Genomic DNA, 140,340 nt, shown 5'->3' with positions numbered 1-140,340 from the left:
AACTAGTTCGCAGTGCAAATCAAAAGCTGCGTATTCGAATTTCATTTCCCTTCCAGAACATATTACTGTTAGGTGGGTCGCATGGTGGTCCCGTAAAAGAAAGAAAAAAAAATAAATGGCCACACTTCATGAAAAAGTAGGCGTCATATGTGTGAGATTGACACTTTTATGCATTTCACTCATTAAACGAAGAGATTAGCAGCAGGCTAACGCATGAACGTAATTACCAACGCGGAAAACACTACGCGCTTTTTGTACGTTACCAAAAGTCGGAAAGAAGGTATTCAACAAGAGGGGCACATGCAACAGCTGAAAGTCTTATTTTTCTCTCCTTCAGCTTAACTTGCCGTCACAGCAAATCCGATAGTGATCATAACAGACGACTAGGAACCGCAGGAAAAGCGCATCGAGTTTTAGAAATCAATTTCTCTCCATACTTTCCGGACAATCGAAAATAGTAGAAAAGTATGTATTTGTCCATTCGTTGCACCTACAGAAGCACTGTACCGATATAAAACGCGAAGGCATTCTAACGAACACCGCAGCTTCACAGCGCCAGACAAAAAGGAGCATTGTGCGAGTGATGCTGTGCTGAGCGCCCTTCTTCACTAGCGTAGCGTTCTGAAGGAGCCAAATCAGGTACCGCACATGATACTCGCTTGCTTTTTATCATCCCAATAAGGCGAGCGAGGAAGACTGCTTACGTCGGTCACTTTACACTCGCCGAAGGAGAGCAGCGGCTAGCGACGGCGACGGTAGTGCCGCATCTCGACCCCGTGCCTGCTCCGCCGGCCGGCTGGGCTGCTCGGTTACTTTTGGCAAAGACGGTACGTGCACACTGGCCGTCTTCATGCCCGAACCGTCGACAGGTTCCGCAGCGAGGAACCCGGCAATCTTTGCTGATGTGACCCGTACTCAGAAAGCGTAGGCACAACGGAGGTCTGCTGGCACAATAACGAGCGCCAGCTCACCGCTAACGTTCGACTGATGCGGCAGGTTGTCGAGCTTCATGCCAGATTTCAGCTTCAGCGTGGAGCCTTTTTCTAACAGACCTTTTGGTTACATCCTGTTCTTGAATTCCTAGAAGAATGCTGTCTTCAGTTTCAGCTCTATCTGAGCAGTCGGGCTCGCTGTTATTTGACAGCTCCTCCTCTAGGTCACTCAGGCACTCAGGCATGGTGCAATCTGACGTGGAGCTAGAATGATGACCTTCCTCTTGAGGCGAAGAGCAAATGCATGAGCCTTCTGGCTCGACGACTGCCTTTTCCGCTTCTGTGCAACCTGTCGTCTCGGAGGGCACAATCTCATTTTCCTGAGAAATTTTAGCTCCAGTAAAGTCTTCTTCTGAAGTGTCTGTTGCAGGAACACGCTGTTCTACAACCTCATTCTGGCTGCTGGAGCTAGTGCTTACAGCACCGGTGGCTGTCAACGAACCACACGTTTCACTGTACCTCCTAATATAAGGAAAGGTAACCTCCGGAGGCTCGGTGATACCTTTCAAACGCCGAACTTCAACCAGCTTCTTCAGAAGAATATCTCTCTCTTTTAAAAATTCTTTTTCTTTTTCTGCCTGCTTCCTGAGCCATTCTTTCTCTCTTTCTTCTTCGTGCCTCTTTGCCTGTGCTTGCTTTCGTAGCCATTCTCTCTCTCTTTCGGCTCGCTTCCTGAGCCATTCTTTCTCTCGTTCTTCTCTTTGCCTCTTTCTTTCTTTCTCAGCCTTCTCAGCCTCTTCCCTTTCCTTCTTAGCCTGTTCTAGAAACTCCTTTTTTTTTCGGGCCACCCATTCTCGAAGCTCAGCTCCTTTAAGACCCTTCTCTAGGCCGCTCAAGGCAATAATCTCCTTTACATTCATCTTCAACCTGAACTGCCTACTGCTATCACATAGCACTCTTAATGGACCTTACATAGCCGATTCAGCGCGATACCTCTCGCTATCGCTCTGCTGTTACACTGTTTACGACCTCTTCGTAAACTCTTCAAACTCGTTCTCCGTCCTCTGTGCTTGATTGCACCAAACGTCCTGTCGCGGACGCCAGAATAATTGTCACCCGTTAATAATTAGGGGGTATTATTTACGATGCGCCCTTAACGGTGCGCACACTCCCAGACACCCTTAGAGTGAGTGGGGGTAGTTGCTCCGGTCGCAAAGGGGATGCCCTCGACCTGCGTGGCAAGCTCAGCCTGAATTCGACTACCTTGTAGTGACAGAAGGGGGTGGCCGTTTGGTGCCCAGCTGTCGCCGGTTCAAACCAGAGTAAGGATCTGAGTCAGAAGTAACAAATAAAACACAATTTATGCACAGTAAGAGACGATACAAAGGAATACACAAGATCCCTTGAAATGCACAGACGAGAGGTTCACAGAATACAAACGCTAAGCATGCAACTACAGAATGATTCAATAACACACAGGCTTTAAATCAAACACGAGAGAGATACATAAACAAAAACCAAATTGTTCACCGGGCACTGTTGCAGTCCGACGCCTCAAGAGTCACGATGTGGCCGCCATACAAGACGAGCGCCGCTCCCTTGCAGGTCGGTGGGCTTGCAGCAGCGGGTGAACCCCAGGAGTCCAGCCGAAGCACTGGCGAACACGCCGCAACCTCTAACTGACTGACTGGCTGACTACACAAGCGGCGCAGTCTCCTTAAATAGGGCGCGCCGCGTCTGTCTGTTAGCACGCGCCAAAGCTAGCGCGCACACACACTTAGCTTCGCTGGTTAGAGCGCTCTCTCTTCCTCCCGTCGAGCCGCGCGTAGTCATTGGCCACGACCCGTAGAACATTCTGGAACTTTCTGGCGTATTCCAGACTGATGAGTCCGCGTCATCGCCGGGTGATGAAAACGAAGGCGACGGCGACGCGTAAAAAGCTACGCGCTCTCTCGCGCGGGGAAGGAGGTTTTTCTCGAGCTTTCCATGCGACGCCGTGCGGGCCTCGCGCCGTGCCGGCTTGATGAAAATGTGCGCCGATTTCGTGACACCCGCATAGCAAGCGATGTACTAAACCTTGCTAAGAGTTTGTTGTAGTATGTCCCAAAAGGACATATCTCGACACAGAATAAAGCAACGATTAATTGTTTAAGGCACGTTACACTGACGGAAATTTACCGTTTAGGGCCCAAACAGATTATCTTGAAGAAATGTCTCGACAGGCAGCGTCCCTGTGTGTAGTTTAAAAAAGAATGTTTTTGCGGCTGCCTGAATTTACGTTCGCCTAGCATGCTCTAAAGCACTGCTGTCCTGAAACAACAGATAAGGCTGTCGATACAATGGTGAATGGTGTAGGGAACAAAGACTCATAGACAAACTGGGTCATCTGTTTTTCCTGGAGAGCTTATACAGGTAATCTAATGAGAAGCGCACAGTGAGGAAATTGAAAGTGTCAGCAATCTCCTTTTGTAATTTCCATAAAGGCTTCTCACGGGCCTGCCCAGTCGTTGCGAATGCGTAAGGCAAATGAGGACTGAGACGCGTAATGAGCACAACTACAAAAAACAGGTGGTTTGCCGATTTGAAAAAGAAAAAAAAAAGGGAAACAAGTTGATGCACGAACAGGTGAACAAGGCCCACTCCATCAAACTCTAGGGGAAGGAACAAGTTGCCACGCCGCATTAGCTCCCAATGAGAGCGCCACACGAATGTTGCAAATATTCTGTGTATTACTTTTATATTCCTCCTCGCACAATACAGGAATTCCTTCGCAAGCTTTGCTAAAAAAAAATATGTTACTGACCGGTGCCCTAGCAAATACTGAGAGTTCCCTACCCATCCGAGCCTGTATTTGTCGCCGCATAGGTATGATTTGTGAATGCCAATAGACTTCACTGTTGCGAACTTGGTGCAGCGGAACCCCTAGGTATTGGAGAGGGTTACAGTCCCAGCATATGCCACCAAACTAGCTTGGCCTAGTGCCCCGATGACCCAATTAAAAGCCCTTAGATTTATCTAAGTTAAGAGCCACGCCTGATACAGGCAGAGCTGTTTAGTCAAATGTAAAGCCTTAAGTACAGTCATTACGAAAGAAGGCGATATCATCAGCATAGGCTAAAATCTTTACTTGACATTGAGGCAGAGAGAAGCCACGAAGAGCTGCGCTGTTAATTATGTTGAGACAGAGGGGTTCGAGATATAGGGCAAACAACAGTGGAGACAGTGGACATCCTTGACGAACAGGTGATTGTGCTGGTATTGGTTTCGTTAGCAATAGATTAACAATTAGACTCGTTAAGAGTTCTTATAGCACTGCCTTATGCCTTGGAGCAAAACGTCAGTATTGTTTGCATACTCCAAACCGCGAACAAAAAATCATTTCGAACTTTATCGAACGCCTTCGCCAGGCCAATTTGAATAAGAGGTATTTGGCCTGTCTCATCTGATACTGTCTCCAATACTGAACGTGCAACATGCATGTGTTTGAATACTGTGGCCTCTGATCCCATATACCTGATGCGAACCTATCAAGTTCATAATGACTATCTGCAGAAGACAACAAAGACCCTTGGCAAAAAATGTCTAATCAACATTACAAAGGGAAATTGGACTATATCCTTTAAGCGTTTTCAACCGATTAGTACTTTTGGTTTTCGGAATTAATATTGTTGTGCCCGGAATAGAAAGTGGGAGGCAGGAAACACACATCATAAGGTGCTTGAAAAACGTCCAATAAAACAGACGCTAGGCAAGGCGAAACTTTTTAAAGAATTCGCTAGTACCATATGAGCCAGGAGATTTGTGGCTCTGAAAGCCAGAAATGACTGTTTTAAAATCGGTCAAAGTGATGCGTCCACTTTGAACGCACACTTCTCATCGTCTAGTTGAGAAAAGCTTTCGAGTAAGGGATTGCAATCGGAACCCTGATTTGGATCTTCACAGCTGCCAAGGAGCTTCCGATAATAGCAAAAAAAATAAAAAGCAGCAAGAATACCAGGAGCATTGTTGTAGGTGCTGAATTTCCAAATTTCCTTCGCAAGAGCATTCTCTCTTTCATCACTGAGGGCCCGACGAGAAGGTTTCTTGACCCTAGATCTTATCAAAGCCCCCTTGTTTCTTTCCGTCACATATTGTTGAAGCTCTGCTTTTAGCTTATTAATTTCTTCGACATAGGCACCCGGGCTAACCCTCTCAAGCTTATGTAGCCCAGTTAGAGTGCGCTCACACTCACGAATATAGTGCTTCTTCAAGAACGCGATTTCTGCTGAGGCTTCAATTGCCAAGTGTTTGGTCTCCAGTTTAAACAAGTCCTACTTTGGAACTGACAGATCATGACGTGACCATATGTGTTTCAAACAAGTAATTGTAGAACGCTGAAAGATTTCATCTGAGAGCAGACAGTTATTCATCTTCCACAGATCCCATCGAGGGTGAAGTATATGCCGACTGTACCTCCCTATTTGAAGAGACACCATGCAGTTGACGCTGAAGATGGGCTGCCCACAGTAACTAAACACACTCGATAACGTATCTACAGAAGCGTAAATCCTGTCAGCGTGCAATAAAGGAAAACTGAAAATGAGTGAAATGAATCATCATTATCACCCTAACTATACCCACTGCAGGGCGAAGGTCTCTCCAATATTTCTCTAATTAACACGGTTCTGTGCTAATTGAATCCACTTGACCCCTGCGAACGTCTTAACCTCGCTAGTCCACCTAACTTTCTGCCGCCCCCTGCTACGCTTTCCTTCCCTTGGAATCAAGTGAAATGAATGCTGTCGCCTTTTTCCTGTCCCACATCCACAAGAGTATATTCACAAGCGATATCAGTAAGTAATGCAGCCCTACACTCATATCTTTTACATGACACTGATTGGTCCGCACCCCTACAAACCCAATTAAGACCTCTCAACACTATAAATTGTCAACTAATGGCAAAAAGCAAAGTCTTCTTTCTCGCTGTTCTGCAAGGGCGTAAACACAAATAATTCGCCACTGCACACCTGAAATTGTGAGGTGGCAGCATAAAGTCGCCCCTCGTCATTTATGCAAAAAGACATGGTGTCTTTTCTAGCGTACTGCCAGGAATAGCACACACCCTCCAGATAAGCCTCTAGCGTGGCTAACAATAATGTGATACTCCGGCAAAAACGGCTAGAGAGTAGCTTCTGTCTATTCATCAGAGGACAACTTTGTTTCCTGAATGGCTGCTACAGACAAGCTCCATTTCTTTAAAAGATGCCCTAACTGCTGTTGCCTCTGACGATTACGCATACCCCTAGCGTTAAGGGTAGCGACATGATATGCTGCAATGCTCGCCATCTTTGGTGCCAATCTTGCCCACGAACCCGAGTGGAGCACATCACTCGCAGCCACACTGACAGCCGACAGAGAACCGGACACGCCAGAGATCGACGCCAGACACGGCTTTCTGTTACCCTCCAACGACGAAGGAAAATCAGCGATGAAGGAGCATTGGCGACCATCCGCTGGCTGTATCGTCACCACTGACTTCACAGGAGGTTTATCCAACAGCTGTCCTTTGGTGACAGGCCTTTCCTGTGCAGCAAGCATGTTCACGACTTAGCTAACCGATCACATCGACAGCCTCTGACATATCCGTGTTGTGTTCTGATGCCACGTCTTCATCTCGTGACCACTAGCCTTAACGCAGCCTGTCAGCATAACTCAAGACATAGTTCTCCACAGCATGTCCGAAGTGCAGGCACTGGGTAGGGCATCGACGCGTGCAGCACTGGCGCCGTACATATTCAACTCGAATACATTGGAGACACAGTGGAGATCTTGGAATAAAAACTAATGCCTGCCCCCATAAACATTAGGAGTGTGAGGAATTGTGCTTGTTGACACTTGGTACTTGAGCGTGACGGAGATTTCACGGTTCTCCATCCCTGGGCACCGCCACTTTTCATGCTGCACAGATTGAATCGTTCCATAAGGCTCTAAAGCTTCCACAATCCTCCGGTGCTCCATATAGCGGGGAAGCTAAAGGAGCGTAACCCTGACGTTCTTTGTATTCGAGTCAAACACCATACACCTGAGTCCTTTGACAGGAATCTCTGCTTTGTTAACAAGCTTCTGCTTGTTACTCTCGCAGGTAACCATCCACACGTGGCTCGTGTGGTATTGAGGACTACACAAAATTTCCCAGAGGTCACACTTTTGTGCGAGGGCCTCTCCGAAGTATGAAGTTTCTTACGGGCGACCCATAAGGTCAGCATGCAGGAAGACAACATTAAGGACAACATTACCAGCAGGCAGTCGAGGAAGGACAACGTTGCACGGGTATGTAGTATCTTCAGAAGTCAGAAGACCTCGGCCAACGGCTGATGCGCTGTTTCAAGCAAAGTGCATTTTTAGACAGCCACACAGAACAGCTTCTTCTTGTTCGTCCCACTCGGACATCCTGACCAATGCTACCAGCGTAACTTTACTTGCAGCACTACACAGCGTTCTCGAAGTATGACAGAAAAGAAATGCGGTAGAATTGCAATTCGAAACCACGCCTACATCTGTGACCAGAAACCTCGGTTACCTGACTTAGCAGGCGTGCAGTTTGTTTAATCCTCAGAATACAAAGTGCAATACAGAGAGAAGGGTAATTCATAATAAAAAGAACTTCCAGCGCTATTAAAACAAGATTGCATTGTATTCAGTTTTATGACGCCAAAGCGACTATAGTTATAATGCGTCAAACCCAAAGTTATAATTAAAACAAGACGACGAACACTAAACGTAGAAATGTTCTGGTTGATAACTTTCTTACAACAAAAAACATAAAAGAATTGATGACAGTAATATCAAGCGGGGCACAAAAACAGCATAGTAATTCAGTTAATGAATGTAAGTACAATACGTATTTAGTTTCCGCTGTAAAGACAGTTTTAAACTCATTGGGACCATTGATGACGGTTAATGACGCGGATACAGAATTCCAATCTTAACAGGTAGTTGGAAAATAGTTATGCACATGTAGTTTGCAGCTGTGTCTAAACTGACGCAGGGAAAATAAGGGGTAGTAGATACAGAGCGCCAAATGAACAGGACGAACAAAGAATTTGCACAGGCAAGGCATCAAGTGTTTACTGGTTATGCAGCAACTAGCCTAATTGTCGATTTTTAAAATGATGGGCTTATTTATTACATGATTAACAAAGGGGAGGATTGGACGAAAAATTAGGTTGGCTTCACATTAACCTTCCAAATTTACCAGATAGGTTTGCTTTTAAGCTGCCTTCTTTTAAATGTGGCACTCACCAAGTAGTGGTCACTGTACCGAATTGGTTTTACTTCATGGGCCTTTCATAGATGAGCGATTCAGCATTAATGTTTAGCCATGGGCAAGAGTCTGCTGGATGCGAGTGCGCGAAATAAAACCCTGTTCGGGTATTCAGGGTAGTTCCTATTTGATATCGCAGAAAAACTGCTCAGAAAAATCACAGTTGTTGAAAGGCAAAGAAAAACGACACATGCAGGCTTAAGGAGATTACAACTAAATGTGACATTCAGGTTATGTTGTTCGTTGCAGTAAACAGGTTGAGATGTGCAGGAAAAAATAAAACTGGATTCATTACCTCAAATAGGTATTGTCATGGAAATTTCATCTAAACGAATTGCGCGGAAGTGTGAATGTGCCTACGCAAAACGCGCTGCGGTGCCTAAACAAGAGACTAAGAGAGTACAAGCACATGCGAAGAAACATGCTGTAAGTATATTTGGTTTGCGCTAATTGGTTCCACATCTGTGAAACAGAAAAACGGCGCGAATGAAACAAGGACAAGAAGCAATTTAAACTAACAGGACTGGCACCAACTATCTCAGTGGATAGTTGGTGCCAGTCCCGTAACGTTACGTCGCTTTTTGTCCTTGTTTCAGTCCCACCGTTGTTCTGTTTCAAACAGGTGAATAATCGAACCTGTAGGGGCCCTCTACTCACAATGTAACTGAGCAGCAAAACCGGGAAATTCGATGTGATACGAAAATAAAAGGACAGAAGAGGAAGGACAGTACAACTTTATTGTGGAAATGAAAGGTGGGGGCAGGGAATGTTAAATCATTGTGGCGTTTCCAACGAAGATAGTCCTTAAAGGGCCACTATCCAGGTAAGGACCTTTTAGGCGAAGGAGCTAAGTGTTTCGATCAGGTACCGGAGATAGTCTGTGAAAAATGATACAGTGACAGGCTCGCCGCAAAGCAACGAAAATACAAATCAAAGCTCTCTCATGCTCTCCTTCGGGAAGCCAGCTTCCCCGTTTCCTGCGCCGGCCCGTCGAGCCACAGTAATGACGTAGTTCCCGCGAACGGCGTCCATTGGACCGTCTCGCTGTCTGAGGTTGAAGGATGAGTGTCTACCGCTCGCTGCGCGCTTTTCCCACGCCACAGCCCAACTGAATCCAGAGGCGCGCGCTCCCTCGCCCGTTTTCTTTTTTTTTTTCGCGCAGGTGGAGCGCCACGCCCCACCTCCCGCCAAACGCGAAGGAGGAAGGGGAATTTGTCTAGGCTAGACAACCGGGTAGGAGAGTGGAAAACCTTTGCTAGGGAACGGAAGGAGAGAAACACGACAGAATCGGGTGATTGGGGTGGCTGTAACTGCGTTATTAGCTACTCTTTTCAAAAACATTTGCGGCCTTGCGTTCTGGGGGCGAAGTCTCACAGCCACCGGGGATGAAAATACGTTCGACCGGAGGGTGGACAGTGGGCCTTTAAGGACTGCTGCGTTAGTAAGCGCTCAGTTACTCTGTAGGGAAGATTGATTTTTTTAGGCGAAAGCCTTTATTGCCTCATCGTTGTCGACAGCAAAAGTGTCACGCTTTTGTGGCGGCTCTAATTAGTCGAGACGGGATGACGTCATGGATTTCTGGACCAATCACAAAGCACGACCACAGTATGCGTGAATGCGTGCCTTATTTCCATATGCCAATAAATGATCAATTACTAAATAATGACCTAATAAATAATTGCTATCGGCAATTTACTACGTGTTCCTAATTACCATTTATTACTTATTAGTTATATAATAACTAAATAGTGACTTTTGCGTAAATAATGATTAATTATTGCCGCGCACCCGGTAACATCAACCAGCCTACAGTAAATGTAGAACAACTGCGAAGATACAAGGAGGGCGATTCCGTCGCTGCCAAGCAGAATTCATTTAATAAATGCGCTCGCAGAATGTGAAAGAGTAGTCGCTCGCTTTACTTGTACCAGCATTCATCGCTATATGCGCAACAGTCGCGTAGTAGAATGCAGCACTCAAGATTTCGCCTTTCATCACTTTAGTCACCAAAGTGTTTTCGAATTTTGTTCAGGAGTTTGAATCTGCAACAGAGCATAGTCTTACCATTGCTGTGGCGGGCATGCTTTGCATAGCATCGTGTATATATACAATCTTTGACAAAAATAAATAGTTGCAAGTAGCGATTTGTTTCGTGATTGGCCACCTTCTACTCGTGCTGTTACCTGTATCCAAGTAACCGTTTCAAAATTACGGTTACATATGCACTGTTCTTTATTCTTGTACTTTCACACCCCTGAATGAAATTCTTATATTTTCGTTTTACGTTTATGACCAGAACTACACTTTTCCCAGTCGACGTAACAATGACAATCTTGTCGTAGTAGGAAAGTGCCCCCCCCCCCACTTCGTAAAAATTTAATTGACAAATCTGACTGGCGCGATCAGTCAAGTTGATGCAGCGAAGCTGCGGCAGCAGTGAAGAGGCCTGCGGCTTTAATTAATTTGGATTTTGGGGCTACGATTTGAATTCTGGTCGGCGAAATGTGTTTGCGACTGAGAGCTCCGCAGCTGCGCGGATGTACTTGGGGTCAACGCTTTTCACTTATGTAGCGGTGTGGCAGGCGCTTTGTGTTTCCGACAGGGATATGTGCGACGCTTTTATTGGATTTACTTTAAATATTGTTCTTTGTAATAACGTACTTACGTGGTTTTTTTTTTTTGGTTAAGTTGATTTAGAATAATTTTATTGGCCAGTTGCCTCTATTTTTCGATTGTCACGCTCTTCGGGCTTCATTAACGCGTATCGAATGAGAGGCTTGTTCTTTGTGGTTTCGTGCTCCGATTTCGTATGCACTTGCTTGCATTTTGTCTCTACCAGAATATTTTTTTTATGGCAGCTGTTGTCGTAGCCTCAGTTCCCATTATTCAGAGCCAAGTGCCACTGTGGATTAGAGGAGGCTTGACAGAGACAGCGTGATCTAGAGGATACAAAGAGAAACATAGACGAGTGCTGTCTGATTTTTGACGTTCGTTGTTTACACCACCGTGCCTCACTGTGTTCATACCCATCCTGCGCTGCGCCTCTTCGCTTGTTCAACTCGTATTGCGGGCCGAGCAGGGAGAGCGGTAGGGAGAGGGGATAGCGTCCATGTCTGCTTGGAGCATGTGCTTGAGGATGGTGAATAGATCAAAAAACGTTATTCTGATTACGTGGTAAATAGACATCAATCCATGGCTGACGGCGGCTTGGGTGGTCCACTCGACGATCCTAATAAAGAGGCCGTGTCTGAGCTGGCCAACAAGGCCTCTCACTGCTCGAGGCAAAGATAAGCTTGTGGTGGTGCTGCACTTAAGTTTTATAAGATATATACATAGGTTGCCAGATCTTGGCACCATCTCCCTGCACTTGATCTCTCACGGAGCTTAAACAACTGTTGAGTTTCCCACTTCCTCCTCAGGAAAATATGAGCTGTAATAAAACAGAAATCTTTTTATCGTTAGGGGATCACAGGGGCGCAGCTAAGACAAAGTCATCGATTATCGTAAGTTGAATCAGGTAACGAAACGGGCGTATACCTGCTCCCACGTATCGACGACGCATTGGACCGGTTACGTAATGCCAAATATTTCTTGTCGCTTGACTTCAAGAATGGCTACTGGCAGATAGAAGTGGACGACAGGGACAGAGAGAAAACAGCGTTCGTCACCCCCGACGGCCTCTATGAATTTTAAGTGCTTCCTTTCGGTCTCTGTTCTGCGCCAGCAACCTTCAACGAATGATGGACACCGTTCTCTCTGGACAGAAGTGGTAAGCGTACCTAGTGTATCTAATCGTTGTGGGCATTTTTGCGTCTAGTTTCGATGAGCACTTCGATCGGCTGCGAATGGTACTACAGGCGCTGCGTTCAGCCCAACTCACGATAAAACCGCAGAGATGCCATTTCGGATTGTAGGAGCTCCCCTTTCTTGTCCATGTTATTAGTGCTGAGGACATGAAACCAGATCCCGACAAGACTGCTGCTGTGGAAAACTTCCCAAGCCCAACCGAGAAAAAGTAAGTTAGAAGATCTTTGGGACTTTGTGCCTATTACAGGCGTTTTGTCGAAAATATTTCAGCGATTGCCAAGCCTCTTACGCTTCTTCCCCGAGAGAATGTTCCTTTTGCGTGGCAAGAAGATCAAGAGAATACCTTCAACGAGTTACGCCGGCGACAGGAGGCCACCCCGATACTTGCCCATTTTGATGCAAACGCTGCTACGAATATTCATACCAGTGCCAGTAATTTTGGACTCGGTGCCGTTCTGATTCCGTGGCGAAATAGCACTAAGAAAGGTATCGCTTGCGCGAGTCGCTCTGTTTCAAAAGCAGAGGCAAACTACTCAACCTCGGAAAAGGAATGTCTTGCGGTAGTTTTGGCAATAACTAAGTTCCGACCCTATCTTTATGGACGCCCTTTTAGGGCTGTGAGCGACCACCATTCGTTATGTTGGCCAGCCAACCTCAAAGACCCCTCTGGACGGCTTGCAAGGTGGAGCCTCCGTTTTGAAGAGTACAACATTATGATTGTATACAAGTGCGGCCGTAAGCACAACGACGCCGATTGTTTGCCGCATGCACCAGTTGATGCGGCCCCTCCAGACAGCGAAGACGACTACTTCACGTTTCTTGGTGTAGTCACGACAACCTACATGGCCCAGCGTCAACGGACTGACCCCTCTTTACGCCTGCTTATTGAGCATCTCGAAGGCCTTGATGTAGCTTTCCCACGTGCTTTCGCATGGGGTTTATCCTCCGACAGCATTCGCAATTGCATCCTATATAAGAGAAACTTTCAGCACAACAAGGAAACCTTCTCGTTGTGCCGTCCGACCTCCGGCCAGAAATCTTGCACGCATGCCACAATGAGCCTTCGGCTGGTCATTTAGGAGTCACTCGAACATTAGCACGCATTCGGTAAAAGTGCTGTTGGCCTAAGTTGTTGCCTTCAGTCCAGCACTACGTGAGAACATGCCGAGATTGCTAGTGGTGAAAGACACCTCCGCTGAAGCCTGCAGGCATCTTTAGCCGATACCTCCGCCAACAGCCCCTTTCCAGCAAGTGGCCATGGATCTTCTGGGCCCTTCCCAACGTCCGCATCAGGGAACAGGTGGATAGTAGTGGCAACAGACTACTTAACGCGATATGCTGAGACACAGTCACTTTCTCATGCAACTGCTGCTGAAGTAGCCCAGTTTTTTCTCAAGACCATCGTACTGCGCCACGGTGCCTCATCGGTTATTATTACTGACCACGGTACAGCCTTTACGGCCGAACTGATGTAGGCTCTCTTCAGTCTTACCCGCACAAGTCACCGTAGGCCCCCTGCTTACCATTCGCAAACAAACGGACTGTCTGAACGCCTCAATAGAACGCTTGCAGACATGATTTCCATGTACGTCGACGTTAAGCATCGCACGTGGGATGAAGTCCTTCCGTATGCAACTTTCGCATACAATACGGCTGAACAGGAGATGACGCGTCTTGCGCCATTCCAGCTAGTCTACTATCGTCCCGTCACCACAATGTTGGACGCTATGCTACCCATAAGTCACGACGACGATGTCACCAATGCCTATGCGGACGGCGACATATTTCTGCAGCGGGCCGAAGAAGCGCGCCAGCTCGCACGGTGCCGTATTCAACATCACCGTGATGCCAATCGGTACAACCTTCAACGCCGAGACGTTCACTACCAACCTGGCGACTTTGTATGGGTGCGGACACCAGTGCGCCTACGAGGCCTCTCCGAGAAGCTACTTAGCCGTTACTTTGGGCCATACAGGGTCATTCGGCGTCTTAGTAACGTGACATACGAAGTTGTCCCTGGGGGTCAACGACCCTCAATACGGCGGCACTCAAGTGCTAAAACTGTTCACGTTGTGCGAATGAAAGCGTATTATGAGAGGGAGTGATCTTTTTGCGTGTGCAGCTTTGTGTTCTCTGCTTCTCCTGTGTGCATGTAGTTTGAGGACACACACCCAGCGTCGAGTCGCCGCTTTCGAAGAGGGGGGTAATGCCGCGTGCCTCTCGGAATCGAGAAAAATAGAGGAAAAAGCTGAGTGTGTGAGACTGATCCGTTCAGGGGACTGATTCGTTGCCGCCTTCTACTCGTTACATTTTCTGGAGGAGCAGCCGGGTACGATTCCCCTTTTGCTGAGTTCTACCCCTCAAGGGCAACGGAGCAGTCCCCTGTAGGAATCAGTCTCACACACTCAGGTTTGTCCTGTTTTTCCTCGGTTCAAAGAGGCACGCGGCAGTATGCAAGGAAATCATTTCACTTTTTTTCATCTTACTCGCCGCTTCTCAAATCTGGTACTTTTATAGTTCTGAAGCAAAATCGTACATAAAATGCATCCGCTAGTGATGACCCCGCAGTGAAGTAGATGACAAGTCAGCTTGCAGAAACCTTGACTAGTGAATTACCTATTTTTCTGTATGCTATGACTTCGTGCCCCCTATTTTACACCTTGATCTATTTTCGCTAAGAAATGGTAGATTTACATAGTTTGCTATTGTCATAAGCTAGCTTCTGCACTACACAGTGCAACCACATATTTGCTTTCTTCTAATTGGAAATTTTATTTGAAGGCTTGTCGAAGTTCTGCTTTTCCGTAAATTTCTTGTCTTGCCTGTATATATTACTATGCTGTCAGTGGGAGAAACAGCGAGACTGACGTCTTTTATAAAGACTAAAATATTGAAGCTTCCTTGTTCTCGCCAGGACGTGCGGTCAGCGTTATCATCGAAAAGCAATCTTGGTCGAAGAAACAGCAGAACACTTTCTGTTTTCACAACAGACTTTTTGTGCTATTATTTACATAGAACCTGTTACGAAGAACCCAATATGTTGGTGCAGTGGTTTCGGCCGTCGACTACCGTGCCCAAGAATGCAGTATCGAATCCTTGTCGCGGCGACCGCTTTTTTTATGCTGGAGCATGTGTTCTGTGCTTTTTGCACGTTAAACAACCACAGGAGGTCGAAATTGTTGATGCAGTTCACTACGGCGTCTCTCATAGCATGAATTACTTTGGGATGTTAGATCCCACAAGCAAAACCTGCTGCAACAAGGAAAATTTCTGCAGTGACATTAGACTTTTGTGTAGTCACAAACGAAAACCTCCACTTAACTCTAGAAGAGTACTATAGATATAGCAAAATAAGAATACGAGCATAATACGTAAGGGAAAACCGTAGCACAAAATGAAAAAGCCTCTTTCTTTGAGACGTCGCTCTTTGTGACACGGAATTAATCTACAGCCGACAGATCGAATGCTTTCTTTTCTTTGAATAAGTCTATTATTTTCACATGCTTGCACAAAATTTTCCCTCAGCTATAGTGAAGCTTACATGTAGGGACAGAAAGAAAACTCTTTCTTTCATGTGAGCACAAATTATATACATTAAATGCAAATTATATGCATGTGAATTAATACAATATAATGTGCGCTCTATGTAACGATGACTACGCATGAACATATATACGCAAGTATAAAGCAGCAATGGGCGACACTTTCTCTCAGATATGAAAAGAGCAACATGTTTACTCCAATGAACTCGTAATCTCACCGACCTTCCTAGGATTAATTTATATTCGAAGACATTCACAACCCTGCATAACCGCTAATTGCTTTACAAATCAAATTAAAAACCGTATAAGCAGTTGTAGGGGCGGCAACAAATACGGTGCACTCATAAGGTAGGTTAGGCGAAAGGTCCGCCAGAAAGTCATGGGGATATGTATGCAGTGCCTTACAGAAATCAGCTCACTCTGTTCACCAAGTTGCTTTCGCCGTATCTTGTCTGGTTGGCTTCGCCTACTAAAACCGGGATAATCTCTGAGGCTGGTGACTGTTTATTTCTGCCCTCTTGTTGTCCGTCGCTATGCCTGCTTATTGTCCTCGGCAGCTAGGACTGTAAAGGCCATGCGTCCGTGGTATGCGCCGTTGGTGTTGGTTGCATCAATGCTTGACGTCACAGCAAAGCTGGGGTCCCAACGCAGTGACGCCCCGAATGACATCATAACATCAGAAACACCATTAGATGAACTAAACCAAGTAATCATGAATAAACAGTGCATTATTCCCTAAGGTAAAGCGCTGCTCAGTGAAAAGGCGGGAAAAAGTTCAGAAACGGTACGACTTTGCGTAAAAAGTTATTGTGGCGTAGATGAGCACCTTGCCGTGTACTTGCCTCTTCCTTCCTTTCGTGGATCTCTCAGTAGTAGGATATGGTATTTGATTTGACTTGATTTTTTAATTTTTATTCATGTGGTACACGGGGAACACCCCAATAAAACTGTACAGAAGGAGGTCCGAAGATAATAAGCGTAAGGGGAACCTCCTGTTATTTAATGTATCAGTTAAACTTCAAAGGTAAGGCCGCAAAACAATAGAGGCGCAAGGAGAGCACAAAAAAACTTAATCGTATAAAATAAAATTAGCACTAAAATGTATTAACAAAATTTGTTGTCACCGCGTACATAGAAAAGTATACAAAAGAAATATAAACAATAATAGCAGTCATCAAAACTATTAAAGAAATAACAAAAGACGAAAGGGATGTTATTAATGGGATAGGACAAAGTACAAAGTAAAAGCAACATGAAGCGAAATTCATCTCAAAAGGACATAATATATCAGGGCTAGCATCAGGTAGGACAAGAATAACTATGATAACGTAGGTAGTAGCTCTTCAAGGACTGATGAAATGAGCATCAGGTGTGTAGTAACTTCAAGTGAGTGGGTGAAGATTTCCCGACGAATATTGCTAAAAAGAACAATGTTTGCTTACCATATACCTATAGTGCGGATGTTTGGAAGAAGTGGTTATTTTCTGCTGAATATCTTCTTATCATAGCGTTTGACAGTAAACGGAGGTCAAACAATTAATTAGTTTAATTTCAGTATTACTAGCACGCAGATAAGTAGCGTTAAATTAAGGTTAATTTGAAGGTCAACAGGAAAAATGTTTAGGTTACAGTACCTATTTAAGGTAGCCTATCTTCGTGGGGCCAAAGTGATTGATCAGGTCGCTTGATTTTGCAAATGACGGAGGAACGTAAGGTGCATGCTAGGCATTTCACCACAATGACAACCAATAAATGAGATGACTATGTATGAAATAATAATAAAGAGAGAGAAGAATATGCAGTGAAAAATAATGCCGTGTTCTAGTTGTTACGCGAATTGCAAATACCATTTCAGATGTTACAGGTCGAATATGGGCGGCGAAATAGAGTCAAGGACAATCCCCAGAAAAATGGTGGGGTCTGATGCTTTAATAACGTGTGTAACAAAAATGAATCTGTGGGGTAATTATTATTTTTTGCTGCTATAATGAAACACCGTGAATTTAGTTTTTGTCAGGATTAATCTGAAGTAAATTTATTTCACACGACAATCAAATTTGATGAAGATCTTCACCTATTATTGTGCAAGGTTACAAATATCGATATCACTGCGAAATTAGTCGTATCTTAAGCATAGAGCATACAAATTAAGGTATGGAGACCGTTTGGGAGGTCATTAATATTACAAGGAAAAGGATTGGCCCTAAAATAAAGTCCTTGTGAATATCACATTTAATAACGGCTGGATTAGAAATGACCTTAGAAAAACTGCACAACTTGAAATCTGTCCATAAGGTAGCTGCGTATTAAATGTAATTATTATTTAAATATTGCGTGACCAAGTTGTTAGGCTGAGACTGCATGAGAAGAAAGATGCAGCAGAGAAAGTAAGTAGGTGCAAGGTCGACTGATTTGTCAGTTGGTAAAGGAGGATGCTATCTTACTGCGGGAAAATTAATTGCGGCTTAGCTCTGGTTAACCCTAGTTGAATTGCGAAAGCAACGGCGGAAGCTTCGTTTTCCTGATACATTATTCACCTACGTGCCTGCGTGTCGCTGGGCAAATGAGACTGCAAATGGTTCTGACAAGCGTATTGCCATTCCCCGAAAACTGCAGCAACGGAAGTGCCGGGTGGAGTCACTAAAAAATAAAACACAACAATAAGGAAGTCAGTAAAGCCATACGTTTTTTTTAGTATACATTGCAGTGCATAAACTAAAATGCATACGCAATTAAATATTTTGATCGATTAAAATTGCTTGCAGTAATCATGTGATCATGATCCAGCTGTCGAGGGATGTTGTGGATCGCAGGTACTGTCATGGAACGAGGGCAATACTTGGCCTTGATCTCTGTAAAGCCTTCGATAACGTCTCGCACGAGGCGATATTAGAAAACCTCTCGCTTTTGAATCCTGGAGAGAGAGTCTTCGGGTACGTCCGGTCCTTCCTTACGAACAGGACGGCCGAGCTCACTCTCGGCGCAATAAAATCAGACCCCATATCTCTGGGCGGAAAGGGAACACAACAAGGCTCTGTGATGTCGCCGTTCCTCTTCAACATTGCACTGATAACACTGCCCCCCAGACTCGCCGCCATCGAGGGGCTACTGCATACGTTTTACGCGGACGACATTACCCTGTGGGTGAACAGGGGAAGTGATGCCCAAATTAGAAAGTGTGCTTCAGGAAGCAGTCGACACCATTGAGACTTACGCTCTAAGGGCGGGTCTTGAATGCTCACACTCTAAGTCCGAACTCCTTGTAGTTCGAGAAGGCCCCAATCGAAAGAACAGACCTCCGCCTCCTGCAATCAGGGTAGAGCTCAAAGGACTGCCAATCAAACAAGTAGACACCATCGGAATCCTAGGCATGTTCATTCAGAGTAACCACAGTAATTTAGGAACATTAGATAAACTGACCACAACAGTCACCCAAACAGCAAGACTAATCAAGCGAATAGCCAACAAGAGGAGGGGCATGAAAGAACGCGACACCTGTCTACTCATTCAGGCTTTCGTCATCACCAGGCTAGTCTACACCCTGCCCTATCTGCACCTTTACCAAGACGAAAAGCAAAAGGTTGAATGTCTTATCCGGCAAGCTTACAAGGCAGCACTAGGGCTATCGAGAAACACCTCAACCGATAGGGTCTTAGCTCTTGAAATGCACAATACACTTGATGAACTCAAGGAAGCGCATTTAATAGCGCAGTACTCCAGACTGGCGCGCACCAAAGCCGGGATGCTTGTCTTGCTGAGGCTAGGCATCAATGCCGAACCCATGGCGGACGATCCCAGGCAAATACCCACAGCAATGAGGAAGGAGCTTGTTATCAAACCCCTTCCTAAGAATATGCACCCCATTCACCACGAAGGCAGGCGACTAGCACGCGCACGTGCATTACACACCAAATACAAAGGGAACCATTTCGGTTGCTTACGTAGATGCGGCCGAATATGAAGAGATGGACCGCGGTTTCGCGATTTGTGCGGTGACGGGGGCCCGTGAGTCCACGCCTACCAAAATCTTAGCTTCAGCTACTGTACGCACCAGAACCTCCGGGGCTGCAGAGGAAGCAGCCATCGCGCTGGCTATCGCTTCTACCGAAGCAGATGTTATAGTCAGTGATTCCAAAACAGCCGTACGGAATTTCGGGAGGGGCCGTCTGTCGGCTGCCGCCAGGAATATCCTTAAAAGCTACCGTCCAATCCCTGGTAGGACGATAGAACTGGTATGGGTTCCGGCTCACTCGGGCAATCCCGGGAACGAGAAGGCTCACGAATATGCCCGAGGTTTCGTCGGCCGGGCGGTGAGCACCTCGTTTCCCGCGGGCGCGAGGGAGGGCTTGCTCTCGTTCCATGATATAACTCGCCATTTTAGCCTGGGAAGGCGCATCTTCCCTCCACCGCACAATTCATTAAGCAAGGCCCAGGAGATACTCTGGCGCCAGCTACAAACCCGCTCCTTCCCCAGCCCCAAAGTTTATTCAAAGAGCAAGTTGACCCTGAATGCAAAGAGTGTGGCGTCGACGCTACTTTAGACCACATTACATGGGGGTGCGCGGCCTATCCGCCACCCGCCGATTTGCTGCCAACTCCATCTCTGGAAGAGTGAGAGGCCGTGCTGCGCTGCTCGGACCCGGCCATTCAGGCTCGGGTCACTGAGTGGGCCGAAGAGATCGCGCACAGGACGCAACTAGCGGCCATCTGGTGCGGCCAGTAATCAAACCAAACTGAACCACTTAAAGCCGATGAAATAAATGTTTTCCCATCCATCCATCTGATCATGCCAGTTGCATCTGTCGTGCCATCTTTAGTACGTTGAATAAAAAAGAAAAACAGCACATTTAAAGGTGCGCACTACCCATCGCTTCTGTGGCGCAATGGATAAACAGGTATGTTCCCCGTTAGGTAGCCCAATACGATGTTTTTTTGCTTTTAATACGAGCAAAAGCCACCGCGAACGCAGCCAGCATGTGGCAGTATGACAACGGTTGTACTATACAAATACTTTCATCAATACTTTCATCGTAAGGAATTCCTGCCTTCAGTGAGTGTCTGTTACCCTTAGGTGGCGTTCAGCGACAACCCTCGGCAACAACCGCCCTGTAACATGCTTCAACTTTTTTTTTTGTTTACGGATTGATGCCGCGGCCTAAATCCGCGTGACGTGGCGGTGGCGTGGCGGTAGAACATCCGCCTCGCATACAAGAGAACCGAGGATCAAATCCCGGTGCCATGCAAGTTTCCACCGGATAAAAAAAAGAAAAAAAAAACATCCGCGTGTCGATGGAATTGCATAAACAGGTTTGGGGTGCGACCTGATGCCGGTCAACACCTCCGGCAACGCACTCCTTCACCAGAATAGCAGTTGGCCACCCTGGTGCAGTAACCAGCCGCAACCTCTCATGATAAGCTCCATAAAACTTCGGCCCTCAGTCACCATGCGGCTGCGGAACAAATGACCACGGCGGCGGTCAGCCCTGTGACGCAGGGTGCTAATATTTCCAGGCTCCGCTGGACAGGCCGCCATTGGAAACTGACATTGGCAATGTTTAACGCTAGAACCCCAGCTAGTGAAGCTAGTTTAGCAGTGTTATTGGAGGAACTAGAGGGTATGAAATGGGATGTTATAGGGTTTAGTGGGGTTAGGAGGCAAATGAGGCGTATACTGGACTGAAGGACGAGCATGTACCATGTTATCGAGGTTTACCAGAGAGGCGACAACTAGGAGTAGGTTTCCTTGTCAACAAGTATATAGCGGGTAATGTAGATGAATTCTATAGCATTAATAAGAGGGTGGCAGGCATGTAATTAGGCTTAATAAGCGGTGTAAACTGAAGGTTGTACAGGCCTATGCACCTACATGAAGTTATGTTGACCAGGCAGTTGAAAGCTTCTACGAAGATGTAGAATCGGCAATGCTAAAAGTGTAGACGCAGTATACTCTACTAATGGGCGACTTCAGTGCCAAGGTAGGGGAAAAGCAGGCAAGAGACCAGGCAGTAAGTGACGAAAAAGCAGGCAGGAGACCAGGCAGTAGGTGACTATGGCATTGGTTCTAGGAGTAGCAGGGGGGAGTTACAAGAGCTTGCAGAGCGCAATAACCTAGGAATCATCAATAATTTCTTCAGCAAACGGAAGAACCGGAAATGGAAATTGAAAAGTCCTCACGGGCAAACTAAAAATGAAATTGATTTCATAGTGTTTTCAATCCCCGCCATTATGCAAGATGTAGAGGTAATAGGGAAAGTGCGATGCAATGACCACAGGATGGTGAGGTCCCGAATTGGCCTAAATTTGATGAAGGAACACAACAGATTACTAAGAAAGAAACCCATCAACGAATTAGCGGTGAGAGGGAGGGCATTACCCTAGAAGCAATGACCAATAATTTCAAAGATATCGTTACTGAGTGGGTGGTAGAAGTAGGCGGTAGGATAGTTAGAGAGGATACCGGTAAGCTGTCGAAGGAGACGAAAGATTTGATTAAGAAACGGCAGAGTATGAAAGCTTCCAATCCAACAGACCAGATCGAATTGGCTGAGATATCAAAGCTATCAATAAGCACAAGGTGGCCGATATAAGGAAGTATAACATAGAGAAAATTGAGCATGCTGTAAAGAACAGGGGAAGACTTAAGGCGGCGAAGAAGAAATTGGGCATAGGCAAAAACCAGATGTATGCGATAAGGGACAAGGCGTGGAACGTCATCACGAATATGGACAAGATAGTCAAATATCCGAGGAGTTCTATAAAGATCTCTACAGTAGTCAAAGTAGTCAGGACCGTAGTGAGATTGGCGGTAGGGAAAAACAGTCAAACGTTACGCCAGTGACGAAGGACGAGGTCAAGAAAGCATTACAAACTAAGAAAAGGGGGAAATTAGCTGGAGAGGATAAGATAACTACAGATGTGCTGAAGGATGGGGAGATATCGTGCTAGAAAAACTGGCCACCGTGTATACGCAGTGCCTGGTGTCATTGACGGTACCGGAACCATGGAAGAATGCAAACGTTATCCTCATTCACAAGAAAGGGGACTTTAAGGACCTTAAAAATTACAGACCAATCAGCTTACTGTCTGTTACGTATAAGGTATTTACTAAGGTAATCGCTAATAGAAGGAGGACAACCTTAGACAGCAATCGTGCAATGTATCAAGCAAGTTTTCATAAACGGTACTCTACTATCGTTCATATCCATGCCTTCAATCAAGTGATAGAAAAATGCTCGGAATATAAGCAGCCCTTATACATAGCATTCATTGATTACGAAAAAGCATTTGACTTAGTCTAAAGCTCGGCGGTGATGCAGGCATTGCGAAATCAGGGGGCAGACGAGCCGTACTTGAAAGTGCTGGAAGATATATATCGTGGCTGCACAGCAACCATAGTTCTACATAAAGAAAGTAACAAAATTTCCATAAAGAAAGGTGTTAGTCAAGGAGACACAATCTCCCCAGTACTATTCACTGCTTGCTTAGAGGAAGTATTCAGAGACTTGGAATGGGAGCAGTTAGGGATAAGGGTAGATGGAGAATACCTCAGTAATCTGCAATTTGCTGATGACATTGCCTGGCTAAGCAACTCGGGATTGATGACCTAGACAGGAAAAGCAGAAAGGTAGGCTTGAAAATATGCAGACGACTAAGGTAATGTTCAACAGCCTCGGGAAGGAACAGCAGTTTACATTAGGTAGCGAAGTACTGGAAGTAGTAGGCGAATATGTCTACTTAGGACAGGTAGTAACCACAGATCCGGACCACGAAAAGGAAATAACAAGAAGAATAAGATTGGGATGAAGCGCAGTTGGCAAGTGCTCGTAGATTATGACTAGCAGCTTACCTGTATCGCTCAAGAGGAAAGTATACAACAGTTGCATCTTACCTGTGCTCACCTATGGGGATAAAACGTGGAGGCTAACCAAGAGAGTTCTACTGAAGTTGAGGACAACCCAGAGGGCTATAGAACGAAAAATGGTAGGGGTAACATTAAGAGAAAGGAAGCGTGCAGAGTGGTTCAGACAAATAACTCAAGTTAAAGGAATTATAGTGGAAATTAAGGAAAGAAACGGACATGACCAGAACATGTAGGGCGAAGAGAGGATAACCGATGGTCGCTTAGGGTAACAAACTGGATTCCAAGGGAAGGAAAGCGTAGCAGGGGGCGGCAGAAAGTTAGAAGGGCGGAGGAGGTTAAAGAAGTTCGCAGGGGCAAGTGGATGTAGCTAGCACAGGGAGAAATATGGGAGAGGCCTTCGCCCTGCAGTGGGTATAGTCAGGCAGATGATGATGATGATTTTTCAAATTAACTTATTCAACGTAGCAACGATGGAGCGACGGACGCCACCGATGTATTACGCTCTTTACAGTAAGTAATTTCAATCCATAAATCTATCATAATAATATGGCATTTGAATTTCCGCACCGCGCTTCATGCTTGAAAACAAGCGTAAGGTTGCGTTTTATTTTTGAGTGACGCACCCGGCACTTCCGTTGCTGCAGTTTTCGGGGAACCGCAATACGCTTCTGGTAGGCTGATTCTGATATCACCCTCCCGTACAAAAGCAGCGAGCCGAGTAGGCAGCTCCTGCCCGTGGCATAGGGGTAACGTGATTTCAGACGTCAGTGCAGGCTGATTTTTTTATGAAGGCTACCACGGACACGGACACGGACCCGGAAATCGCATACAGCGACATGCGGTTAGATCTGACGTAGTATTACCTTCGCAATAAAAAGCGACAGCAGCGTCCTGAAATCCCCCTGAAGCAGCCAGGTAGACTACGTGTAGAGAGAGGGACGACGAACAGAACTGAGAAAAAGCGGCCGCAAGACATGTAGCACAAATCCTGGCAGATACGCACTGAACGAGTACATACGACTGGAACCCCGAGTAAGCCAGCAGCCAGGAAGGCCTTGTGCCAGCCCTGGAAAAGGTTTCACGCTGACGAAAAACTTCGATAGTGAATAAAATATTTTTGTCATAGCCCATTTCATACTACACTGTCCGAAATGTTTATCCGTAGCAGCGCGGAGTGAAGTGTATTAGGCTGTCTTTTTCAAACTGGGGAATGCCATATTCGCTAACGTATCACACTCTTTTGCCTTAAAAGAAGTTTGCACATAAAATTATTCAAAGGTTCGGCCGAAACAAAACCATTTGTCTCAATGACATACTGACAATGTTTATGAATTCAACGCACTTCAGTTCAGCGCCTGTGAAGTGGCGCGTCCCCTCAACGCTTCTTCTTTTCGCAGATAATCCTTAAGGGGTCCCAGCACAGCCTTTTGATGATGCGGCGTTGTTTTTGTCTGCTGTCCAGGCCCGTCTGCGAGTTTTGTCCCGACAGGCGAGGAAGGACAAAAGCACAGCCACGGTGCAGTTGGCCGCTCCGAAGACACGGTAGAAGTTGTCGTACGAGCCAAGCGTGTCCTTGAAGAACGCTGAGGTTTTGAGATGAAATGGTAGTGGGGCGGAGGATAAAAAAAAAGGAAAACACAATTCTTAGGGGATAGAAAATTCACGTTGACCATCTTGTGTACTCTTTCGCTCCTTTTTTTTTGTCGGTCACTATATGCACCAAACCACAAAGCAAGATGTACTCATTCCACAATGAGAGCTCTATACTGAGAAATGTGTCGTCTCGTTTGAAAAGGGTGTGAACAATGCTCTAAAAAGGGATACAATATGTATTATAGCCTTGTCGCTGTGTCTCCGTGGTTTTAAAACTAGACTGCTGGTTGAAAGGATGCTAGCCTCAGCGGCTTCTTTTCGTCTTAGGCGAAAAGCAACCCGCTCATGTATTACGCGATGTCACTACATGTTGAGGAGCCTCCGTTAGTCGAAATTTCGGCGGCCTTGCACGTGATATACGTCGTATTCTAAATCGCTTGCCAACATTAAACCCAATAAACGAAACGAAATATGTATCCAGTGCACTACGTAGAAACATAGGCAGACCGTGGCTTTGAAAACAACAGCGGAGGCCTTGACACGGTTGCACCAGATGTATGACAGCCAACCCAGTGCATGCCTTTCTAACATATTTTGCTGCATTGCATATGGCAGCTGGGCTAGGCGTGTTTGCCAGTCGAGAATTAGCCTATGTAGCCGGCTCTAGGTCCAAGGAGGGACAACTATGGTGGCTTCTCATAAAAAAATTTCACTGTATGCTTGTAAAAATGCTGCAACATTACGGTGACGCCTCATCAACAAAAAAACTTTCGGGGGACGATCAAGCACATTTAAAACCGCCTTCTCCATTCGCGAAAGCGTTTATATTAATGGTTTAAATTGCAGGATCTGTTTCAATTTTGTGGGTGGGCGGAAATCTAAACTTATCAGAGGCAGTGCATATGTCGCCAGTTCGCATCTCTATCGAGAACTAGCGTCCAACGTGGTTAGGAGATAAACTCTAAATGAGGAGTGACGCAGTATGATCCTAGCCGTAATGCTACAAAAAGTATTATTCCCTCACAAGTTTGGTCGAAGTGACGTGCATATTTTCTGCGGCACCATTTTTCTTAATTTGGGGTGCGGCTCACTGAAATGGCGATGGCGTTTTGTGGCCGGACAGATTGTACACATTTCGCATAAAACAGCATCAGCAACGAAGGAAAATGAGAGTATTGCCAAGTCATAACGAACAACAGGATATCACAAAATGTAATGAAAACTGCTATAATTAGTATTTTCACAAGAAAAGTACATTTTGCACATTTTATTTTGCTTCTCTGTCTGTAGGTAACGTGAAAACGTTATGGGCATAGCAGAAAGTACCTATTTCCCTGACGGCTAGGAACTTCGGACTACGAATAATTGCATTGGTAGGAATATTTCACCTTGCTTCTAGGGGTTTGTGTTAATGCTACAAAAAACACTCCTTTCCTGAGCACACACTACTGACTGCAGCTACCTCAGGACGTCGTCGGCTTCATCTTGGTTATCTTAGCACACAGCGGCGATTGTCCGCTCCTTTGTTACAGCGCTCAAATATACAATATTTGCGCAAGAACCTTAGCCGCATTTGATTGAAGTAGCATGACTAATACTCTTCCAATCTCTTTAATCTCTCCATCTCTGAGCCTCAGTCAGTAGCTGGATCCACAATTCTGATAACGTCACAAAACCCTGCAAGCGTCTCCTACCACCGGTTCTAGGGAGGGTTGCAGCATTGCTTCCAACGTATAATTTGATATTGTGCAGATCTTGTGACAGCCATCTATCCTGGACCGATCGGTATCTCTGCTGAGAATATCGGCGCTCTATTGCTGTGGTGGCAAATGTAGTTTCCTCGCAATTGAATGACGTGATATAAATACGATATTAGAGATAATGCTAGTCACAATGTTTTCCAGAAAGTGCAAGGACACTTGCAAGCAGCACTTGTGTTAGAAGGTACGTCGCCGTACTTGTTGTGTGTTCATATTTGGTGGTGTGTTTTCGTAGGAGTGAAAAAAGCAAGCGCAGACATTAAAATGCCCTTGACTAGATTATTAGTCTAGGCATTTTCCCTTCGTATCACTGCCGTTGCGTGTATTCCGAGCAGTCATCATACAACAAGATCTTTGCCTCAATATGTACGCAGAGGACTAAATGTCATACACTGCAGTTCCGGAGGTATATTTGCAGCGCTAGAGAAGACAAGTGAACGCATTGCCAAGATGAATGCAGCAAGATTAGTGAAAATTCCATGCTTCTTGAAGCGAAACGCATCCTGCTGCCTCCAAGCGGCATCAACTCGATGATAATGATGATTGATGCAAAAAGACACCTGCAAACTATGTTATCAAATATTAAAGTCTAAAAAGTGCGATTACTCCAAAAATTAGAAAATAACTATATTAGTCACGCGCACAAATAAAGGCAGTTTACGTTTTCTACCTAAAGAAGTGTCATATTTGTAATGATGATGATGGATTTTATTGGCGCAAGGGCGACTCAGGCCAAAGAGCGCCAAACTCAAGGTTAGCGGTGTACTCACGTTTATGTAATGAGATAGCTGTGATGTTTCCTGAAGGGATAAGAAACAGTGGTGTATAGGGCCTAAAATGTATTTGCTCTGTAATATCGCTAAAACAATGGTGTATAGGGCCTAAAATTCATTTGCGATATATAATAGATGTGCGACGTATATGTAGATGTTTTAAAAGATCTCACCCGTCCTCTCAAGGAGGAGCGGGCTGAGACCCACGTCGATAAGAAATTTCATGTAAAAAGCCTACTTGTGATAAAAATTTAAGCACCTGTTTTAAAGGATTTTAAAGGATGTCTTTTATTGTGGGCACGAATCCAAGAGAAGGAAGGGGGTCGCTCTCATAGTAAACAGAAGAATGGGCAAAGCAGTGCTAGGGTACAACCCCAAAAACGACCGAATGATGTCACTTCGGATCCAAGGTCACCCTTTGAACATAACAGTTATCCAAGTCTATGCACCGACCAGTACTGCTGAAGAAGCTGACGTTGAGAGATTTTATGCGGACCTACAATGCCTTTTAGACCGCACCCCATCATCAGACGTCGTTTTTCTCACAGGAGACTGGAATGGTAAGGTAGGGAGTGAAGAAATATCCGGAATTACAGGCCAGTTCGGTCTTGGTGAGCCAAATGAAGCTGGGCAGAGGCTAGTAGAGTTTTGTCAAGAAAACAACCTGACCATAGCGAATACTCATTTTCAACAGCACTAGAGGCGCCTGTACACATGGACTTCACCGGACGGACTGTACAGGAATCAGATCGATTATATTCTTTGCCGGCAGAGATGGAGAAGCGCTATACAAGCAGTAAAAACAAGGCCTGGGGCCGATTGTGGCACCGATCATCAGCTTCTTGTTGCCAAAATTAAGCTTCGATTGAGCAAACCCAGAAAACTAGAAGGCCTTTCAGGTATGATCTGGATCGAATTCCATTAGAATATGCTGTGGAAGTGAGGAATCGATTTCAAGAATTAGATCTAGAAGACAAAGAGCCCGAAGAGATGTGGACTGATGTTCGTGATATAATACAAGAAGTTGCTACTAAGGTAGTTCCAAAGCAAAAGAAATGCAATAAAGCAAACTGGTTATCTGAAGAGGCTTTGCAAATAGCCGAGGAGAGAAGGATGGCAAAAGTTATGGGGGAAAGAGAAAGATACAAGGTTCTGAATGCGGATTTTCAGAAAATAGCAAGGAGAGATAAGAATGCCTTCCTGAACATACAGTGCCAAGCAGTTGAGGACAACAGCCAATTAAGGAACACAAGAGCTCTGTATAAGACAATCAAAGATATCAAAGGAAGCTTCTGTGCTAAACGTGGCGTAATAAAGGACAAACGAGGCAAGGACCTCACTGAAGCCTCAGAGATAAAGAAGAGGTGGCAGAAACACACAGAAGAACTGTACAACAAGGACCCGGATGTGCAAACCCAACATAAGACGGTTGTGATTACTGATCTCGAGCCGGGCATCCTGAAGAGTGAAGTTGAATGGGCCTTAGCCAGCCTTGCTAAGAACAAAGCCAGCGGAATTGATGGTATTCCAGCTGAGTTGCTTCAAAACCTCAACCACGACGCTGTTAACACTCTGCATACATTATGTCAGAAGATTTGGACAACCCTGCAGTGGCCACAGGATCGAGGGAGGTCAGTTTACATCCCATTCCAAAGAAAGGCAGTACCAAAGATTGTTCCAACTACCGCACGATCGCGCTTATTTCGCATACTAGTAAGGTGATGTTGAAAATCCTCCAAGGTAGGCTGCAGCAGTATGTGGATCGGGAGCTTCCGGACGTGCAAGCTGGGTTTCGCAAGGGCAGAGGAACTAGAGACCAAATTGCCAACCGCCGCTGGATCATGGAAAAAGCAAGAGAGTTCCAGAAACCCATCTACTTCTGTTTTATTGATTATGCGAAGGCGTTTGACTGCGTAGATCACAGCAGATTGTGGCAAGCTCTCCAAGAGATGGGAGTTCCAATTCACCTCATCTGTCTCCTCAGGAACCTGTATGAAGGGCAAGAGGCCACAGTCAGAACGGGGCATGGTCTTACTGATTGGTTTCCGATTGAGAAAGGAGTGAGGCAAGGCTGCATACTGTCACCCTGCCTATTTAACCTATATGCAGAGTGCATCATGAGGAAGGCCGGTCTGGACGAGTCTTCAGCTGGAGTGAAGATTGCTGGAAAACGTATCAACAACCTTAGACATGCGGATGATACCACTTTAATGGCAGAAAGTGAAGTGGAACTCAAGAGACTTCTGATGCGCGTACAAGAAGAAAGTGAGAAGTTTGGGCTTAAACTTAACATTAAAAAGACAAAGATCATGGCGTATTGCCCTATCAAGTCCTGGAGCATCAAGGGACAAGAAGTGGAAGCTGTGACAGATTTTCTCTTCTTGGGCTCGAAGATTACTTCGGAAGGAGACTGCAGCCATGAAATTAGGAGACGCCTGCTTCTGGGAAAGAGATCAATGGTTAGCCTTGACCGCCTATTAAAGAGCAGAGACATTAGCCTGCCAACCAAGATCCGTATAACTCGTGCTATGGTCTTTCCTGTTGTGATGTATGGATGCGAGGGTTGGACTGTAAAAAAGGCTGACCGCCGAATAATTGACGCGTTTGAATTGTGGTGCTGGCGAAGACTCTTGAGAGTTCCTTGGACTGCCAGAAGATCAAATCAGTCGATATTGTCGACCATAAACCCTGACTGAAAGTTAAAGCTCAGATACTTTGGTCATCTGATGAGAAGACAGGAGTCGCTGGAGAAAGATTTGATGTTGGGAAAGGTTGAGGGTCGCCGGAGACGGGGTAGGCAGCGAACGCGATGTTTAGATGGCATCCTCGAGGCACTGCAGATGAAGTTATTTGACGTTAGGAAGATAGTGAATGACCTAAAAGCGTGGCGTGACATGGTCCATAGGGTCACGAAGAGTCGGACACGACTGAACGCCTGAACTGAACTGACTTTAAAGGATTGTCGCCTGTAAAAATGGATGGGTGTGCAGGTATTCGATGATTTGATGTGCAGGCATTTTGGGATTCAAGATGCAATCAGCACACGTGAAAATGCTAGCATACGCTGATGACATAGCAGTGTTTTGTGCAACTAGAAAGAGCATCTGTGAAGCCACGGGTGTCGTCCAAACATTTTGTGATCAAACCGGATGTAAGATCAATTGGCAGAAAAGCTCTGGGTTTTGGCACGGCGATTGGGACGTGACACCTGATTTCTTCTGTAAGCTGCGATGGTCTGCCCTCCCAACACGATATCTAGGCGTGCCTTTAGAATGTTATCAAGATCCCAACGTGCACTGGATGGAAGAAACATCCAGAGCGAAAGAAAAAGCGGATGCCTGGCAAGGAAGGCAACTCTCAATGTTTTCGCGCGCTTCTATTTGCAATGTTTTTCTTATTTCGAGGCTGGGGTACCTCATGAATGTGTTATGTGTCTCACGAACCTCAATTAAGAAAATGCACCGCGTTTTTGCTGTTTTTATTTGGGCATCAACATGGGAAAAAACCACCCGGACGAATTTGTTTATTTCTGTTAAAAGGGGCGGGCTTGGCCTTGCACATCTGTTCTTGCGTCAGGTGGTTTCGCGATTTATATTCCTCCATGATCAAAAAGATACCTTTCTAAGAACTGTGATGCAAGTGCGATTACAGAGGCTGCTCCCTGAATGGATTGTGTCATGTGAAAACATGCCTGGCACTGGGACTGGCTACCTGCGGAGGTTGTTTTTTCGAGCAAGTTGCTTGAAGTGCGGTTTTATTTTGGTTACCTTTACAAAGTTCCTAGAAGAAATCTGTATAAAGATCTCATTGACGTGATGCTGCCGGTGCCTTTTTACCGGGCATTACACTGTGGAGGCCCAGGGCAGGACGTTTTGAAAAGAGTCAAGAAGATGCCCGTGAGGCCATCTGCTAAAACGTTCCTTTTCAAACTTCACTCTAATACGCTCCCTGTTAAAACCTGGCTGAATGAAAAAGGTATCTTCGTCCCATGGACAACAAATTGCCTGTAGTGCAAAAAACCGGAAACAATTGAACACGTTTTCTTACAGTGTTGGGATGCTGTCTTTCTAAGGGACGTCCTCCAAAGGAAAATTAAAAACAGCTTCCATTAACTCCTTACGGTATAAGATTCCTACCAGTGCAGAACGATGATGCACCTTTTGATTTAATTATGCTTCTTGGCCTCCATAGTTTGTGGAAAACACGAATGCAGGTGCGTCATGCAGATATAGATGCACGATCTGCGCGTGAAAACTTTATTGAAAGTGCTGTTTATATACGTGAAACTTTCAGGAGGCAGCAGGATCCGCCACAATGGCATTGTCTCTTTGATAAGTTAGTGCACTTGAAAAGATTTTAGCCACCTACGCGTTAGCTCAAGTGTAGTTGACGTTTTTTTCTCATGTGTATTTTTGTTTTGTGTTTCACGGCAATAAAGAAAAAAAAATGTCAGGATGACCGAGTGGTCTAAGGCGGCAGACTTAAGGTTTAGTACCTTACTCGCTATGCGAACTAACCGAGGCTTCTGGTCCACGGATAAGGGTGTGGGTTCGAATCCCACTTCTGACACGTTTATTTTTGCCGTACTTCGAGAACGCAGTGTAGTGCAGCAACTAAAATCTGGCTAAAGCAATGTCAGGGTGGCCGAGTGGTCTAAGGCGGCAGACTTAAGGTTTAGAAGCTTACTCGCTATGCGAACTAACCGAGGCTTCTGGTCAACGGATGTGGGCGTGGGTTCGAATCCCACTTCTGACACGTTTATTTTTGCCTTACTTCGAGAACGCAGTGTAGTACAGCAACTAAAATCTGGCTAAAACAATGTCAGGAGGCCGAGTGGTCTAAGGCGGCAGACTTAAGGTTTAGTACCTTACTCGCTATGCGAACTAACCGAGGCTTCTGGTGCACGGATGTGGGCGTGGGTTCGAATCCCACTTGTGACACGTTTATTTTTGCCGCACTTCGAGAAAGCAGTGTAGTGCAGCAACTAAAATCCGGCTAGAACAATGTCAGGATGGCCGAGTGGTCATTCTACGTCCGGCTACCGTTTGGTGCGGACGCAGGATCATGGGCTCCACCGGAGCGGCGATAGCGGCTCAGGCTGGCCGCGGAAACAGGTCCGACGCAAGTACTGATAGCGAGTATCAGATCGTTTTGCCTCAGCTGCCTACAGGACGTGTTGCGTTAAACACGCTTTTTTTACACGGAGATGTTAAAGCTAGACCCTTCCGAGTCGAGGATTTCCGCGATGCGCTCGCCGAGACGGACGCGCTCCCCGAGGTTGTCGCCTTGGGGGTGTATGAGGTAAATCACGTATGGGCTGTCACTTTCAAGACCGCTGAAGCCACAAAGCGCATCTGTGCTTTGAAAGAGCTCAACGTTAAGGGGCGACGATGCATTATTTTCGACCCTCAAGACCAGCAAGTCCGCCTCCGACTTCACTGGTTGCTCCGCGGTGTCGCTGACGAAGATATTCGGACGGCTTTCGCCCCCATTCGGCAACGTAACCGAAGTCACCCGTGAACGGTGGCGCGTCTCGGGTGTAAGCGAAAAAGGCTCCACAACACGGTCCGTACTCCTGAAGTTGAAGACACGGATGACACTGGATGACTTTCCCCATCAACTGAGGGTAGCAGGCGAGTTGGCCCTCGTCATAGTGCCCGGAAGGCCTATGCAATGTCTACGTTGCCACGGCTCCGGACACGTGCGACGCGAGTGTAAAGTGCCGGGTTGCTCTCGATGCCGGCGCTTCGGACACGCGGAAGTGGAGTGTGTGCGCGCGTATGCGGCGGCAACGGTACCAGCTATGCGAGAGGAGACGCCCGAGGACATGATGGACGTTGCCGAGGCTGAAGAAGCAGCGAAGGGAACCCAAGACAACACGGGAGGTTCCGCAGTGCCAGATAATGGGGCGACATCGCATGGCACGGATAAAGAGGTGTGCGTGGACACCAGCACTCAAGAGCCAGCGTCGGCTGTATCGGAGTTGTGCTTGAAAGAGGACGTGTTCAGTCAAGGCGACCACAACAGGGACCAGCAATGAGTGTGAGTGCTACCACGGAAGTCCGAGCTCGGCCAACGGGCACCGCTTGTGCGCCAAAGCGTCCGCATGCCGAGGCCGGCAACCGTGCTGACAAAGGGAACCCGAGCAACAACGAGGAGCCACCAGCGAAAGCGACACAGAGCCGACGACCACCGTTCAGGCCCAAACCTAATACCTCGGCAGACAGGAAAACCGCTGAAAAGCCTTCCCCGCAGCAAGTCGGGCCCACCACAAGTGAAGGCGGTGGGACCTCAGGAACTGTCTAGCGGCACGCTAGACGTGAAAGGTAAGCGCCTTGCTCCCGGTGTCCTCCTTATGCATGAAAATGGCGATGAAACAGGCCCTGAGCGTAGCAACACTTAACGTCCGTGGGTTGGCAGGGAGACGAAAACAAATCCAAGTACAGCGCCTTTTGACAGAGCTAGACATAGACGTGCTAGCGGTTCAAGAAACTAAGGTGGAAGGGGAGGAGGCGACTGGGAGCATGGTGCAGCGTTTCACGTCAAGGTATGATATGGCTGTTAGTCACGCGGTGGGTTCATCGGCTGGGTGCCTTCTGCTTGTTAGGCGGTTGCCAGGGCTGACAGTGCAAGCCGTGACCTCATCCGCATGCGGAAGGCTCATTGTCTGCGACGTCGTTTTTCACAATAGCGAATGGCGCGTTCTGTGTGTGTATGCACCCAATACTGTTGAAGAAAGGTTCAACTTCTTCACAAGCATGCAACGATATTTAAGTTCAGAGAGGAAACTCGTGGTGATGGGGGATTTTAACTGCGTGTTAAGCGCTAGAGATAAGACCTCGAACCGTGCCTAGAAAGACGCAAGCACTGGCCGTTTGTCCCAGATGATTGGTGAATTTTCACTGGAAGATGTTGCGGAGTGTTTGGATGGTGCGCGCAGTGTGCTTTACACTCATTTCCAGGGATCCAGTCATGCGCGACTCGATCGGATTTATGTACCGTTGGATGCGATACCAAACTTATGCCGTTATCGCGATTTCGTTTTCCGGTCACTGTCTTGTGAAGTGCAGTATTGGACCTAGAAATCAAAGCAAACATTTTCTCTGGGAACTCTGGAAGTTAAATTCTAAACTCTTAGATGACCAGATTAAACGTGATACTATATTAGAGATGATAAAAGAAATAGAGAAGCGAACTAACAGTAACATTGGGGAGCAGTGGGAGCTATTTAAACAAGAAATAAAGATGAAAGCCATAGAAAGAGGTAGTTGCATTCGTCATAATGAAAAGCGAGAAGAGGCAGGACTAAGGTCAACACTAAACATGTTAGTTGCTCAGGAAAGCAAACAGCCGGGGGTGTGTAAAGATGACATCAAAAATATTAAAAAGAAAATAGAGTTAATGGATGAGGAACGATATTCTGGAGCGATCGTTCGTGCAAGGTTTTAAAGATTGACAGCTGGCGAGGCCCCCACTAAGCGGGCCCTCAGTCTCGAAAAAGCACACGCTCGTCGAAACGACATACTAGAAATAGAATGCAACGGCAGCCGTATGACGGATAAGGATGACATAGCACGTGCGTTCTATGATTACTATCAGCAGCTATTCGCAATAAGGGACATTGAGTTGGAGAAGTTTAAGGGGGTGTTTGTTTCTTCATTACCCCGACTGGACAACTGCACAAAAGAAAGACTAGAACAGGTATTTTCCGAGCAAGAAGTAGCACGAGCAATAGAAAACCTAAACCCGGGGAAGTCGCCTGGGCCTGACGGTTTGAGCGCAGCTTTCTACAAAGCATTTAAGGAAGAGCTATCCCCGCTGTTGGCAGAAGTTTTTAACGAAGGTTTCCACCTTAAAGTGTTGCCGCCTTCGTTTGCCACGTCACACACTGTGTTAATACCTAAAACTAATGAAACGGAGAAATTAAGATTTGTGACATCATACAGGCCTATATCACTAACAAATGTCGATTACAAAATTCTAATGAAAGTTCTTGCGGCCAGGCTGCAGACAGTAATTCAAGAGATAGTCGGCACCCATCAGACTTGTGGCATCAAAGGACGGTCCATAACTACTAATATACATAAGGCGAGGTGCGTGCTGGAGTGCTGCGACGCTGTTTGCGCTAGGGTCGCGGTTCTCCAGCTCGACTTGGAAAAGGCTTTTGATTGTGTTTCTCATGATACTTTGTTTTCTATTTTGGACTATATCAACGTGGGTTCTGTTATCAGAGTGGGCGTGGCCCTGGCGTACCGAAACTGCACCACGAGATTGATTGTCAACAAGGAACTGGGCGATCCAATAAATGTGCAACGCTCGGTGCGCCAGGGCTGCCCCCTCAGCCCTCTTCTGTTCTGTATTTATATAGAAACTTTGCGCTTGTCTACTATACGAAGCAAATTTGTCCAGGGCTTCCAACTGCATATGTGCGAGGTGAAAGTCTTGGCGTACACAGATGACGTAGCAGTTTTCTGCTTGGACAAAGAAAGTGTACTCAAGGCTGTTGAGATAGTGAATGAATTCAGTGCGATCTCAGGAAGCCCAGTAAACTGGGGAAAGTGCTTAGGGTTCTGGCATGGGGAGTGTTCATCGACACCCAATGTTTTTGCCAACGTAACCTGGATCACAACACCGGTGAAGTATTTGGGCCTACCTTTGGAGTGCTATGAAGACAGTGATTCATTCTGGCGTGCCCAGGCTCAAGAGATAGGCGAGAAGGTCGACAAGTGGAAAGGGGCGCCGCTATCTATCTTCGCACGAACCACTGTGTGCAATCTGTTTTTTGTGGCAAAGTTGTGGTATGTCATGCAGGTGCTTCATTGTTCCAGGTTGAATGTGCAAAAGCTTCATCGATGTTTTTCAGTTTTTTTTGGGCATCCAAATGGGAAAGGTGTAGCCGAGATAACTTGTTTCGCCGGGTTCGAGAAGGTGGACTTGGGCTTGCTCATCTATTTGTACGCCAACTGGTTAATCGTTTTATTTTCCTCCGTGACATCTCAGACTCTATCTTACGTACTGCGTGCCAAGTAAGGCTCGTGCGGGCAGTGCCCAATTTTGTTGTCTTTACGAGAAGTATTCCAGGGCGAATTTCCAAGTTTTTTCAAGAAATAGTTAGCAGTGTCCGAATTTTAACTGCTCGTTTTTCGGTAGAATACTTGAGTACAGTCAAAAAGAAGAAACTGTACAATGATAGTTGTGACAACCTTTTTCCTCTTCCTATGTACAGAGCCTTGTACAGCGAGAATCTAGGTCAAGGCGTATTAAAACGCTTGAAAAGAATGCCAGTTTCTCCGGGGGTAAAGACGTTTTTCTTTAAGCTACATATAGGTACATTATCGGTGAAAACATTTTTCGAAGACAAGGGTTTTTATCTGCCTTGGGGTTCACAATGCCTAATATGTGAACAACCTGATAAAATAGACCATGTTTTTCTGCACTGCTGGGAAGGGGTTTATTTTTGGGACGTATTACAAAGAACACTTAAAAAAGAATTACCTTTAGATCCACACGGAATCAGGTTCCTGCCGACAGATAATGAAGATGATGTACCCCTAGACACCGTAATGTTGCTAGGATTACACAGTCTCTGGCGGTCCCGAATGGCTGGCTTCTACGTTGACCCTGAAGCTCGCCCTGCAAGGCTCTACTTTCGCGAGTGTATGTACACCTTTGTTGAAATGCACAAAGTGATGAGTGCAGTCCCAGCATGGGTGGTGAAAGTTGAACCATTGGTAGAGTTGAAAGAATTTTAACTCGACAACGTCAACCCCAATAGGGTCAACGGCTTTTTTACCTGTGTCATATTTATGTGAACATCACGAGCTGGAGTGTTCAGTCCAATTTGTGTGTCAACCTTGGTTATGTGTATGACAGCCGGCAATAAAAAAAGAAGGATGGCCGAGTGGTCTAAGGCGGCAGACTTACTGTTTAGTACCTTACTCGCTACGCGAACTAACCTTGGCTTCTGGTCCACGGATTTGGGCGTGGGTTCGAATCCCACTTCTGACACGTTTATTTTTGCCATACTTCGAGAAAGTAGTGTAGTGCAGGAACTAAAATCTGGCTAAAACAATGTCAGGATGGCCGAGTGGTCTAAGGCGGCAGACTGAAGGTTTAGTACCTTACTCGCTATGCGAACTAACCGAGGCTTCTGGTCCACGGATGTGGGCGTGGGTTCAAATCCCACTTCTGACACGTTTATTTTTGCCGTACTTCGAGAACGCAGTGTAGTGCAGCAACTAAAATCTGGCTAAAACAATGTCAGGATGGCCGAGTGATTCTGCTTCCGGCCACGCCAGGGAAGGGACGCAGGATGCAGGGCTCCCCAGGAGCGGCTTCAGCGGCCATGTCAAGCCGCGGTAAAAGGACTGCTGAACAGGATAGTACTTATCAAGTTGTTTTGCCTGCACTCCCAACAGGTCGGTTTGTTTTGAATACGGTTTTTTGCATGCCGATATCAGGGCCCGCCCGTACCGGGTGGAAGATTTCCGCGGCGCTTTGGCACAGCATTCGCTGATCCCCGATGTTGTTGCGATGGGGGCGTATCGGATGAGCCACGTCTGGGCTGTCACTCTCAAGGATTCTGAAGCGGTGACCAAGCTTGTTAGTGTAGGCGAGTTGTGTGTGAAAAACGGTCGCTTCTTGGTAATTGACCCGGCGAACCAGGATGTGCGGCTGAAACTTCACTGGCTGCTACACAAGGTGCCAGACGAGGATGTTCGTGCTGCCTTTGCGCCGTACGGAAAGGTATCCGACGTTAAACGGGAGCGCTGGCGAGTTAAAGGTATGTTAGAAAAGGGCTCAACTACTAGACTCGTCACTCTGAAGCTGAAAGCTGGCATGAAGCTCGACGACCTGCCGCATCAGCTGAATGTTAGCGGTGAGCTGGCGCTCGTTATTGTGCCAGGCAGACCCCCCTCTGTACCTACGCTGCCGGAGTACTGGTCACATCCGCAAAGAATGCCGGGTTCCTCGCTGCGGAACCTGTCGACGGTTCGGGCATGAAGACAGCCAGTGTGCTCGTACCTACACTAGCATTGCCGGACCTGGGACCAGCGAAGACTCGTCGGAGATAATAATGGACGAGGTGGATGCGGAGGAGGCTGCCGACATTAGAGGTCAGTCAACAAAACGGGACGCGCCTTCCATGACTGTTATAACAAAGCATAAGGTGGCGGTGCCCAGTCAAGAGAGTGAAACTCGGCGAGCCTGCAGGATCCGTCAGAGGACCATGAAGGCGCGTCAAAGGAAGCATCAGAAGATGTAATCAATTTTTCTGACGCTGAGGAGCATCTCAGCACTGAGCCTTCCTGTACTGATGCCATGGAGGTTGGGCCGGAGACAGCAGCCTTTATTGAAGCGAAACTGCCAGGCGGTGTTTGTGGTGAGCCGCCGCCGAAAACTTCGGGCATCCGAAGAGCAACGTTAAGACCGAAGCCGAACTTCTCGGCCGACACGCGGCAGGCGGGGAAACCGCCTCCGTAGGTTTTGTGGTGTCCTGAACGATTTGTGGGTCGGCTGCCTACCGACCAGCGTGAGGAACATTCTGCAACCAAGCGGGGCGTGTGTGAGCAAAAATGACAGACGGTGCTTGGACTTCGTTTGTATGCAGCCCGACGTTCTGCTGGGAGGACAATACATGCACACATATGCCACTGTTCTTCAGAAGCGGAGGCCACGCAATCATGAAGGTGGGCACCATGCGGGTACGGACGTCTCTCGCTAATACATGACTCTCAAGGTTAATTCGCCGTTACACGTAGCTACTTTGAATTGCAAAGGGCTGGGAGCGAGAAGGCGACAATGCCAGCTCAGTCGCCTCCTTTTAGATAATGATATAGATGTAGCAGCTGTGCAAGAGTCAAAGATTGAGAGCCAAGAAAGCACTGACCGTATGGTGGCTTCTTTCCAAACAAACGTTTATGTGTGTGTATGCCATTCTGTTGGTGTATCGGGTGGATGCCTTTTATTTATACATAACACGCTGGGAGTAAGTGTAGAGTTCGTTTTTGCCTGTCCAAGTGGTCGGCTTTTGGTTACTGATTTTACCTACTGTAATTTATGCTGGTGTGTGTTGTGTTTGTATCCTCCCAATTCAGAACGCGAACGTGAGTTGTTTTTTGAGTCTATTGAATCGTGGTTGAAGGTCGACAAAATCTTGCTTTTACTTGGTGACTGCAACTGTGTGTGCGCAGCTGTGGACCGAGCGGCGAAGTGTAAACCTTGAAGAGAGAGAAGCTCCGAGCAGTTGAATGCACTTTTGCATGAATACGGCCTTGAGGATGTTGGTAGTGTGTTCTCCACTGGAAACCAACCAGAGTTCACGCACTTTCAGTGAGATAGCCATGCTCGATTGGACAGGGTGTATGCCTCGGTTTATCTTGTTTCCCTATGTACTGCATATGAGGTCAAACCTGTGTCTTTCAGCGATCATTGTCTCGTGAGTGCAGTGTTCGAAAGGGCAGGAAAGAAATCGCGCTTTAACTGGTACCTATGGAAACTGAATGCCAAACTTCTCGCCGATGAAGAGTTCGAAGTTAAGACCGAGTTTGAAAGTCGTCTGGCTATGCGACCAGTCAGTTTTGCAGCGGAATGGGACAGCTTCAAAGAGTGGGTCAAATTGAAATCCATAGAAAAGAGCAGTAAGGTGCGGCATAAAGAGAAAGAAAAAGAAAAAGAACTGAATGAACAACTTCAGGTTTTTTTTAGCATGGAAAGTACGGTGCCGGGGCATTTCGCCAGTGAAATACGAGAGATTAAAATTGAGCTGGAAACAATCGACAGCGAAAGGTACACAGCGGCTGTCATACGTGCAAGGGCGGAAAAACTTTGGGCAGGAGAAGTGCCGACAAAACGAACGCTAGCAGACGAAAAAAGATACGCCTGCCAGAAAGATATAAGGAGTATAAGGTATGCCGGCCATATCACTGAAGATGCGAAAGATATTCAGCGTGCGGTAACAGAGCACTTCGAAAAACTGCTTAGCGCTAAGCTTGACACTGTAGGCGCCTTTCAAACAGATTTTCTAAGACTGATGCCTGCACTGGATGACGAAAGTAAAGCGCGCCTAGAAACACCGATAACGTTGCAGGAGATAGAATCTGCAGTAGATGACCTGACACCTGGGAAAGCCCCTGGGCCGGATGGTCTAAGCGCTGCCTTCTTTAAACCTTTTCATCATATGCGGCTCAGTTTATGCTCGATGTAATCACTGAAGCTTATGAACGTAATACTGTTCCATTGTCTTTCTCTACATCGCACATTGTGCTAATTACCCAAGACAGATGATCCGGAGAAACGACAGTTGGTGGGGTCATATCGACCGATTAGCCTCACCAATGTTGGCTACAAGGTGTACATGAAGGTTTTGGCAAAAAGACTGCAAACCATAATAAAAAAACTGGTTTGGTCTCATCAAACATGCGGCATCAAGGGTCGATCCATTGCCACGAATATACATGTCGCAAGAACCGTACTAGAATGTGTTGATGCACTCGGTGGTCAGATAGCCATGATGCAGTTACACTTGGCGAAAGCCTTTGACCGTGTTTCTCACGAAATTCTTTTTTCCATTTTGGAGCATTCTAACCTTGGTGAAGTCATAGTGGAGGGTGTTAAAATGGCTTACGCGAACTGCACGACCCGTATTATAGTGAATGGTGAACTGACTGACAGCATCGCAGTACGTTCATCGGTAAGGCAGGGCTGCCCGCTCTCACCCTTGCTTTTTGCACTGTATTTAGAGCCACTTTGCTTGGCTATCGTTGATAGCGATCGCATTTTAGGGTTCAAGCTGCAATCAGCACACGTAAAAATGCTAGCATATGCTGATGACATAGCAGTGTTTTGTGCAACTAGAAAGAGCATCTGTGAAGTCACGGCTGTCGTCCAGACATTTTGTGATCAAACCGGATGTAAGATCAATTGGGAGAAAAGCTCTGGGTTTTGGCACGGTGATTGGGACGTGGCACCTGACTTCTTTTGTAAGCTGCGATGGCCTGCTCTCCCAACGCGATATCTGGGCGTGCCTTTAGATTGTTATCGAGATCCCAACGTGCACTGGATGGAAGAAACATCCAGAGCGAAAGAAAAAGCGGATGCCTGGCAAGGAAGGCAACTCTCAATGTTTTCGCGCGCTTCTATTTACAATGTTTTTCTTATTTCGAGGCTGTGGTACCTCATCAATGTGTTGCGTGTCTCCCGAACCTCAATTGAGAAAAAGCAGCGCGTTTTTGCTGTTTTTATTTGGGCATCCACATGGGAAAAAACCACCCGGACGGATTTGTTTATTTCTGTTAAAAGGGGCGGGCTTGGCCTTGCCCATTTGTTCTTGCGTCAAGTGGTTTCGCGATTTATATTCCTGCGTGATCAAAAAGATACCTTTCTAAGAACTGTGATGAAAGTGCGATTGCAGAGGCTGCTCCCTGAATGGATTGTGTCATGTGATAACATGCCTGGTACTGTGACTGGCTACCTGCGCGAGGTTGTTTTTTCGTGCAAGTTGCTGGAAGTGCGGTTTTCTTTTGATTACCTTTACAATGTTCCCAGAAAAAAATCTGTATAAAGATCTCATTGACGTGATGCTGCCGGTGCCTTTTTACCGGGCATTACACTGTGGAGGCCCAGGGCAGGACGTTTTGAAAAGAGTCAAGAAGATGCCCGTGAGGCCATCTGCTAAAACGTTCCTTTTCAAACTTCACTCTAATACGCTCCCTGTTAAAACCTGGCTGAATGAAAAAGGTATCTTCGTCCCATGGACAACAAATTGCCTGTTGTGCAGAAAACCGGAAACAATTGAACACGTTTTCTTAGTGTTGGGATGCTGTCTTTCTATGGGACGTCCTCGAAAGGACAATTAAAAAGGAACTTCCCCTAACTCCGTACGGTATCAGAATCCTACCAATGCAGAACGATGATGCCCCTTATGATTTAATTATGCTTCTTGGCCTCCATAGTTTGTGAAAAACACGAATGCAGGTGGGACATGCAGTTATAGGGACACGATCTGCGCGTGAAAACTTTATTGAAAGTGCGGTGCATATACGCGAAACTTTCAGGATGCAGCAGGATCCACCACAATGGCAATGTCCATTTGATGAGTTGGTGCACCTGAAAAGATTTTAGCCGCGTACCCGTTAGCTCAAGTGTAGTTGACGAGTTTTATCATGTGTATTTTGTTTTTGTTTCACGGCAATAAAGAAAAAAAAAAGTCAGGATGGCCGAGTGGTCTAAGGCGGCAGACTTAAGGTTTAGTACCTTACTCGCTATGCGAACTAAACGAGGCTTCTGGTCCACGGATGAGGGCGTGGGTTCGAATTCCACTTCTGACACGTTTATTTTTGCCGTACTTCGAGAACGCAGTGTAGTGCAGCAACTAAAATCTGGCTAGAACAATGTCAGGATGGCCAAGTTTCCACTTCCGGCCACCGAGTGTGACGGACGTGATTATCATGGGCTCCCAAGGAGCGGATTCAGTGGCCCAGCTGGGCCGTGGTATCAGGAGCACGGAGATGCCTACCAAGGATTATGAACTGGTTCTACCGCATCTGCCTACAGGTTCGAGTGTTTTGCACACTGTTTTTTTGCATGGCGACATAAAAGCAAGGCCGTACCGGGTGGAGCACTTTCGAGACTCCCTCGCTCGTCTTCCACTGCTGCCGGAAGTGGTTGCCCTCGGGGCATATCAAATGAATCACGTGTGGGCGGTAAGTTTTAAGGATGAAGAGGCGAAAGCGAAGATTTTACAAGCCCAAGCTATTGAAGTGAAGGAACACCGCTGCGTGGTCATTGACCCCAGTATCCAAGGCATCAGGTTGAAGCTTTTCTGGCTGCTTCACGGCGTGCAAGACGATGATGTGCGAGCAGCGTTGGCGGCTTTTGGAAAAGTGACTGAAATTTCAAGAGACAAGTGGAAAGTGCAAGGGTGTGTCGACAAGGCTTCAATGACACGAACGGTCACGCTGAAGCTAAAAGTGGGCGTGACCATTGAGGACCTGCTGCATCAGCTTCGGGTCGCCGAGGACGTCGCACTCGCCCACGTCCAAGGCAGAGCCCCGCTTTGCCTCCGGTGCCGCGGGAAAGGTCATACACGGCGTGATTGTCGTGTGCCACGCTGCTGGCTGTGTCGTCGCTTCGGCCATGACGAGTCACAATGTGTGCGCACGTATGCCAACGTTGCAGGCCCCGTGCCGAGTGAAGTGGCAGGCGAGCACTTGATGGACGCAGCGGACGCCGAGGAAGCGAGCAGTGGAATCACTGAGGAGGCCGAACAGAAGGAGCAATCCTCTGAGAAGACCCCTGACCTCAAAGAACACTGTGAGTCAGTTTTGATTGCTCCGTTGTCGAATGTTGCTGGGACAGAGACACCCTCGAAAGAAAACGGCAATGCCAGTGCCGCAAGCCTAGCTTCGGCTACGCAACACAATGAAGAACAGGGAGACACTGAAGCTGAGATGCCAGCTGCTTCTACCTTGCCTGTGAAGTGTGTGCACGAAGAGAGTGTCAACGAGGGATCAACCCAAGGAGGAGCGGAAAACGGACAGCCTCCACTGAAGGCGGCCCCCCTTCTCCGGTCGTCCTTCAAGCCAAGGCCAAACGTGCCCCCAGACCGGAGAACTGTGTCACCTGTGCCTCCGCCATAGCGGGGGTGCCCTTTTCGGTTGACACATCACAAGCCCGGTCCATGATCGGGAGCAGCGCTTGGAACGACGGACAGACTCGCCAAAAAGGAAGGTCATCCCATGCAACAGTTAAACTGCAATGCTGTCTTTCTGCAGAAGAGATGTGAGTGAAATGTTTCGCGATTTATAATTTGTTGAGATGGCGACCTATTTATCCACTAGCTTGCGCGTAGCCACGCTAAATGTGAGGGGGCTGTCAACGCGTCGGAGACAACAGCAATTGAACCGCCTTCTGCTGGAAAAAGAAATTGATGTGCTAGCAGTTCAAGAGAGCAAAATAGAAAGCGAACAACAAACAGATAAAATGGCTGAATTATATCGTTCTAGATATAGTGTTTGCGTTTGTCATGCTGTTGGAAGATCGGGGGGGTGTGTCATTTTCATCCGAAATTGCATAGAGTGTGTACAGTGTGTTCTCGTGTGAAGTGGACGCGGTTATTGATATGTGGTTTCGGTTTTTCTGGATTGGACTGGAGAGCGATCTGTGTTTATGCGCCGACTAGAACGTTTGAGCGCGAAGGATTTTTTCACTATATGAAATCCTTCCTAATGCATGAGAGGCGTGTTCTCCTGCTTGGAGACTTCAACTGTGTCTGTAGACCGGAAGATAGAACAACAGACCGTGTCCTTCGTGACAAGAGTGCAGAGTTACTTATTGACATTGTTAATGAGGCAGAGCTTGAAGATGCTGGCTGTATACTGACGCATGAAGGCCAAGCAATGTTCACGCACTTTGAAGGTAGCTGTCATGCAAGGTTGGACCGAATATATGTTCCTATTGATTGTGTGCCCTTGTGCTCGGAATATCAAACACTTCCCATGAGCTTTAGTGACCACTCCTTCGTAAAGATTACTCTAGGTATGAAAAGTAACGCAACAAAGTTCAATTGGGAGCTATGGAAATTTAATGAAAATCTGCGGCTCGATGAAGAGTTTACCACTAATGTGAAAGAATATATTACGCATATGTTACAAAATGACTCTAATTTTATACAAGCATGGGAGCAGTTTAAGTGCGATATAAAGATAGCTGCTATTGACCGAGCATGCACTCTCCGACGTAAAGAAAGAGAACAATTAAAAGAACTTCGAAGCACACTTGAACACATGCTTAGCATGGAGAGCGTTAAGCCTGGCTTGTTCGCCAAAGATATTAAAAAAATAAAAACCAAACTTTAGGTTATAGACGAAGCGTAGTATCGCGGTGCGGTGATAAGGGTACGCAGCGAAAAATTGTGGCTCGGAGAGACGCCCACGAAAAGGTCACTTAGTGACGAAAAAAGGTACGCAGTGTCAAAAGAGATAAAAGAAATCTGCTATCAGAACGTAGTTACATCGAAAAAAAAAACGATTGAACGGGCGTTTGTAGAATTTTACAGGGAATTGTTTAGCCTGAGAACACCGGACATTGAACGCTTCAGAAAAGACTTTCTGTCGCTGATGCCAAGAGTAGAAGACGAAGTGGCGCAGACACTTGAAGAATAGATTACTTCCGAGGAAATTGAGGCCGTTATCGGGGAATTAAATTCCAATAAGTCCCCCGGACCAGATGGTCTTGGTGCTGCCATATACAAGGCCTTTCCAACTGAAATGGCTGCTTTACTGGAAAGAGTTATTAGTGGATGCTACGAAAAGAACGTACCTCCTTCGTCTTTTCGAATGTCACATGTTGTACTAATCCCGAAAACAGATGATCCAGCTAAGTTTCAGTCTGTAGCGTCTTAGCGTCCTATAAGTCTAACGAATGTGACTCTAAAATTTACATAAAATTATTAGGGCGACGACTCCAACGTGTAATTACTTCTCTTGTAGGCCCACATCAGACATGCGGTATAAAAGGAAGGACCATTTTTACTAACATACACGCAGCAAGGAGTGTACTCGAATGTTGTGACGCGATGCATGACCACGTAGCCATGATGCAATTAGACCTCCACAAAGCATTTGATAAAGTGGTGCATGAAATTTTGTTCTCTGTTTTAGAGCATGTCAATGCTGGTTCCGTGATTACAAAGGGCGTGAAAATGGTTTACGAGCGCTGTTCAGCGAGACTGGTTGTGAATAAGCATTTAACCGATCGTATACCTGTTCAGTCGTCAGTGAGGCGGGGCTGTCCTCTGTCTCCCCTTTTGTTTGCGCTTTATCTGGAGCCTTTCTGTTTAAGATTGCTAACAAGGCCAAACATACGCGGTTATAGATTTTTTCAAAGTGAATTTCGGGTTTTGGCATACGCGGACGATATTGCGGTTTTTTGTACTGACCATGAGAGCGTGCAAGAAGTTGTAAAAGAAGCCACTGCTTTTTGCACTGCATGTGGAAGTGAAATTAGTTGGGCAAAGTGTTTAGGATTTTGGCACGGAAACTGGCAATACGCGCGTGAACTGTTCTCCAGTATGCAATGGACAATAACGTCAGGCAATTACCTTGGTGTGCCTCTAAAGCATTACCGCGAAAGCAAGGAATGTTGGGCCGGTGAAGTTAAGCAAGTGAAAACCCAAACAAACAAATGGGCAGGACATAACTTCTCTAAGTTCACAAGAGCTACCGTTTGCAATATGTTCCTAGTTGCAAAAATTTTTTACATGCTGCAAGTGTTATCCATCTCAAGAATCTCTGTTCAAAAACTGCACAGGGTATTTGCCACGTTTGTGTGGGCTTCAGCATGGGAGCGTACCAGTCGATGCAATCTGTTTTATGCGGTGCATAATGGTGGACTGGGATTGTCGCATTTATACTTAAAGCAGATTGTAACCAGGTTCTTTTTTTTCCGCGAACAAAGCGATGTTTTTCTTAGAACGGTAATCCAAGTGCGATTGCGTGATTCACTGCCGGAATATGTAGTTTCGACTATGTCTACAGGGACAATGGCTGTAAGTGCTTTTCTTCGCGAAGTTGTCGCGTCCTTCCAAATAGTGAAGTCGAGATTTTCAAATGAGTATATGTGTACTGTTACGCGAAAACGGCTGTACAAAGATTTATTGGAAACCTTTTTCCCTGTGCCTCTTTATCGCGCTGTATATGCTTTGGGTCCGGAGCGGGACGTGTTGAAAAGAGTGAAAAGAATGCCCATCAGATCGTCCGCTAAATCTTTCTTTTTTCAATTGCATACCGTCATCTTCCGGTGAAGCCATGGCTGGAAAGCAAAGGCCTTTTCGTGCCTTGGTCTGCTGACTGTTTAATTTGCAAAAAGCTGGAATCCATAGAGCATATTTTCCTTGATTGTCACGATGCGGTTTTTTTGTGGGACGTGCTAGAGCGTACTATTAAAAAGGACTTACCAATAACGCCGTTTGGCATACGCTACCTTCAATGCGCCAAGCCATGAGAAGTGCCCAGTGATTTATTAATGGTCTTGTGTATGCACAGCATATGGAAAACACGGATGGATGTTTGCCATGAGCATGTTGTCGTACACCCAGCCCATCAGTACTTTGTTGAAAGTGTAATGTACACGCGTGATGTTTTCGGAGGGCAATCTGAACCCCCGTAATGGCCGACAGTCTTGGACAAGCTAATGTCACTTAATCCATTCTATCACAAGAAACCTGTAAGAAAGTGACTTGTGTTTTTAATTCCATGCGACTTTTTATCGTTATTTGTAGTTGCCAAGTGGGTAATAAAGAAAAAAGGTTCCGTGGCCGAGCGGTCTAAAAAAAGAAAAATAAAGGATGGCCGAGTGCTCTAAGGCGCCAGACTCAAGATTTAGTACCTTACTCGCTATGCGAACTAACCGAGGCTTCTGGTTCACGAATGTGGGCGTGGGTTCGAATCCCACCTCTGACACGTTTATTTTTGCCGTACTTCGAGAACTCAGTGTAGTGCAGCAACTAAAATCTGGCTGGAACAATGTCAGGATGGCCGAGTGGTCTGAGGCGCCAGACTCAAGGTTTATTACCTTGCTCGCTATGCGAACTAACCGAGGCTTCTGGTCCACGAATGTGGGCGTGGGTTTGTTTGCCATATACATAGAGACACTATGTGTGAATATTATCCAAAACGAGGCAGTTAAAGGTTTTAAGTTGCAGGCCGCTGAAGTCAAGTTGCTCGCATACGCGGATGACCTAGCGGTCTGTGCTGTGGATCAGCATAGTAGACGCGAGGCAGTGCAGTGTGTAGACAGTTTCAGGAAGGCAACCGGAAGCAAAGTGAACTGGTCAAAGTGTCAGGGATTTTGGCATGGCAATTGGCCATCGACCCCAGAGTTTTTTGGAAATTTGCCCTGGGTAACAACCCCCACAAAATACTTAGGAGTTCCATTAAACAGCTACAGGGATAGCGATGCATACTGGAAAGGAGAACTGAACGAAATACAGGAAAAAGCAGATAGATGGAAGGGGGCATATTTATCAATTTTTGCAAGAGCGATGGTGTGGAATGTGTTCTTTTTAAGCAGACTCTGGTATGTCATGCAAGTGTTGCACTGTTCCCGGGTAAATGTACAGAAGATACATCGTATTCTAGCTGTGTTTCTTTGGTCATCGAGCTGGGAACCGTGCAAGCGGACGAACTTGTTTCGAAGTGAGAAAGACGGTGGTCTCGGGCTGGGACATCTATTTCTCCGCCAGCTTGTCAACAGGTTTTTCTTCTTCCGAGATGTTAGTGACCCTTTCTTAAGAATTGTGTGCCAACTAAGATTGAACCGTGTTTTGCCTGATTTTGTTGTGGGTACCAAGAGTTTACCAGGGAGAATCTTCGGTTATTTTAGAGAAGTGGCTGACAGCGTGAAATTTCTTACAGCGCGTTTTTCGACAGAATTCTTAAGTGAAGTGAAGCGGAAAAAGCTATACGTAGATCTGTGTGATGTTTTTCCAGTGCCAGTGTACAGAGCCATGTACAATGGAGGCAACGGTGGGGACGTTTTGAAAAGAGTTAAAAGAATGCAAGTGCAGCCAGGAATAAAAACTTACTTCTTCAAATTACATACAGAAACACTACCAGTTAAAAAGTTCTTAGAGGGGAAAGGTTTATTTTTACCATGGGGTACGCACTGTCTAATATGCAAAGTGCCCGAAACAATTGATCATGTATTTCTTCACTGTTGGGAGGGGGTGTATCTTTGGGATGTTTTACAAAGAACCATTAAAAAAGAGTTTCCGCTTCATCCGTACGGCATCAGATTTTTGGCCATTCAAAATGAGGATGGTTTTCCGTTGGACCAAGTAATGCTCTGGGGCCTCCATAGTATATGGCGCTCCAGGATGGCGGGTTATTACTGCGACCCAGACGCGCGACCGGCCCGCATGTACTTAAAGGAGAATGTGCACAGATTCGTGCAAGTGGTGAGATCACAATCCTGTAACCCCGATTGGCTACCCAGGATGGAAAATTTGAGCCTGCTCAAAGAATATTAAACAAGACAAGGCCTGTCAAGCAGCTCTGGCAGGTTGCTGGTGTCAAGATTGAATGAAGTTTTTTTGTGTGTGTGCAGTGTTTGTCAAAGTAGGGCAATAAAGAAAAAAAAACAGGATGACCGAGTGGTCTAAGGCGCCAGACTCAAGGTTTAGTACCTTACTCGCTATGCGAACTAACCGAGGCTTCTGGTCCACGGATGTAGGCGTGGGTTCGAATCCCGATTCTGAGACGTTTATTTTTGCCATATTTCGAGAACGCAGTGTAGTGCAGCAACTAAAATCTGGTTAAAACAATGTCAGGATGGCCGAGTGGTGGCGATTCCACTTCCGGACGCGCTAGCGAACGGACGTGTTCAGCATGAGCTCCGTAGGAGCGGCTTCAGCGGCCCACCAGGGCCGCGGTAACAGGATTTTTGACTCTGATGAATCGGAATACCAAGTGCTCCTGCCTCAGCTACCAACAGGGCGAGTTGTTTTGAATACCATTTTTTTGCATGCCGATGTACGGGCAAGGCCATACCGAGTTGAAAACTTCCGTGATGCATTGGCGAGCCTGGGCTTGCTGTCTGAAGTTATCGCCCCGGGGCGTACCAGATGAGTCATGTATGGGCAGTGACCTTCAGAAATGAAGACGGTGTGAAAAGGCTCTTGTCTAGGAAGGAGGTGACGGTGAAAGAACGCCGCTGCCTTGTGGTAGATTCTGCCAATCAAGCACTGCACATAAAATTACATTGGATGCTTCACAACGTGCCGGACGATGACATACGAGCGGCGTTTTTGCCCTATGGCAAAGTGACGGAAGTGACCCGGGAACGGTGGCGTGTTCAAGGCGTGCACGACAAAGCATCCTCGACGCGCCTGGTGACTATTATTTTGAAGACAGGTGTGACGGAGGACGACCTACCACATCAGCTCCGTATTGCAGGTGAACTTGCTCTGGTTGTGGTGCCGGGCAGGGCCCCGTTATGCCTGCGCTGTCGCAATACGGGCCACATCCGACGCGAGTGTCGTGTTCCGCGCTGCGCTCTTTGTCATCGTTATGGACACGAAGAGGAACAGTGCGTGAAGACGTACAGGTGCCCCAAAAGTAATACGGAGCACGCGAGCTGCGGCCGAACTGGAAAAAAACTGCATGCCAGCGCACTCTATCAGCAGATGCGCGGCAAAGAGCAAGGGGGACGTCAGTACATCCGGCTGACCCATCTCAATAAATTGATTCTCGCGTTATCGCCTCAACGAGCGAAGCTGCGCTGCTACCATCCCTGCCCGCCAGGGGCGCTTTCAATACCTCATGGTTTGTTGTTCATCTGGGCCGTGCAGAAATGTTTGCTATCGGCACCATGCATCTTATCATCCTTCGTTGGGAACCGCATTATCTTTGTTTACAGCCGAAGTTTGCGCTCCACTTTGCGGCGAATTTCTACACTGACGAGTATAAACGCTCCTGAAACGCTTGAAAAACAAAACACAATAGCATGCATGGGTTGTCTTTGATAAAAATAGGTGCCGAACGGCATAGCAAGTGGGCTAATAATTCGAGACCAATTTCTTCAACAAAAATTCACTTTCTTACACTGTAGAACAAAATGGTAAACATAAAAGGTAGAGATGGGCAGCTTAAAGGAAAAAACTAAGAAAATAACCTCGGAAGGTGCCATTTTATGCAAACTTGAGTTTCATAACCTGCAAAGCCCCCACGCAGGTTTACGACATAAGCGCCGAAAAAGAGATTCGTGCAAGGAGAAGACGTCGCTTTCGGATGTTTTCCCACATCTTCTTGACAGCCTCCCACCCAAAGACCATCTGGACTCGTTCTGCGGCTGAAATGAGGTAGATTGCTTTCCAATGTTCACGAAACGACCTCACTTATGTTCATATCGGCATCCTTTGGCGTCAACTTCAACAGCAGCACAGCCTGTTCTTCCAGCAAGACTTTTTTGACTCACGCAATGTGGCCGGGACTACAGTGTTACTGCTTGAAAAATACATCATCGTTAAAAGAATCCTACAAGTCATATGGGATGATTTAGTGGTCGAGCACGTCACAGCAGCTTGCTTTGTTCATGCTATCACCTTGATAATCCATGAGAAGACGGCAGGACGCCTTTTGCAAGGCACGCCCACACGCACGTATATATATCAACGAAAGCTGTGGAAATTCCCATTAGACGAAAAATGCCACCCCGAGTTCCACTGGATGTTAGACGCGAAATTGTTCTCCTGTGGGCGCAAGGTGTGCCGCAACGAGAAATATGCCGCAGGACTGGAAGGTCGATGGCAGCTGTGAATCGTATTATACAAGCTTACAGGGATGAAGGCGGCCGCCTTGGCGATGCTCCACGTCCAGGTCGCGAGCGGTGCACTTCGGCTGAGGCTGACCAACTGATCGTCGCTGCCGCCGTTGCGGATCCTTTTCAGAGTGCAAAAGAAATTCGAGATGCCCTTGGTCTAGACATCAGTCTGAGCACGATTCGGAACCGACTCCAGGAGGCCGGATTAAGTGGATGTGTGGCGGCCCAGAAGCCGTATTTAACGGCAAGACAGAAGGCACAGCGCCTAGCATTTGCTCGCGCCCACGAGTAGTGGACTGTGGAGGACTGGCGACAAGTTATCTTTACAGATGAGTAAACTTTCTCTTCAAGATGGGACCAGCAGCGGCGTGTTTGGCGTCCATACAACTGCATACAACGTCCGAATAAAATTGATTTGTGTGAAGTAAAGAACACACCGTTCTAAAGCACGGTGAGTCATGGACAAGTAAATGCAGAGTAATGAAACTGTTTTTCTTCGCTAGTCCTCTTGCAGCAGTTACTTGGGTTCAGTAAGCCGAAATATGGTTTTCTCTTTCTCTGTGGCCTGACAATCATGGTTTTCAGCTAAATGCGTTTTTTAATCATGCATTACGCAGTAGCTGATCAACGCATGTTTCTTACGCACACAGGTACCTGCCCGACTTCATGACGCAAGTGATCGGCAGTGGTCATTGTGCCGTGAACGTCTGGGGAGCTGTCAGTGCAGAAGGCCTCGGCCCTCTTATAAGACTGCCAACAAAGTTTAACGCAGCCAGCTACTGCAACGTCCTCGACCACTATCTCATCCCGTACGCACTGGACGGGCCATTTAATGATGGAGTGTTCTTCTTGCAACAAGACTATAGCCCCGTCCACACTGCGCGAGTTGTGAAAGCCTTGCTTGAAGAGCGGGCTGTGCAGCTATTGGGGTGGACTCCAAAAGGCGCCGATATGAACATCATTGAGAACGTTTGGGGAACTTTGAAAAGTAATATGTCTCGCATCAATCGCAGCACGGGTCCAGATGAACTCTGGCAGGCTGTCAAGGCAAAGTGGGACAAGCTTCGAGAGCAACCCGGATACGTCAACTCTTTATATGAGTCCCTTCCTCTGCGTATGACCGATGTCATTAGCGTGAACGGGAGCTTCACCCGTTATTAAACTTTGAAATTGCATAAAAGTGCCTTTGGAAGATTTTTTTTAGTCATCTCCACCCTGTTCTCCTTTCCTCTTTGCACGTTTGAAAAATATAGCCGATTGCAGGAGAATAAATGGGAGACAACCTCGTTTTCTGTTCGTCGTTTTTGCCTCCAATGTAAGAAAACAACTTTGTGCCGAGGGAAGCTCGCTTTCTACACTGTTGAACCCCTATCTTTATAATGAAGACAACGAAGGCAACACATGCGCGCTATTCTTTTTCCTTCGCTTCCTTGAGCCAAGAAAACGTTGACCACACATTTTCATTGTCACAAACTCGCCGCGAAGCGAATAGCGAACGAAGGTGGTCACGCAGGCTGAAAATGGTGGCATTCCTGATAAAGCAAAAAGCGCAAGTTGTCGAACGCCAACTTTCTACACGGCGCGGACAAACACCCTTGCATGATGTATTAAAGCACCCCTGGCGAGCAGTGATGGTAAGAGTGCAGCTTCGCTCGTGGCGGCGATAACGCGAGCATCAAGTTATCGAGATGGGTGAGCCGGATGTGCCGGCGTAGCCTCGGTCTTTGTCGCGCATCAATAGATAGAGCGCGCTGGCATGCAGTTTTTTCCAGTTCGGCCGCAGCTCGCGTGCTCCGTATTACTTTTGGGGCACCTGTACGCTTCTGTAACACATAAAGTGGCAAAGGATGATTTCACCGACCTGCTCATGGACGAAGCAGACGTCGAGGAAACCTCTAAAGGAGCAGGACCGAATGATGAAGATGCAAAGCCTCAAGAGCAAAAATCTGGAGTACGGCACGAAGCTAAGCCCAGTAATTCTCCAGCTGCCCCGACTTCTAAACTGGAGCCGCCTTCAACACACTGTGAGAGCGATGAAGGATCTTCAGCTTCAAAAGGCAATGATATGGAGGCAAGCGATGATGGCGCAATGGATTCAAACGAGCAGGAACAACTGGTACTGTCACGAAAAGGACGCATGAAGAGGCGGATATCCAGGATGGACAGCAAGGCCAACCGGCTGATGATGAACCCCCGGCAAAAACAACGGGGGGACGTCGGGCGACATTACGCCCAAAACCGAACATCCCGCTTGACCGAAGACCGGCGGCGACGCCCATTTAGTGTACAGAATCGGTGCCGTCGAAGGCGCCTAACCGCTCCTGAGTCAAAATGGAAGGATTCAAGGGAACTTCGAGAGGCACCTTCAAGGTACAGTTGAGGACTTTGCCTGATGTTCTTTGTTCGTACCATTTCGTGAGTTTTTACTACACGCACGATGTGGTTGTGGCAGTCATGTGTGTAATGACATCACACGATTCTATAAGCATGCTTTAAAATGGCGAACAACTGCAATCACTCGATAATTGTAGCGACAATTAATGTCAGGGGCTTGTCAACGAGGCGAAGGCAATATCAGCTTAGCCGCCTATGCATGGAAAAAGAGCTTGACTTAATGCGGTACAAGAGACAAAGGTGGAAAAGCAAGAGCAGACCGATAGTATGGTGTCGCCTTTTAAAACCAATTACAACATCTGTGTATGTCATGCCGTCGGAAAATCTGCTGGCTGTGTTGTGTTGATACGTAAAAGTGTTGGAATTATAGAGGAAATGATTACTGTGTCTGAAACGGGACGCCTTATCGTCTTGGATTTTTCGCTAGCTGAAAAAGGGGTGGCGCTTGATTTGTGTCTATGCTCCCAACAGTGTATGTGAGCGATGTCATTTTTTTGAAGACCTTAAGCAATATATGCAATGTGACAGGTACGTTATTTTGCTTGGACATTTTAACTGTGTTTGTTGTGCCGAAGATCGGTCTAAACTGGTATATACAAGTGACCGAAGCGCTGACTTGCTTCTATCCTTAGTGGCTGACTATAACATGGAAGATCTAGGTCGCACGATAACGATCGGTGGGCGGCCACAATTCACGCACACCCAGCGAAATAGTCAAGCAAGGCTTGACACAGTTTACGTATCGCTTCCGTTGGTGCCACACTGCAATAGTTATACGGTTATACGTTTCATTCTCCGATCATTGCCTTGTGAGTTTCACCATTGGCAATAAGCCAAAGCAGCAGCGATTAAACTGGAACCTCTGGAAGTTCAACGCTAAACTACTCGATGATGAAGCTTTTGTTAACGGAGCCAAGGAAAAACTGGGGTGGCTAATGAATAATGAGCCGGAAAATTACGGATTTGCATGGGAAGAATTTAAAACTGAACTCAAAATGGCTGCGATTGAAAGAGGGAGCATCAAGCGTCGAAATGAAATGAAGAAAAAAAAAGAACTTGAATGCCAGCTGGAATTTTTGGTAAACACAGTGAGTTCCGAACCGGAAAAAGTGGCAGCCGAAATAAGAAGGACCAAAAGTGAACTGGAGGTTATAGACAACGAAAAATACAGGGCAGCTCTAATTCGAGCGCGGAGCGAACGCTTATGGCTTGTGGAAGCACCAAATAAACGATCTCTAAGCGACGAGAAAAGGCATGCATCAAAAAATGAAATTAGACAGATTCGCTATCAAAACGAGGTGACGGGTGAACAAAAATTGACAGAGCAAGCTTTCGTGGAATACTATAGCGAGTTATTTAGCAACGTTACCCGAGTCAGTGACGATTTCATGACGGAGTTTATATCCGATATGCGAAAGATAGAAGATGACGACAAAGAACGCCTGGAGGAAGCGATAAGCGTGCGCGAAATTGAGACTGCTATCGAGGAAACGCCTGCAGGCAAGTCACCGGGACCAGTCGGACTTGGAGCCGCATTTTACAAGGCTTTCGCCAATGAGCTGGCATATATACTGCACCGCGTGTTCAATGAGGCCTATAATAAAAGTCAGGTGCCACCGTCCTTTAGAGCAGCCCATATCGTTCTGATCCCCAAAACGAATGACCGTGACAAGCTACTGTCAGTAACATCGTACAGGCCTATCAGCCTTACAAATACTGATTACAAAGTATTCTGAAGGTAATGGCGAAGAGGGTGCAAAGCGTGATTAAACAGCTTGTCGGGCCGCATCAGACGTGCGGTATCAAAGGGCGAACAATCCTTACCAATACGCACATTGCCAGAAATGTGTTAGAGTGCTGCGATGACATGGATGGTCAAGTTGCTATGCTGCAATTCGACCTGGCGAAAGCATTTGATAGGGTTTCACATGAGATTCTGTTCAGCATATTAAGGCAGGTGAATGTTGGCAGCACCATTTTAGATGACGTAATGATGGCCTACAAAGATTGTGCAGCACAGCTTATAATAAATAAATCTCTTACAGAGAGAGTGCCTATACGATCTTCTGTAAGACAAGGATGCCCACTGTCACCCCTATTGCTTGCTATTTATGTTGAACCTTTTTGTTTAGCAGTGATTCGTCAAACAGCCATAATAGGTTTTAAGATACACTCTACAGAGGTAAAATTACTGGCGTACGCTGACGACATAGCCGTATTCTGTCAAGATCGCCAGAGTGTGTTAGGGGCCGTCAATCTTGCTAAGAAGTTCTGTAAGCTCACTGGTTCAGAGTTAAACTGGGAAAAAAGTGTTGGCATATGGCATGGCAACTGGGACATTAAGCTAGATTAGTTTGCATGTATGAATTGGATAACCATACCAACGACGTATCTTGGTGTACCACTCGAGCACTATCAGAATCCCGCAGAGTACTGGAGTGAGGCAACGGATAGAATGAGGGAGAAGATAGGAAATTGGCAGGGTCGTGGCCTTTCAATGTTTGCGCGTGCTACTGTGTGCAATTTGTTTTTGATAGCTAAAGTATGGTACGTGCTGCAGGTGCTGTGTATGAGCCGTGCCAATGTACAGAAAATGCACCGAGTTTTTGCTGTATTTATATGGGGCTCAACTTGGGAGAGAGTCAGCCGCACTAATCTTTTACGCTCAGTCCGCGATGGAGGCCTGGGCCTATCTCATTTGTTTATTAGGCAGATTGTGTCACGTTTCTTTTTCTACGGGATCAAAGGGAAAGTTTTTTGCACACAGTTATGCAAGTTAGACTAGCGAGAGCGCTTCTGAATTCATTGTTACAACCAGTGATATAAGGGGCCGTCGCGTGACTGGCTACTTTCATGAAGTTGTGGTTTCTTTCCGTATGCTGCATGCTCGGTTCTCATTGAATTACCTGTGTTCTGTTACAAAAAAGAAATTGTATGCTGACTTGCTGGAAAACCTACTACCAGCTCCATTGTACAGAGTAATTTACTGTGAAGGCCCAGGAAGGGATGTGTTGAAGAGGGTCAAAAGAATGCCACTTAGACCTCACATTAAATCCTTCTTTTTTAAGTTACACACGAACACCCTCCCCGTAAAAGCATGGCTACACCAGAAGGGCATATTCGTTCCGTGGACAATTATTTGTCTATTGTGCAAAAAAGAGGAAACAATTGAACACGTTTTCATCGAGTCCTGGGACCCTAACTTCCATTGGGACATATTGCAACGAACTCTAAAGAAACAGCTGCCCTTTACACCCTACGGCACCCGGTTTCTCACAGTGAAAAGTGATGAAATTCCCTATGACATGCTTATGCTTCTAGGCCTTCACAGTCTGTGGCAAAAAAGAATGGCAGTGCATCACGCAGATCTAAATGTCTCTGTACGCGAAAATTTCATTCAGAGTATGGTATACATGAGAGAAGCGTATCAGGCATTACCCGAACCTCCTGAGTGGATCGATTTATTTGATGAGTTAGTGTGCCTGAAGAAATTTTAATTTGTCTCGCCAGCTGAAGACAGGTTGGCGTGTTTTATCTCTTGTAAACTGTGCATTGTTCGGCAATAAAGAAAAAAAAAAGGATGGCCGAGTGGTCTAAGGCGCCAGACTCAAGGTTTAGTACTTTGCTCGCTATGCGAACGAACCGAGGCTTCTTGTCCACGGATGTGAGCGTGGGTTCGAATCCCACTTCTGACACATTCAGTTTTGCCATACTTCGAGAATGCAGTGTAGTGCAGCAAATAAAATCAGGCTAGAACAGTGTCAGGATGGCCGAGTGGTCTAAGGCGCCAGACTCAAGGTTTAGTACTTTGCTCGCTATGCGATCGAACCGAGCCTTCTGGTCCACGGATGTGGGCGTGGGTTCGGATCCCACTTCTGGCACATTTATTTTTTGCCATACTTCGAGAATGCAGTGTAGTGCAGCAACTAAAATCAGGCTAGAACAGTGTCAGGATGGCCGAGTGGTCTAAGGCGCCAGACTCTAGGTTTAGTACTTTGCTCGCTATGCGATCGAACCTTCTGGACCACTGATGTGGGCGTGGGTTCGAATCCCACTTCTGACACATTTATTTTTTGCCATACTTCGAGAATGCAGTGTAGTGCAGCAACTAAAATCAGGCTAGAACAGTGTCAGGATGGCCGGGATTCTGCATCCGGCCACGCCAGTGAACGGACGCAGGATGCAGGGCTCCTCAGGAGCGGCTTCAGCGGCCATGTCAGGCCGCGGTAACAGGACTGCTGAACAGGAAACCAATTACCAGGTCGTTTTGCCTGCACTGCCAACAGGTCGGTTTGTTTTGAATACTGTTTTTTTGCACGCCGATATCAGGGCCCGCCCGTACCGGGTGGAAGATTTCCGCGACGCGTTGGCACAGCATTCGCTGATCCCCGATGTTGTTGCGATGGGGGCGTATCGGATGAGCCCCGTCTGGGCTGTCACTCTCAAGGATCCTGAAGCGGTGACCAAGCTTGTTAGTGTCGGTGTGTTGTGTGTGAAAAACGGTCTCTGCTTGATAATTGACCCGGCCAACCAGGACGTGCGACTGAAACTTCACTGGCATTTACACAACGTGCCAGACGAGGATGTGCGTGCTGCGTTTACGCCATATGGAAAGGTGTTGGAAGATACAAGGGAGCGCTGGCGTGTGAAAGGTATGGTAGAAAAAAGCTCGACTACTAGACTTGTCACGCTTAAGTTGAAAGCTGGCGTGAAGCTGGATGACCTGCCACATCAGTTGAACGTTAGCGGTGAGCTGGCGCTCGTTGTTGTGCCAGGCACACCTCCCTTGTGCCACGCTGTCGGAACACGGGTCACATACGCAAGGAGTGCCGGGTTCCTCGCTGCGGAACCTGTCGAGATTTCGGTCATGAAGACAGCCAGTGTGCACGTACCTACGCAAGCATTGCCGGACCTGGGACCAGCGAGGACACGTCCGAGTTGATAATGGATGAGGTGGATGCGGAGGAGGCGGCCGACATTAGAGGACAGTCAACGAAACAGGACGCGCCTTCCATGACGGTTTTAACTAAGCAAAAGGTGACGGTCTCAAGTGAAAAGAATGAAACTCGGCACATCTCGCACGTTCCATCGCAGGACCAACAGGACCACGAAAGCGCTTCAAAGGAAGCGTCAGAAGACGTAATCAAGTTTTCTGACGCTGAGGAGCATCTGAGTACTGATCCTCCTTGCACTGATGCCATGGAAGTTGGGCCGGAGACAGCGGCCTTAATTGCCTCAAAACGTCCACACGAGGAAACCTTCGAGGAGACTCAGCTGCCAGGCGGCGTGTGTGGTGAGCCGCCGCCGAAAACTGCGGGCATCCGAAGATCGACTTTGAGACCGAAGCCGAACTTCTCTGCCGACACGCAGCAGGCGGGGAAACCGCCTCCGTAGGTTTTGTGGTGTCCTGAACGATTTGTGGGTCGGCTGCCTACCGACCAGCGTCTGGAACATTCTGCAACCAAGCGGGGCGTGTGTGAAAAAAAAATGAAAAACGGTGCTTGGACTTCGTTTGGATGCAGCCCGAGGTTCTGCTGGGAGGACAATACGTGCACACATATGCCGCTCTTCTTCAGAAGCGGAGGCCACGCAACCATGAAGGTAGGCACCATGCGGGTACGAGCGGCCCTTTATAACACATGACTCTCAAGCTTAATTCGGCGTTACACGTAGCTATTTTGAATGTCAGAGGGCTGGGAGCGAGAAGGCGACAATGCCAGCTCAGTCGCCTCCTTGTGGATAATGATGTAGAAATAGCTGCTGTGCAAGAGTCAAAGATTGAGAGCAAGAAAGCACTGACCGTATGGTGGCTTCTTTTCAGACAAACTTTTATGTGTGTGTATGCCATCGTGTTGGTGTAACGGGTGGATGCCTTTTATTTATACGTAACACGCTGGGAGTAAGCGTAGAGTTCGTTTTTGCCTGTCCAAGTGGTCAGCTTTTGGTTACTGATTTTACCTACTGTAATTTATGCTGGAGTGCTGTGTGTGTGTATGCTCCCAATTCAGAATGCGAACGTGAATTGTTTTTTGAGTCTATTGAATTGTGGTTGAAGGTCGACAAAATCTTGCTTGTACTTGGCGATTACAACTGTGTGTGCGCTGCTGTGGACTGAGCGGCGAAGTGTAAACCTCGAAGAGACAGAAGCTCCGAGCTGTTGAATGCACTTGTGCATGAATACGGCCTTGAGGATGTTGGTAGTGTGTTCTCCACAGGAAACCAACCAGAGTTCACGCACTTTCAGCGAGATAGCCATGCTAGATTGGACAGGGTGTATGCCTCGGTTGATCTTGTTTCCCTATGTACTGCATATGAGATCAAACCTGTGTCTTTCAGCGATCACTGTCTCGTGAGTGCAGTGTTCGGTAGGGCAGGAAAGAAATCGCGCTTTAACTGGCACCCATGGAAACTGAATGCCAAACTTCTCGCCGATGGAGAGTTCCTTATGGAAGTTAAGACCGAGTTTGAAGATCGTCTGGCTATGCGACCAGTAAGTTTTGCAGCGGAATGGGACAGCTTTAAAGAGTGGGTCAAATTAAAATCCATAGAAAAGAGCAGTAAGGTGCGGCATAAAGAGAAAGAAAAAGAAAAAGAACTGAATGAACAACTCGAGTTTCTTTTGAGCATGGAAAGTTCAGTGCCAGGGCATTTCGCCAGTAAAATACGAGAGATTAAAAGGGAGCTGGAAACAATCGACAGCGAAAGATACAGAGCGGCTGTTATACGTTCAAGGGCTGAACAACTTTGGGCTGGAGAAGTGCCGACAAAACGAGCCCTAGCAGACGAAAAAAGATACGCCTGCCAGAAAGAAATAAGGAGTATAAGGTATGCCGGCCATATCACTGAAGATGCTAAAGATATTCAGCGTGCGGTAGCAGAGCACTTCGAAGAACTGCTTAGCGCTAAGCTTGAGACTGTAGGCGGCTTTCAAACAGATTTTCTATGACTGATGCCTGCACTGGATGACGAAAGTAAAGCGCGCCTAGAAACACCGATAACGTTGCAGGAGATAGAATCTGGAATAGATAACCTGACACCTGGAAAGCACCTGGGCCGGATGGTCTAAGCGCTGCCTTCTTTAAAACTTTTCAGCAGTATGCGGCTCAGTTTATGCTCGATGTAATCACTGAAGCTTATGAACGTAATACTGTTCCATTGTCTTTCGCTACATCGCACATTGTGCTAATACCCAAGACAGATGATCCGGAGAAACGACTGTTGGTGGGGTCATATCGACCGATTAGCCTCACCAATGTTGACTACAAGGTGTATATGAAGGTTTTAGCAAAAAGACTGCAAAGCGTAATAAAAAAACTGGTTGGATCTCTTCAAACGTGCGGCATCAAGGGTCGATCCATTGCCACGAATATACATGTCGCAAGAACCGTACTAGAATGTGTTGATGCACTCGGTGGTCAGATAGCCATGATGCAGTTAGATTTGGCGAAAGCCTTTGACCGTGTTTCCCACGAAATTCTTTTTTCCATTTTGGAGCATTCTAACCTTGGAAAAGTCATAGTGGAGGGTGTTAAAATGGCTTACGCGAACTGCACGACCCGTATTATAGTGAATGGTGAATTGACTGACAGCATCGCAGTACGTTCATCGGTAAGGCAGGGCTGCCCGTTCTCACCCCTGCTTTTTGCACTGTATTTAGAGCCACTTTGCTTGGCTATCATTGATAGCGATCGCATTTTAGGGTTCAAGCTGCAATCAGCACACGTGAAAATGCTAGCATATGCTGATGACATAGCAGTGTTTTGTGCAACTAGAAAGAGCATCTGTGAAGTTACGGGTGTCGTCCAAACATTTTGTGATCAAACCGGATGTATGATCAATTGGGAGAAAAGCTCTGGGTTTTGGCACGGTGATTGGGACGTGACACCTGATTTCTTCTGTAAGCTGCGATGGTCTGCTCTCCCAACGCGATATCTAGGCGTGCCTATAGATTGTTATCGAGATCCCAACGTGCACTGGATGGAAGAAACATCCAGAGCGAAAGAAAAAGCGGATGCGTGGCAAGGAAGGCAACTCTCAATGTTTTCGCGCGCTTCTATTTGCAATGTTTTTCTTATTTCGAGGCTGTGGTACCTCATGAATGTGTTGTGTGTCTCACGAACCTCAATTCAGAAAATGCACCGCGTTTTTGCTGTTTTTATTTGGGCATCCACATGGGAAAAAACCGCACGGACGAATTTGTTTATTTCTGTTAAAAGGGGCGGGCTTGGCCTTGCACATCTGTTCTTGCGTCAGGTGGTCTCGCGATTTATATTCCTGCGTGATCAAAAAGATACCTTTCTAAGAACTGTGATGCAAGTGCGATTGCAGAGGCTGCTCCCTGAATGGATTGTGTCATGTGATAACATGCCTGGTACTGTGACTGCCTACGTGCGCGAGGTTGTTTTTTCGTGCAAGTTGCTGGAAGTGCGGTTTTCTTTTGATTACCTTTTCAATGTTCCCAGAAAAAAACTGTATAAAGACCTCATTGACGTGATGCTGCCGGTGCCTTTTTACCGGGCATTACACTGTGGAGGCCCAGGGCAGGACGTTTTGAAAAGAGTCAAGAAGATGCCCGTGAGGCCATCTGCTAAAACGTTCCTTTTCAAACTTCACTCTAATACGCTCCCTGTTAAAACCTGGCTGAATGAAAAAGGTATCTTCGTCCCATGGACAACAAATTGCGTGTTGTGCAAAAAACCGGAGACAATTGAACACGTCTTCTTACAGTGTTGGGATGCTGTCTTTCTATGGGACGTCCTCCAAAGGACAATTAAAAAGAAACTTCCCCTAACTCCGTACGGTATCAGATTCCTACCAGCGCAGAACGATGATGCACCTTATGATTTAATTATGCTTCTTGGCCTCCATAGTTTGTGGAAAACACGAATGCAGGTGCGTCACGCAGATATAAATACACGATCTGCGCGTGAAAACTTCATTGAAAGTGCGGTGTATATACGCGAATTTTTCAGGATGCAGCAGGATCCACCACAATGGCAATGTCTATTTGATGAGTTGGTGAACCTGAAAATATTTTAGCCGCGTACGCGTTAGCTCAAGTGTAGTTGACGTGTTTTATTATGTGTACTTTTGTTTTGTGTTTCACGGCAATAAAGAAAAAAAAAGTGTCCGGATGGCCGAGTGGTCTAAGGCGCCAGACTCAAGGTTTAGTACTTTGCTCGCTATGCGATCGTACCGAGCCTTCTGGTGCACGGATGTGGGCGTGGGTTCGAATCCCACTTCTGACACATTTATTTTTTGCCATACTTCGAGAATGCAGTGTAGTGCAGCAACTAAAATCAGGCTAGAACAGTGTCAGGATGGCCGAGTCATTCTACTTCCGGCCACCGTAGTGAACGGTCGCAGAATCATGTGCTCCAGCGGAGCGGCGATAGCGGCCCTTTCCAGCCGCGGAAACAGGATCGACGACATGGAAGATAGCGAGTATCAGATTATTCTGCCAACTTTGCCTACCAGACGCGTTGTTTTTAACACGCTTTTTTTGCACGGTGATGTGCGAGTTAGGCCATACAGGGTCGAGGATTTCCGCGACGCCCTGGTCAAGGCTGGTGCGCTCCCCGACGTTGTGGCGTTGGGGGCGTATCAGATCAACCATGTTTGGGCGGTCACGTTTAGCAGCACAGAAGCAACGAAGAAAATGGCGGCTTTCAAGGAACTCGATGTTAAGGGACGCCGTGGCCTTATTATCGATCCCGAAGACCAACAGGTGAAGCTGCGACTTCACCGGATGTTGCATGGTGTGGCAGACGACGACATCCGGACGGCTTTTGCTGCTTTTGCGAATGTGACCGAGGTGACCCGGGAGAGAAGGAGAGTTCAAGGCGTCAAGGAGAAGGGGTCCACCACGAGAACTGTGCTCCTGAAATTGAAACCCGGCATTAAGGTCGACGACTTACCTCACCAGCTGCGAGTAGCCGGAGAGCTAGCCCTTGTCGTGGTGCCTGGGTGAGCGATGCAGTGCCTGCGCTGCCGCGGTACCGGTCATGTTCGACGAGAATGTAAGGTACCGCGTTGTCCAAAGTGTAGACGCTACGGACATGACGAGGCTCCCTGTGTGCTTTCGTACGCTTCGGCCGCGGGACATGGAACTACGGAACGGTCGGCGGAGCTCACCATGGACGTAGTCGAGGCGGAGGAGGCGGCGAAAGGTGCCGGAGAAGCGAGAACGCAGACACGGGAGACAGATTCGTCGGTGGACTCGGCAGAAAACAGCAATGCTGCGAGAGAGGTGGGGAGAGCAGACTCGAAACCTGAGCTCCCTAGCAATGAGGGAGGCACGTCACTGGAGCCGGCGAACGGTATGGAACAGGATAATGCGGAGGAGCACTCGGACACCAGCGGTGTTCGTAAGCCAGGCGTCCCAGCCCCAGCCAAGCGATCCCACACGCAGTCCGAACCGAAGGTAACCAGGCGTCAGCCCCCAGCGTCGACGAGCCACCAGCAAAAACGGGGCAATCCCGGCGGTAAACGCTACGTCCGAGGCCAAACATTTCATCAGAGAGACGGGCAGCGGATAAAGTGCCCCCGCTGCCGGGTCAGCCACTCGCACCGGACGGGGATGGATCCAATGACGGCGTCTAGCAACACGCTAGACGGGAAAGGTAAGCACCATGCTTTCGGTCTCTTCACCCTTGATGAAAATGGCGCCTGAAACCACCTTAAGAGTAGCCACGTTAAATGTCAGAGGATTGGCAGGCAAAAAGAAGCAGAGCCAGGTGCACCGGCTCTTAACTGACCACGATATTGACGTGCTTGCCGTGCAAGAAACTAAGGTTGCTGGGGATGAAGAGACCGGGGGCATGGTGCGACGTTTCACGGCTAGATTTTACGCCATTGTTAGCCACGCAGTTGGGACATCGGCCGGGTGTGTATTGTTTGTCAAAAAGCTGCCTGGTCTGGTTGTAAAGGACTACTCATCATGCTCTTCTGGGCGGTGGGTTGTGGCTGATTGTGGATACAGCGGTATTGAGTGGCGCATTATTTGTGTGTACGCTCCTAAGTGTGTGGAGGAAAGAACAGTGTTTTCGAGAATCTTATGCAGCAGTTAAGTACGGAAAGGCAGGTAGTATTGCTGGGCGATTTTAACTGTGTGCTGAATGCTCGAGACAAAACCAGCACACGCGGATTCAGAGACAAGAGCACGGAAATGTTTTGCCAGTTAACAAGCGAATGGAATATGGAGGATGTGGCTGATTGCTTGGAATGGCCGCGTGCCGTTCAGTACACGCACTTCCAAGGTTCTAGCCACGCGCGTCTGTACAGAATTTACGCGGCGCTGGATTTGATTCATTCATGCAATGAATACCGAGTTGTGCCTATGACATTCACGGATCACTGCTTGGTGCAATGCTTATTCGGCACCAAAAAACGAAGCAATGCATTTAGCTGGGAGTTATGGAAATTGAACAATAAATTGCTTAATGATGATGCCTTTAGACGCGTGGTATTGAATGAATTGATTAAAGTGAGGCCAGGGACTTTGCTCGAAATCTGCAAACAGTGGGAGTTGTGCAAGGAACAGATTAAAATTAAAGCCATTGACAGATCAAGTTGCCTGGTGTACGACAAGAAAATTACAGAAACCCAGCTTAAGGCTTTGCTTGCAAAACTACACGAACAGGAATGTAAGGCACCCGGCAGATGGATAGAGGATATTCGAAAAATAAAAGAACAGATTAACTTGATAGAAGAAGACAGATACCAAGGAGCGTTAGTGCGTGTAAGAGCGGAAAAATTGGCCATGGATGAGACGCCGACAAAAAGATCGTTGGGAATAGAAAAAGCAAATGCAAGGCGAAATCACAGTGGCAGAGGTTGATTGGGCAGGACGCACAGAAACCGATAACGAAGGAATCGCGAAAGCTTTCCGGGAGTATTATGAAGATCTATTTTCGTCCCGAGAGGTTTATTTGGACCGTTTTAAAGAATCCTTTCTTGACGTGATGCCAAAAATTGACGAGGAACAAAAAGAAAGACTGGAGCGGCCAATAAGCGAAAAAGAAGTGCAGCAGGCAACAGAAAATTTAAACCCAGGGAAATCACCCGGGCCTGATGGCCTGAGTGCGGCTTTTTATAAAGCGTTCAAGGAACAGCTATGTCCTTTGTTGTGTGCCTTATTTAATGAAGCGTATGAACTGAAGGCACTGCCTGCGTCTTTCGGATCGTCGCACACAGTACTTATTCCGAAAACTGACCAACCAGATAAGCTTAGGCAGTTGTCGTCTTACAGGCCCATTGCTCTGACAAACGTTGATTACAAGATTTATATGAAGGTGCTTGCTGGCAGACTACAAACGGTTATATTGGAACTAGTGGGCCCTCACCAAACGTGCGGTATGAAAGGGCGGCCTATCTTTCAGAACATTCACAAAGCGCGGAGTGTGCTCGAATGCTGCGATGCAACTCATGCATGTGTTGCGTTACTGCAGTTGGACTTGGCGAAAGCTTTTGATTGTGTGGCACATACTATTCTGTTCAGTATATTAGACTATGTTAATGTCGGCTCTGTTATTCGAGAGGGAGTTGCCTTGGCGTACCGTAACTGCACTACGAGATTAATTGTCAATAAGTCACTGGGGGCCCCCATCAACGTACGACGTTCGGTGCGCCAAGGTTGCCCCCTCAGCCCTCTTTTGTTCGGCATTTATATTGAAACATGATGATGATGATTTGGTTTTTTTTTGGCGCAAGGGCATCTTAGGCCAAAGAGCGCCAAACACATGGTGAAGTATCAACTGAAGTTAATAAAATGTCCGAAGTGTGGTGTTTATGATGAACTTAAAAACGGTGGTGTATAGGGCCTAAAAGTTATTTCGGAGTGTATAGTCTAAAAACAGTGGTGTATAGGGCCTAAAACACTGAATTTCGATGTATAGTGGTCCGAGTAAAAGGAAAAAGAAAGCTATCTAAGTAAAAGAAACGGGCTTACGCCCACGTTGATGAATAATTCCATATAAAAAGCCTACGTTAAATAAATATTTAAAAACTCTATCTAAAGAAAACATTGGATCATCACCAAGAAAGATGGACGGATGTGTGGGTATATATTGCTTTTGTAATTCGGGAAAATGTTGTCTCCTTTGCTGTTGAAGTCTCCGACATTCAATTAAAACTGGATCACTGTTTGTCGGTCTCCGCATCTCGGGCAATGTGGTGCAGGAGAGTTTGTTAAAAGGTATGAATCTGTTGTATATGTGTGACCTATCCTCAGTCTGCACAGAGCTATTTCTTTGAATCTGTTTCGTTTTTCTGTAGTGTACCTGCCTATTGTTGGTTTTATTGTGTGTAGTTTATTCTCAGTTGCTGTGTCCCATTCCTCTTGCCATTGTTGTTGAATCATGTTTTTGATGTGTGACTTGAGGTCCTGATATGATATGTTGTCAATGTCTGTAGTGTTTCGAAGGGCAGCTGATGCAGCAAGCCTATCAGCTGCCTCGTTACCTGGAATACAGCGGTGGCCTGGCACCCAACACAGTGTAATTTTGAGTTCTAGTTTGTTGGCAGAGATAAGAGTGTTATAGAGAGAATTCAGGACTGGGTTCTTATTATGCCACTTCCAAAAGGATAGGGACGTTAAAACACTGAGGGAGTCTGTATAGATGATCGATGTCTGTATTTTATTTTCTATAATGTGTCTCACAGCTAGCAGGATTCCATGGCATTCAGCGGTAAATATACTTGTATGGCTGTTCAGTGTTTTTGAAAGTGAAAATTGTGGTCCATGTGCTGCACAGGACACTTGAGCAGACTTTGAAGCATCAGTGTAATATTCATCACAAGTGTACTTCGCCTGAAGTGATATGAAGTGCTGCTGTATGGCAATAGGGGATGCGTGCTTCCCCATATATTGAAACATTGTGTTTAAGCATCCTACAAAACAATGACATTGATGGCTTTCGACTGCAGGAGTCAGAAGTCAAATTGCTGGCTTACGCAGATGACGTTGCGGTTTTTTGTGTGAATAAAGAGAGTATAAAGAGGACAGTAGATGTGGTAAAACATTTTAGCAAAGTCACAGGGAGTAAAGTTAACTGGGGTAAGTGCTTGGGAATGGCAGCTGACCCCCGACACTTTCGCTAATGTGTCGTGGGTTACAACGCCTGCAAACTACTTGGGTGTGCCCTTGAAATTTTACAAGGAAAGTGAGCCATACTGGCTAGAGAAGGTCAAAGAAACCCGTGAAAAAGCGGAGAAATGGAAAAGCGCTCAATTATCAATATTTGCAAGAGCCGCAGTTTGCAACCTGTTTTTAATTAGTAAGCTATGGTATGTAATGCAAGTGTTGCATTGCTCCCGTGTAAATGTGCAAAAATTGCATCGAGTTTTTGCGGTGTTTGTTTGGGCCTCGAGTTGGGAGAGGTGCAGTCGGACAAACTTGTTCCGGCAGGTGAAGCATGGGGGGCTTGGTCTGGGGCATTTGTTTGTGCGACAGATTGTCAACCGGTTTATGTTTTTTAGGGATGCCAGCGATCCATTCCTGCGCACAGTGTGTCAACAAAGACTTGGTCGCGCGTTGCCTGATTTCGTAGTTTATACTCAATGTATGCCTGGTTCTCTGTTTGGATTCTTTAGGGAAATTGTTTTGAGCGTGAAATTCTTAAGTGCACGTTTTTCGAAAGAGTATTTAAGTAATGTTAACACGAGCACATTATACAAGGATGTTTGTGAAGTGGTGTTCCCGGTGCCCTTGTACCGAGCTTTATACTATGCAGGCACAGGAAGTAATGTATTAAAACGCGTAAAGAAAATGCAAGTTGCTCCGGGAGCTAAAACGTTTTTCTTTATGCTACATACCGGTACTTTGAGTGTAAAATCATTTATGGAGGAGAAGGGTATGTTCCTACCGTGGGGGGCCCAATGTCTCATCTGCAAACAGCCAGAGACAATAGATCACGTGTTTTTGCATTGCTGGGAGGCGGTATATTTGTGGGATGTTCTGCAAAGGACAATAAAAAACAGTTGCCACTTGATTCCCATGGCATTAGGTATTTGCCATTGGATAACCACGATTATATGCCGTTAGACCAGGTTATGTTAATGTGCCTCCACAGTATATGGCGCGCACGAATGGCTGGTTATCACTGCGATCCAGATGCACGGCCAGCCCGCATGTATTTCCGTGAAAGTGTGCAGCGATGGCTCGACGTGCTGAAATTGCAACCATGTGCTCCCGAGTGGCTGTCAAAGCTGGAACCTTTGACGGTGCTCAAGGAATTTTAACATGACAATGCCTGCCCCTCAGTGGGTGTTAGGCAACGCTAGCTACCTTTGTGTGCATATATTATTCCTTTTTTCCTGTTGTTTTGAGTTCCAGTGCGGTGTATTTGTGTCAAAGCCAGGCAATAAAAAAAAAAAAAGTCAGGATGGCCGAGTGGTCTAAGGCGCCAGACTCAAGGTTTAGTACTTCGTTCGCTATGCGATCTAACCGAGGCTTCTGGTCCACGGATGTGGGCGTGGGTTCGAATCCCACTTCAGACACATTTATTTTTGCCATACTTCGAGAATGCAGTGTAGTGCAGCAACTAAAATCAGGCTAGAACAGTGTCAGGATGGCCGAGTGGTCTAAGGCGCCAGACTCAAGGTTTAGTACTTTGCTCGCTATGCGAACGAACCGAGGCTTCTGGTCCACGGATGTGGGCGTGGGTTCGAATCCCACTTCTGACACATTTATTTTTTGCCATACTTCGAGAATGCAGTGTAGTGCAGCAACTAAAATCAGGCTAGAACAGTGTCAGGATGGCCAAGTGAATTCTACTTCCGGCCACCGAGCGTGACGGTCGCGGAATTATGAGCTCCAGCGGAGCGGCGACAGCGGCCCTTGCCGGCCGCGGAAACAGGAATCTTAATACGGATGATAAAGACTATGAGTTGATTTTGCCGACGCTGCCTACAGGACGTGTTGTTTTAAACACCGTGTTTTTGCACGGCGACGTGCGCAATAGGCCGTACAAATTGGAAGATTTTCGCGATGCCCTCACCAACGTTGGTGCGCTCCCCGATGTTGTGGCGTTGGGGGCGTACCAGATTAACCACGTTTGGGCTGTCACGCTCAGCAGCGCTGAAGCAACGAAGAAGCTGGCTGCGTTGAAACAAGTAGAAGTAAAGGGACGTCGCTGCATCATCATCGACCCAGAGGACCAACAGGTGAAGCTGCGGCTGCACTGGATGTTGCACGGTGTGGCCGACGACGACATCCGGACGGCCTTTGCTGCTTTCGGTAACGTAACCGAGGTGACCCGGGAGCGGTGGCGCGTCCAAGGCGTCAAAGAGAAGGGGTCAAAAACGAGAACAGTTCTCCTGAAACTGAAACCCGGTATTAAGACCGATGACCTACCTCACCAGCTGCGAGTCGCCGGTGAGTTGGCCCTTGTTGTGGTACCTGGGCGGCCTATGCAGTGCCTGCGCTGCCGTGGTAGCGGTCACGTTAGACGTGATGCAAGGCGCCCCGGCGTTCGAAATGCAGGCGTTACGGCCACGTCGACAGTGAATGTGTCCGTACATATGCGGTGGCCACGGGGCTCGCATCGAGGGAGGAGATAGCTGAACACCAGATGGACGTATCAGAGGCGGAGGAAGCGGCGAAAAAAGTCGAGAAAGTAGGCAAGCCGGAAGCGGCGACTGTCTCTTCTGGGACTTCTAGCAGAAACACAAACGTGTCAAGTGAGGCAGAGAGGTAACCTGAAGAAAAAGACTCGGCAGCGGCCTAGGCTTATACTGAGGAGAAGGAAGATAGCTTTTTGGCAGCTACGGAACCCGCGATGATGGCCTCGACGAGCAGTGAGGAGCAACAGCAACAGTGCAATGCTCGTGCGGGCAATGTCTCGGCCAAACGGCCTCACGCCCAGACTGGTGATCGAGAGGACAAAACAGCGTCAAGCGTTGAGGAGCCGCCTACGAAAACGGTTCAGTCCCGGCGGTCCTCTCTCAGACCGAAGCCGAACTTTCTGGGGGACAAGCGGGCCAGCGATAAGCCACCGCCGCTGCAAGACCATGCAGCCGCACCGGAGGGCTGCGGCGGAAACAAAGGCGTCTAGCCGGGTGCTAGACGCGAAAGGTGAGCGCAAATGCTCTCGGTCTCTTCACTCTATATTAAAATGGATCCAACCCCTGCTCTGACATTCGGGACGCTTAATGTTAGAGGGTTAGCAACGAAGAAAAAGCAGAGCCAGGTGTTGCGCCTTACAACGGACAGAGACATCGATGTGCTAGCCGTTCAAGAGACCAAAGTCGAGGGAGAGGAAGAGACCGGGAGCATGGTGCAGCGCTTCACGTCGAAGTATTATGCCGTTGTGAGCCATGCAGTCGGAACTTCTGCGTCCTTCTTGTAAAAAAGTCGCCTGGACTTAACGTGCAGACTTATGCTTCCGGAGAGACAGGGCGATACATGATTTGTGATTTCGGTTTTGAGAATATAGAATGGCGGGTTATCTGTGTTTATGCACCTAATGAATTGGAGGATAGGTGTTCCTTTTTTGAGAGCCTGAAATATTACTGCACTAGTGAGAAACAGATAGTGCTCATGGGCGATTTCAATTGTGTTCTGGCGGCTCGCGATAAAAGCAGCACCCGAGGTTTCAGGGACAGAAGTACAGACTTATTGTCACGACTGATAGATGAATATGCATTAGATGATGTGGCGGAGTGTTTAGACGGTGAAACGTAGTGTGCAATACACCCACTTTCAAGGTATTAGTCATGCTCGCCTCGACAGGATTTACATGTCACTGGACTTAATACCAAAGTGTCAAAAATACCGAGTTTTACCAGTGGCCTTTCCAATCACTGTGCAGTGATATGCACTCTAGGCAAAAGGAAGCGAGCCAGTGGATTTTCATGGGAGCTGTGGAAATTAAATTGTAAACTGCTAAAAGACCAAATTTTCACTGAGTATGTGACGGAAAAAATTACCAAAATAGTAAATGAGTATCAAAACGAAATCGGGCTCCAGTGGGTACTAGCCAAAGAAGAATTTAAGATGAATGCCATTGAGCGGTCTACTTTGCTAAAGCACCAGGAAAGATTACAGGAAAAACAGCTGAGAGATATACTTGAAAAATTGTTGGCGCAAGAATGTAAAACGCCCGGCATAGGTAAGGAAGATATTAAGAAAACAAAGCAAAAGCTTGAACTTATCGAGGAAGACCGATATCGAGGGGGGATAGTGAGGGCGAGAGCGGAAGAATTGGTTGCAGGGGAGACGCCCACTAAGCGGGCTTTAGGGATGGAAAAAGCGCACGCTCGACGCAACGAAATTCAGGAGATCGATGGAGCGGGTGGGGTAGTGACCAATAGCGATCGCATCCATCATGCTTTCTTTGATTACTATCAGGCGTTGTTCGCACAACATGAAGTTGACATGCACAGATTTAAAGGCGAGTTTCTCGGCGCTATGCCTAGGCTCGATGAATCCCGAAAGGAAAGCTTGGAGAGGCGAATTAGTGAAAAAGAAGTTGAACGAGCAATAGAGAACTTGAACTCGGGAAAGTCTTCTGGCCCAGATGGGTTAAGTGCAGCTTTTTACAAAGCGTTTAAAACGGAATTAACCCCACTTTTGACTTTGCTGTTTAATGATGCCTATGATCGTAAGGAGTTGCCCCCGTCTTACGGTGCGGCCCATACCGTCATCATCCCTAAAACAGATGATCCTATAAAACTCAGACAGGTTACTGCATATAGGCCGATCTCACTAACGAACGTCGATTATAAAATATTCATGAAAGTGTTGGCAGCGAGGCTTCAGAGCGTTATTAAAGAAATTGTTGGCCCTCATCAAACATGTTGCATAAAGAACAGGACTATTGCTTACAATATTCATAAGGCAAGGTGTGTGCTGGAGTGTAGCGACGTCACTGGGGTACCTGTGGCAATTCTCCAGCTAGGTCTTGAAAAAGCGTTTGACTGTGTTGCTCATGAGATTTTGTTTTCTATCTTAGATCATATCAATGTAGGTTCTATTATCACTGAGGGTGTGGCCATGGCGTACCGACGCGGCACTACAAAGTTAATTGTTAATAAATCGTTGGGGGCCCCCATTAACGTGGAACGTTCGGTGCGTCTGGGTTGCCCCCTCAGTCCACTCTTGTTTTGTATGTATGTTGAAACTTTGTGCTTGCACATAATACAGAATAATGCTGTTCATGGTTTTCGGCTGCATGAAGCGGAAGTGAAAGTCCTGGCATATGCAGATGATGTAGCAATTTTCTGTGTCACAAAGGATAGCATTAGCAGTGCGGTAGAAGGTGTTAAAAGATTTAGTTTGGTCACGGGAAGCAAGGTGAACTGGGGAAAGTGCGTGGGGTTCTGGCACGGAGAATGGCCGGATACTCCTCACACTTTCGCTAATGTGACCGGGTGTACGACCCCTGTAAAGTACCTTGGAGTCCCGTTGGAATTTTACAGAGATACTGAACAGTATTGCAAGGGGCAGGCACAAGAGACACAAGAAAAATCAGAAAAGTGGAAATGTACTCATTTATCCGTGTTTGCAAGAGCCACTGTGTGTAACCTGTTTTTTATTAGTAAACTGTGGTATGTGATGCAAGTGCTCCACTGCTCGCGAATTAACATACAAAAGGTACACCGAATTTTTGCGGTTTTTGTATGGGCCTCTAGCTGGGAAAGGTGCATGCGGACAAACTTGTTCAGACGGGTCAAAGACGGAGGCCTAGGCACTTATTTGTGAGGCAACTGGAAAACAGATTTTTGTTTTTCCGTGATGTTGAAGATCCTTTCCTGCGCACAGTGTGCCAAGTAAGGCTAGGGCGAGCCTTGCCAGAGTATGTAGTTGCAACAAAATGCATGACAGAAGGCATTTTTGGTTATTTCCGAGAGATAGTAACCAGCGTCAGATTCTTAACTACTCGGTTTTCAAAGGAATATTTGAGCAGCGTAACAAGGAAAACGTTGTACAGAGATGTGTGCGATGTTATCTTTCCAGTGCCGTTGTACAGGGCCTTGTACTGTGGAGGCCTCGGCGGTAATGTGTTGCAAAGGGTTAAAAAAATGAATGTATCGCCGGAAGTCAAGAGTTTTTTCTTTAAAGTGCACACTGGAACTTTACCCGTCAAATCTTTTTTGGAGGAAAAAGAGATGTTTTTACTGTGGGGACCAAACTGCTTAATCTGCAAGCAACCGGAGACCATAGACCATGTTTTTTTGCACTGTTGGGAAGGGGTTTATTTTTGGGACGTGCTACAGAGGACCATGAAGAAACAGCTCCCGTTGCATTCACACGGATTTAGGTACTTGCCAACAAAAAATGAGGGTGGGATCCCGTTCGATTTAGTCATGCTGGTGGGCCTCCACAGTATATGGCGCTCTCGTATGGCCGGGTACTACTGTGACTCCGAAGCGCGTCCAGCGCGTATATATTTTCGAGAGAGCATCTGCAAGTTTGTACAAATACAGAAGATACGGAATCCTGTCCCTGAGTGGCTCTCAAGGCTAGAGCCTTTGACAACTCTCAGAGAATTTTAATGTGACAAAGCCTGGTCCTCTCTTGGGGATTTCGCTTCTTGTATAACTGTGTGCATATTTTTTTTGTCTTTGTTTTGTGAAAGCCGAGGACCGGCAATAAAGAAAAAAAAAGTCAGGATGGCCAAGTGGTCTAAGGCGCCAGACTCAAGGTTTAGTACTTTGCTCGCTATGCGAACGAACCGAGGCTTCTGTTCCACGGATGTGGGCGTGGGTTCGAATCCCACTTCTGACACATTTATTTTTACCATACTACGAGAATGCAGTGTAGCGCAGCAACTAAGATCAGGCTAGAACAGTGTCAGGATGGCCGAGTGGTCTAAGGCGCAAGACTCAAGGTTTAGTACTTTGCTCGCTATGCGATCGAACCGAGCCTTCTGGTCCACGGATGTGGGCGTGGGTTCGAATCCCACTTCAGACACATTTATTTTTTGCCATACTTCGAGAATGCAGTGTAGTGCAGCAACTAAAATCAGGCTAGAACAGTGTCAGGATGGCCGAACATTCTACTTCCGGACACCGTAGTGAACGGTCGCAGGATCATGTGCTCCAGCGGAGCGGCGATAGCGGCCCTTTCCAGCCGCGGAAACAGGCTCGACGACATGGACGATACCGAGTATCAGATTATTCTGCCAACTTTGCCCACCGGACGCGTTGTTTTTAACACGCTTTTTTTGCACGGCGATGTGCGAGTCAGGCCATACAGGGTCGAGGATTTCCGCGACGCCCTGGTCAAGGCTGGTGCGCTCCCCGACGTTGTGGCGTTGGGGGCGTATCAGATCAACCATGTTTGGGCGGTCACGTTAAGCAGCACCGAAGCAACGAAGAAATTGGCGGCTTTCAAGGAAATCGAAGTTAAGGGACGCCGTTGCCTCATTATTGATCCCGAAGACCAACAGGTGAAGCTGCGACTTCACTGGATGTTGCACGGTGTGGCAGACGACGACATCCGGACGGCTTTTGCTGCGTTCGGGAATGTGACCGAGGTGACCCGGGAAAGGTGGAGAGTTCAAGGCGTCAAGGAGAAGGGGTCCACCACGAGGACTGTGCTCCTCAAATTGAAACCCGGCATTAAGGTCGACGACTTGCCTCACCAGCTGCGAGTTGCCGGAGAGCTAGCCCTTGTCGTGGTGCCTGGGCGAGCGATGCAGTGCCTGCGCTGCCGCGGTACCGGTCACGTTCGACGTGAATGTAAGGTACCGCGTTGTCCAAAGTGTAGACGCTACGGACATGACGAGGCTGCCTGTGTGCTTTCGTACGCTTCGGCCGCGGGACATGGAACTGCGGAACGGTCGGCGGAGCTCACAATGGACGTGGTCGAGGCGGAGGAGGCGGCGAAGGGTGCCGGAGAGGTGCGAACGAAGACACGGGAGACGGATTCATCGGTGGACTCGGCAGAAAGCGGCAATGCTGCGAGGGATGTGGGGAGAGCGGACTCTGCACCTGAGCTCACTATCAATGAGGAAGGCACGGCACTTGAGCCGGCAAATGGTATGGAACAGGATAATGGGGGGGACCACTCGGACACCAGTGCTGTTCGTAAGCCAAGCGTCCCAGCCCCAGCCAAGCGATCCCACACACAGTCCGAACCTGAAGGTAACCAGGTGTCAGCCCCCAGCGTCGACGAGCCACCAGCAAAAACGGGGCAATCCCGGCGGTCCACGCTACGTCCGCGGCCAAACATATCATCAGAGAGACGGGCAGCGGATAAAGTGCCCCCGCTGCCGGGTCAGCCGCTCGCACCGGACGGGGATGGATCCAACGACGGCGTCTAGCAACGCGCTAGACGGGAAAGGTAAGCACCATGCTTTCGGTCTCTTCACCCTTGATGAAAATGGCGCCCGAAACCACCTTAAGAGTAGCCACGTTAAACGTCAGGGGATTGGCAGGCAAAAAGAAGCAGAGCCAGGTGCACCGGCTCTTAACTGACCACGATATTGACGTGCTTGCCGTGCAAGAAACTAAAGTTGATGGGGAGGAAGAGACCGGGAGCATGGTGCGACGTTTCACGGCTAGATTTTACGCCATTGTTAGCCACGCAGTTGGGACATCGGCCGGGTGTGTATTGTTCGTCAAAAAGCTGCCTGGTCTGGTTGTAAAGGGCTACTCCTCATGCTCTTCTGGACGGTGTGTAGTGGCTGATTGTGTATACAGCGGTGTTGAGTGGCGCATTATTTGTGTGTACGCTCCTAACTGTGTGGAGGAAAGAACAGTGTTTTTCGAGAATGTTATGCAGCAGTTAAGTACGGAAAGGCAGGTAGTATTGCTGGGCGATTTTAACTGTGTACTGAATGCTCGAGACAAAACCAGCACACGCGGATTCAGAGACAAGAGCACTAAAATGTTATGCCAGGTAATAAGCGAATGGAATATGGAGGATGTGGCTGATTGCTTGGAAGGACCGCGTGCCGTTCAGTACACGCACTTCCAAGGTTCTAGCCACGCGCGTCTGGACAGAATTTACGCGTCGCTGGATTTGATTCATTCATGCAATGAATACCGAGTGGTGCCTATGACATTCACGGATCACTGTTTGGTGCAATGCTTATTCGGCACCAAAAAACGAAGCAATGCATTTAGCTGGGAGTTATGGAAATTCAACAACAAATTGCTTAAGGATGATGCCTTTAGACGCGTGGTATTGAATGAATTGATTAAAGTGAGGCCAGGGACTTGGCTCGAAATCTGGAAACAGTGGGAGTTGTGCAAGGAACAGATTAAAATTAAAGCCATTGACAGATCCAGTTGCCTGGTGTACGAGAAGAAAATTACAGAAACCCAGCTTAAGGCTTTGCTCGCAAAACTACACGAACAGGAATGTAAGGCACCCGGCAGATGGATAGAGGATATTCGAAAAATAAAAGAACAGATTAACTTGATAGAAGAAGACAGATACCAAGGAGCGTTAGTGCGTGCAAGAGCGGAAAAATTGGCCATGGATGAGACGCCGACAAAAAGATCGTTGGGAATAGAAAAAGCAAATGCAAGGCGAAATCACGTGGCAGAGGTAGATTGGGCAGGACGCACTGAAACTGATAACGAAGGAATCGCGAAAGCTTTCCGGGAGTATTATGAAGATCTATTTTCGTCCCGAGAGGTTTATTTGGACCATTTTAAAGAATCCTTTCTTGACGCGATGCCAAAAATTGATGACGAACAAAAAGAAAGACTGGAGCGGCCAATAAGCGAAAAAGAAGTGCAGCAGGCAATAGAAAATTTAAACCCAGGGAAATCACCCGGGCCTGATGGCCTGAGTGCGGCTTTTTATAAAGCGTTCAAGGAACAGCTATCACCTTTGTTGTGTGCCTTATTTAATGAAGCGTATGAACTGAAGGCACTGCCTGCGTCTTTCGGATCGTCGCACACAGTACTTATTCCGAAAACTGACCAACCAGATAAGCTTAGGCAGTTGTCGTCTTACAGGCCCATTGCTCTGACAAACGTTGATTACAAGATTTATATGAAGGTGCTTGCTGGCAGACTACAAACGGTTATATGCGAACTAGTGGGCCCTCACCAAACGTGCGGTATCAAAGGGCGATCTATCTTTCAGAACATTCACAAAGCGCGAAGTGTGCTCGAATGCTGCGATGCAACTCATGCATGTGTTGCGTTACTGCAGTTGGACTTGGAGAAAGCTTTTGATTGTGTGGCACATACTATTCTGTTAAGTATATTAGACTATGTTAATGTCGGCTCTGTTATTCGAGAGGGAGTGGCTTTGGCGTACCGTAACTGCACTACGAGATTAATTGTCAATAAGTCACTGGGGGCCCCCATCAACGTACGACGTTCGGTGCGCCAAGGTTGCCCCCTCAGCCCTCTTTTGTTGGGCATTTATATTGAAACGTTGTGTTTAAGCATCCTACAAAACAATGACATTGATGGTTTTCGACTGCAGGAGTCAGAAGTCAAATTGTTGGCTTACGCAGACGACGTTGCGGTTTTTTGTGTAAATAAGGAGAGTATAAAGAGGACAGTGGATGTGGTAAAACATTTTAGCAAAGTCACAGGGAGTAAAGTTAACTGGGGTAAGTGCCTGGGATTTTGGCACGGAGAATGGCAGCTGACCCCCGACACTTTCGCTAATGTGTCGTGGGTTACAACGCCTGCAAAGTACTTGGGTGTGCCCTTGAAATTTTACAAGGAAAGCGAGCCATACTGGCGAGAGCAGGTCAAAGAAACCAGTGAAAAAGCGGAGAAATGGAAAAGCGCTCAATTATCAATATTTGCAAGAGCCGCAGTTTGCAACCTGTTTTTAATTAGTAAGTTATGGTATGTTATGCAAGTGTTGCATTGCTCCCGTGTAAATGTGCAAAAATTGCATCGAGTTTTTGCGGTGTTTGTTTGGGCCTCGAGTTGGGAGAGGTGCAGTCGGACAAATTTGTTCCGGCAGGCGAAGCATGGGGGGCTTGGTCTGGGTCATTTGTTTGTGCGACAGATTGTCAACCGGTTTATGTTTTTTAGGGATGCCAGCGATCCATTCCTGCGCACAGTGTGTCAACAGAGACTTGGTCGAGCGTTGCCTGATTTCGTAGTTTATACTCAATGTGTGCCTGGTTCTCTGTTTGGATTCTTTAGGGAAATTGTTTTGAGCGTGAAATTCTTAAGCGCACGTTTTTCGAAAGAGTATTTAAGTAATGTTAACAGGAGAACATTATACAAGGATGTTTGTGAAGTGGTGTTCCCGGTGCCCTTGTACCGAGCTTTATACTATGGAGGCACAGGAAGTAATGTACTAAAACGCGTAAAAAAAGTGCAAGTTGCTCCGGGAGCTAAAACGTTTTTCTTTATGCTACATACCGGTACTTTGAGTGTAAAATCATTTATGGAGGAGAAGGGTATGTTCCTACCGTGGGGGGCCCAATGTCTCATCTGCAAACAGCCAGAGACAATAGATCACGTGTTTTTGCATTGCTGGGAGGGGGTATATTTGTGGGATGTTCTGCAAAGGACAATAAAAAAACAGTTGCCACTTGATTCCCATGGCATTAGGTATTTGCCATTGGATAACCACGATGATATGCCGTTAGACCAGGTTATGTTAATGTGCCTCCACAGTATATGGCGCGCACGAATGGCTGGTTATCACTGCGATCCAGATGCACGGCCAGCCCGCATGTATTTCCGTGAAAGTGTGCAGCGATGGCTCGACGTGCTTAAATTGCAACCATGTGCTCCTGAGTGGCTGTCAAAGCTGGAACCTTTGACGGTGCTCAAGGAATTTTAAACGTGACAATGCCTGCCCCTCAGTGGGTGTTAGGCAACGCTAGCTACTTTTGTGTACATATATTATTCCTTTTTTTCCTGTTGTTTTGAGTTCCAGTGCGGTGTATTTGTGTCAAAGCCAGGCAATAAAAAAAAAAAAAAAAAAAAGTCAGGATGGCCGAGTGGTCTAAGGCGCCAGACTCAAGGTTTAGTACTTTGCTCGCTATGCGATCGAACCGAGCCTTCTGGTCCACGGATGTGGGCGTGGGTTCGAATCCCACTTCTGACGCATTTATTTTTGCCATACTTCGAGAATGTAGTGTAGTGCAGCAACTAAAATCAGGCTAGAACCGTGTCAGGATGGCCGAGTGGTCGATTCTACTTCCGGCCACCGACGTGTACGGACGCGGAATCATGTGCTCCGACAGAGCGGAGTTTGCGGCTTTTAGCGGCCGCGGAAACTGGATCTCAGATAGCGAAGACAGCGATTATCAGCTTATTCTGCCTCAGCTGCCAACCGGACGCATCGTTCAGAACACCGTGTTTTTGCACGGCGACGTGCGAGCAAGGCCCTACAGGGTTGAAGATTTGCGAGATGCGCTCTTGACTACAGGCTTACTGCCGGATGTGGTGGCCCTGGGAGCCTACCAGGTTAACCACGTTTGGGCAGTCACCCTTAATGGGGCCGAAGCTACAAAACGGCTGCTTGGCGTGAAGGAGCTAATGGTGAAGAGGCGACGCTGTGTCATCATCGACCCGCAGGAACAGCAGGTGAAGCTGAAGCTTCACTGGCTATTGCATGGAGTGGCGGACGAGGACGTCCGGTCCGCACTTGCGGCATTTGGGACTGTAGTAGATGTCAGACGAGAGCGCTGGCGAGTGCTGGGTGTGAGCGACAAGGGCTCCACAACAAGGTCAGTGCTTTTGAAGCTGAAGAAAGGCATGAAAATAGGAGACCTGCCGCACCAGTTACGGGTCGCTGGTGAACTGGCACTAGTTGTCGCACCTGGTCGCCCGATGCAGTGCCTGCGATGCCATGGCTCGGGCCACGTGAGAAGAGAGTGCAAGGTGCCGCGTTGCTCGATCTGCAGGCGATTTGGGCATGAGGACTCTCAGTGCGTGCGTACCTACGCCGCGGCAACGAGAACGGCGGCGAGTGATGACACCGAGCACCTCATGGACGAGGCTGAGGCGGAGGACGCTGCGGAGGGGACTGGTGAGATAGCGACCTCTTCGGGAGCAGAAATGCCTCTCCTTAGCGAAGGAGTCCACGATAAAAGCACGGACAGGGCAAGTGAAATGGTGGAAAACCCATCATCGGCAGAGTCCGACATCAACGAAGATGGATCCAGTCAAGCGCGGCAGCCAGCAGCAGTGAAGGGTCAGGAGCTCCCAGGCAATGACAATGTAAGTTCAGTGGGTTCCGGAACTGCAACTAAACGACCCCACGACGCAGCCGGCGATCTCGACGACATGCCGAATGCAAGCAGTGTTGACGAGCCGCCTGTGAAAGCTTTGCAGGGACGGCGGTCGTCTTTCAAGCCGCGACCAAACTTCGCAGCGGAAAGAAAACCTGTCGACAAACCACCCCCGCCGAAAAGCGAGACCGGCCAGCCGGGCGGCTCCGGAGGCGTTTAGCGGCTTGCTAGATGTTAAAGGTAAGCACCATGCTCCTGGGCCTGCCTCATAATTAGAGCAACAATGGCACCTGAACCGTCTCTAAGTGTAGCCACGTTGAATGTCAGAGGACTAACGAGCAAACGAAAACAAAGTCAATTGTATCGGCTGATAACAGATTATGACATTGACGTACTAGCCGTTCAGGAGACAAAAGTCGAGGGAGAAGAGGAGACTGGGAGCATGGTGCTGCGTTTTACCTCAAGGTACTACGCTGTGGTTAGCCACATTGTTGGGTTGTCGGCAGGATGCGTACTCTTTGTCAAAAAGTTACCGGGTCTTACTGCGCAGAGCATCACATCAGGGTCCTCTGGAAGATTCGTTATTTGTGATTTTAGTTATTGCCAAAGGGAATATCGGGTTATTTGCATATACGCACCAAATGCAGTGGATGAGAGATATAATTTTTTCGCTATGATTCAGCAATATGTGGACATTGAAAAATGCCTCATTATTTTGGGTGACTATAACTGTGTACTGAATTCTACAGACAAAACCAGCGGCACGGTTTTCCGAGATAAGAGCACAGATTTATTAGCCGATATTGTTACCGCAGCCGAATTAGTCGACGTGGCCGAAGTCCTAGAGAGTGGACAGGCAGTGAAGTACACTCATTTTCAGGGGACAAGCCACGCACGCCTAGACCGGGTTTATGTAGCACTTGACCTGATCCCAAAATGCCGCACTTACACCGTGCTACCGCTGTGTTTTACTGACCACTGTCTGGTTAAGTGCGTAATAGGAACAAAGAAACAAGTTAGGAAGTTCGCTTGGGATATGTGGAAAATGAACGTTAAGCTTCTCGACGACGAATATTTTGTAGCAAAAGTGACAGAAGAAACAAACAGAATAAATATGAACGATTACTGCAGGGTGGGACAACAGTGGGAACTATGCAAAGAGCAAATCAAAATCACAGCGATTGATAGGGCCAGTTCGATTCGATTTCACGAAAAAATTAAAGAAAACGAACTGCAGAAAACCCTAAAGAGGTTAATAACAGAGGAATGCAAAAAGCCAGGTGTTTTCAAAGATGACATGATATAAAACAGCAATTACAGCTTATTGAAGAAGAGCGTTATCGGGGCGCGCTGGTGCGAGCTAGAACAAATGCACTAAAAGCGGGCGAAGTACCCACGAAGCGGGCTTTAGGTTTGGAAAAAACGAACGGCCAACGAAACCACGTATACGAGATAGAGCGGAACGGCGTTGTGGTGTCAGATAACGACGGCATTGGGCGAGAGTTCTTTGAGCATTATCAGGCGTTATTCGCGTTTCATGAAGTTGACTTAGACGGTTTCAAAAAGATGTTTCTGGGTCAGACGCCGCGACTGGCCGATGAGGTAAAAGAAGTTTTGGAGCGGCCAATAACCGAAAGAGAAGTGTGCCGAGCAATTGAAAACTTGAACGACGGAAAGTCGCCTGGGCCCGATGGCTTGATTGCCGCGTTCTACAAGTTTTTCAAAGATAAGTTGTCTGCAGTGCTTACAGCTGTATTCAACAGGCATACCAACTGAAAGAATTACCACCGCCATATAGTACATCACATACTGTTCTCATACCAAAAACTGACGATACAGAAAGACTGCGCCTTGTAACGAGTTACAGGCCCATCTCTTTAACTAATGTTGACTATAAAATATTAATGAAAGTCTTAGCAACTAGGCTCCAGACAGTGATTAAGGACATAGTAGGGTGCCACCAGACATGTGGAATCAAGGGAAGGTCTATAGTAAGCAACATACACAAGATGCGGTGCGTGCTTGAGTGCTGTGATGTCATGCAATCTGGCCTCGCGGTTTTGCAGCTCGACCTAGAGAAGGCCTTTGACTGTGTATAACATGTTATCCTGTTCGCCATTCTTGACCATATTAATTTCAGTTCGGTTATCAGAGAGGGTGTGGCCATGGCGTACAGGAGTTGCTCAACGCGGCTTATTGTAAACAAGTCACTGGGGGCCCCCATTGCCGTGCAGCGTGCGGTACGCCAAGGCTGCCCCCTCAGCCCACTTTTATTTTGTCTGTACATCGAATCACTATGCTTGACTGTTATTAAAAATGATTCTGTTCACGGTTTTCGACTCCAAGCTGCCGAAGTTAAGCTCTTAGCATATGCCGATGACGTTGCAGTGTGTTGTATTGATAAAGAAAGTATTACAGCAGTGGTCCAAGAGGTAAAATGTTTTCGGGACATCGCAGGGAGTTTGATCAATTGGGAAGAATGCCTGGGATTTTGGCATGGAGAATGGGCGTCAACCCCAGACACGTTTGCAGGCGTAACGTGGGTGAAGACCCCAGTGAAGTACCTGGGTGTCCCTCTGCAATTCTACGAAAGCAATGATGACCTCTGGAGAAGCTAGGAGCATGAAATACGTGAGAAAGCAGACAGATGGAAGGGGGTTCCTCTCTCGTTTTTTGCCAAGGCAACTGTGTGTAATCTTTTTTTTTATAAGCAAATTATGGTATCTAATGCAGGTTTTGCATTGCTCGCGGCTAAATGTGCAAAAGCTGCACAGAGTGTTTGCCACCTTTATTTGGGCATCGCAGTGGGAAAGGTGCAGCCGAACAAATTTGTTCAGAAAGGTGGAGGACGGCGGTCTTGGTCTGGCGCACCTCTTTGTGCGACAGCTTATTAACAGGTTTCTGTTTTTCCGGGACACAAAAGACTCTTTCTTACGAACGGTGTGCCAAATGAGATTAAGACGGGCGTTGCCAAACTTTGTGATCGGCACGAATGAAATGCCAGTGCCAATTAAGGGCTTTTTCAAGGAAGTGGTGATGAGCGTATGTTTCTTGACAGTACGATTTTCTAACGATTATTTGTCTGCGGTGAAAAGAAAAACACTGTACAAAGATGTGTGCGACAGCATGCTTCCTGTACCGATGTACAGAGCATTGCACAGTGGAGGGCCGGGCCAGAATGTGTTAAAACGGGTGAAGAAAATGCAGGTGACACCACGCATGAAGTCCTTTTTTTTAAACTTCATACTGAAACACTTCCAGTAAAAACATTACTTGAACAACGAGGTTTTTTCTTGCCATGGGGAACTAACTGTCTAATCTGCAAGCTACTTGAAACTATAGATCATGTTTTTCTTCACTGCTGGGAAGGAGTGTATTTCTGGGATGTTCTGCAGAGAACAGTGAAAAAAGATTTCCCTCTAGATCCACACGGGATCAGATATTTGGCGATAGATAACGAAGATGGTTTTCCTTTCGATCTCGTAATGTTGGCTGGCCTCCATTATGTATGGCGCTCCCGCATGGCCGGCTTCTATTGTGATCCTGATGCGAGGCCTGCAAGGTTGTATTTTCGGGAGAGCATTTCCCGCTTCGTTGAGGTGCAGAAGACACTTGAGTGTGTGCCGCAGTGGCTGCCAAGGCTGGAACCCTTGGCAGAGCTAAAGGAATTTTTAGTGACAATGTCAGTATAAGACTGACAGCGTTTCCTTTTTGTTCCACGTCTTGCTTGTGTTTGTATATAGTGTATCGTGATCTACTGAGTTGGTTGTCGGAGCCCGGCAATAAAGAAAAAAAAAGTGGTCCAAGGCGCCAGACTCTAGGTTTAGTACCTTACTCGCTATGCGAACTAACCGAGGCTTCTGGTCCACGGATGTGGGCGTGGGTTCGAATCCCACTTCTGGCACGTTTAGTTTTGCCGTACTTCGAGAACGCAGTGTAGTGCAGCAACTAAAATCTGGCTAGAACAATGTCAGGATGGCCGAGTGGTCTAAGGCGCCAGGCTCAAGGTTTAGTACCTTACTCGCTATGCGAACTAACCGAGGCTTCTGGTCCACGGATGTGGGCGTGGGTTCGAATCCCACTTCTGACACGTTTATTTTTTCCGTACTTCGAGAACGCAGTGTAGTGCAGCAACTAAAATCTGGCTAGAACAATGTCAGGATGGCCGAGAGGTCAAAGACGCCAGACTCAAGGTTTAGTACCTTACTCGCTATACGAACTAACCGAGGCTTCTGGTCCACGTATGTGGGCATGGGTTCGAATCCCGCTTATGACACGTTTATTTTTGCCGTACTTCGAGAACGCAGTGTAGTGCAGCAACTAAAATCTGGCTAGAACAATGTCAGGATGGCCGAGAGGTCAAAGACGCCAGACTCAAGGTTTAGTACCTTACTCGCTATGCGAACTAACCGAGGCTTCTGGTCCACGGATGTGGGCGTGGGTTCGAATCCCACTTCTGACACGTTTATTTTTGCCGTACTTCGAGAACGCAGTGTAGTGCAGCAACTAAAATCTGGCTAGAACAATGTCAGGATGGCCGAGAGGTCAAAGACGCCAGACTCAAGGTTTAGTACCTTACTCGCTGTGCGAACTAACCGAGGCTTCTGGTCCACGGATGTGGGCGTGGGTTCGAATCCCGCTTCTGACACGTTTATTTTTGCCGTACTTCGAGAACGCAGTGTAGTGCAGCAACTAAAATCTGGCTAGAACAATGTCAGCATGGCCGAGTTTCCACTTCCGGCCACCGAGTGTGACGGACGTGATTATCATGGGCTCCCAAGGAGCGGATTCAGTGGCCCAGCTGGGCCGTGGTATCAGGAGTACGGAAATGCCTACCAAGGATTATGAACTGGTTCTACCGCATCTGCCTACAGGTTCGAGTGTTTTGCACACTGTTTTTTTGCATGGCGACATAAAAGCCAGGCCGTACCGGGTGGAGCACTTTCGAGACTCCCTCGCTCGTCTTTCACTGCTGCCGGAAGTGGTTGCCCTCGGGGCATATCAAATGAATCACGTGTGGGCGGTAACGTTTAGAGGTGAAGATGCGAAAGCGAAGATTTTGCAAGCCCAAGCTATTGAAGTGAAGGAACACCGCTGCGTGGTCATTGACCCCAGTAGCCAAGGCATCAGGTTGAAGCTTTTCTGGCTGCTTCACGGCGTGCAAGACGATGATGTGCGAGCAGCGTTGGCGGCTTTTGGAAAAGTGACTGAAATTTCAAGAGACAAGTGGAAAGTGGAAGGGTGTGTCGACAAGGCTTCAACGACACGAACGGTCACGCTGAAGCTAAAAGTGGGCGTGACCATTGAGGACCTGCCGCATCAGCTTCGGGTCGCCGAAGACGTCGCACTCGCCCACGTCCTAGGTAGAGCCCCGCTTTGCCTCTGGTGCCGCGGGAAAGGTCATATACGGCGTGATTGTCGTGTGGCGCGCTGCTGGCTGTGTCGTCGCTTCGGCCATGACGAGTCACAGTGTGTGCGCACGTATGCCAACGCTGCAGGCCCCGTGCCGAGTGAAGTGGCAGGCGAGCACTTGATGGACGCAGCGGACGCCGAGGAAGCGAGCAGTGGAATCACTGAGGAGGCAGAACAGAAGGAGCAATCCTCTGAGAAGACCCCTGACCTCAAAGAACACTGTGAGTCAGATTTGATAGCTCCGTTGTCGAATGTTGCTGGGACTGAGATACCCTCGAAAGAAAACGGCAATCCCAGTGCTGCAAGCCCAGCTTCGCCTACGCAACACAGTGAGGAACAGGGAGACACTGAAGCTGAGATGCCAGTTGCTTCTACCTTGCCTGTGAAGCGTGTGCACGAAGACAGTGTCAACGAGGAATCAACACAAGGAGGAGCGGGGAACGGTCAGCCTCCACTGAAGGCGGCCCCCCTTCGCCGGTCGTCCTTCAAGCCAAGGCCAAACGTGCCCCCTGACCGGAGAACTGTGTCACCTGTGCCTCCGCCATAGCGGGGGTGCCCTTTTCGGTCGACACGTCACAAGCCCGGTCCATGATCGGGAGCAGCGCTTGGAACGACGGACAGACTCGCCAAAAAGGAAGGTCATCCCATGCAACAGTTAAACTGCAATGCTGTCTTTCTGCAGAAGAGATGTGAGTGAAATGTTTCGCGATTTATAATTTCTTGAGATGGCGACCTATTTATCCACTAGCTTGCGCGTAGGCACGCTAAATGTGAGGGGGCTGTCAACGCGTCGGAGACAACAGCAGCTGAACCGCCTTCTGCTGGAAAATGAAATTGATGTGCTAGCAGTTCAGGAGAGCAAAATAGAAAACGAGCAACAAACAGATGAAATGGCTGAAATATATCGTTCTAGATATAGTGTTTGCGTTTGTCATGCTGTTGGAAGATCGGGGGGGGGGGGGGGTGTCATTTTCATCCGAAATTGCATAGAGTGTGTACAGTGTGTTCTCGTGTGAAGTGGACGCGGTTATTGATATGTGATTTCGATTTTTCTGGATTTGACTGGAGAGCGATCTGCGTTTATGCGCCGACTAGAACGTTTGAGCGCGAAGGATTTTTTCACTATATGAAATCCTTCCTAGTGCATGAGAGGCGTGTTCTGCTGCTTGGAGACTTCAACTGTGTCTGTAGACCGGAAGATAAAACAACAGACCGTGTCCTTCGTGACAAGAGTGCAGAGTTACTTATTGACATTGTTAATGAGGCAGAGCTCGAAGATGCTGGCTGTATAATGACGCATGAAGGCCAAGCAAAGTTCACGCACTTTCAAGGTAGCTGTCATGCAAGGTTGGACCGAATATATGTTCCCATTGATTGTGTGCCCTTGTGCTCGGAATATCAAACACTTCCCATGAGCTTTAGTGACCACTCCCTTGTAATGATTACTCTAGGTATGAAAAGTAAGGCAACAAAGTTCTATTGGGAGCTATGGAAATTTATTGAAAAACTGCTGCTGGATGAAGAGTTTACCACTAAAGTTAAAGAATATATTACGCATATGGTACAAAATGACTCTAATTTGATACAAGCATGGGAGCAGTTTAAGTGCGATATAAAGATAGCTGCTATTGACCGAGCATGCACTCTCCGACGTAAAGAAAGAGAGCAAGAAAAAGAACTTTGTAGCACACTTGAATACATGCTTAGCATGGAGAGCGTTAAGCCTGGCTTGTTTGCCCATGATATAAAAAAGATAAAAACCAAACTTGAGGTGATAGATGAAGAGTAGTATCGCGGTGCGGTGATAAGGGCACGCAGCGAGAAATTGTGGCTCGGAGAGACGCCCACGAAACGGGCACTTAGTGATGAAAAAAGGTACGCAGTGTCAAAAGAGATAAATGAAATCTGCTATCAGAACGTAGTTACCTCGAAAAAAAAAGCGATTGAACGGGCGTTTGTAGAATTTTACAGGGAATTGTTTTACCTGAAAACACCGGACATTGAACGCTTCAGAAAAGACTTTCTGTCGCTGATGCCAAGAGCAGAAGATGAAGTGGCGCAGACACTTGAAGCAAGTATTACTTCCGAGGAAATTGAGGCCGTTATCGGGGAATTAAATTCCAAAAAGTCACCCGGACCAGATGGTCTTGGTGCTGCCATATACAAGGCCTTTCCAACTGAAATGGCTGTTTTACTGGAAATAGTTATTAGTGAATGCTACGAAAAGAACGTACCTCTTTCGTCTTTTCGAATGTCACACGTTGTACTAATCCCGAAAATAGATGACCATGTTAAGCATCAGTCTGTAGCGTCTTACCGTCCTATAAGTCTAACGAATGTTGACTATAAAATTTACATGAAAGTATTAGGGCGACGACTCCAACGTGTAATTACTTCTCTTGTAGGCCCACATCAGACATGCGGTATAAAAGGAAGGACCATTTTTACTAACATACACGCAGCAAGGAGTGTACTCGAATGTTGTGACGCGATGCATGACCACGTAGCCATGATGCAATTAGACCTCCACAAAGCATTTGATAAAGTGGTGCATGAAATTTTGTTCTCTGTTTTAGAGCATGTCAATGCTGGTTCCGTGATTACAAAGGGCGTGAAAATGGTTTACGAGTGCTGTTCAGCGAGACTGGTCGTGAATAAGCATTTAACCGATCGTATACCTGTTCAGTCGTCAGTAAGGCAGGGCTGTCCTCTGTATCCCCTTTTGTTTGCGCTTTATCTGGAGCCTTTCTGTCTATGATTGCTTACAAGGCCAAACATACGCGGTTATAGATTTTTTCAAAGTGAAGTTTGGGTTTTGGCATACGCGGACGATATTGCGGTTTTTTGTGCTGACCATGAGAGCGTGCAGGAAGTTGTAAAAAAAGCCACTTCTTTTTGCACTGCAAGTGGAAGTGAAATTAGTTGGGCGAAGTGTTTAGGATTTTGGCACGGAAACTGGCAATACGCGCCTGAACTGTTCTCCAGTATGCAATGGAGAATAACGCCAGGCAATTATCTTGCTGTGCCACTAAAGCATTACCGTGAAAGCAAGGAATATTGGGCCGGTGAAGTTGAGCAAGTGAAAACCCAAACAAACAAATGGGGAGGACATAACTTTTTTATGTTCGCAAGAGCTACCGTTTGCAATATGTTCCTAGTTGCAAAAATTTTTTACATGCTGCAAGTGTTAATCTATGTCAAGAATCTCTGTTCAAAAACTGCATAGGGTATTTGCCACGTTTGTGTGGGCTTCAACATGGGAGCGTACCAGTCGATGCAATCTTTTTCATATGGTGCATAACGGTGGACTGGGCTTGTCACATTTATACTTAAAGCAAATTGTAACAAGGTTCTTTTTTTTGCTCGATGAAAGCGATGTTTTTCTTAGAACGGTAATCCAAGTGCGATTGCGTGATTCATTGCAGGAATATGTAGTTTCAAGTATGTTTACAGGGACAATGGCTCTAAGTGCTTTTCTTCGCGAAGTTGTCGCGTCCTTCCAAATAGTGAAGGCGCGATTTTCAAATGAGTATATGTGTACTGTTACGTGAAAACGGCTGTACAAAGATTTATTGGAAACCTTTTTACCTGTGCTCTTTATCGCGCTGTATATGCTTTGGGTCCGGAGCGGGACGTGTTGAAAAGAGTGAAAAGAATGCCCCTCAGATCGTCCGCTAAATCTTTCTTTTTTCAATTGCATACCGGCACTCTTCCGGTGAAGCCATGGCTGGAAAGTAAAGGCCTTTTTGTGCCTTGGTCTGCTGACTGTTTAATTTGCAAAAAGCTGGAATCCATAGAGCATATCTTCCTTGATTGTCACGATGCGGTTTTTTTGTGGGACGTGCTACAGCGTACTATTAAAAAGGACTTACCAATAACGCCGTTTGGCATACGCTACCTTCCATGCGCCCAGCCAGGAGAAGTGCCCAGTGATTTATTAATGGTCTTGTGTATGCACAGCGTATGGAGAACGCGGATGGATGTTCGCCATGAGCATGTTGTCGTGCACCCAGCCCATCAGTATTTTGTTGAAAGTGTAATGTACACGCGTGATGTTTTCGGAGGGCAATCTGAACCCCCGGAATGGCTGCCTGTCTTGGACAAGCTCATGTCACCTAATCCATTCTATCACAAGAAACCTGTCAGAAAGTGACTTGTGTTTTTAATTCCATGCGAGTTTTCATCGTCCTTTGTAGTTGCCAAGTCGGTAATAAAGAAAAAAAAAGTCAGGATGGCCGAGTGTCTAAGGCGGCAGACTCAAGGTTTATTACTTTGCTCGCTATGCAAACTAACCGAGGCTTCTGGTCCACGGATGTGGGCGGTGGTTCGAATTCCGCTTCTGACACGTTTATTTTTGCCGTACTTCGAGAACGCAGTGTAGTGCAGCAACTAAAATCTGGCTAGAACAATGTCAGGATGGCCGAGTAGGATTCCACTTCGGGCCACCGAGCGTGACGGACGTGTGCTTGATGGGCTCCCAAGGAGCGGATTCAGCGTTTGGGCTGCGGTATCAGGAGTATGAGCAACGCTGCCAACTACTACCAAATGGTTCTGCCATATCTGCCATCAGGTTCGACTGTTTTACACACCGTTTTTTTTTGCATGGAGATGTCTCAGCGAGGCCTTATCGTGTGGAACATTTTCGAGATGCCCTCGAACGTATTTCATTGCTGCCGGAAGTTGTCGACGTTTGGGCTTATCAGATGAACCACCTGTGGGCGGTAACCTTCAAAGATGAAGAAGGAAAAAAGAAGATTCTGCAGGCTCCAGCTTTCGACGTGTAGGAACGTCGGTGTGTCGTGATTGACCCGTGCAATTAGGCCGTACGTCTGAAACCGTACTGGTTGTTACACGGCGCGCGCGACGAAGACGTGCGAGCATGAAGTAAGACTAAGCTTCCAAGAAGACGCACGCAGGAAAAATCGACACAGAAAGAAAGAGGCTGGACTTTCCACACTAATATCTGACGAATTCTGAAAGGCTGTAACCCCATTAAAATCAATACACTCACGTACGGCCTCAAACAGTTCTGCATGCGGGACGGAATAAAATAAATCTTGAACATCAATGGAGAACATGAACCCGATGCCCTTCTGCTCTTTTAAATAGGCGGTCACATCTGTCGCATTCTTGGTAGCGAAGGGATCATTAGTAATAAGTTTGTTTAACTTTACAAGAAGAAATCGGCTAATTTGCTGTTGCCATGAGCCGCGCTCGCTGACAATACATCTGAAAGGCATTTCGGGTTTGTGCGTTTTAACGGAAAAAAATATCTCCAGGTGACCCTTTTTACATTTGCTAATGCCATTCGCTAACCTGGTGAGCTGCAAGTCCTTGCACATGTCTACCGCTTTTGTCTTCACTCTGCAGGCTTGTCTGCTCACCTGAACAAAGTTCTTTGATACCGCTAAGGAGGCCTTATTGTCGTAGGTTGAAGCTGTCATCACCAGCTTCAACCTACAGGTGATGACAGCTTCAACCTACGACAATAAGGCCTCCTTAGCGGTATCAAAGAACTTTGTTCAGGTGAGCAGACAAGCCTGCAGAGTGAAGACAAAAGCGGTAGACATGTGCAAGGACTTGCAGCTTACCAGGTTGGCGAACGGCATTAGCAAATGTAAAAAGGGTCACCTGGAGATATTTTTTTTTTGTTAAAACGCACAAACCCGAAATGCCTTTCAGATGTATTGTCAGCGAGCGCGGCTCATGGTAACAGCAAATTAGCCGATTTCTTCTTGTAAACTTAAACAAACTTATTACTAATGATCCCTTCGCTACGAAGAATGCGACAGATGTGACCGCCTATTTAAAAGAGCAGAAGGACATGGGGTTCATGTTCTCCATTGATGTTCAAGATTTATCTTATTCCATCCCGCATGCAGAACTGTTTGAGGCCGTACGTGAGTGTATTGATTTTAATGGGGTTACAGCCTTTCAGAATTCATCAGGTATTAGTGTGGAAAGTCCAGCCTCTTTCTTTCTGTGTCGATTTTTCCTGTGTGCGTCTTCTTGGCCGGTTAGTCTTACTTCATGCAATGCACCAACTAGCCCAACAACGTGTTTTACGGAAGACGTGCGAGTGGCCCTGTCTCCGTTCGGAAAAGTAACGGATCTAACCAGAGACAAGTGGCGGGTGATTGGCTGCGTGGACAAGGCGTCCACGACTAGCTCCCTAACGCTGAAGCTACACGCAGGCGTCACCGTTGAGGATTTGCCGCACCAACTACGCGTTTCTGAGGACGTTGCTCTTGTCTACGTCCCGAACAGGGTCCCGCTGTGCCTCCGCTGTCGCGGAACTGGGCATATACGCCGAGAGTGCCGCGTTCCACGTTGCGGGTTGTGTCGCCGCTTTGGATACGAGGAGACCCACTGTGTGCGTATATACGCGAATGTTGCGGGCCCGGCTCGGAAAGGTGATGTGGCAGACCACTTGATGGATGCAGTCGATGCCGTGGAAACGACGCTGGAAGGCTCTGAAGAGACCAAGTGCGAGGAAACGCCCCTAGAAAAAGCCGCGGCGGCAGAGGAGCTTCCAGATGGAACTGTAGAAGCACCGCCAATTGCTGCGGGCGCAACAATTGAGGGAGAGGCGAAGGGAGACTAACCTCTTGCCTTAAACACGCCAGTAAGTTCACAGGAGGCTTCCACGAGCGAACCTGGAGACGTTGACATGGCCGCGGCTTACAGCATGCCTGCAAAGCCGGCACTTGAGGCAGTCAACGAGTGTGAAGCTGGCAGGAATGCGAACGGCAACGGGGAGCCACCGACGAAGGCCAACCTGGTCCGTCGTCCGAGCTTCAAACCAAGGCCAAACGTCCCTCCAGACCGGAAGACTTCGTCATCAACGCCTCCGCCTTAGCGGGGGCGAGTTTCGCAAAGCTGCTGTGATGTCCCGGTCAGTGATCGGGACTAAAGACCTTTTGAGTCCTGTACTGTATACTGCAACTGGCATCGCTTCACGACACGGAACGTTTGTTGTTTTACTATGTTGCTCTGCATTATAAGTGTGAGTAGAATGATCGTCGTCTTCTTTCTTTAAAATGGCTCGTTCTTTTCAAACTTGCCTACGCGTCGCAACGCTTAATATGAGGGGCCTCTCAGCGCGCAGACGGCAACAGCAGTTAAATAGGCTACTGCTAGATAATCATATCGACTTACTTGCAGTACAAGAAACAAAAATTGAAAGTGAAGAGCAAACAGATCGAATGGTCGAAGTTTTTCGCAGCAGATGCAACGTATGTGCAAGCCATGCGGTTCAAAAATCTGCCGGATGCATTATTTTAATCCGCAGGGCTATCAGCCAAGTTGAAGCAGTGATAACATGTGGATCGAGTAGATTAGTAGTGTGTGATTTTCTCTTTGACGAAACTCCATGGAGAGCAGTGTGTGTTTATGCTCCGAATAAGCGTGCCGAACGTGAGTGCTTTCTTGAATACGTCGAATCGTACCTGTCTTGTGAGAGCCGTATATTATTGCTTTGTGACCTCAATTGTGTATGCGGCTCAGAGGATAAGTCAACCAAAAATGTTGTGCATGACACTAGCGCAGAGTTACTTTTGAGAATAGTTAATGAGATAGAGTTAGACGACGTTGGCAATGTGCTCATACCTGAAGGCCAAGCGAATTATACGCACTTTCAAGGTAATTCGCATGCTAGATTTGATCGCATTTACGTACCTGTGGCGACTATCCCAATCTGTTTCAGTTACAAGTGTGAGCATGTCAGCTTTAGCGACCATTCTTTAGTTATGGTCACATTTGGCAGAAAGGAGAAAACCACCAAATTCAATTGGGAACTGTGGAAGTTTAATGAAAAAATATTAGATGATGAAACATTTGTTAATCAAGTAGAACGTATTACAAACCTATTACTGGGCAATGTGTGTGACTTTGTGCAAGCTTGGGAATTGTTTAAGTGTGACATTAAAGTAGCCGCAATAAACAGCTGAGGATGTGTCTTGCGGTTTAAGGAAAGAGAACGCGAAAAATATCTGCGTGGCGAACTAGACTATATGCTAAGTGTAGAAAGCATCGATTCGGGAAAATTTAAAGAAGAAATAAAAGAAACAAAGAACAAACTGGGAGTGATCGATGAAGACAACTATCGCGGCGCTATGATAAGGGCGCGGGCCGAGAGGCTGTGGTGTGGGGAAACGCCCACTAAGCGGGTTCTCAGTGATGAGAAGCGGCACGCGGTGAACAAAGAGATTAACAAAATTTATTACCAAAATGAAGTTACTAGTGTAAAGGCACTAGTAGAACGAGCCTTTTTCGAATTTTACAGAGACTTGCGTAGCAAGAAGCCAAAGGACCTTGATTGCTTTGCCAAGAGCTTTTTACCACTCATGCCCAGGTTGGATGATGACGTCAAGCAAATGCTGGAAAAACCGATAACAACCTCGAAAATTGAAAGTGCCATAGAAGAAGTAAGTCTTCATAAGTCACCTGGACCTGACGTGCTTGGAGCAGCCTTGTATAAGTTATTCAAGGTAGAAATAGCTGTGTGTTTAGTAAGGGTGATAACTGAATGTTATGAGAAAGACTTTGTCCCGCCATCTTTCCGCAAGTCCCATGTAGTACTGATTACGAAAACCGAGGATGCGGCTAGATTGCTCTTGTCGAAAACTACCGGCCAATAAGAATAACAAATGTGGACTATAAAGTATACGTGAAGGTCCTTGCCAGAAGATTGCAGAATGCCATTACAACCCTTGTAGGACCTTATCAGACGTGCGGAATTAGAGGCAGGACTATATTCACCAATACTCACGTGCCGAGAAGCGTATTTGATTGTTGCGGTGGGGGGGGGGGGGAGGGAGGGGGTTCATGCAAGATCGCGTAGCAATGTTACAACTAGACCTGCACAAGGCCTTTGATCGAGTTGGGCATGATATAGTGTTTGCACTTTTGGAGCATGTAAATGTCGGGGTGTAATCACAAATGGTTTTAAAAAGTTTACAACGACTACGTTGCAAAATTAGTCAAACAATAAATTGAGTGAATCCATACCGGGGCTATCCTCTGTTCGACAAGGCTGTCCATTGTCGCCCCTTCTCTTTGCCTTATACTTGGAACCTTTCTGTTTAAGGCTTCTCTCCAGCAAAGTTATTACAGGGTACACATTTTTCAATGTTGGAGTTAAGGTCCTAGCCTGCGCCGATGACATCGCTGTGTTTTGTGCGGACCAAGACAGCGTAAACGAAGTTGCCAAAGAAGTTGTGGAGTACCGCAAGGCTACTGGCAGTGCAATTAATCTGGACTAAATGTTTAGGTTTTTGGTATGAAGACTGGGAACACGCACCGGAACGCTTTTGTAACATCAGATGGACGATACCACCGGGAAAATACCTTGGTGTACCACTTGATCAGCATAAGAACACTAAAGAGTACTGGGAGGAAGAAACGCAGCGAGTTAAAAATCAAACGAACAAGTGGGGAGGACACAACTTTTCCATGTTCTCTAGAGCTGCTGTGTGTAACGTATTTTTGGTTGCCAAGATATTTTATGTTCTTCAAGCTCTATCGATGACGAGAGCGTCTGTACAGAAACTTCACCGTGTATTTGCAACGTTTATATGGGCATCCACATGGGAACACACGAACTGGCGCAATCTGTTTCACGCAATTCAGAATGGGGGCCTTGGGTTGACGCATCTGTTTCTCAGGCAAATTGTGACTAGATTTTCCTTTCTGCGTGAGCAAAGTGACACCTTTCTAAGGGCTGTAATCCAAGTGAGATTACGCGAGTCACTTTCTGATTACGTCATGTCTGCTTTTTCAAAACCGGTGGCATTAAGCCCCTTTTTGCGGGAAGTTGTTTTATCTTTTCGCATCCTTAAGGCAAGGTTCTCAACTGAATATCTGTGAATTGTGCCGCGGAAGAAGTTGTATAATGATCTGCGTGATGTGTTTTTGGCAGCGCCAGTGTACCGCACTGTGTATAATGTAGGGTATGAACGTGACGTTTTGAAAAGGGTAAAACGTACGCCTGTCATAGCTAGAGCAAAATCATTCTTTTTTCAATTGCTTTCCGGCACTCTTCCAGTCAAACCATGGCTGCAACACAAAGGGCTCTTTGTACCTTGGTCTATTATCTGTATTATTTGCAGGAAACCCGAGACCATTGAACACATCTTCTTGGAGTGCCATGACTCAGTTTTCCTCTGGGACATCTTGAAGCGAACCTTAAAAAGGAATTGCCAATAACGCCATTCGGAATTCGACATCTGCCATGCGCCGATCCTGAAGGAGTGCCGAGTGACTTGCTGATGCTACTATGTATGCATAACGTATGGAAAACGCGTATGGATGTCAGGCATGAGCGCACCGTTGTACACCCCGCTCGACACTACTTCATCAAGAGCGTGGTATATCTGAGAGAAATTCTGCGTGCACAAGATAGTTATCTGGAATGGCTACCTGTACTAGACCAGCTGGCTTCAGTAAAGCCCTTTCAAATCTAGCGCTTTAGGCAGAACTTGCCTAGGGCTTTTAGCATTCATTTTGTTTTGCTTTGTTTTTGTGTATTGAGAGTGTATGCTGTGTTGTTGAAAATTGGTAATAAAGAAAAAAAAGTCAGAATGGCCGAGTGGTCTAAGGCGCCAGACTCAAGGTTAAATGCCTTGTCGATTAGTATGTGGGCTAAACGAGATTTCTGGTCCACGGATGTGGGCGTGGGTTCGAATGCCACTTCAGACACATTTTTTTCCTTCGTATAGTTCGCGCATGCAGTACGGTGCTTCACTTGAAATCTCTCTGGTGGCAGTGTCAGGATGGCCGAGTGGTCTAAGGCGCCAGACTCAAGGTTAAATGCCTTGCCTACTAGTATGTGGGCTAAACGAGATTTCTGGTCCACGGATGTGGGCGTGGGTTCGAATCCCACTTCTGACACATTTTTTTCCTTCGTATAGTTCGCGCATGCAGTATGGTGCTTCACTTGAAATCTCTCTGGTGGCAGTGTCAGGATGGCCGAGTGGTCTAAGGCGCCAGACTCAAGGTTAAATGCCTTGCCTACTAGTATGTGGGCTAAACGAGATTTCTGGTCCACGGATGTGGGCGTGGGTTCGAATGCCACTTCAGACACATTTTTTTCCTTCGTATAGTTCGCGCATGCAGTACGGTGCTTCACTTGAAATCTCTCTGGTGGCAGTGTCAGGATGGCCGAGTGGTCTAAGGCGCCAGACTCAAGGTTAAATGCCTTGCCTACTAGTATGTGGGCTAAACGAGATTTCTGGTCCACGGATGTGGGCGTGGGTTCGAATCCCACTTCTGACACATTTTTTTCCTTCGTATAGTTCGCGCATGCAGTACGGTGCTTCACTTGAAATCTCTCTGTTGGCAGTGTCAGGATGGCCGAGTGGTCTAAGGCGCCAGACTCAAGGTTAAATGCCTTGCCTACTAGTATATGGGCTAAACGAGATTTCTGGTCCACGGATGTGGGCGTGGGTTCGAATCCCACTTCAGACACATTTTTTTCCTTCGTATAGTTCGCGCATGCAGTACGGTGCTTCACTTGAAATCTCTTTGGTGGCAGTGTCAGGATGGCCGAGTGGTCTAAGGCGCCAGACTCAAGGTTAAATGCCTTGCCTACTAGTATGTGGGCTAAACGAGATTTCTGGTCCACGGATGTGGGCGTGGGTTCGTATCCCACTTCAGGCACATTTTTTCCTTCGTATAGTTCGCGCATGCAGTACGGTGCTTCACTTGAAATCTCTCTGGTGGCAGGGTCAGGATGGCCGAGTGGTCATTCTACTTCCGGCCACCTGCGTGTACGGACGGTGAATCATGAGCTCCGGCGGAGCGGCGATTGCGGCCCAGGCTGGCCGCGGTAACAGGCTTAACGCAAACGATGATAAGGAATATCAGCTCATTTTGCCGCATCTGCCCACCGGACGTGTTGTTTTCAACACAGTTTTTTTGCACGGCGACGTACGAGTGCGACCCTTCAGGGTTGAAGATTTCCGGGACGCCCTGGCCAAGACTGGTACGCTCCCAGACGTGGTGGCCTTGGGGGCCTACCAAATAAACCATGTCTGGGCGGTGACCTTGAGCAGCTCTGAAGCAACCAAGCGGCTGCTAGCCTTCAAGGAGCTTCTAGTGAAAGGCCGACGGTGTATCATCATTGATCCGGAGGATCAACAGGTGAAGCTTCGGCTCCACTGGATGTTGCATGGCGTGGCGGATGAGGATATCAGAACTGCTTTTGGGGCTTTCGGTGAGGTGACCGAATTTACCCGTGAGCGGTGGCGCGTCCAGGGCGTTCACGAAAAGGGCTCAACAACGAGAGCCGTACTCCTGAAGTTGAAGCCAGGGATGAAGATAGACGACCTACCTCATCAGATAAGAGTTGCAGGGGAGTTGGCCCTTGTTGTGGTGCCTGGGCGGCCAATGCAGTGCCTGCGCTGCTGCGGGACCGGTCATGTGCGCCGGGAATGTAAAATTCCGCGGTGTTCGACATGTAAGCGTTTTGGCCACTCCGAGGAAGATTGCGTACGGACGTATGCAGTGGCCACTGCACCGACAGCGAGGGCGGACATGACGGAGCTCCAAATGGATGTCGCAGAGACAGAAGAGGCCGCAAAGGGGGTCGGAGAAGCTGAAAAGCTAACAGCAACTACAGGCATGTTAGTGCCCCCGGGGGGCGGTGACGAGATAATCAGTAGGCCAGACAAGGAAGTCACGCTACCGAACAACGGACCGTCAGAGGAAGAAAGGGTGAGCGATGCCGAGAGCTCAAAAACTGAACTTCCGGAGTCTGCGGGCCGACAGGAAACCCTTGAAAAGAGCAGCGGCCGAGCGACCAACGTCCAAGGCCCTGCGAAGCGTGCCCACGACGAGAGCACAAGTGAGTTAAGCAAGGCAGAGGCAGCTAGCAACGACGAGCCGCCGATAAAAACGCCAATAGGGAGGAGGGCGACCTTCAAACCAAGACCAAATGTCTCGACGGACAGGAGAGCTGCCGAAAAGCCGCCCCTGTCACAAGGTCTGCCAGTCCAACCTCATGGCTCTGGTGTCAACGAAAGCGTCTAGCGCCATGCTAGACGTGAGAGGTAAGCACCATGCTCTTGGCCTCTTTTCACTCTAAGAAAATGGCTTATGAACTGTCACTAAAGATTGCGACCCTTAACGTGAGAGGTCTAGCAGCGAAAAGGAAGCAGAGCCAAGTCCTGCGCCTTTTAAATGAAAATGACATCGATATACTTGGAGTTCAAGAGACAAAAGTCGAGGGTGAACAAGAGACCGAGGGCATGGTGCAACGTTTCACGTCGCGGTTTTACGCAGTTGTCAGCCATGCAGTCGGTACTTCTGCTGGATGCGTCCTGTTTGTGAAGAAGTTGCCGGGTCTTGTAGTGCAGTCGCATGCTTCTTTTCAGTCGGGTCGGAGTGTGGTCCTCGATTTTAGTTTTTGCTCGGCTGAGTGGCGTGCTGTTTGTATATATGCACCTACTATAGTTGAGGAGAGGGCTGCTTTGTTTGATTTTGTTGAAGGGTATTTAAACACGGATAAGCAACTTGTCTTTCTGGGAGATTTCAATTGTGTACTGAGCTCCGGTGACAAAACTAGCCATCGTACATTTAGGGATCGTAGCACAGAGGTACTTTCGCGCTTGATTGACGAGTTTGCACTGGAAGACGTTGCAGAGTGTCTCACGAGCGAGCGACGGGTTCAGTATACTCATTTTCAGGGTGCTAGCCACGCCCGCCTTGACAGGATTTATGTGTCCGCAGAACTGGCCCCAAAATGCCAGGAGTATTATGTTTTGGCGGTAACGTACTCAGATCACTGCATGGTTCAGTGTACAATTGGAACAAGAAAGGGAGGTAGCGGTTTTAATTGGGAATTGTGGAAGTTAAATAATAAACTGCTGAATGACGAGCAATTCACGAGACTAGTAGAAGAAGAAATTGGTAAGATTTGTCAGGAGGACACCCACGAACTGGGTCAAGAATGGGAACTCTGTAAGCAACAAATTAAAATCAAAGCTATAGAAAAAGCCAGCTGCATACGGTTTCAAGAAAAACAAAATGAAATGCATTTAAGATCTTTGCTAGATAAATTGTTAGCCCTGGAGTGTAACACGCCAGGGTTATACATGGACGACGTTAGAAAAATAAAGCAAAGACTTCAACTGAATGACGAAGACCGTTATCGCGGAGCAATGGTGCGTGCGAGAGCGGAAAAATTGGCCATGGATGAGACGCCGACAAAAAGATCGTTGGGAATAGAAAAAGCAAATGCAAGGCGAAATCACGTGGCAGAGGTAGATTGGGCAGGACGCACAGAAACCGATAACGAAGGAATCGCGAAAGCTTTCCGGGAGTATTATGAAGAGCTATTTTCGTCCCGAGAGGTTAATTTGGACCGTTTTAAAGAATCCTTTCTTGACGCAATGCCAAAAATTGATGAAGAACAAAAAGAAAGACTGGAGCGGCCAATAAGCGAGCAAGAAGTGCAGCAGGCAATAGAAAATTTAAACCCAGGGAAATCACCCGGGCCTGATGGCCTGAGTGCGGTTTTTTATAAAGCGTTCAAGAGACAGCTATCTCCTTTGTTGTGTGCCTTATTTAATGATGCGTATGAACTGAAGGCACTGCCTGCGTCTTTCGGATCGTCGCACACAGTACTTATTCCGAAAACTGACCAACCAGATAAGCTTAGGCAGTTGTCGTCTTACAGGCCCATAGCTCTGACAAACGTTGATTACAAGATTTATATGAAGGTACTTGCTGGCAGATTACAAACGGTTATATGCGAACTAGTGGGCCCTCACCAAACGTGCGGTATCAAAGGGCGATCTATCTTTCAGAACATTCACAAAGCGCGAAGTGTGCTTGAATGCTGCGATGCAACTCATGCATGTGTTGCGTTACTGCAGTTGGACTTGGAGAAAGCTTTTGATTGTGTGGCACATACTATTCTGTTCAGTATATTAGACTATGTTAATGTCGGCTCTGTTATTCGAGAGGGAGTGGCCTTGGCGTACCGTAACTGCACTACGAGATTAATTGTCAATAAGTCACTGGGGGCCCCCATCAACGTACGACGTTCGGTGCGCCAAGGTTGCCCCCTCAGCCCTCTTTTGTTCGGCATTTATATTGAAACATTGTGTTTAAGCATCCTACAAAACAATGACATTGATGGTCTTCGACTGCAGGAGTCAGAAGTCAAATTGCTGGCTTACGCAGACGACGTTGCGGTTTTTTGTGTGAATAAGCAGAGTATAAAGAGGGCAGTGGATGTGGTAAAACATTTTAGCAAAGTCACAGGGAGTAAAGTTAACTGGGGTAAGTGCCTGGGATTTTGGCACGGAGAATGGCAGCTGACCCCCGACACTTTCGCTAATGTGTCGTGGGTTACAACGCCTGCAAAGTACTTGGGTGTGCCCTTGGAATTCTACAAGGAAAGCGAGCCATACTGGCTAGAGCAGGTCAGAGAAACCCGTGAAAAAGCGGAGAAATGGAAAAGCGCTCAATTATCAATATTTGGAAGAGCCGCAGTTTGCAACCTGTTTTTAATTAGTAAGTTATGGTATGTAATGCAAGTGTTGCATTGCTCCCGTGTAAATGTGCAAAAATTGTATCGAGTTTTTGCGGTGTTTGTTTGGGCCTCGAGTTGGGAGAGGTGCAGTCGGACAAATTTGTTCCGGCAGGTGAAGCATGGGGGGCTTGGTCTGGGTCATTTGTTTGTGCGACAGATTGTCAACCGGTTTATGTTTTTTAGGGATGCCAGTGATCCATTCCTGCGCACAGTGTGTCAACAAAGACTTGGTCGAGCGTTGCCTGATTTCGTAGTTTATACTCAATGTATGCCGGGCTCTGTTTTTGGATTCTTTAGGGAAATTGTTGTGAGCGTGAAATTCGTAAGCGCACGTTTTTCGAAAGAGTATTTAAGTAATGTTAACAGGAGAACGTTATACAAGGATGTCTGTGAAATGGTGTTCCCGGTGTCCTTGTACCGAGCTTTATACTATGGAGGCACAGGAAGTAATGTATTAAAACGCGTAAAGAAATTGCAAGTTGCTACGGGAGCTAAAACGTTTTTCTTTATGCTACATACCGGTACTTTGTGTGTAAAATCATTTATGGAGGAAAAGGGTATGTTCCTACCGTGGGGGGCCCGATGTCTCATCTGCAAACAGCCAGAGACAATAGATCACGTATTTTTGCATTGCTGGGAGGGGGTATATTTGTGGGATGTTCTGCAAAGGACAATAAAAAAGCAGTTGCCACTTGATTCCCATGGCATTAGGTATTTACCATTGGATAAACATGATGATATGCCGTTAGACCAGGTTATGTTAATGTGCCTCCACAGTATATGGCGCGCACGAATGGCTGGTTATCACTGCGATCCAGATGCACGGCCAGCCCGCATGTATTTCCGCGAAAGTGTGCAGCGATGGCTCGAAGTGCTTAAATTGCAACCATGTGCTCCTGAGTGGCTGTCAAAGCTGGAACCTTTGACGGTGCTCAAGGAATTTTAACATGACAATGCCTGCCCCTCAGTGGGGGTTAGGCAACGCGAACTAGTTTTGTGTACATATATTATTCCTTTGTTCATGTTGTTCTGAGTTCCAGTGCGGTGTATTTGTGTCAAAGTCAGGCAATAAAGAAAAAAAAAAAAAAGGATGGCCGAGTGGTCTAAGGCGCCAGACTCAAGGTTAAATGCCTTGCCTACTAGTATGTGGGCTAAACGAGATTTCTGGTCCACGGATGTGGGCGTGGGTTCGAATCCCACTTCTGACACATTTTTTTCCTTCGTATAGTTCGCGCATGCAGTACGGTGCTTCACTTGAAATCTCTGTGGTGGCAGTGTCAGGATGGCCGAGTGGATTCCACTTCCGGCCACCGAGCGTGACGGACGTGCTATCATGAGCTCCGTTGGAGCGGCGTTAGCGGCTCAGCCGAGCCGCGGAAACAGGATTACTGTCCATGATAACGGGGAATACGAAGTAATGCTGCCCCACCTACCTACAGGTGGTATCGTTTTGAACACAGTATTTTTGCACGGCGACGTTCGTGCGCGGCCGTATAGGGTCGAGGACTACAGGGATGCCCTCGCCCGTTTGGTATTGCTCCCTGAGGTTGTAGCCCTGGGAGCATTCCAAATGAGTCACGTGTGGGCGGTTACGTTTAGAAGTTCAGAGGCCATGCAGAAAGTGCTCGCGGCTGAAAGCATTACCGTCAAGGAACGTCGGTGCATCATTATCGACCCCAACAAGCAGGAAGTACGAGTCAAGGTGCACTGGGTTCTCCATAATGTGACTGACGAAGATGTGCGGGTGGCCTTCCGACCATATGGTGAAGTGACGGAAACGTCGAAAGAGAGGTGGAGTGTTCAGGGCGTCACCGAAAAGGGGTCCACAACAAGGATGTTGAGCCTGAAACTGAACAAAGGTGTCACGGCTGAAGACATTCCCCACCAAATCCGTATCGCAGGTGAGCCAGCTCTTTTAGTAGTCGCAGGGAGGCCCCCCCCTTTGCCTGCGATGTCAAGGGAAAGGCCACATTCGTCGCGACTGTCGAGTGCCTAGGTGCTCGCGTTGTCGGCGATTTGGGCATGATGAGAGCGAGTGTGTTCCCACGTACGCCAGCATGACGGGCCCGGCAAGGAACTGAGCTGGCTGAACATGTCATGGATGAGGTGGAGGCTGAGGAAGCGTCAAATGAAGCAGGGGTGTTGCCATCTGCTGCTGCAAAAGACCTGCAACCTTCAAGCGGTGAGGACACAGTGGCGACGACAGCCCCGCAGCATGAACTGCCTCAACTCGAACAGGAGGAGAAGAAAAATCAAGAGAAGACGCTTACTGTCGAATTGGAGGATACCTCAAAGAACGAACCAAGCACCCCACAAAATGTAAAAGATGCAACCATGGAAGACACCACTGTTTCGGCCACAAAACGCTCTCATCTTCAAGCGGTACAAGGCGACCAGCCAAGTGACGGTGCAGCAGCGGGGGAGCCGCCCACCAAAGCGACACCGACGCGGCGAGCGCCATTTAAACCAAGGCCAACTATTCCGCCTGATAGAAGAACAGCAGAAGCGACGCCGAAATAGCGCTGCTTCTGTGGTAACTTTGTCCTTTTCGGATGCCGGAGCAACTTGCGCGACACTTGACTACGCATGGAGGACGACCCAGAAGAAGCGCGTCGAGCCTCTAGTAAAGGCTGGCACAGCGTGGACACAAGTGTTAATCCGCTGAGCACGGAAACCGCTGCCGCGACATGGTGCCCTGAGGTGAGCACTGCACGATTTGTGTGTTCCTCCAGAGATAAGGGAATAATAATGCATATACCATTGCGCGTAGCGACGTTGAATGTCAGGGGGCTGGCAGCGTTCAAGCGTCAGCGTGAAGTCAGCCGAATTTTCTTAGAAAATGATTTGGACATTATCGCTGTGCAAGAAACCAAAATTGAGAGTGAGGAACATACAGATCGAATGGTTGCCAATTTTCGGTCGCGATACAATGTGTGTATATGTCATGCTGTTGGAAGGTCGGGTGGTTGCGCCTTATTTGTGAGAAACAGTCTGGGCATTGTGGAGAAAAATGTCGTAGCATCCGAAGAAGGCCGGTTACTGGTTGTTGACTTTGTACTGTCTGGTAGTGCTTGGCGTGTTATATGTGTGTATGCACCTAACAATCAGACTGAGCGTGTTGTTTTTTTGAGAAGGTTGAAGTGTTCTTAAATTGTGCGAAAAGTGTTATTATTATGGGTGACTTCAACTGTGTCTGCTTAACAGAAGATCGAGTACCCAAGTCCCCGATCCGCGATCAGAGCGCTCGGTTGCTGAACTCACTAATTCAAGGCTATAATATGGAAGACCTTGGCAGGGTACTGTCCCAAGGCTTACATCCCGGTTTTACGCATTTCCAACGCGGCAGTAATGCGAGACTAGACAGAGTGTACGCCAGCTTGCAAATTGTCACAGCATGTGAAAAATACGATCTAAAGCACCTCTCGTTCAGCGATCACAGTCTTGTTATGGTTACGTTTGGTAACAAGCCCAAAACGTCACGGTTTAGTTGGGACCTCTGGAAGCTTAACGTAAAACTTCTAGAGGATGAAGAATTCATTGTGCGAATTAAAGAAGAGATAGCTAAAATGCCCTCGACTCGCTCATGGAGCTACGCAGCAAAGTGGGAATCATTTAAGAACGACGTCAAGGTGATTGCGATAGAACGAGGAACAATACTTCATCAAAGATGTCAAAAAATGGAGAAAGAATTGCAGTGCAATTTGGATTTCATAATGTGTATGGAAACAGCAGCGCCTGGCATGTACATAAACAAAATCCGAGAAATAATGAACCAGCTAGAAGCTCTGGAGACAGACAAGTACAGAGCGGCAGTGATAAGAGCGCGGGCCGAAAAGTTTGGGCAGGTGAAGCACCGAACAAACGTGCGTTGTGCGATGAAAGGCGGTATGCAACTCAGAAAGAAATCCGGCAGATTCGGTACCACAATGAGATTACCAGCGACAAGAAGGAAATTGAGCAGGCCTTTGTGGAATATTATACAGAACTGGTAGGGAATAAAAGAACGAGGTGCGAACTGCGTGATGAATTTTTATTGCTAGTGCCCAGATTAGATGAGCCCACTGTTGCTCGCCTAGAACAACCCATCAGCATTGGTGAAGTTGAAAGCGCAATTGACGAGCTAGTCCTTGGGGAGACGCCAGGGCCCGACGGCCTCGGGGCCGCTTTTTATAAGACTTTTCGAGATGAAATTAGCCCAGCTTTACATACGGTGATCACGGAAGCCTACAAAGAAAAACAAATGCCGCTGTCTTTTCGTACTGGTCACGTAGTGCTAATCCCCAAAACGGATGACCAAAGGAAACTGCAGTCGGTAGGGTCTTATCGCCCGATTACGCTGACCAATACCGACTACAAGATATTCATGAAGGTTCTGGCCAAGCGCCTGCAAAGTGTGATCATGCAACTCGTTGGACCGCACCAAACCTGCGGAATAAAAGGGCGCAGTATATGCACAAATGTTCATGTTGCGCGCAGTATTCTGGAATGTTGTGATGACTTTGCTGGGCGAGTAGCAATGATCCAACTGGACCTGGCAAAGGCATTCGATCGGGTATCGCATGAAGTTCTGTACAGCGTGCTCGAACATGCAAATGTAGGATGTGTCATTCTTCATGGTCTAAAAATGGTTTATGACAATTGCACCTTTCCAATCATTGTTAACAAAAGCTTAAGCGAAACTGTCCCCGTGCGGTCTTCTGTAAGACAAGGTTGCCCACTCTCTCCTTTACTTTTCGCTCTGTACCTGGAGCCATTTTGTTTTAAACTGATCAACTCCGAACTAATTAACGGTGTTCGTATTGAGTCGTCCCAGGTGAAAGTCCTTGCCTATGCGGATGATATTGCGGTGTTTTGTAGCGACCGAAAAAGTGTTCAAGAAGCAATTTTCGTTGCCAAAAAATTTTGGAAACAGACAGGCGCTGAGATTAACTGGGACAAAAGTGTCGGCTTCTGGCACGGAAATTGGGAAATTGCGCCGAGGTCTTTTGCCAACCTCCAGTGGACAACCGTTCCGTCGAAGTACTTGGGAGTGCCACTGCAATATTATAACAGGAGCGCCGATTACTGGAATGACGTGATGCCCGAAGTGAAGGAGAAAGCAGGGGCATTTCAAGGTAGAGAATTATCCATGTTTGCGAGGGCATACGTTTGCAATATTTTTCTCATCTCCAAATTGTGGTATGTTTTGCAGTTTCTTTCTATGTCACGCGTATATGTGCAAAAAATGCACAGAGTGTTTGCTGTATTCATCTGGGCGTCCAACTGGGAAAGGACAAAACGAACCAATTTATTTCGATCAGTTCGAGATGGTGGTGTCGGTCTCTCACATTTGTTTGTTCGGCAACTCGTCTCCCGTTTTATGTTTTTCAGGGATCAAAGTGAGACCTTCTTACGTTCAATGATGCAAGTGCGCCTAGCAAATGCTCTTCCAGATTTTATTGTGTCTACTGCAGGGTTGCCAATATGCGGGTTGAAGGGATATTTAAAGGAGATTGTTGACTCTGTCTATATACTGAAGGTTCGATTCTCGATAGAATATCTAAGTCTGGTGAACAAGAAAAAATTGTATAGTGACTTAATAGATGTCATGATGCCAGTTTCCTTGTACCGAATGATAAACAATGGAGGCCGAGGGCAAGATGTTTTACAAGGAGTTAAAAAGATGCCGATCAAAGCAAGTACGAAGTCGTTCTTTTTCAAACTGCACACTAGCACGCTTCCCGTTAAGACCTGGCTAGCTGACAAAGGAATATTTGTACCCTGGACCACAAACTGTTTATTATGTAAAAAGCCTGAAAACATCGAGCACGTGTTCATTGAATGCTCGGACCCGGTATTTTATTGGGATATTCTCCAACGTACCATAAAAAAGGATTTGCCCATAACACCTATAGGAATACGCTATCTACCAACAGACAATGATCACACAGGTATTCCCTACGACATGATAATGCTGCTCGGCCTCCATAGTTTATAGAAGACACGAATGGCAGTCAGGAATGCAGATGTCAATGTGCTGTCGGTCAGAGAAAACTTTGTTGAAAGTGTGTGCTATGTACGTGAAGTTTATCGGGCGCAGGTTGAGCCACCTTCATGGCTGAATGTTTTGGATGAACTGACCCAGTTCAGGAGATTTTAATGTATCACTTCAGCCAAAGCAGGCTGAAGTGTTTTTTTTTATTACAATGTATTTCATTTGTCTCAATAACCAGGTAAATAAAAAAAAAATCAGGATGGCCGAGTGGTCTAATGCGCCAGACTCAAGGTTAAATGCCTTGCCTACTAGTATGTGAGCTAAACGAGATTTCTGGTCCACGGATGTGGGCGTGGGTTCGAATCCCACTTCAGACACATTTTTTTTCCTTCGTATAGTTCGCGCATGCAGTACGGTGCTTCACTTGAAATCTTTCTGGTGGCAGTGTCAGGATGGCCGAGTGGTCTAAGGCGCCAGACTCAAGGTTAAATGCCTTGCCTACTAGTATGTGGGCTAAACGAGATTTCTGGTCCACGGATGTGGGCGTGGGTTCGAATCCCACTTCTGACACATTTTTTTCCTTCGTATAGTTCGCGCATGCAGTACGGTGCTTCACTTGAAATCTCTCTGGTGGCAGTGTCAGGATGGCCGAGTGGGGGATTCCACTTCCGGCCACCGAGCGTGACGGACGTGTTATCATGAGCTCCGGTGGAGCGGTGTCAGCGGCCCGGGAGGGCCGCGGAAACAGGTTTTTTGCTGGTGATGCCCAGGATTATCAAGTTGTGCTGCCGCAATTGCCAACAGGTGCGTGCGTTTTGAATACCGTCTTTCTTCACGGCGATTTGAAAGCCAGGCCTTTTCGTGTGGAAGATTTTCGCGACACGCTGGTCCGTCTCGGAATGCTCCCTGAGGTGCTAGCTTTGGGGGCGTTCCAGATGAACCATGTGTGGGCGGTCACCTTTAACAGCCCAGAAGCGACAAGGAAAATTTTGGAAGCTAGCGAGGTTCAAGTGAAAGGAAAACGGTGCCTTGTAATCGACCCGGCTAACCAGGACGTGCGGCTGAAGCTCTACTGGGTGCTTCATAACGTCCCTGACGAAGATATTCGTGTGGCACTAGCCCCATACGGCAAAGTAACTGACCTGTCTCGGGATTGCTGGCGCGTTCAGGGTATGGCAGACAAAGGTTCCTCTACCCGCACTGTAGGCCTCAAGGTAAAGCCCGGTGTGACACTGGAGGACTTGCCTCACCAAATACGCATTTCTGGAAGTACGGCACTACTAGTCGCACCGGGGCGCCCGCCGTTATGTCTGAGATGCAATAGCCGAGGGCACATCAGGAGGGAGTGTAAAGTGCCTCGCTGTGCCATGTGCAAGCGATACGGCCATGAAGAAGCTATGTGCTCTAGGTCGTATGCCAATGTAGCAGGTATCAGAGCGGGCAACGAAGTCCAGGAAGAACATCTCATGGACCAAGTGGACGCAGAGGAAGCAGCTGGTGGAGGGGGCGTGCCACCTACTGCAGACAAGGATGCCGCACTTGCTTCTGAAACAGAGGGACCAGTTAATGTGCAAACAAAGAGTATATCGGAAGCTTCTCCTGCGGCGGAAAACGCTGCGGACGAGAATGGTGGAAATAGGAGCGAAGCTCCTTGTGCATTGCCTGGGAAAACTCAGGAAAGAGAAGACGCCGTGATGTCAACCATGCCTACAGCAACGAAACGACTTCACGCCGACAGCAGCAACGATTCACACGGCAAAGGACACGAACCCAACGAGGAGCCACCAGTGAAAGCTCTGAACAACCGAAGGCCGTCTTTGAGAGTGGCACCCAAAATTCCGCCCGAGCCGAGACCCGAGCGAAAACCGTCGGTGATGCCACCGACGTGATCCCCAGCCAAGTGAGTGTCGGAGCAGCCAACGAGCGATGGCTAAGGCAGGGACAGCTTCTCGCGGTGATTTAAAAAACGCCGTGTCTGTGAACTGTAGGCTGCAAAAGACTGTGCAAGGGGGAGAAAATGAGATTTCGATCCGGGGCTCCAAAGTCGAAGGTAACACCATGCGGTTCGGGAGCTCCTTGAGAAAAAAATGGCAGTGAGCATAGAAACAAGTTTGCATGTGGCCACGCTGAATGTGCGCGGCTTGTCCACTCGGAGAAGACAATATCAACTAAGTCGGCTTTTCATGGAAAACAACCTCGACGTCATTGCTATTCAAGAGACAAAAGTTGAAAGTGAGGAAGCAACAAACCGCATGGTGGAACCTTTCAGAGCACATTATAATGTGTGCGTTTCGCACGCTGCTGGCACAGCGGGTGCCTGTGGCCGTTTTGTTAAGAAGTCCTTGGAAGCAACCATTGAAAGTGTTTATACTTGTGGCAGTGGCCGTCTAATAGTGTGTGACTTTATACTGCAAAGAAACAAGTTTAGAGTCATTTGTTTATACGCTCCAAATAAGGAGGGTGAACGCAAAATGTTTTTCGAGTCAGTTGAGCGCCACCTAAACACAGATGAAATGATCATCGTAATGATGGGTGATTTTAATTGTGTGTGCCGATCCGAAGACCGAACTAGGCAGGCGCCTGTTCGAGATGCGAGTTCGTTGTTTTTGAACGAGCTGGTTCACGACCGCGGACTAGAAGATGTAGGGTTATTTATGTCGAATTCAACATCACAATGGTTTACCCATCACCAGCGAGGCAGCCTCGCCAGACTGGATCGAATTTATGTATCTGCAAAAGTAGTACCTGTGTGCACCAAGTATGGTGTTAAAAACGTTTCTTTCAGTGACCACAGTTTGGTAATGGTGATACTGGGTCCGAGAAAACCGCCCAAATTCAACTGGGATCTGTGGAAATTCAACGTACAGATTCTCGAGGATGAATCATTTGTTAAAAAAATTCAAAGAAAAATTGACGACTTGCTTGTTCGTTGGCAGGAAAGCTACAGTGAGGCATGGGAACTGTTTAAACAAGAGGCGAAAATGATTGCGATCGAAAGTGCCGGTGTAATGAGTAAAAACAAAAGGAAGAAAGAAAATGAACTGCGAACTAAGTTGGATTTTTATTTAAGCGTCGAAGCATCGTCGCCAGGGCGATTCAGTAAGGAAATCAAGGAAGTAAAGAGCGAATTATAAATAATCGACGTAGACAGATACAGGGGAGCGGTAATCCGTGCGCGCGCAGAAACTCTGTACATGGGTGAAACTGCAACAAGACGGTCCTTATCGGACGAAATAAGTTATCGTACGCGCAACGAAATAAGAGCGATAACGTTCGGGGACAAGGTTGTGCGAGATAACCATGCGATACAACGCGCTTTTGTGGATTATTACTGTGAATTACTTGGTCGGGAGCAACAACTGGAAGAAGGGTTTGAAACGCATTTCTTAATGCTCATGCCGCAAATAGATGATGAGATGAAAGCAAGTTTAGAAGCGCCAATTACCGTTACAGAAGTAGTGTGTGCAATAGACGAATTAAACTCAGGCAAAGCGCCGGGACCTGACGGGTTCGGCGCCGAGTTTTATAAAGCGTTTAAAGACGAGTTCGCTATAGTCCTACACCACGTAATAGAAGAAGCATACAGCATAAGGCAATTGCCTCCGTCTTTTAGGCACAGTCATATGGTGCTGTTTCCCAAATCGGACGATCCTACTACGCTGTTGTCAGTACGAGCATACCGACCGATAACGCTTGCAAATACAGACTATAAGATCTTTGCGAAAATAGTAGGCAAAAGACTCCAACGCGCAATACAGAGGTTGGTAGGGACACACCAAACGTGTGGTATCAGGGGGCGTTCAATTCAAACAAACATCCACGTGACTAGAACTATCCTAGAGTGTTGTGAAGCGTACTGTGAGAGGGTAGCAATGATACAGTTAGACTTAGAGAAAGCGTTGATAAAGTCGCTCACAAAATCCTGTTCAGTATCTTGCAACATGTGAACGTCGGGAAGGTACTAATAGAAGGAATTAAGTTATGCTATACTAACATGTCCACCAGGATTGTAGTCAATAAGGCATTAACCACTCCATTTCAAGTAAAATCATCTGTTAAGCAAGGGTGTCCCTTGTCGCCTTTACTATTTGCCTTGTTTTTGGAGCCCTTTTGTTTAAGCATTATAACCAACAATGCTATCACCGGTTATCGATTTTCCTCAAGTGAAGTTAAGCTTTTAGCATACGCGGACGACATAGCTGTATTCTGCACTGATGAGACCAGTATCACTAACGCGGTAAGCGCAGCAACAAAGTTCTGCAGGATGACGGGAAGCAGCATTAACTGGGAAAAATCTATAGGAATCTGGCATGGGGAATGGGGTCCCACGCGAGTACGTTTTGAAAACATGAAATGGTCACGCTCGCCAACGAAGTATCTCGGTGTACCCCTACAACACTATAAAGACACGTCGGAATATTGGAAACTGGAAGCAGAGCAGCTCAAAGAAAAAACCGCGAAGTTTGGTGGGCGGGACCTATCCATCTTCGCGAGGTCAACTGTTTGTAACCTGTTTCTCGTAGCGAGAATTTGGTATGTTCTGCAAGTCATGTGTGCATCGAGAGGGAGCATACAAAAGCTACATAGGGTGTTCGCAGTATTTATATGGAGGTCGACATGGGAGCGCACAAGCCGCACGAACCTTTTTCGTACAGTAAAAGGGGGCGGACTGGGTTTGGCTCACTTGTTCTTGAAACAAGTGGTTTCGAGGTTTTTGTTCGTGCGAGACCAAGGGGATGCCTTTTTAAGGACTGTGATTCAAACCCGACTGTGTGATCATGTGCCATCTTTTATTGTGTCTTCAACTCGTGTTAAGGGATCAAGTGTGCGCGGATTTCTTCGAGAGGTTATTGGGTCCTTTCAATTTCTCCAAGCACGCTTTTCAGTAAAATACCTGGGTGACGTAACCCGAAGGCAATTGTACAAGGATGTTGTTGATGTATGCATGCCACAGCCAATGTATCGCTTGATGTATCCAAAAGGTAAAGGTGAAGATGTATTGAAGAGAGTGAAGCGGATGCCAGTTCGACCTTCGGTAAAAAGCTTCTTTTTTCAAGTACACACTGCAACTCTACCAGTGAAACCATGGCTCGAGCAGAAAGGTATTTTTGTTCCGTGGACAGTAAACTGTTTCCATTGTAGAAGACCAGAGACAATTGATCATATTTTTCGTGAGTGTTCTGGTGCTGTTTTTCTGTGGGACATACTACAACGCACTTTAAAAAAGGACTTACTGCTAACACCATATGGCATCTGCTTTCTCCCTACATCAAACGATGGAGGGGTGCCGCATGATATGATAATGTTACTATGCATGCACGGCATATGGCGCACTCGGATGGCGGTACATCATGCAGATCTAAACCCCAGGCCCGCCAGAGAGTACTTTATGGAAAGTGTACTGTACATTCGTGAAGTATGTAAATCGAGAACAGACGCACCAGAATGGTTGCCGGTGTTAGATGACCTTGTTAACTTGAAGCGTTTTTAAACACATGTGCTAGCCAAAGGTTGGCAAGCGCTTTTAACTACGATTGTGTGTATATGTAAACATGTATTGTATTGGCCGCAGATCAGGCAATAAAGAAAAAAAAAGGATGGCCGAGTGGTCTAAGGCACCAGACTCAAGGTTAAATGCCGTGCCTACTAGTATGTGGGCTAAACGAGATTTCTGGTCCACGGATGTGGGCGTGGGTTCGAATCCCACTTCTGACACATTTTTTTCCTTCGTATAGTTCGCGCATGCAGTACGGTGCTTCACTTGAAATCTCTCTGGTGGCAGTGTCAGGATGGCCGAGTGGTCTAAGGCGCCAGACTCAAGGTTAAATGCCTTGCCTACTAGTATGTGGGCTAAACGAGATTTCTGGTCCACGGATGTGGGCGTGGGTTCGAATCCCACTTCTGACACATTTTTTTCCTTCGTATAGTTCGCGCATGCAGTACGGTGCTTCACTTGAAATCTCTCTGGTGGCAGTGTCAGGATGGCCGAGTGGTCTAAGGCGCCAGACTCAAGGTTAAATGCCTTGCCTACTAGTATGTGGGCTAAACGAGATTTCTGGTCCACGGATGTGGGCGTGGGTTCGAATCCCACTTCTGACACATTTTTTTCCTTCGTATAGTTCGCGCATGCAGTACGGTGCTTCACTTGAAATCTCTCTGGTGGCAGTGTCAGGATGACCGAGTGGGGATTCTGCTTCCGGCCACGCCAGTGAACGGACGCAGGATGCAGGGCTCCTCAGGAGCGGCTTCAGCGGCCATGTCAGGCCGCGGTAACAGGACTGCTGAAAAGGACAACACTTACCAGGTCGTTTTGCCTGCACTTCCAACAGGTCGGTTTGTTTTGAATATCGTTCTTTTGCACGCCGATATCAGGGCCCGCCCGTACCGGGTGGAAGATTTCCGGGATGCTTTAGCACAACACTCGCTAATCCCCGATGTTATCGCTATAGGGGCGTATCGGATGAGCCACGTCTGGGCCGTCACTGTCAAGGATACTGAAGCCGTCAACAAGATTGTCAGTGTAGGTGAGCTGTCTGTGAAAAACGGTCGCTGCTTGGTGATTGACCCGGCGAACCAGGACGTGCGACTCAAACTTCACTGGCTACTTCACAACGTGCCAGATGAAGATGTTCGTGCTGCATTTGCGCCGTACGGAAAGGTGTCAGACGTTTCCCGGGAGCGCTGGCGTGTTAAAGGTATGCTGGAAAAGGGCTCTACAACTAGACTCGTCACGCTGAAGCTGAAAGCTGGCATGAAGCTCGACGACCTGCCGCATCAGCTGAATGTTAGCGGTGAGCTCGCGCTCGTCATTGTGCCAGGCAGACCCCTGTTGTGCCTACGCTGCCGGAGTACGGGTCACATCCGCAAAGAGTGCCGGGTTCCTCGCTGCGGAAACTGCCGACGGTTCGGGCATGAAGGCAACCAGTGTGCACGAACCTACGCTAGCATTGCCGGACCTGGGACCAGTGAAGACTCGTCCGAGTTAATTATGGACGAGGCGGATGCGGAGGAGGCTGCTGACATTAGAGGTCAGTCAACGAAACAGGACGCGCCTTCCATGACGGATTTAACAAAGGATAAGGTGACGGTCTCAAATGAAAAGAATGAACCTCGGCATGTCTTGAACGCTCCATCCCAGGACCATGAAAGCGAGTCAAAGGAACGGTCAGAAGACTTAACCAAATTTTCTGACGCTGAGGATCATCTCAGTACTGCGCCTTCCTGTACTGATGCCATGGAGGTTGGGCCGGAGACAGCAGCCTTAATTGCCGCGAAACGTCCGCATGAGGAAATCGTCGAGGAGACTCAGCTGCCAGGCGGTGTTTGTGGTGAGCCGCCGCCGAAAACTTCTGGCATCCGAAGAGCCACGTTAAGACCGAAGCCGAACTTCTCGGCCGACACGCGGCAGGCGGGGAAACCGCCTCCGTAGTTTTTGTGGTGACCTGAAAGATTTGTGGGTCGGCTGCCTACCGACCAGCGTCACGAACCTTCTACAACCAAGTGGTGCGTGTGTTAGCAAAAATGAAACAATGGGCTTGGACTTCGTTTGAATGCACCCCGACATTCTGCTGGCAGGACATTACATGCATGCATACGCCGCTCTTTGTCAGAAGCGGAGGCCACGCAACCATGAAGGTAGGCACCATGCCGGTACTGGCCTCTCTCTAGTACATGACTCTCAAGCTTAATTCGCCGTTACACGTAGCTACTTTGAATGTTAGAGGACTGGGAGCGAGAAGGCGACAATGCCAGCTCAGTCGCCTCCTTGTGGATAATGATATAGATATAGCAGCTGTGCAAGAGTCAAAGATTGAGAGCCAAGAAAGCACTGACCGTAGGGTGGCTTCTTTTCAAACAATCTTTTATGTGTGTGTATGCCATTCTGTTGGTGTATCGTCTGGATGCCTTTTATTTATACGTAACACGCTGGGAGTAAGCGTAGAGTCCGTTTTTGCCTGTCCAAGTGGTCGGCTTTTGGTTACCGATTTTACTTACTCTAATTTATGCTGGCGTGTTGTGTGCGTGTATGCTCCCAATTCAGGGCGTGAGCGTGAATTGTTTTTTCAGTCTATTGAGTTGTGGTTGAAGGTCGACAAAATCTTGCTTGTACTTGGTGACTACAACTGTGTGTGCGCTGCTGTGGGCCGAGCGGCCAAGTGTAAACCTCGAAGAGACAGAAGCTCCGTGCTGTTGAATGCACTTGTGCATGAGTATAGCCTTGAGGATGTTGGTAGTGTGTTCTCCACTGGAAACCAGCCAGAGTTCACGCACTTTCAGCGAGATAGCCATGCCAGATTGGACAGGGTGTATGCCTCGGTAGATCTTGTTTCCCTATGTACTGCATATGAGGTCAAACCTGTGTCTTTCAGCGATCATTGTCTCGTGAGTGCAGTGTTTGGTCGCAAAGGAAGGAAATCGCGCTTTAACTGGTACGTATGGAAACTGAATGCCAAACTTCTTGCCGATGAAGAGTTCCATACTGAAGTTAAGACAGAGTTTGAAAATCGTCTTGCTATGCGACCAGTAAGTTTTGCAGCGGAATGGGACAGCTTCAAAGAGTGGGTCAAATTTAAAGCAATAGAAAAGAGTAGTAAGCTGCGGTACAAAGAGAAAGAAAAAGAAAAAGAACTGAATGAACAACTTGCTCTTTTTTTTTGAGCATGGAAAGTACTGTGCCAGGGCATTTCGCCAGTAAAATACGAGAGCTTAAAAGTGAGCTGGAAACAATCGACAGCGAAAGATACACAGCGGCTGTCATACGTGGAAGGGCTGAAAAACTTTGGGCTGGAGAAGTGCCGACAAAATGAGCCCTAGCAGACGAGAAAAGATACGCCTGCCAGAAAGAAATTAGGAGTATAAGGTATGGCGGCCATATCACAGAAGATGCTAAAGATATTCAGCATGCGTTAGCAGAGCACTTCGAAGAACTGCTTAGCGCTAAGCTTGAGACTGTAGGCGGCTTTCAAACAGACTTTCTAAGACTGATGCCTGCACTGGATGACGAAAGTAAAGCGCGCCTAGAAACACCGATAACGTTACAGGAGATAGAATCTGCAATAGATGACCTGTCACCTGGGAAAGCCCCTGGGCCCGATGGTCTGAGCGCTGCCTTCTTTAAAACGTTTCAGCACTATGCGGCTCAGTTTATGCTCGATGTAATCACTGAAGCTTACGAACGTAATGCTGTTCCATTGTCTTTCTCTACATCGCACATTGTTCTAATATCCAAGATCGAGGATCCGGAGAAACGACAGTTGGTGGGGCCATATCGACCGATAAGCCTCACCAATGTTGGCTACAAGGTGTACATGAAGGTTTTAGCAAAAAGACTGCAAAGCGTAATAAAGGAATTGGTTGCGTCTCATCAAACGTGCGGCATCAAGGGTCGATCCATTGCCACGAATATACATGTCGCAAGAACCGTACTAGAATGTGTTGATGCACTCGGTGGTCAGATAGCCATGATGCAGTTAGATTTGGCGAAAGCCTTTGACCGTGTTTCCCACGAAATTCTTTTTTCCATTTTGGAGCATTCTAACCTTGGAAAAGTCATAATGGAGGGTGTTAAAATGGCTTACGCGAACTGCACGACCCGTATTATAGTGAATGGTGAACTGACTGACAGCATCGCAGTACGTTCATCGGTAAGGCGGGGCTGCCCGCTCTCACCCTTGCTTTTTGCACTGTATTTAGAGCCACTTTGCTTGGCTATCATTGATAGCGATCGCATTTTAGGGTTTAAGCTGCAATCAGCACACGTGAAAATGCTAGCATATGCTGATGACATAGCAGTGTTTTGTGCAACTAGAAAGAGCATCTGTGAAGTTACGGGTGTCGTCCAAACATTTTGTGATCAAACCGGATGCAAGATCAATTGGGAGAAAAGCTCTGGGTTTTGGCACGGTGATTGGGACGTGACACCTGATTTCTTCTGTAAGCTGCGATGGTCTGCTCTCCCAACGCGATATCTAGGCGTGCCTTTAGATTGTTATCGAGATCCCAACGTGCACTGGATAGAAGAAACACCCAGGGCGAAAGAAAAAGCGGATGCGTGGCAAGGAAGGCAACTCTCAATGTTTTCGCGCGCTTCTATTTGCAATGTTTTTCTTATTTCGAGGCTGTGGTACCTCATGAATGTGTTGTGTGTCTCACGAACCTCAATTCAGAAAATGCACCGCGTTTTTGCTGTTTTTATTTGGGCATCCACATGGAAAAAAGCCGCCCGGACGAATTTGTTTATTTCTGTTAAAAGGAGCGGGCTTGGCCTTGTCCATTTGTTCTTGCGTCAAGTGGTTTCGCGATTTATATTCCTGCGTGATCAAAAAGATATCTTTCTAAGAACTGTGATGCAAGTGCGATTGCAGAGGCTGCTCCCTGAATGGATTGTGTCATGTGAAAGCATGCCTGGTACTGTGACTGACTACCTGCGCGAGGTTGTTTTTTCGTGCAAGTTGCTGGAAGTGCGGTTTTCTTTTGATTACCTTTTCAATGTTCCAAAAAAAAAGCTGTATAAAGATCTCATTGACGTGATGCTGCCGGTGCCTTTTTACCGGGCATTACACTGTGGAGGCCCAGGGCAGGACGTTTTGAAAAGAGTCAAAAAGATGCCCTTGAGGCCATCTGCTAAAACGTTCCTTTTCAAACTTCACTCTAATACGCTCCCTGTTAAAACCTGGCTGAATGAAAAAGGTATCTTCGTCCCATGGACAACGAATTGCCTGTTCTGAAAAAAACCGGAGACAATTGAACACGTCTTCTTACAGTGTTGGGATGCTGTCTTTGTATGGGACGTCCTCCAAAGGACAATTAAAAAGGAACTTCCCCTAACTCCGTACGGTATCAGATTCCTACCAGTGCAGAACGATGATGCACCTTATGATTTAATTATGCTTCTTGGCCTCCATAGTTTGTGGAAAACACGAATGCAGGTGCGTCACGCAGATATAAATACACGATCTGCGCGTGAAAACTTCATTGAAAGTGCGGTGTATATACGCGAATCTTTCAGGATGCAGCAGGATCCACCACAATGGCAATGTCTATTTGATGAGTTGGTGAACCTGAAAAGATTTTAGCCGCGTACGCGTTAGCTCAAGTGTAGTTGACGTGTTTTATCATGTGTATTTTGTTTTTGTGTTTCACGGCAATAAAGAAAAAAAAATCAGGATGGCCGAGTGGTCTAAGGCGCCAGACTCAAGGTTAAATGCCTTGCCTACTAGTATGTGGGCTAAACGAGATTTCTGGTCCACGGAGGTGGGCGTGGGTTCGAATCCCACTCCTGACACATTTTTTCCTTCGTATAGTTCGCGCATGCAGTATGGTGCTTCACTTGAAATCTCATGGTGGCAGTGTCAGGATGGCCGGGGAGATTCCACTTCCGGCCACCGAGCGTGACGGACGTGATTATCATGGGCTCCCAAGGAGCGGATTTAGCGGCCCAGATGGGCCGTGGTATCAGGAGCACGGAAAGGCCTACTAAGGATTATGAACTAGTTCTACCGCATCTGCCTACAGGTTCGAGTGTTTTACATACTGTTTTTTTTTGCATGGCGACATAAAAGCCAGGCCGTACCGGGTGGAGCACTTTCGAGACTCCCTCGCTCGTCTTTCACTGCTGCCGGAAGTGGTTGCCCTCGGGGCATACCAAATGAATCACGTGTGGGCGGTAACGTTTAAAGGTGAAGAGGCGAAAGCGAAGATTTTGGAAGCCCAAGCTATTGAAGTGAAGGAACACCGCTGCGTAGTCATTGACCCCTGTAACCAAGGCATCAGGCTGAAGCTTTTCTGGCTGCTTCATGGCCCCTGTAACCAAGGCATCAGGCTGAAGCTTTTCTGGCTGCTTCACGGCGTGCAAGACGATGATGTGCGAGCGGCGTTGGCAGCTTTTGGAAAAGTGACTGAAATTTCAAGAGACAAGTGGAAAGTACAAGGGTGTGTCGACAAGGCTTCAACGACACGAACGGTCAGGCTGAAGCTAAAAGTGGGCGTTACCACTGAGGACCTGCCGCATCAGCTTCGGGTCGCCGAGGACGTCGCACTCGTCCACGTCCCAGGCAGAGCCCCGCTTTGCCTCCGGTGCCGCGGGAAAGGTCATTTACGGCGTGAGTGTCGTGTGCCGCGCTGCGGGCTGTGTCGTCGCTACGGCCATGACGAGTCCCAGTGTGTGCGCACGTATGCCAACGTTGCAGGCCCCGTGCCGAGTGAAGTGGCAGGCGAGCACTTGATGGACGCATTGGACGCCGAGGAAGCGAGCAGTGGAATCACTGAGGAGGCAGAACAGAACGAGCAGTCCTCTGAGAAGACCCCTGCCCCTAAAGAACACTGTGAATCAGAGTTGATAGTTCCGTTGTCGAATGTCGCTGGGACCGAGACACCCTCGAAAGAAGACGGCAAAGCCAGTGCTGCACGCCCAGCTTCGGCTACGCAATACAGTGAGGAACAGGGGGACACTGAAGCTGAGATGCCAGCTGCTTCTACCTTGCCTGTGAAGCGTGTGCACGAAGACAGTGTCAACGAGGGATCAACCCAAGGAGGAGCGGAAAACGAACAGCCTCCACTGAAGGCGGCCCCCCTTCGCCGGGCGTCCTTCAAGCCAAGGCCAAACGTGCCCCCAGACCGGAGAACTGTGTCACCTGTGCCTCCGCCATAGCGGGGGTGCCCTTTCCGGTCGAGACGTTACAAGCCCGGTCCATGATCGGGAGCAGCGCTTGGAACGGACGGACTCGCCAAAAAGGAAGAATGGTCATCCCGTGCAACAGATCAACCGCAATGCTGTCTTTCTGCAAAAGCGATGTGAGTGATATATGTTTCGCGATTTATAATTTCTTGAGATGGCGACCAATTTAACCACTAGCTTGCGCGTAACCACGCTAAATGTGAGGGGGCTGTCAACGCGCCGGAGACAACTGCAGCTGAACCGCATTCTGCTGGAAAATGAAATTGATGTGCTAGCAGTTCAAGAGAGCAAAATGGAAAGCGAACAACAAACAGAGAAAATGGCTGAAATATATCGTTCTAGATATAGTGTTTGCGTTTGTCATGCGGTTGGAAGATCGGTGGGATGTGTCATTTTCATTCGAAATTGCATAGAGTGTGTGCAGTCTGTGTTCTCGTGTGAGAGTGGTCGGCTTTTGATATGTGATTTCAGTTTTTCTGGATTGGACTGGAGAGTGATCTGCGTTTATGCCCCGACTAGAACGTTTGAGCGCGAAGAGTTCTTTCACTATATGAAATCCTTCTTAATACATGAGAGGCGTGTTCTCCTGCTTGGAGACTTCAACTGTGTCTGTAGACCGGAAGATAGGACAACAGACCGTGTCCTTCGTGACAAGAGTGCAGAGTTACTTATTGACATTGTTATTGAGGCAGAGCTTGAAGATGCTGGCTGTATAATGACGCATGAAGGCCAAGCAAAGTTCACGCACTTTCAAGGTAGCTGTCATGCAAGGTGGGACCGAATATATGTTTCCATTGATTGTGTGCCCTTGTGCTCGGAATATCAAACACTTCCCATGAGCTTTAGTGACCACTCCCTCGTAATGATTACTCTAGGCATGAAAAGTAAGGCAACAATGTTCAATTGGGAGCTATGGAAATTTAATGAAAAACTGCTGCTGGATGAAGAGTTTACCACTAAAGTTAAAGAATATATTAAGCATATGTTACAAAATGACTCTAATTTTATACAAGCATGGGAGCAGTTTAAGTGCGAGATAAAGATAGCTGCTATTGACCGAGCATGCACTCTCCGACGTAAAGAAAGAGAACAAGAAAAAGAACTTTGTAGCACACTTGAATACATGCTTAGCATGGAGAGCGTTAAGCCTGGCTTGTTCGCCCAAGATATTAAAAAGATAAAAACCAAACTTGAGTTGATGGACGAAGAGAAGTATCGCGGTGCGGTGATAGGGCACGCAGCGTAAAATTGTGGCTTGGAGAGACGCCCACGAAACGGGCACTTAGTGATGAAAAAAGGTACGCAGTGTCAAAAGAGATAAATGAAATCTGCTATCAGAACGTAGTTACCTCGAAAAAAAAAAACGATTGAACGGGCGTTTGTAGAATTTTACAGGGAATTGTTTTACCTGAAAACACCGGACATTGAACGCTTCAGAAAAGACTTTCTGTCGCTGATGCCAAGAGTAGAAGACGAAGTGGCGCAGACACTTGAAGCAAGTATTACTTCTGAGGAAATTGAGGCCGCTATAGGGGAAATAAATTCCAGTAAGTCACCCGGACCAGATGGTCTTGGTGCTGCCATATACAAGGCCTTTCCAACTGAAATGGCTGTTTTACTGGAAAGAGTTATTAATGAATGCTACGAAAAGAACGTACCTCCTCCGTCTTTTCGAATGTCACACGTTGTATTAATCCCGAAAACAGATGACCATGTTAAGCTTCAGTCTGTAGCGTCTTACCGTCCTATAAGTCTAACGAATGTTGACTATAAAATTTACATGAAAGTATTAGGGCGACGACTCCAACGTGTAATTACTTCTCTTGTAGGCCCACATCAGACATGCGGTATAAAAGGAAGGACCATTTTTACTAACATACACGCAGCAAGGAGTGTACTAGAATGTTGTGACGTGATGCATGACCAGGTAGCCATGATGCAATTAGACCTCCACAAAGCATTTGATAAAGTGGTACATGAAATTTTGTTCTCTGTTTTAGAGTATGTCAATGCTGGTTCCGTGATTACAAAGGGCGTGAAAATGGTTTACGAGTGCTGTTCAGCGAGACTGGTCGTGAATAAGCAGTTAACTGATCGTATACCTGTTCAGTTGTCAGTAAGGCAGGGCTGTCCTCTGTCTCCCCCTTTGTTTACGCTTTATCTGGAGCCTTTCTGTCTAAGATTGCTTACAAGGCCAAACATACGCGGTTATAGATTTTTTCAAAGTGAAGTTCGGGTTTTGGCATACGCGGACGATATTGCGGTTTTTTGTACTGACCATGAGAGCGTGCAAGAAGTTGTAAAAGAAGCCACTGCTTTTTGCACTGCAAGTGGAAGTGAAATTAGTTGGGCAAAGTGTTTAGGATTTTGGCACGGAAACTGGCAATACGCGCCTGCATTATTCTCCAGTATGCAATGGACAACAACGCCAGGCAATTACCTTGGTGTGCCACTAAAGCATTACCGTGAAAGCAAGGAATGTTGGGCCGGTGAAGTTGAGCAAGTGAAAACCCAAACAAACAAATGGGGAGGACAGAACTTTTCTATGTTCGCAAGAGCTACCGTTTGCAATATGTTCCTAGTTGCAAAAATTTTTTACATGCTGCAAGTGTTATCTATGTCAAGAATCTCTGTTCAAAAACTGCATAGGGTATTTGCCACGTTTGTGTGGGCTTCAACATGGGAGCGTACCAGTCGATGCAATCTTTTTCATACGGTGCATAACGGTGGACTGGGCTTGTCACATTTATACTTAAAGCAGATTGTAACAAGGTTCTTTTTTTTGCGCGAACAAAGCGATGTTTTTCTTAGAACAGTAATCCAAGTGCGATTGCGGGATTCACTGCCGGAATATGTAGTTTCGACTATGTCTACAGGGCCAATGGCTCTAAGTGCTTTTCTTCGCGAAGTTGACGCGTCCTTCCAAATAGTGAAGGCGAGATTTTCGAATGATTAAATGTGTACTGTTACGCGAAAACGGCTGTACAAAGATTTATTGGAAACCTTTTTACCTGTGCCTCTTTATCGCGCTGTATATGCTTTGGGTCCGGAGCGGGATGTGTTGAAGAGAGTGAAAAGAATGCCCATCGGATCGTCCGCTAAATCTTTCTTTTTTCAATTGCATACCGGCACTCTTCCGGTGAAGCCATGGCTGGAAAGCAAAGGCCTTTTCGTGCCTTGGTCTGCTGACTGTTTAATTTGCAAAAAGCTGGAAACCATAGAGCATATTTTCCTTGAGTGTCACGATGCGGTTTTTTTGTGGGACGTGCTACAGCGTACTATTAAAAAGGACTTTCCAATAACGCCGTTTCGCATACGCTACCTTCCATGCGCCCAGCCAGGAGAAGTGCCCAGGTATTTATTAATGGTCTTGTGTATGCACAGCATATGGAGAACGCGGATGGATGTTCGCCATGAGCATGTTGTCGTACACCCAGCCCATCAATACTTTGTTGAAAGTGTAATGTACACGCGTGATGTTTTCGGAGGGCAATCTGAACCCCCAGATTGGCTGCCAGTCTTGAACAAGCTCATGTCACCTAATCCATTCTACCACAAGAAACCTGTAAGAAAGTGACTTGTGTTTTTAATTCCATGCGACTTTTCATCGTTCTTTGTAGTTGCCAAGTCGGTAATAAAGAAAAAAAAAGTCAGGATGGCCGAGTGGTCTAAGGCGCCAGACTCAAGGTTAAATGCCTTGCCTACTAGTATGTGGGCTAAACGAGATTTCTGGTCCACGGATGTGGGCGTGGGTTCGAATCCCACTTCTGACACATTTTTTTCCTTCGTATAGTTCGCGCATGCAGTACGGTGCTTCACTTGAAATCTCTCTGGTGGCAGTGTCAGGATGGCCGAGTGGTCTAAGGCGCCAGACTCAAGGTTAAATGCCTTGCTTACTAGTATGTGGGCTAAACGAGATTTCTGGTCCACGGATGTGGGCGTGGGTTCGAATCCCACTTCTGACACATTTTTTTCCTTCGTATAGTTCGCGCATGCAGTACGGTGCTTCACTTGAAATCTCTCTGGTGGCAGTGTCAGGATGGCCGAGTGGTCTAAGGCGCCAGACTCAAGGTTAAATGCCTTGCTTACTAGTATGTGGGCTAAACGAGATTTCTGGTCCACGGATGTGGGCGTGGGTTCGAAACCCACTTCTGACACATTTTTTTCCTTCGTATAGTTCGCGCATGCAGTACGGTGCTTCACTTGAAATCTCTCTGGTGGCAGTGTCAGGATTGAAATCTCTCTGGTGGCAGTGTCAGGATGGCCGAGTGGTCTTCTGTTCAGATAAAGACAGCGTTCGGGAAGTTGTTACCATTACGGGGAAATATTGCAAACAGACAGGCTGCCAAATTAATTGGGAAAAAAGCTCAGGCTTTTGGCACGGACAATGGGATAATAAACCCGAGTATTTCGCTTTCATGAAGTGGGCGGAATTACCTACAAAGTACCTTGGCGTGCCGCTTTGCTGTTATCGTGACACTGAGCGACAGTGGGCAGAGGAAACCAACCGAGTACGGGGAAAAGTGGAAGGATGGCAAGGAAGGGATTTATCTATGTTCGCGCGGGCTAGCATCTGTAATGTTTTCTTGCTTTCCAAAATATGCTATATAATGAATGTCTTATCTATGTCACGGGTCCATGTACAAAAAGTGCATCGCATTTTTTCTGTGTTTATTTGGTCCTCCACATGGGAAAGAATGAGCCGCACAAATTTGTTTCGGCCTGTTAGATACGGAGGCCTTGGTCTCGTTCATTTGTTTTTACGCCAGATAGTATCTCGGTTTCTATATCTTCGAGACCAGCAAGACCCGTTTTTGCGAACTGTTTTACAAATAAGAATGTGCAATATGCTACCACAATTCATTGTCACGTCATTTTTAGATCCCTGTACCACGGTCTCTGGTTACTTACGTGAGGTTGTTCTTGCATTCAGAATGCTGAGTGTCCGATTTTCAATGGAATATCTTTCTTCAGTTTCAAGGCGCAAACTGTATACAGACCTTATAGACATTATGCTACCTGTGCCTGTGTACCGTTCTGTATACTATGGAGGCCCAGGACAGGACGTCTTGAAGAGAGTAAAGAGGATGCCAGTTAAGCCTACGACAAAGTCGTTTTTCTTCAAATTACATACCGGGACGCTTCCAGTCAAAGTTTGGCTGAAAAAAAAAGGAATATTTGTCCCGTGGACAACCAATTGCCTCCTCTGCAAGAAACCCGAAACAATTGAGCATGTCTTTATAGACTGCTGGGACCCGATATTTCATTGGGATGTTCTTCAAAGAACAATAAAAAAAGAACTCCCAATAGATCCCTACGGTATACGCTTCCTGCCAGTTGAAAATCAAGAAACCCCATACGATATGATAATGCTCCTTAGCCTCCATAGTATATGGAAGACTAGAATGCAAGTGCGTCATGCGGACGTCAATACGCGACCTGTTAGAGAAAATTTCGTGGAGAGCGTGGCGTATATCCGAGATGTGTACAAAAGCGAGCCTGATCCACCGGAATGGATGAATATACTTGACCAGTTGGTTGGCATCAAGCAATTTTAAATCACATGTGTCAGCCGAAGGATTGGCGACTCTTTTATCATTGATTTTGTGTTTTGTACTTGTCATAAGCCTGGTAATAAAAAAAAAAAAAAAAGGATGGCCGAGTGGTCTAAGGCGCCAGACTCAAGGTTAAATGCCTTGCCTACTAGTATGTGGGCTAAACGAGATTTCTTGTCCACGGATGTGGGCGTGGGTTCGAATCCCACTTCTGACACATTTTTTTCCTTCGTATAGTTCGCGCATGCAGTACGGTGCTTCACTTGAAATCTCTCTGGTGGCAGTGTCAGGATGGCCGAGTGGTCTAAGGCGCCAGACTCAAGGTTAAATGCCTTGCCTACTAGTATGTGGGCTAAACGAGATTTCTGGTCCACGGATGTGGGCGTGGGTTCGAATCTCACTTCAGACACATTTTTTTCCTTCGTATAGTTCGCGCATGCAGTACGGTGCTTCACTTGAAATCTCTCTGGTGGCAGTGTCAGGATGGCCGAGTGGTCTAAGGCGCCAGACTCAAGGTTAAATGTCTTGCCTACTAGTATGTGGGCTAAACGAGATTTCTGGTCCACGGATGTGGGCGTGGGTTCGAATCCCACTTCTGACACATTTTTTTCCTTCGTATAGTTCGCGCATGCAGTACGGTGCTTCACTTGAAATCTCTCTGGTGGCAGTGTCAGGATGGCCGAATTTCTGCTTCCGGCCACGCCAGTGAACGGACGCAGGATGCAGGGCTCCTCAGGAGCGGCTTCAGCGGCCATGTCAGGCCGCGGTAACAGGACTGCTGAACAGGATGGTACTTATCAAGTTGTTTTGCCTGCACTGCCAACAGGTCGGTTTGTTTTGAATACGGTTTTTTTGCACGCCGATATCAGGGCCCGCCCTTACCGGGTGGAAGATTTCCGCGACGCGTTGGCACAGCATTCGCTGATCCCCGATGTTGTTGCGATGGGGGCGTATCGGATGAGCCACGTCTGGGCTGTCACTCTCAAGGATCCTGAAGCGGTGACCAAGCTTGTTAGTGTCGGTGAGTTGTGTGTGAAAAACAGTCGCTGCTTGGTAATTGACCCGGCCAACCAGGACGTGCGACTGAAACTTCACTGGCTTTTACACAACGTGCCAGACGAGGATGTGCGTGCTGCCTTTACGCCGTATGGAAAGGTGTTGGAAGTTATAAGGGAGCGCTGGCGTGTGAAAGGTATGGTAGAAAAAGGCTCAACTACTAGACTTGTCACGCTTAAGTTGAAAGCTGGCGTGAAGCTGGATGACCTGCCACATCAGTTGAACGTTAGCGGTGAGCTGGCGCTCGTTGTTGTGCCAGGCAGACCTCCCTTGTGCCTACGCTGTCGGAGCACGGGTCACATCCGCAAGGAGTGCCGGGTTCCTCGCTGCGGAACCTGTCGACGGTTCGGTCATGAAGACAGCCAGTGTGCACGTACCTACGCAAGCATTGCCGGACCTGGGACCAGCGAGGACACGTCCGAGTTGATAATGGATGAGGTGGATGCGGAGGAGGCAGCCGACATTCGAGGACAGTCAACGAAACAGGACGCGCCTTCCATGACGGTTTTAACTAAGCATAAGGTGACGGTCTCAAGTGAAAAGAACGAAACTCGGCACGTCTCGCACGTTCCATCGCAGGACAACAGGACCACGAAAGCGCTTCAAAGGAAGCGTCAGAGGACGTAATCAAGTTTTCTGACGCTGAGGAGCATCTGAGTACTGAGCCTCCTTGCACTGATGCCATGGAAGTTGGGCTGGAGACAGCGGCCTTAATTGCCTCAAAACGTCCACACGAGGAAAGCTTCGAGGAGACTCAGCTGCCAGGCGGCGTTTGTGGTGAGCCGCCGCCGAAAACTGCGGGCATCCGAAGATCGACTTTGAGACCGAAGCCGAACTTCTCTGCCGACACGCGGCAGGCGGGGAAACCGCCTCCGTAGGTTTTGTGGTGTCCTGAACGATTTGTGGGTCGGCTGCCTACCGACCAGCGTCAGGAACATTCTGCAACCAAGCGGGGCGTGTGTGGAAAAAAAAAATGAAAAACGGTGCTTGGACTTCGTTTGAATGCAGCCCGACGTTCTGCTGGGAGGACAATACGTGCACACATATGCCGCTCTTCTTCAGAAGCGGAGGCCATGCAACCATGAAGGTAGGCACCATGCGGGTACGGGCGGCCTTTCTAACACATGACTCTCAAGCTTAATTCGGCGTTACACGTAGCTACTTTGAATGTCAGAGGGCTGGGAGCGAGAAGGCGACAATGCCAGCTCAGTCGCCTCCTTGTGGATAATGATATAGATATAGCAGCTGTGCAAGAGTCAAAGATTGAGAGCCAAGAAAGCACTGACCGTATGGTGGCTTCTTTTCAAACAAACTTTTATGTGTGTGTATGCCATTCTGTTGGTGTGTCGGGTGGATGCCTTTTATTTATACGTAACACGCTGGGAGTAAGTGTAGATTTCGTTTTTGCCTGTCCAAGTGGTCGGCTTTTGGTTACTGATTTTACCTACTGTAATTTATGCTGGCGTGTTATGTGTGTGTATGCTCCCAATTCAGAAAGCGAACGTGAATCGTTTTTTGAGTCTATTGAATTGTGGTTGAAGGTCGACAAAATCTTGCTTGTACTTGGCGATTACAACTGTGTGTGCGCAGCTGTGGACCGAGCGGCGAAGTGCAAACCTCGAAGAGACAGAAGCTCCGAGCGGTTGAATGCACTTGTGCATGAATACGGCCTTGAGGATGTTGGTAGTGTGTTCTCCACTGGAAACCAACCAGAGTTCACGCACTTTCAGCGAGATAGCCATGCTTGATTGGACAGGGTGTATGCCTCGGTTGATCTTGTTGCCCTATGTGCTGCATATGAGGTGAAACCTGTGTCTTTCAGCGATCATTGTCTCGTGAGTGCAGTGTTCGGTAGGGCAGGAAAGAAATCGCGCTTTAACTGGTACCTATGGAAACTGAATGCCAAACTTCTCGCCGATGAAGAGTTCCGTACGGAAGTTAAGACCCAGTTTGAAGATCGTCTGGCTATGCGACCAGTAAGTTTTGCAACGGAATGGGACAGCTTCAAAGAGTGGGTGAAATTGAAAGCCATAGAAAAGAGCAGTAAGGTGCGGCATAAAGAGAAAGAAAAAGAAAAAGAACTGAATGAACAACTTCAGTTTTTTTTGAGCATGGAAAGTACTGTGCCAGGGCATTTCGCCAGTAAAATACGAGAGATTAAACGTGAGCTGTAAACAATCGACAGCGAAAGATACACAGCGGCTGTCATACGTGCAAGGGCTGAAAAACTTTGGGCTGGAGAAGTGCCGACAAAACGAGCCCTAGCAGACGAAAAAAGATACGCCTGCCAGAAAGAAATAAGGAGTATAAGGTATGCCGGCCATATCACTGAAGATGCTAAAGATATTCAGCGTGCGGTAGCAGAGCACTTCGAAGAACTGCTTAGCGCTAAGCTTGAGACTGTAGGCGGCTTTCAAACAGATTTCCTAAGACTGATGCCTGCACTGGATGACGAAAGTAAAGCGCGCCTAGAAACACCGATAACGTTGCAGGAGATAGAATCTGCAATAGATGACCTGACACCTGGGAAAGCACCTGGGCCGGATGGTCTAAGCGCTGCCTTCTTTAAAACCTTTCAGCAGTATGCGGCTCAGTTTATGCTCGATGTAATCACTGAAGCTTATGAACGTAATACTGTTCCATTGTCTTTCGCTACATCGCACATTGTGCTAATACCCAAGACAGATGATCCAGAGAAACGACTGTTGGTGGGGTCATATCGACCGATTAGCCTCACCAATGTTGACTACAAGGTGTATATGAAGGTTTTAGCAAAAAGACTGCAAAGCATAATAAAAAAACTGGTTGGGTCTCATCAAACGTGCGGCATCAAGGGTCGATCCATTGCCACGAATATACATGTCGCAAGAACCGTACTAGAATGTGTTGATGCACTCGGTGGTCAGATAGCCATGATGCAATTAGATTTGGCGAAAGCCTTTGACCGTGTTTCTCACGAAATTCTTTTTTCCATTTTGGAGCATTCTAACCTTGGAAAAGTCATAGTGGGGGGTGTTAAAATGGCTTACGCGAACTGCACGACCCGTATTATAGTGAATGGTGAACTGACTGACAGCATCGCAGTACGTTCATCGGTAAGGCAGGGCTGCCCGCTCTCACCCCTGCTTTTTGCACTGTATTTAGAGCCACTTTGCTTGGCTATCATTGATAGCGATCGCATTTTAGGGTTCGAGCTGCAATCAGCACACGTGAAGATGCTAGCATATGCTGATGACATAGCAGTGTTTTGTGCAACTAGAAAGAGCATCTGTGAAGTTACGGGTGTCGTCCAAACATTTTGTGATCAAACCGGATGTAAGATCAATTGGGAGAAAAGCTCTGGGTTTTGGCACGGTGATTGGGACGTGACACCTGATTTCTTCTGTAAGCTGCGGTGGTCTGTTCTCCCAACGCGATATCTAGGCGTGCCTTTAGATTGTTATCGAGATCCCAACGTGCACTGGATGGAAGAAACATCCAGAGCGAAAGAAAAAGCGGATGCGTGGCAAGGAAGGCAACTCTCAATGTTTTCGCGCGCTTCTATTTGCAATGTTTTTCTTATTTCGAGGCTGTGGTACCTCATGAATGTGTTGTGTGTCTCACGGACCTCAATTCAGAAAATGCACCGCGTTTTTGCTGTTTTTATTTGGGCATCCACATGGGAAAAAACCGCCCGGACGAATTTGTTTATTTCTGTTAAAAGGGGCGGGCTTGGCCTTGCCCATTTGTTCTTGCGTCAAGTGGTTTCGCGATTTATATTCCTGCGTGATCAAAAAGATACCTTTCTGAGAACTGTGATGCAAGTGCGATTGCAGAGGCTGCTCCCTGAATGGATTGTGTCATGTGAAAGCATGCCTGGTACTGTGACTGGCTACCTGCGCGAGGTTGTTTTTTCGTGCAAGTTGCTGGAAGTGCGGTTTTCTTTTGATTACCTTTTCAATGTTCCCAGAAAAAAACTGTATAAAGATCTCATTGACGTGATGCTGCCGGTGCCTTTTTACCGGCCATTACACTGTGGAGGCCCAGGGCAGGACGTTTTGAAAAGAGTCAAGAAGATGCCCGTGAGGCCATCTGCTAAAACGTTCCTATTCAAACTTCACTCTAATACGCTCCCTGTTAAAACCTGGCTGAATGAAAAAGGTATCTTCGTCCCATGGACAACAAATTGCCTGTTGTGCAAAAAACCGGAGACAATTGAACACGTCTTCTTACAGTGTTGGGATGCTGTCTTTCTATGGGACGTCCTCCAAAGGACAATTAAAAAGGAACTTCCCCTAACTCCGTACGGTATCAGATTCCTTCCAGTGCAGAACGATGATGCACCTTACGATTTAATTATGCTTCTTGGCCTCCATAGTCTGTGGAAAACACGAATGCAGGTGCGTCACGCAGATATAAATACACGATCTGCGCGTGAAAACTTCATTGAAAGTGCGGTGTATATACGCGAAACTTTCAGGATGCAGCAGGATCCACCACAATGGCAATGTCTATTTGATGAGTTGGTGAACCTGAAAAGATTTTAGCCGCGTACGCGTTAGCTCAAGTGTAGTTGACGTGTTTTATCATGTGTATTTTTGTTTTGTGTTTCACGGCAATAAAGAAAAAAAAAAAAAAAAAAAGTGTCAGGATGGCCGAGTGGTCTAAGGCGCCAGACTCAAGGTTAAATGCCTTGTCGACTAGTATGTGGGCTAAACGAGATTTCTGGTCCACGGATGTGAGCGTGGGTTCGAATCCCACTTCTGACACATTTTTTTCCTTCGTATAGTTCGAGCATGCAGTACGGTGCTTCACTTCAAAATCTCTCTGGTGGGAGTGTCATGATGGCCGAGCGATTCTGCTTCCGGCCACGCCAGTGAATGGACGCAGGATGCAGGGCTCCTCAGGAGCGGCTTCAGCGGCCATGTCAAGCCGCGGTAACAGGATGTCTGAACAGGACAATACTTACCAGGTTGTTTTGCCTGCACTGCCAACAGGTCGGTTTGTTTTGAATACCGTTTTTTTGCACGCCCATATCAGGGCCCGCCCGTACCGGGTGGAGGATTTCCGGGATGCGTTAGCGCAGCACTCGCTAATACCAGATGTTATCGCAATGAGGGCGTATCGGATGAGCCACGTCTGGGCCGTCACTCTCAAGGATGCTGAAGCAGTGACCAAGCTTGTTAGTGTAGGCGAGTTGTGTGTGAAAAACGGTCGCTGCTTGGTGATAGACCCGGCGAACCAGGACGTGTGGCTGAAACTTCACTGGCTGCTACACATCGTGCCAGACGAGGATGTTCGTGCTGCCTTTGCGCCGTACGGAAAGGTATCCGAAGTTACAAGGGAGCGCTGGCGAGTTAAAGGTATGTTAGAAAAGGGCTCAACTACTAGACTCGTCACTCTGAAGCTGAAAGCTGGCATGAAGCTCGACGACCTGCCGCATCAGCTGAATGTTAGCGGTGAGCTGGCGCTCGTTATTGTGCCAGGCAGACCCCCGTTGTGCCTACGCTGCCGGAGTACGGGTCACATCCGCAAAGAGTGCCGGGTTCCTCGCTGCGGAACGTGTCGACGATTCGGGCATGAAGACAGCCAGTTGCACGTACCTACGCTAGCATTGCCGGACCTGGGACCAGAGAAGACTCGTCGGAGTTAATTATGGACGAGGTGGATGCGGTGGAGGCTCCTGACATTAGAGGTCAGTCAACAAAACAGGATGCGCCTTCCATGACTGTTTTAACAAAGCATAAGGTGACCGTGGCCAGTCAAGAGAATGAAACTCGGCAAGCCTTGCAAGATCCGTCACAGGACCATGAAGGCGCGTCAAAGGAAGCATCAGAAGATGTAATCAATTTTTCTGACGCTGAGCAGCATCTCAGCACTGAGCCTCCCTGTACTGATGCCATGGAGATTGGGCCGGAGACAGCAGCCTTTATTGCCGCGAAACGTCCACACGAGGAAAGCGTCGAGGGGACCCAGCTGCCAGGCGGTGTTTGTGGTGAGCCGCTGCCGAAAACTTCGGGCATCCGAAGAGCAACGTTAAGACCGAAGCCGAACTTCTCGGCCGACACGCGGCAGGCGGGGAAACCGCCTCCGTAGTTTTTGTGGTGTCCTCAACGATTTGTGGGTCGGCTGTCTACCGACCAGCGTCAGGAACATTCTGCAACCAAGCGGGGCGTGTGGAAAAAAAAATGACAGATGGTGCTCGGACTTCGCTTGAATGCAGCCCGACGTTCTGCTGGGAGGACAATATATGAACACATATGCCACTGTTCTTCAGAAGCGGACGCCACGCAAAGATGAAGGTAGGCACCATGCGCGTACGGGCGTCCCTTTCTAACATATGACTCTGAAGCTTAATTCGGCGTTACACGTAGCTACTTTGAATGTCAGAGGGCTGGGAGCGAGAAGGCGACAATGACAGCTCAGTCGCCTCCTTGTGGATAATGATATAGAAATAGCAGCTGTGCAAGAATCAAAGATTGAGAGCCAAGAAAGCACTGACCGTATGGTGGCTTCTTTTCAAACAAACTTTTATGTGTGTGTATGCCATTCTGTTGGTGTATCGTGTGGATGCCTTTTATTTATACGTAACACGCTGGGAGTAAACGTGGAGTCTGTTTTTGAATGTCCACGTGGTCGGCTTTTGTTTACTGATTTTACCTAATCTAATTTATGCTGGCGTGTTGTGTGTGTGTGTGTTCCCAATTCAGAATGCAAGCGTGAATTGTATTTTGAGTCTATTGAAGTGTGGTTGAAGGTCGACAAAATCTTACTTGTACTAGGTGACTGCAACTGTGTGTGCGCAGCTGTGGAACGAGCGGCGAGGTGTAAACCTCGAAGAGACAGAAGCTCCAAGCTGTTGAATGCACTTGTGCATGAATACGGCCTTGAGGATGTTGGTAGTGTGTTCTCCACTGGAAACCAACCAGTGTTCACGCACTTTCAGCGAGATAGCCATGCTAGATTGACAGGGTGTATGCCTCGGTTGATCTTGTTTCCCTATGTGCTGCATATGAGGTCAAACCTGTGTCTTTCAGTGATCATTGTCTCGTGGGTGCAGTGTTTGGTAGGAAAGGAAAGATATCACGCTTTAACTGGCACCTATAGAAACTGAATGCCAAGCTTCTCGCCGATGAAGTGTTCCTTACGGAAGTTAAGACCGAGTTTGAAAATCGTCTGGCTATGCAACCAGTTAGTTTGGCAGCTCAATGGGACAGCTTCAAAGAGTGGGTCAAATCGAAAGCCATAGAAAAGAGCAGTAAGGTGCGATATAAAGAGAAAGAAAAAGAACTGAATGAACAACGAGTTTCTGTTTAGCATGGAAAGTACTGTGCCAGGGCATTTCGCCACTAAAATACGAGAGCTTAAAAGTGAGCTGGAAACAATCGACAGCGAAAGATACACAGCGGCTGTTATACGTTCAAAGGCTGAAAAGCTTCAGGCTGGAGAAGTGCCGACAAAACGAGCGCCGGCAGACGAGAAAAGATACGCCTGTCAGAAAGAAATTAGGAGTATAAGGTATGGCGGCCATATCACTGAGGATGCTGAAGATATTCAGCGTGCGGTAGCAGAGCACTTCGAATTGCTTCGCGCTAAGCTTGAGACTGTAAGCGGCTTTCAAACAGATTTTCTAAGACTGATGCCTGCACTGGATGACGAAAGTAAAACGCGCCTAGAAACACCAATAATGTTGGCCGAGTAGTCTAAGGCGCAGATTCAAGGTTTAGTACCTTACTCGCTATGCGAGCTAACCGAGGCTTCCGATCCACGTATGTGGGCGAGGGTTCGAACCCCACTTCTGACTCAATTTTTGCCGCACTTCGAGAACACAATGTAATGCAGCAACTAAAATCAGGATAGAGCAGTGTCAGGATGGCCGAGCAGTGGATTCGACTTCCGGCCACCGAGCGTGACGGTCGGGCGTATCATTAGCTCCCACGGGGCAGTTTCAGCAGCCCAGTCAGGCCGCGTTACCAGGGATGAAGTTACTCAGGATATGTTCTTTTGCCTCCCCTGCCAACTGGGTACGTTGTCGAGAATACTGTTTTCTTGTATGCTGATGTTTTGGGCACCCACACCGCGTCGAAGATTTTAGAGAGCCACTTTTTCAGCGGGTACCGTCCACCGAAGTACTTGCGCTCGGCGCGTATCAAATGAATCACGTATGGGCAGTAACCTGCAAAAGTTCTGAAGGCGTTAAGAAGCTACTTTAAAAACCAACGTTGACTGTCAAGGGGCGTAAATGTTTGTGAATTGATCCAAACCAATAAGATATGAGAGTCATGCTGCATTGAATGCTGTTTCATGTCCGTAAAGATAATGTGCGGGAAGCCCTAGCTCCTTATGGACGGGTGGTTGAGATGGGAGTGGACAAATGACAAGTTGACGGCTACTGTCAGCAAAACATAATGACTTGTTCCGTGGGGCCTAGGATGAAGCGGGAATATCCCGTGATGATGATGATCATCATCATCATGAGCCTGACTATACCCACTGCATTGCGAAGGCCTATCCCATATTTCTCTAATTAACCTGGTTCTGTGCTAGCTGCATCCACTTGACCCCTGCAACTTCTTAACCTCATCCGCCCACCTAACTTTCTGCCGTCCCCTGCTACGCTTTCCTTCCCTTGCAATCCAGTTTGTTACCTTAAGCGACCATCGGTTATCCTCTCTTCGCCCTACATGTCCTGCCCATGCCCATTTCTTCTTCTTAATTTCCGCTAGAATGTCTGTAACTTGCGTTATTTCTCTGACCCACTCTTTGCACGCTTCCAATCTCTTAATGTTACCCCTACAATTTTTGATTCCATAGCCCTCTGGGTTGTCCTCAACTTAAATATAACTCTATTGGTTAGCCACCACGTTTCATCCCCAAGTACAGGCAAGATGCAAGTGTTGTATACTTTCCCCTTGAGCGATACCGGTAAGCTGCTAGTCATAATCAGCGAGTGCTTGCCAAATGCGCTCCATCCCAATCTTATTCTTATTTCGTTTTCATAGTCCGGATCTGCGGTTACTACCTGTCCTAAGTAGACATATTCGCCTACTACATCCAGTACTTCGCTACCTAAAGTAAACTGCTGTTCCTTCCCGAGGCTGTTGAACATTATCTTAGTCTTATGCATATTCATTTTCAAGCCTACCTTTCTACTTTTCATGTCTAGGTCAACAATCATTACTTGCAGTTCATCCTCCGAGTTGCTTAGCAAGGCAATGTCATCAGCAAATCGGAGATTACTGAGCTTCATGATTCTTAAGTTATTGTGCTCTGCAAACTCAACTAGTAACTCCCCCCTGCTATTCCTAGAACCAATGCCATAGTCACCTACCTCCTGGTCTCCTGCCTGCTTTTTCCCTACCTTGGCATTGAAGTCGCCCAATTAGTACAGTATACTGCGTCTTTACTTTTCGCATTGCCGATTCCACATCTTCGTAGAAGCTTTCAACTGCCTAGTCATCATAACTATATGTAGGTGCATAAGCCTGTACAACCTTCAGTTTATACCACTTATTAAGCCTAATTACGATTATTGCCACCCTCTCATAAATAGTATAGAATTAATCTATATTACCCGCTATATACTTATTGGCAAGGAAACCTACTCCTAGTTGTTGCCTCTCTGGTAAGCCTCGATAACACAGTACATGCCCATCCTTCAGTGCAGTAAATGCCTCATTCGGCCTCCGAACCTCACTAACTTTGACATCCCATTTCATACCCTCTAGTTCCTCTAACAGCACTGCTAAGCTAGCTTCACTAGCTAGGGTTCTAACGTTTGACGTTGCCAGGGCCAGTTTCCAATGGCGGCCTGTCCAGCGGAGCCAGAAGTTCTTAGCACCCCCTGCTGCGTCACAGGTCTGAGTGCCGCCGTGGTCAGTTGTTCCGCAGCCGCTGGTGACTGAGGGCCGGGGTTTTATGGAGCTTATCATGAAAGGCTGCTGCCAATTACTGCACAAGGGTGGCCAACTCTTGTTCTGGTGAGGGACTGCGTTGCCGGAGGTGTCACCGGCATTAGGTCGCACCCCAAACCTGTTTATGCAATTCCATCGACACGCGGATTTTTTTTTTTTTAAATCCGGTGGAGAATTGCGCGGCACCGGGATTTGAACCCCGGTCCTCTTGCATGTGAGGCGGATGTGCTACCGCTACGTCCCGGCTGATGATATCCCTCACCAAATACGAGTAGGGAGGGAACAAGCGCGTGTTGTGGTTTCTAGTTGAGCACCTCAGTGTCAACAACTCGGCCATATTAGACGTGAGTGTCATGCTTAAAAGTGTGATATGTTCAAACGTTTTGGACATGTGACTGAACGCTGCACCAAAACGTATGCTCGCGTTGCAATAATTGCAAGCGAAAAACTTGAACTAATCATGGACGAGGCAGAAGCGGAGGAAAGCATAGCACCTGTCAGAAATGCGGAACGCTCAGCCGGCGGCGTCAAAGCAAGACCTGAAGAGGCTCCAAAAAAGGAAACAGCATAACTTGCGGCGCCGACTGAGAGTAAAAGTGTACTAAAGGTGGCTACTGGACCACTTGAAGTCAGCCTAGAAGAAGCAAACAGTAACAGTAACTATAAAGCAAAAGAAGATTTCATGGACGTCGTGGGAGCTAGCGAGAACAGTATAGCAGGGAATAGACCGCACGGCGATGTCGAGCTGGAACCAAAAATCCAAGAGCCTCCTTGAAAACCACAACGCGCCAAAAGAGGAAGGCTTTCCGTGATGTCTGATGTTGGGGAGGGTATAAAGGGGGCGGGTAATTTGCCCACTTGACACCATGCAGGACCCGGGTTGTGCCCCTGGACAGCGGAAGGCTACACGCCGATAGCACCGTTAACGACATGTCTTGGTGAGATCAGCAGACTATTATTCACACCTTTAAAACGGCTCAACAAGCAGCAATTCGTTTTGCCACGATTAATGTGCGCGGCCTTGCCTCTAGGCGGAGGCTGTACCAGCTAAACAGATTTTTCGATGAGCAAGAGTTAGATGTCATAGCTGTTCAGAAAACCAAAGCGGAAAGTGAAGAAGGCGCTGACAAAATGGTGCTTCCTTTTGCTCATTGTTTAATGCGTGTGTATCACATTCAGTTGGTTTGTCGGGTGGTTGTGCACTCTTTATCAGAAAGGCATTGAACGCAGTTGTATACATGAGGTGAGCAGTAGCCCTTCTGGTCAGTTTGCGGTGTGTGATATGTCGCTCATGAATACCGAATCGCGGATAATTAACTTGTATGCTCCGAACCGTGAAAGGGAACGGAAAACGCTATTCGAAGAAATAGGCACCTATATCAAATGTAACAAGCTTATCGTTTTTACTGGACGATTTCAATTGTGTGTGTGCCGCGGAAGATAGTGTAGGTTACTATCGATATAGCCAAAGTGCTGCCTTTTTGAGTGAACTTGCAATTAACAACGGGTTGGAAGATGCCGTCAGTGTGTCAAATGGAAGCGCACAATTCACGCACTTTCAGGGACACAGTCATGCGGGACTGGATAGAGCTTATACCTTTTTGAAAATGCTCGCGTCTTGTGTCGATTACTGAGTAGATCCAGTTAGCTTCAGTGACAATAACCTCGTCACGTTCACACTCGGTGCAGAGAAAAGTTGGTTTGTGGGGTTTAACGTCCCAAAGCGATTCAGGCTATGAGAGACGCCGTAGTGGAGGACTCCGGAAATTTCGACCACCTGGGGTTCTTTAACGTGCAGTGACATCGCACAGCACACGGCCACTTTGCTTTTCGCCTCCATCGAAAAGTGGCCGCCGAGGCCTCGGTACAGAGAAAAGAAAACCGAAATTTAACTGCTATCTGTGGAAACTAAACAGCAGTCTCCTTAAAGATGAAAACATGGTAGAATTAGTGAGGGACGCCTTAGCAAAGCTTTACGAGAGTACAAATCGTGACTGGTGCGAGAAATGGGAAAGTCTTAAACAAACCATTAAAATGAAAGCCATAGAAAGAAGTAGCATACTTAATTACGAAAAAAGGAAACAGAGATGAAATTGAAAATACTAGAGACGCTGTGTAATAAAGATGGCGCGTGCCCAGATTCATTTATAGAAGACATCAGAGGTGAAATAGTGAACATGCTGGAAAGTGAGTCGAAAAATTTTATACATGTATGGGAGCAGTTCAAATGCGATAATAAAAGAGCTGCTATAGATAGAGCATGCGCGCTTTGGCGGAAAGAAAATAAAAAAAAAGAGCTTCACAGCGTCCTTGTTTTTATGCTTACTATGGAGTGTTAGAAGCCTGGATTGTTCGCAAAAGAGATAAAAGAAACAAAACATAAGCTTGAGATTTTGGACGGAAAATTAACGTGGAGTGGTGATAAGGGCGCGTAACGAAAGACTATGGTTAGGGGAGACGCCCACAAAACGGGTGCTTAGCGATGAAAAATGGCATGCACTGACGAAAGAGATAAGAGGAATCTACTATCAAAACGAAGTTATATCTCGAACTGAAGAAATCGAATTGGCATTCGTAGAATATTAGAAATCTATTCAGCCTGAAAATGCCGGCCACTGAGTGCTTCAGAACAGATATCCCAGCGCGGATGCCGAGATTAGAGGACGAACGCTTGCAAACCCTTGAAGCTCGTATAACAGCAGCGGAAATTGAATTAGCTATCCGGGAAGTGAGTTCGAACAAATCCCTCGGGCCAGATGGCCTCAGTGCATCTATATATTGTGAGCCTTCCACGGATATTCTTTCATTTGTACATACCATAATCTTCTTCT

General features: G+C 47.3%; 7 protein-coding genes, 18 non-coding genes and 4 pseudogenes across 25 annotated transcripts; all 29 read left to right on the top strand.

The window, feature by feature from the left end:
- Positions 1-37,644: 37,644 nt before the first annotated feature.
- TRNAF-GAA (transfer RNA phenylalanine (anticodon GAA)) lies at positions 37,645-37,765 on the top strand. Its single transcript has 2 exons — positions 37,645-37,682; positions 37,720-37,765. It is a non-coding gene; the product is annotated as a tRNA-Phe (tRNA).
- A 5,255-nt stretch (positions 37,766-43,020) lies between these two features.
- Positions 43,021-49,657, top strand: LOC146193633 (uncharacterized). Its single transcript, XM_084600588.1, has 2 exons — positions 43,021-44,046; positions 49,568-49,657. The coding sequence occupies exons 1-2, from the start codon at positions 43,021-43,023 to the stop codon at positions 49,655-49,657; spliced, it is 1,116 nt and encodes a 371-aa protein (XP_084456714.1).
- Positions 49,658-49,959: 302 nt separating this feature from the next.
- On the top strand, positions 49,960-54,766 carry LOC146193632 (uncharacterized; annotated as a pseudogene).
- Positions 54,767-56,741: 1,975 nt separating this feature from the next.
- LOC146193631 (uncharacterized) lies at positions 56,742-63,325 on the top strand. Its single transcript, XM_084600117.1, has 2 exons — positions 56,742-57,002; positions 62,540-63,325. The coding sequence occupies exons 1-2, from the start codon at positions 56,742-56,744 to the stop codon at positions 63,323-63,325; spliced, it is 1,047 nt and encodes a 348-aa protein (XP_084456243.1).
- Positions 63,326-63,413: 88 nt separating this feature from the next.
- On the top strand, positions 63,414-63,534 carry TRNAL-CAA (transfer RNA leucine (anticodon CAA)). The gene is made up of 2 exons: positions 63,414-63,451; positions 63,489-63,534. It is a non-coding gene; the product is annotated as a tRNA-Leu (tRNA).
- Positions 63,535-69,663: 6,129 nt separating this feature from the next.
- On the top strand, positions 69,664-69,784 carry TRNAL-CAA (transfer RNA leucine (anticodon CAA)). The gene is made up of 2 exons: positions 69,664-69,701; positions 69,739-69,784. It is a non-coding gene; the product is annotated as a tRNA-Leu (tRNA).
- Positions 69,785-69,849: 65 nt separating this feature from the next.
- Positions 69,850-69,970, top strand: TRNAL-CAA (transfer RNA leucine (anticodon CAA)). The gene is made up of 2 exons: positions 69,850-69,887; positions 69,925-69,970. It is a non-coding gene; the product is annotated as a tRNA-Leu (tRNA).
- A 10,185-nt stretch (positions 69,971-80,155) lies between these two features.
- On the top strand, positions 80,156-80,276 carry TRNAL-CAA (transfer RNA leucine (anticodon CAA)). Its single transcript has 2 exons — positions 80,156-80,193; positions 80,231-80,276. It is a non-coding gene; the product is annotated as a tRNA-Leu (tRNA).
- A 5,098-nt stretch (positions 80,277-85,374) lies between these two features.
- TRNAL-CAA (transfer RNA leucine (anticodon CAA)) lies at positions 85,375-85,495 on the top strand. Its single transcript has 2 exons — positions 85,375-85,412; positions 85,450-85,495. It is a non-coding gene; the product is annotated as a tRNA-Leu (tRNA).
- Positions 85,496-86,173: 678 nt separating this feature from the next.
- On the top strand, positions 86,174-87,364 carry LOC146193625 (uncharacterized). Its single transcript, XM_084600116.1, has one exon. The coding sequence runs from the start codon at positions 86,174-86,176 to the stop codon at positions 87,362-87,364; it is 1,191 nt and encodes a 396-aa protein (XP_084456242.1).
- Positions 87,365-91,335: 3,971 nt separating this feature from the next.
- Positions 91,336-93,448, top strand: LOC146193624 (uncharacterized; annotated as a pseudogene).
- A 4,135-nt stretch (positions 93,449-97,583) lies between these two features.
- Positions 97,584-97,707, top strand: TRNAL-CAA (transfer RNA leucine (anticodon CAA)). The gene is made up of 2 exons: positions 97,584-97,621; positions 97,662-97,707. It is a non-coding gene; the product is annotated as a tRNA-Leu (tRNA).
- A 260-nt stretch (positions 97,708-97,967) lies between these two features.
- On the top strand, positions 97,968-98,091 carry TRNAL-CAA (transfer RNA leucine (anticodon CAA)). The gene is made up of 2 exons: positions 97,968-98,005; positions 98,046-98,091. It is a non-coding gene; the product is annotated as a tRNA-Leu (tRNA).
- A 68-nt stretch (positions 98,092-98,159) lies between these two features.
- On the top strand, positions 98,160-98,283 carry TRNAL-CAA (transfer RNA leucine (anticodon CAA)). Its single transcript has 2 exons — positions 98,160-98,197; positions 98,238-98,283. It is a non-coding gene; the product is annotated as a tRNA-Leu (tRNA).
- Positions 98,284-103,637: 5,354 nt separating this feature from the next.
- Positions 103,638-104,875, top strand: LOC146193620 (uncharacterized; annotated as a pseudogene).
- A 2,363-nt stretch (positions 104,876-107,238) lies between these two features.
- On the top strand, positions 107,239-108,577 carry LOC146193619 (uncharacterized; annotated as a pseudogene).
- A 198-nt stretch (positions 108,578-108,775) lies between these two features.
- On the top strand, positions 108,776-108,899 carry TRNAL-CAA (transfer RNA leucine (anticodon CAA)). The gene is made up of 2 exons: positions 108,776-108,813; positions 108,854-108,899. It is a non-coding gene; the product is annotated as a tRNA-Leu (tRNA).
- Positions 108,900-109,027: 128 nt separating this feature from the next.
- LOC146193617 (uncharacterized) lies at positions 109,028-110,220 on the top strand. Its single transcript, XM_084602805.1, has one exon. It carries the CDS (start codon positions 109,028-109,030, stop codon positions 110,216-110,218), a length of 1,191 nt encoding a protein of 396 aa, XP_084458931.1. The 3' UTR covers positions 110,219-110,220.
- A 2,058-nt stretch (positions 110,221-112,278) lies between these two features.
- LOC146193616 (uncharacterized) lies at positions 112,279-114,035 on the top strand. The gene has a single exon (XM_084602804.1). It carries the CDS (start codon positions 112,324-112,326, stop codon positions 113,818-113,820), a length of 1,497 nt encoding a protein of 498 aa, XP_084458930.1. The 5' UTR covers positions 112,279-112,323; the 3' UTR covers positions 113,821-114,035.
- Positions 114,036-114,112: 77 nt separating this feature from the next.
- On the top strand, positions 114,113-114,236 carry TRNAL-CAA (transfer RNA leucine (anticodon CAA)). The gene is made up of 2 exons: positions 114,113-114,150; positions 114,191-114,236. It is a non-coding gene; the product is annotated as a tRNA-Leu (tRNA).
- A 68-nt stretch (positions 114,237-114,304) lies between these two features.
- On the top strand, positions 114,305-114,428 carry TRNAL-CAA (transfer RNA leucine (anticodon CAA)). Its single transcript has 2 exons — positions 114,305-114,342; positions 114,383-114,428. It is a non-coding gene; the product is annotated as a tRNA-Leu (tRNA).
- A 5,061-nt stretch (positions 114,429-119,489) lies between these two features.
- Positions 119,490-119,613, top strand: TRNAL-CAA (transfer RNA leucine (anticodon CAA)). Its single transcript has 2 exons — positions 119,490-119,527; positions 119,568-119,613. It is a non-coding gene; the product is annotated as a tRNA-Leu (tRNA).
- Positions 119,614-124,654: 5,041 nt separating this feature from the next.
- TRNAL-CAA (transfer RNA leucine (anticodon CAA)) lies at positions 124,655-124,778 on the top strand. The gene is made up of 2 exons: positions 124,655-124,692; positions 124,733-124,778. It is a non-coding gene; the product is annotated as a tRNA-Leu (tRNA).
- Positions 124,779-124,846: 68 nt separating this feature from the next.
- TRNAL-CAA (transfer RNA leucine (anticodon CAA)) lies at positions 124,847-124,970 on the top strand. Its single transcript has 2 exons — positions 124,847-124,884; positions 124,925-124,970. It is a non-coding gene; the product is annotated as a tRNA-Leu (tRNA).
- Positions 124,971-125,038: 68 nt separating this feature from the next.
- Positions 125,039-125,162, top strand: TRNAL-CAA (transfer RNA leucine (anticodon CAA)). The gene is made up of 2 exons: positions 125,039-125,076; positions 125,117-125,162. It is a non-coding gene; the product is annotated as a tRNA-Leu (tRNA).
- Positions 125,163-125,298: 136 nt separating this feature from the next.
- LOC146193609 (uncharacterized) lies at positions 125,299-126,646 on the top strand. The gene has a single exon (XM_084602802.1). It carries the CDS (start codon positions 125,424-125,426, stop codon positions 126,561-126,563), a length of 1,140 nt encoding a protein of 379 aa, XP_084458928.1. The 5' UTR covers positions 125,299-125,423; the 3' UTR covers positions 126,564-126,646.
- A 391-nt stretch (positions 126,647-127,037) lies between these two features.
- Positions 127,038-127,161, top strand: TRNAL-CAA (transfer RNA leucine (anticodon CAA)). Its single transcript has 2 exons — positions 127,038-127,075; positions 127,116-127,161. It is a non-coding gene; the product is annotated as a tRNA-Leu (tRNA).
- A 4,014-nt stretch (positions 127,162-131,175) lies between these two features.
- On the top strand, positions 131,176-132,206 carry LOC146193607 (uncharacterized). Its single transcript, XM_084602803.1, has one exon. The coding sequence runs from the start codon at positions 131,198-131,200 to the stop codon at positions 132,140-132,142; it is 945 nt and encodes a 314-aa protein (XP_084458929.1). The 5' UTR covers positions 131,176-131,197; the 3' UTR covers positions 132,143-132,206.
- A 34-nt stretch (positions 132,207-132,240) lies between these two features.
- TRNAL-CAA (transfer RNA leucine (anticodon CAA)) lies at positions 132,241-132,364 on the top strand. The gene is made up of 2 exons: positions 132,241-132,278; positions 132,319-132,364. It is a non-coding gene; the product is annotated as a tRNA-Leu (tRNA).
- Positions 132,365-140,340: the final 7,976 nt, after the last annotated feature.

The sequence above is a fragment of the Amblyomma maculatum genome, chromosome 4 (assembly GCF_055883805.1).
Source record: "Amblyomma maculatum isolate TAMU_Amacu chromosome 4, ASM5588380v1, whole genome shotgun sequence".
NCBI lineage: Eukaryota > Metazoa > Arthropoda > Arachnida > Ixodida > Ixodidae > Amblyomma > Amblyomma maculatum.
Note: the sequence above shows the minus strand (reverse complement) of the source record. Positions and strands in the feature narration are given on the sequence as shown.

Bases quoted from the DNA above. Each gene is read 5' to 3' on its own strand.
- LOC146193633 (XM_084600588.1), top strand. From the start codon at position 43,021: ATGGGCTCCCAAGGAGCGGATTCAGTGGCCCAGCTGGGCCGTGGTATC. The intron at 44,047-49,567 runs GTGAAGTGTGTG...TTGGCTACCCAG, and splicing joins CAGCTGCTTCTACCTTGCCT to GATGGAAAATTTGAGCCTGC.
- LOC146193617 (XM_084602805.1), top strand. From the start codon at position 109,028: ATGAGCTCCGGTGGAGCGGTGTCAGCGGCCCGGGAGGGCCGCGGAAAC.
- LOC146193616 (XM_084602804.1), top strand. From the start codon at position 112,324: ATGTCCACCAGGATTGTAGTCAATAAGGCATTAACCACTCCATTTCAA.
- LOC146193625 (XM_084600116.1), top strand. From the start codon at position 86,174: ATGGGCTCCCAAGGAGCGGATTCAGTGGCCCAGCTGGGCCGTGGTATC.
- LOC146193607 (XM_084602803.1), top strand. From the start codon at position 131,198: ATGAATGTGTTGTGTGTCTCACGGACCTCAATTCAGAAAATGCACCGC.
- LOC146193609 (XM_084602802.1), top strand. From the start codon at position 125,424: ATGAAGTGGGCGGAATTACCTACAAAGTACCTTGGCGTGCCGCTTTGC.
- LOC146193631 (XM_084600117.1), top strand. From the start codon at position 56,742: ATGAGGGAGAAGATAGGAAATTGGCAGGGTCGTGGCCTTTCAATGTTT. The intron at 57,003-62,539 runs GTGTCACGTTTC...TTCTTGCGTCAG, and splicing joins ATTTGTTTATTAGGCAGATT to GTGGTCTCGCGATTTATATT.